The sequence below is a fragment of the Pithys albifrons genome, chromosome 5 (genome assembly GCF_047495875.1).
Source record: "Pithys albifrons albifrons isolate INPA30051 chromosome 5, PitAlb_v1, whole genome shotgun sequence".
In the NCBI taxonomy this organism is placed as follows: Eukaryota; Metazoa; Chordata; class Aves; order Passeriformes; family Thamnophilidae; genus Pithys; species Pithys albifrons.
This window is the reverse complement of record NC_092462.1, coordinates 11639050-11783228: the sequence shown is the minus strand read 5'-3', so window position 1 is coordinate 11783228 and position 144179 is coordinate 11639050. Positions and strand designations below refer to the sequence as shown.

General features: G+C 41.5%; 1 protein-coding gene across 1 annotated transcript; it reads right to left on the bottom strand.

Moving 5' to 3' along the window:
- Window positions 1-23641: 23641 nt before the first annotated feature.
- On the bottom strand, window positions 23642-135823 carry RNF150 (ring finger protein 150). Its single transcript, XM_071555710.1, has 7 exons — window positions 135334-135823; window positions 67233-67483; window positions 60218-60289; window positions 59726-59808; window positions 52777-52873; window positions 46922-47132; window positions 23642-23786 (listed from the first exon to the last, which is right to left on the bottom strand). Exons 1-7 carry the CDS (start codon window positions 135794-135796, stop codon window positions 23668-23670), a joined length of 1296 nt encoding a protein of 431 aa, XP_071411811.1. The 5' UTR covers window positions 135797-135823; the 3' UTR covers window positions 23642-23667.
- Window positions 135824-144179: the final 8356 nt, after the last annotated feature.

Here is a 144179-nt window from a genome sequence, read left to right as displayed (position 1 = left end):
ACAAAGACAAGAGCAAATTAGAGTTGAAAACAATGACAATAAAATAATATACTTTGGGGTTCCCTCCCCTTTTATAGAGGCATGGATGGCTTTCACATAAAGACCAAAGTCTGTGCCATATCAGTTTTGTGGTGTACTCGAGCATTCAATCTCTAAAATTTGACTACAGGTGACATAGGAGAAAAAACTATTTTATATCTCAGAACGCTTTTTTTTTCTGTAAGCTTTTCTATTTCTGCAGTCATGAAAATGAGTTGTGGAAATTCAAGGAAGTTATTCTGACAACTTTAGTTTGAAAAGTATTGAAGGCAACCTAGTACAACAACTTCAGAAAAGATTGGTTCAATTTTACATAAAATAATCATTAAAGAAGTTACAGTCCCAACATATTTCAAAATGCATGTACACACACATATATATATAGAATGAAAAAACCCCTCAGAAATCAATTTGTTGGTATCAGAGAGAAGCAGTCAGGAATACTTTTCATTCTCTGCACAGCTTCCTGACTTCTTTAATTTGTGGTTGGCTCTGAAAAGATGAAGTGTAAATGCTCTCAAGACAAGAACAGGCACAGAGCTTTTCAGAGACTGGAAAGTCATGTGTGTCTGTATCAGACTGCATTTTTTTTTCCTAAAAAAACAAGTGGGGGGAAGGAAGCAAGCTCTTGATCCAGAAGGAAATTGCTATAGAGATGAAGACAGTCTCACACAAACACATACACAGACAGAAATTAGAACTAGATGATCTCTGAGGTCCCTTCCAACAGAAACCATTCTAGGATTCTATGAATTTTGGCTAACAGAAGGCCCTGCTGTTGCATGCATCTTTCAGCAAAGCACAGGCCTTCATGCCTGTCTACATTTTTATAGTGTTTTCTTCTCATTGTGATTGATTTGTGATGCATATAAATACCTCAAAGGCAGGTGCCAAGGGGATGGTGCCAGACTCTTTTCAGTGGTGCCCAGTGACAGGATGAGGAGCGATGGCCATAAACTGAAACATGAGAATTTTCACCTCAACATGAGGAGGAACTTCTTTACACTGAGGGTGGCAGAGCATTGGAACAGCTGTCCAGGGAGGTCGTGGAGTCTCCCTCTCTGCAGACGTTCCAACCCCACTAAGATGCATTCCTGTGCAACCTGCTCCAGGTGACCCTGCCTTGGCAGGGGGGTTGGACTGGCTGATCTCCAGAGGTCCCTTCCAACTCTAACAACTCTGTGATTCTGTGATTGTTTTTGTCAAAATGGATCATGTTGCCGAAAATCCCTTTTGGAGTGAACCCTGCAAGTTTCAACAGTTAGTTGTAACACTAATCTGTTGAAAATTATTTTGCCACTTGCTTTAGATCCCAACCCTCTGACTGTGCCTGGAAAAATATCTAACACCCTTGCTTCAAATCTGTTAGTCTTTACCCTCCCCAAAAATATGAAGGAGACCTCTGCCATCTTCAGACATCAAACACAACCTGGGGTAAGAACAACACTGAAAGGACCCATGAATCACAACCACCTTCACTGGTAATTTTCTGTAATGGATGTCCATCAGTAACATAAATTCTGTTAAACTTAGAGCTGTCTCTCACCTGGGTCAAAAGATGGAGAAAAGTGTGTTCCTAATGCAGAAGGACCTCAAGAGAGCACTTCTGTGCAGACCAGGATATTGAGAGGATGATATAGTCAGGCTATGACATTTAACACATACAAGAAACAGGAGGTCCAATCACAACTGGATAATGTGCAAGAGTTACACAGTACCTTTCACATTTCCTGTTAAAAAATCCACCAATGCACCAAACAAAATACTCCAAACTCAGCTGATTTGTAGAGAGGCATTTACCCTGCTGATAACAAAGTGCCAGTACTAGTTTCAGAAATCAGGAAAAAACAGTGCTAAAGAAACAGTGTTGTGACCTGGTGAAGTTTTCATGGGCTGGCTGCCAGCTCTAGGTCAGTCTCTCAGCATTTTCTGTGTGCTCTTTTGTACTTGAGTATCAAAGTAATTGAAGAAGAAGGAAGAGAAAAAAAATTGGGGGGGAGGGGGTGGAATAAATCAGTGGAATCTGGGTAATCTGTTCAAGGAACAAAACTCCAGTGTAATTAATAACCCGTGTAATCAGTCCAAAATAACTCCACAGATGCATTTAAGAACAAATTTACTTTCATCAAGCTTAAATCTAAAGGTGAATTGTATTGATCTGGATTAAGCAGCCACTGTTTTTTCCTCCCAGAATAAGATTATGCACCAGATACAAATATTACACCTCTCCTAACCTACCTTAATTGTTGTGTGTAGACTTGTGCTTTGCTATTAAAAATTATTGCTATTATAACTATTTTCAAATGATACTTTAGAAGCTGCATCTTCTTTCATGAACATGAGAGCAGGGATAAATTGGAGTTTGGGGGATTTTCCTTCAATTACTAGTCATCACTTGGGTCAGCAGACTCAGATCAGGGTGAAACTGTAGTGACACCACTGGGAAGATAACAGTGGCTTCCACTTGGTGCAAATCCACACATCTACAGATTTATGCTCATCTGTTTCAGAGGTGTCTCTGGACTGTCATGATCTATATTTAACGTGGTATTTTGTGTCCATACATGCCAACATAGTCTGTTTCCCTTTCTGCTGATGGCCTTGGTAGCCAGGGGTGTGTGTGGGAATCTTGTTTCCAGATTCCACATTTTCACCCACATGTCCAGATGGAAGATGGTCTGGTAATGGCCAGAATAGCAAGGCCTATCATGGACAAGTTTTTCATTCAAGCCTCACTCTGCTTTATTATCTGTGCCCCCGAAATATTTATTTAGTAAAGTTTAACCAATTGCATCTTTCAAACTCATTTATGAGGGTTGACAGATGGAGTTATAGTGCAGGGTAACAGTGATGGATGGTGAGAGCATATTATGACACTAGGATGGCATGAAAAATTATTCCTTGATTATTGAGAAGGAAGAGGCCTCTCCTAGCATAGATAAGTAATATCCCATTATCTACTGCACCTCTGTTGTCCTCAGAGCAAGAGGAAGGACTGCCAAACCAGGGAAACATTATTGCTAATTTGCATTTATTCAGCTTATAAAAATGCATCTACTAAAGCTCAAAGATCATAAAAGAATACTTATTTACCAGTCACTTGGCAGAAATATTTTCTTCTTCATGGCATATATTTCAGTGAGAAGCAGCATTGGTGAAAGATTTAAACATTTCATCCCTTTGAATTACTCTTTTTAGTAATTACATTCAACCAACCACCAAATCCCTTTCATGGTCTTTCCTGTGCTTCTCAGTGCAGATCCACAGCCTTGTCCTTGCTCCAGTGGATCTGGATTTTAGAGTGCACCAAGAAATGTACCCACCTTCCCCTGTGCCCCCTCTTTGTGAAGCCCATAGCTGTTCTCTCACCTCTCTTGAATTACTAATAGAAGCTAGGCCAGGGTAGCAGCTGGAAAAGGGGGGGGGCACTCCACTTATCATGAAAATATATATTTTTATGGACTATGAACAAGGGATACAGATTTAAATCCCAAAACAGGGTCAACCAAGCTCTTCCCGTTTCCCTCACTGAAGTACATAAAAGTTTTTGTGGTGCAACATGAGGGAGGTGCTTTTGGAGAGTTTTCCTCTGCAAGAAATGGAAACCTTTACCTGGCAAAGGAGAGATCCAGGAGGACACGTTGCACATCCTGAGTGTTTTGCATGTCCAGCAGCTGAGTAGTAGCCTTGGAGTCCAGTGCTCACTCATCCATGAGGCGCAGCAAGCTGACAAGAAGGGAGCTCCTCCATGGGTCAGTGACCTTAAATTTAAAAGGAGGGAGGCAGTGAGCTCAGAAGGAACCCGAAGGTCCCCTGGTGGGGGCAGAGAATGTTCCTACAGAGATACCAGCCATCAGCTGGGACACTGCTGTCACTCTGGGATGCCAAATGTGACCCCCCCTTTCCTGATGGGTGCACCTCAACTCTCCCACTGACTCATACAGGCAATGCTATGGGTCAATCTTTAAAGGGTGAGCAGAGGAAGTGATGCCAGGGGTGTCAGCAGCTCCCCCACCAGCATCTGCTTGTCTGGATGCAGTGGCACATCCACACTGTGAAGGCACCTGGACCTCACTCCACCACTGTTTCTTTTATGTGATTTCACTCTCATGGGCCCACCAGAGCTGTGATGTGCAGGGAGAATCTGATGACTTCCAGGGTGGAAAAGCTATTTACAGCATGTACCTGCAGAGAGCATCCTGCTGTGCTGCATTAAGCATGATGAGGTCTGGCAGGGGATCACATCTCCTTCCCCTTTTGAAGGAAAGCACCTCTGAAATATCGGGTTAAAAGCTTTTTCTCTCCCTTTCTTACCATTAATGGCCATTTTGTTTAACTACTCACCCTAGAAAGACATCTTTTTATGTAACTTAACATCCTCTGTGACAGAAAAAACTTGGTAGAAAAGCTCATTTACTTGAATGGATGACTTAAGGACCGTGTGCAGGAGCTACCTGTGTGTGCTCATTCATACTTATGTTGTTTTGGTCCTGACTCCCAGTATAACCATCCTGGGCACTGTACTAGTGATGAGCTCACAAGGGGATATGAAGGGACTGCCAAAGCTGCAGCAAAACAACACTCCCTCCCTGGCACACAAAGCAGACCGGATACTGGAGAGGGTGTTTACCATCACCATCCTTGTCCTTGCTCTTTCTGACAGCTGTTTCCAACAGCTGGTCATGTCTGAGCATCCCTTCTGACTCCCTTGCCCATGTGGGCAGCAGCCTTTGGCTGAGTGCAACGTAAGAAATCAGCAATAAGGAGCAAACACTTCTCCAGATTTCGTTAACAGGAACAGGTAACTCAGTCAGCAAGCATTCGCTATCTGGCAGCAGCTGTCAGGCACCAGTATGCAATTTGCTCACTGTCAATTCATTCCCTTGTTTCTCCAGATGAGGTTTTTCAGCTCCTTTTCCCAGAGTCTGCCAGTACCACACTACAAGCCTTTCAGTGTGTCTGGCCCAAGGTGCTGCTGCAGCATTACAACTCCTGCACTTGGCTCCACATCAGCTTTTAGAGAAGTAGTTTCATCTTCTTTATTTTCTGAGGCTCTTGGTGGACTGTTGCCAGGTGCTTTTTCAGGTACACCCTCAGCCCTTGCAGCAGACAGATGTTTCTGGCAGTGGGTTATTCTCTTCTGCCTCCATCAGCATCTCTGGCCAAGCTCCCATGCCTAACCACAGCTCATCCACAAGCACTGGATGGCACTAAACACAGATGCTGGAGGGACATTTAACTGCACCAGCTTTGGTTAAGCAGATCTCCCTCCTTGGCCAAGGATAGCAACCCTAGCAAGGGACTTTCCACCCACCTCTGCCTGGCAAGTTCCCACAGCTGGGGACAGGCACTGTGACTGATCCTCCACTACATCCCAGACCCTGGCTCATGGCTGTCCTCAGGCACTTCCACAGAGACCACAGTCACAGTACCACATTGCCCTCAAGGACCAAAGATTTGCTTCATCTTCATTCCCATCCAGCTTTTAATTCCTTTCTCATTCTTCTTGCTAGAAGGTACATGCTGCATTTCCAGCCAGACAGTCCCTCTAGCCCTTCTCTAATCACACACCATCCTGGGGAGGATAAGGAAAGCTGTTTCTGCATTACCTCTAACAGGGATTTTTTTTCCTTAAAGATCCCTGCTCGTAATTTGTTATATATATATTTATTTTTTAAAAGCTCAGATACATAGTTAAGATCAGGAGTGTACCTGGAGGTAGCTAGAATCATGAAACTTCATTGTTAATCAGCCAGTGACTTTGGCTGGGCTGACATTTTCCTGGCTATTTTTAGAGTATGACTCAGGCACTGCGCTAACAGAGCCTGCAAAATCCCTGTGGGCTGATACCAAAGCCTCATTCAAAGCTGTGCTGAAGCATCACACGAGAGGCAAAGAGAGTCAAAGCGGGCAAAGAATTTTGTTCACCTGCCTTTGGGGGTCTCTTTAGGAAAACAAGTAAACACGGAAAACAAGGTGTTAGGACAACATAGTGGGATTATTAGGAATTGCAAGGGAAATAGTTGTACCTGGCTCTCACAGGAACATTTCCATCACACACTGGGCTGGTGGAAAAAACCCAAGAGCCTTGGGGAGTGCCTGCTACCATACATGCAGCTGAAAACCCAGAAAACAAATTTTGAGGCTTTTTTCCCATAATCAATCTTATGGGTAATTAACTGAAGCCCCTGTGTTCCTGCCTGTATGGAAGTCCATGACACAAGCCTCAGCTCTGACCTCGTCTCCCTACAAGTTGTTAGTGTGAAGAGAAAACACACAGCCCTGATCAGTGATTGTTTGATAGGGTCCAAGGATACAGGAGGATATTGGGGTTGGAAGTGAGGTCAGGGGACAGGAGGAAAGGCATCAGTATTTTGTGGACTGCTTTGTTCTCATGAATAAATGTTATGCATCACTTCACAGAGGGCAGACAAGGGTAACCCTGAGGCTAGTTTTTCCAGGTATTTACATCCCTGTGTAGTCTCCAAAATCTGTCTGTTGAAGCAGCACATCACTGGAGAAGATATTCCTGTGAGCTGGGTTTCTCTTATGAAGGATGATGCAACATGAGTCCCCACTGATCAGCTTTAATGCAAGCCAAAAGTAGCCAAATCTTCCCATGAAAAAAAAAATCCCATGGTTTCTGCAGTCACTGCCTTTTTTTTTTTTTTTTTTGGTAATAGCAGAAAGTACGTTTGACCTGAAGTGTAATGGAAACTCTGCTACCTACTGGAAAGAAATGATCTAAGCAGTTAGTTACTGCTTGGCATGAATGCCTTCAAGTACAGATTTGACTTGAGAGCAAGCAGGCAACAAAGCATCTCTGTACCCAGGCTGGGTGTGGGTTCCCTGGAAGCTCCGTGGAAGTGGTGAGGCCAGGAGCCCACCCCCCACCTCCTGAAGAACTGAACCCTCTTTTCGCTCTGAAAAAGGAAGAAATTAAAGCTATTGTAGCGGCATCCACAACACTAAGCTGTTAAAGTGCACACAGGAATGGTACTTAGGGAAAGGTCAAGTTGTGTCCTTGTTATCATCTGTCCCCCAGCTCTCATGCTTGCTCAGCTTTCTACTACAGCTCTGTGACACACCATAATTAAAATGAATCATTGACTTATTGCCATGGTGCTACTGATTGAATACAACTGTGCCACACCTTCCCTGCTACCTTGTGCCATCCAAGTCTCAGTTGCTCCCTTGCTTGCTTTGGGATACCAGGCTGTTTGTGCCCCTAGCAGAAGCAAGGTTTTCCTTCATTTCTTACCCTGTTGCTTGGGCACATTCTGATTTTATTTCATGTGTGAGCTCCCTACAGCTGCTGGGCTGGGAGGGAGCTGGCTGAGCCCCTGGTAGGAACAGGCTGCCTACAAAATTAGAAGCACCACAATGATTTCTATAAGCTGAGGGCCTGACACTCAGCCTGCCTGGGGAGATGATACCAATGACTCCACAGAAAGACACAAAACATTCATACCATGTGGAACTGGGCACTGCAGTAATATGCAGGGATAGCAGAACCCCCTGGGCCCCACCAGCCAACAAATGAGTAGCAGAAATCTTTAAGCCTTAGGAGTTCATGTTTTGGTTTGTTTCTACCCTACAGTTATTTTAATTCTAGTGAGTACAACTACATATATTACTTGTGGCGCCACCATCTTAAGCAGCAGCAAATCCCACAGATCAATAGGGTATTGCATTATGTTACTTCCTTTCATTGCTTTTAGGTTTCACATGTTCCATGCCTTTATCTCAGACAGAAGTAAATAACTACATGACTGTTTTCTGCAATGGTATTTTACACATCCCTTAAGCTTCCTCTACAAACAAAGTAACACACATTTTCATATCCATCTTTAATGGGGTTAGAAAGTGCTTTGTATCTTACAATATTTATGACTCTCTGGGTACTTCTTATAGCAGATACCACTTTTCTGAGAACTGACTAGAAGTGCCCAAAGCACTGCAGACATAGAAGACCAGCTAACACAAGCCCTGGTGTGATTTCCAGCCCCATCCCAGCAGCCAGCTCTGAAGGCAGCCATGGCTCCTCTGCCCACCTCAGCTCCTCAAGACAGACTGCAAGAGGCACAGCCCTTGATACAGTGAATGATTTCCCTTGCTAACATCCATCACCAGTGTGGGCTTGTATCGCATCCTTGCATGGCAAACTTCACCATCATCATGTTTCCCAGGAACCTGGGTTTGTGGATGCTCTGAACATGCAGACAAGCAGGTGATACACGAAGGTGAATGCTAACAACCACCATGAGAGGTGGGTGGCTGCTGGACTTGAATTTCTGTACACTCAAGCTATAGAGAGATTATAGACTCCCCACAGCCAAAGAGCAAAGCTTTTCTGTAGGGGGGAAAAAGAATCCCAAACCAAGAAAACCTCACCATACTTCAAACTCATTCATATGCACCCCAAAGAGAGAACTACCTTTTTTATTGCCTGCTTTGTGATAAAATAAAACCAGGCCAGAGTTGCCTGGACACAGCCAGCATGGAAAGGTGTTGGTGCAGAAAATAGCTCATCCTGTGTAATCAGAACATGAACAGCTCAGAACTTGCTCTAAATGGAGAGAAGAAAAATGCACTAAGAAGTACAGCAAAGCAGCCAGGCTGCCTTTGACCAGCAAAGTGTTGCCACCTCAAGGCCAGAGTGCCTCAGAGGGACACTGCAGGGAGGACTCCTGCCCTTATCCTTCATGGGTTGCCTAAAATACTTTCAAGGGATTGACCCCTGCAAAAGGAAAAGAGACTGGGAAAGGCACTGGCAGGCCCATACAGTGCCTGACACTCCCTGGTGGATTGGTTTGGATGATGTTCATATTTATCTGGTTTCCCAGACATGTGCATCAGCAGCAGGAGGCCTGACTGGTGGGGGGGCATTTTTTTTTCACTTCATGCTGGGATATTGGGGGAAAGATGAACCCTTCCACATGGCAGTCCCAGGATCTGTGTCGAGGAGTTGGCACTTCCCTTCCAGCTTCAGTGGGTGCACCGGCAGCACCAGCTCTGGGCCCAGAGGCGTCACTCTGCAGGACAAGGAAGAAGCTGGGCAATTTCTTGTGATACATCCCTTGCTAGCACAGGCACCATAGAGCTACAGCCATTCAGGTACACTTTCTAAGCTCCTTTCCTAAGTTTCTTTTCATGACTGCCATGAACACACACACCCAGAATCACTCTGGAGTCTCTGGCATACACAAAGGTGAATGATTGTTGAGATGAGCACATGGTCTCCTACTACTGCAGGCTGACCCACCATTGCCTGGGCTTCATGAACACACTCCTTATCCAAGCCACTGTTCCTGACACAAAACTCAACAGCCTTTTCTCCCTCCCCAGTCAGTTCACGTGCAAAATCATCACCTCTCTGCCATGTGCATGTCCTGTCCCCTTCTTTCCTCACTGCTTCTGCTTTGCAAGTTGAACTACATCATATCAGATATCATACATCTATCAGGTATTTCCAAATATCCAGCTCCCTTGTAGCTGTTTTAAGGGGCATTTCTTTAAGGCATGTCTTGCTTGCAGCTATTTCCATGTTTTCATTTGCTGCCACGTGACAAACTAAAGTCAGGTAAACACAGCAAATTACAGCAGTAATGGAGAAAAGGCAGGGAAAAGGGGAAATGCTTCTGAGTATCATGACTTCTGCAGAAGTCAGTGATAAAGGAAATATAAAGATAACCTGATTGCAACCTCACTGCAAGGGAGTCAGGAATAATGTCTGTGGGGCTGTAACAGCAAACTGGGTCTGCCCAAGAGGCTGAAGGCTGAAAAATCATACAAAGGATTGGAAATTTAGGGGACTTCATCTATTATCATGTCTTACATGTGTAGGAAACAAAAGTACCCAGCAAGTTGCTCACAGGTCTGGCTCCTGCTGCCTGCTCCTCATCCTCCATCAGTCTTGAAATACTCTGCCCTGTGGGTTTCTCCTGCTGAGGTGCTGCTCCATCCTGAGCTAGCGGTCTCCTTTGGCCACCAGCATCCCTCCAGAAAGAAGGTCCCAAACAGCACCTCCCACACAGCTCTGCTCACCTTGTGCTCTTGCAGCTCACAACCATGGTCCAAGGCAATTGATTCCCAGTTCCAGTGGTTTTCATAAAACAGACTCTTCAAACACCTTTTCTGTAACATGCTCACAACACTGGATCCTCCCTCCAGCCAGCTGACCCCCTGAAATCTTCATTATAAAAAAGGAAGTATTTTAACATGTCGCTTTCAAAAGGTTTTTCCCCCTTTCTTTCCTTTTTATGCTTTTATAGAGGTCAGCAGTGTCACCTCCTTCTGAATGGTAAAAATGGAAACATGGATTCTGTTTCAAATTTAAACACTAGTACAAGCTCTCAATCAGATCCTTGCAGTTTCTACATCCTCTGTTCAGTGTCTGAGAACACAGTCCTTTGAAAGGGGGTAACAAAGGTAGTGAGAAAGGAGTAACAAGGGTGACAACATTTATAGTAAAGTACTTAAAGTAAAACAAAAGACAAAAAAAAACCAAACAGGAAAAGCTTTTGACCCCCTGGCTATCTGCAAACATTACAACCCAAAAGGCAGAGCAATCTCTGTGTCCATCCTAATTAGAGAATGAACAAGACAGATAATATTTCTTAAAATCAGTGAGAATAGCAGTATTTAGGAAGGTTTCTGGCATTACAACCAAGGGCAAACCAAAACAAGCTGACATTCTTCCACTAGAAAGTCAGAATCATATTTATGCTCCACATGCAGTTTATATTTAATGTGTCACTTGTGCGGAGTCAGACTTTATATCACTGAGACGGTCAAATGCATTTCTGAATTGCTCTGTTTAATGTCTCCAGTGCCTGAGGAGCGAGACTCAGTACCATGGGTTTGCATTGCTCCTTCACTGGCAAGGGCTTATCCCAAGGGACATGATCTCACCACTGCACAGGAGAGAGAAACTCGTGTGGTCAGAGTGAAGCTGCTGTGCCATTGATGGCATCTGGTGGCCAACAAAACATATGTACAGTAGTGAAGGGTCCCCATGGCAGCAATACAAGAGGTGCATTCAGCACCATTTTAGACCATAAGATGGTACATGGTTTAACCCCAGCTGGCAACTAAGTACCACAGAGCTGCTGGCTCACTGCCCCACACCTGCAGAGGAAGGTGAATCAGAAAAAAAAAAAAGGTAAAACCCCCCCTTGTGGGTTGAGATAAGAACTGAAACAAATTAAAATAGTAATAGTAAAAAAATATTCAAGAAAAACAAGTGATGCATGATATAATTGCTCATCACCCACTGACCAATACCCAGCCCATCCCCAAAGAGTGACTGGCACCTTTCTGGGTAACTCCCCTCAGTTTATACACTGTGCATGATGTTTTCTATGGTATGGAATATCCCTTTGACCAGTTCGGGACAGCTGTTCAGGCCATTGTCCCGCCAAGATTTTTGTGTACTTCCTCACTAGCAGAGCACAGGACACTGAAAAGTCCTTAACTTCGGGTAAGCACTATGGAGCAACAGCCAAAACATCAGTGTGTTATCAACATTATTCTCATACTAAACCAAACCACAGCATCATACCAGCTACTAAGAGGAAAATTGATTCTATCCCAGCTGCAACCAGGACAGCTGGGCAGACCACTCCAGCAAGGGACAACCATCTTCAGGGAAAATATACATTTTCCTACCAGTCAAAGCACAGGCATGCCCTTAACACCCTGAAGAACGGTTTCCCAGTGCCACTCTGTGTACTTTTTTCCCATAAAATGGAAGGCAAAGCAACCTCCCAAGGCACAGCAAGTAAAAGGTAAGCAAGTGGCACTCTCCTTTCACAGGCTGTTGCTCTGACTGTCACACCCAAGCCAGGCTGAAAACCAAAATCTCCTGCCTTCCCAAGCACCCTCCGGAGCTGCCCGCTGTGAACAACCTGTGCTGCTCCCGGACAGCGCTACTGGGAGCAGAGGGCCGGTGCTAAGCACCACTTTGCAGGTGAATGAATGCACACCAGGGCTGGAGGGGATGAAGTAATTCACACCCTCAAGCTGTACCGCCAGCCTATGTTGTACCTGGCGGGCACGAAACAGCCTAGAGAGGTGAGAATGCTGGCTGAGCTGATGAATGGTACTGAAACAGATCTAATTGAATTGTGTCCAGTTAAAGGTGTTTGTGTACATGGTTGGGCTGGAGTAGGACGTGAGGTCCGGCACTCTACAATGGCCATCGTGCTCTAATCTGAGATTTTACCCTCCTCAAAATTCCACTCCCATTTGAGTGCAGTTCCCGATGCAGGACGACTTTGCCTGGGTCTGTTTCTGCACAGACTGATCCGTAGCCAGAGACATGACAAAATAACCTGCTTTTGAATTGTTTAAATGTGTGAACAAACAATAACCAATCTTCTTTAAAAAACAGCGTAGCTAAAATGTGCCATTTCCTTCCCCTAGAGGGTCGGGCTGTGGTTGGGGCTGCAGTGCTGGTCTCCAGCCCTGCTCTTGTCTTTGTCCTGCTGCTCAGGCCACTGCGATCAGGTGTCCTGGATGGATTTTGCTTCGTTTTCCATGGCCATAATCCGGGATACCAGTCCTGCTCCCCTCCACAAAATCTGCTGGCTACTGGGCAAGACGCACACGACAGCAAGCACAGCCCCAGTGGTACTTAAGGGATTTCCCAGGCTTCCTTTAAAATACACTCTGGGTGACCGGCAGGGATCTTTCCAAGTGGCTGACAAGGGCTGATTGCAGCCTTTTAATTTAGCGATCTGCAGCCCTCGGTCCCCATCCCGCAGCGGGTTGTGCTGCTCCAGAATATGTACCGAGTCACGCTCCAGGCCTGGAGGGGCTGGTCTGGGGACACCCGCTGTGCTTCCTCACCCTGCTGAGACGGTCACAGGCGGCTTTTCCCGAGCGATAACGATGCTCACGGAGGGGGTACCTCGGGCTGTGCACAAGGGAGAACACTCCAGGGCGAGCGGATAAAAACTCCCCAGTGGGACCTTTCACTTGTTCAACACTAATTTGACTCAATAAATAAAGCCAGTCCCGGGTGAGTGCCAGAGGCACCGGGGGGCGGGAGAAGCCGCCGCACGCCCACGGGTGCCCGCCCGAGGCTGGCGATGCATTCGCGAGGCCGGGGAGCCTCCTGCTGGAAAGACACGGCGCGGGATGAGGATGCGGGATGAGGGATGCGGGTAGCTGCCTCTGTCTGCCGTTCCCCCGCAGCGATAAATACCCTTTACCGTGCATTTTTTGGAATCACTTTTTCCTCAGCCCCCTGCCTCCCGTTCATCTCCTCCAGCAGTCGCTTCAGGCTTGGCAGAAGGCACGAAACATCACACATCGGAACAGCGCAAAGGTGGGCTGGCACTCCCGGGCACCTCTAGGGGGATGCCCAGCTGGGGTGGGGTCGGCACCTGCAGGTACCATCCAAACCCCACGGGAGTGGGGAGTGTTTCCGTCATAGTGCTGGGCAATGCCTTGCCTGTGTTACTGCCACGGGGCTTGTCTGTATCTTCCCTTCCTGACGCTGTGCTCCGGCTGGGACCCCCATGCCGTGCTGTTAAGGGAAGGGCAATGGCATCTGCAGAAAGGCAGCAAGGACACAGAATCACAGAATTATAGAATTGTCAAGGCTGGAAAAGATCTCTAAGATCATTGAGACCCACCACTAACACAACACTGCCAAGTTCACCCCTAAACCATATCACCATGTGCCACATCTAATTTTTTTATTTTATTTTTAACACATACAGGGATGATAATTCCAGCCTATTCCAGTGTCCGACCACCCTTTCAGCAAAGAAATTTCTCCTAATAATTAACCTAAACGCCCCCTGGTGCAACTTGAGGCCGTTTCCTCTTGTCCTAACACCAGTGCCCTGGGAGAAGACAACCCTACCTGGCTACAATTTCCTTTTAGGCAGTTACAGAGAGCAATAAGGTCCCACCCGAGCTTCCTCTTCTCTGAGCTAAGCAACCCCAGCGCTCTCAGCTGCTCCTCATCTCATTTGTCCTTCAGACTCTTCACCAGCTTCATTGCCTTTCTCGGGCGTGGAAGGAGGCGATTGCCCTGGTACCACTCCTTTGCAGGAGTTTGCTCCCCCTCCTGGCTGAATCAGCCACAGACTAGGTGCGATGCTGGTCAGAACCAGCGCGGCTGCCCTTAGCAGGGACAGAGGGACAATTTATCTGAGCTAAGGGCTCTGACACATGAACTCTGGGACTCTGCCAACACATCTAAGGCGTTATCGCTCCCAGATGGCCACTCTGTCCCTCTGCCAGCAGGGAAATACTTCCTAGCTGGAGCACGAGGAGGAGAGACATCTGTCCAGGTTTCAGCCACCACAAGTTGCTGCCAGCCTGCTTGTGCAAGCTTGCTTTTGCTCTCAGGTGAGAGGATGGACCATAAAGCCAAGCTGTAGAGATGCACATGTCCACAGTAGCAATGTGACAGCCTGCAGCAGAGAGCGGCCTAGGCACTAGGGTGGTGACACTTTGCCCACTCCCACTGCTGCTAGGAGTTGCCAACAGCTTCTTTGCACGGGGATCAAAGATGAGGATTGACTGTTTTGCAAAATTACACCCTCACTTACTGAGCACTGATTTCCTACAGCTGATTCCTGATAAATCACCAGTCCAATAGATTTGTTTTGGGCCATTAAGTCTTTTATTCCTTTACAGATGTCCCCAAAACCTGATCTCACTGTGTGAGAGAACTGAAGTCTCAGAGTGTTTTTTCCAGAGTGGCTTCTCCAGACCCAGCACAGGTGACTGCATCTCCCCTTCAGGCACCCTCAAGGTGCATGTTCTTTCTTAGCACAGTTTGGGTATCCTGGGACAGCAGGGATGCTGTGCAGTGCAAACTTGGATAAATTCCTTTTGAATCCCAAGTCCTCTCCATTGACTGTGATGGGTCTGACTGTTACCTCCTTGAATCAGAGGAGAGAGTAAAATTTGCCTTATTCCTTCTGGAGAAACACCCCCCCACCCCACCCCCCGACCCCCAACAGAACAGAGAGCAGCACAGCTTCATTTCAATATTTTGACCAGAAATGAATTCCATATAGAGCAGAGAGTGATGTAACACAAGCCCCAAGTATGTGCTTGCATCCTGGAATTAATTGTCTTACGCCCCTCGTTATTTATAGCCCCGATGGCGTTCCCAGCGGCTCCGCACGGCGCTCCTTCTGCCGCGCTACCCGAGCGCGCTGCCTTCGCCTCCTGCCAGCTCCGTGGCAGCGGCGCAGCTGTGTTGTGTGTGCAGATCACATAGCAACGGCGCACAGCTGCCTGCCAAGGCAAACCGCCCGCTCGCTCCCCTCGCCACTTAGTACGTGAAGGCAGAGAACAAAGCAGCTGGCAGGCAGGGAGATGCGTGGGGAAAAGCGAGACCGGATTCCTTGGCTAGCAGTACCTAAAACCTCCTTCCAAAGGCAGTCCGGGGCTTGCTTTGGTGTGGAGGGCTCCTGCCGTCGGGGCAGGGCTGCTGGAATGGGAGCTCCAGGCTGTGCTGCTGAGTGGCTGACATGGGTTGGGAGGAGAAAAATAATTCCCAGAGTTGCTGATGAAGCCACATTAAATGCATGCGGTTTTCCTGCTCTGAGCCAGCTGTTGCCCCTCCGTTGGGGACAGCAGCAGCAAAGATGAACAGGAGTGGGGTGGGTGCATAGGAACAAGGAGGCAGCAGCATCTGGGAAGCTGGGTGTGAACTGGCCCATAGCTGCTGCCCGGGTGAAATCCAACTTACGGCCTCAGGTGATTTGGCGTGTTGTCACCACGAATGCACCACTGTGGCTGGAAAAGAGAGGTATCTGCACTGGTGGCACCAGCCAGAAAGCACAAAATGTGGGTCAGGACGGAGGTAAGCTGGGACTCATAGATGGGCTGTAGCCTGAGGCAGGATTTGGCTCCTTCAGAGATTTGTGCACCTTCTTTTGAATCTCCTGGAAAACCTTTCTGTAAGTCTCTTCAATTACTTTTAGGCAGGACTTTTACTGTGCCTCAAAGCTCTTGCAAGCAGCATACCTATGCTGGATGACATGACAGCCCCTGGGGCTCTGGCCCTCGGGATGCGTAGTGACAGCTGACCAAGCAAGAAAAGAGCAGCTGGATGACCCCTCACAACAGTGGTGCAATTCCCACTGAGGTATTGCAGAGCAGTCACCTTTTAAAGCTATTTTAACACATCATGCCCAGTGTCTGGGCTAAGGCTGCAGCTCTCCCTTGGGGTAGCAGAGGCATTTACCTCTCACACAGCCACTGCTTTCTGATTAGAAGAGCTGAAGGACAGACAGGACAAGAGCTGGAGAAGTGGCATGAAGGCCAGGCTGTCACTCAGGTCCCTTCCCACTGTACCTTGTGGCTCCTGTGAATACTACAGTCTGCAATGGGGAAATTCAGGGAGAAGCAATCCACAAGTTTCACACATTGGGAAATCCCAAGCTTACACAGTTTGTTAGAAAATACATACGACACAGTAATCAGAATCATTTTATTAAAAAACTTGCAATAAAATTCCTTGGAATTCACCATCTTAACTTTGAGAGTTGCAATATTTTACTAGTACATAATAACACAGTCTCACATATTTACCTTATAATCCTCTATATAACAAAAATAGCCATGTTGTACTACCGAATAATGTTCCAAGTATTAACCTCAACATTTCGGTACTTCCCCCAGCTGAGTCACTGTCCATGCTCTTTAGCATTTACAGTATCTAACAAAGCAAGAAGGAAACAAAATAATAGTGTGTCTCATGATTTCAGGCAAATCCCTTTAAGATGGTAGTTCTCTGACTCCCACATTTTTCAAGAGAGATAAAGTGCATTGGAGAGGAAGATGCATGTTATGTCAGCAAAGAGTTAAAAGTATATTTGCGAGACTGTACAGAAAGTAGTGCTAGGAAAAAAAGGCAAAAAAATGCTTCACAAACTGCTACTGCACAGTTTTGGCAGCAAGTCACAGGTACCAGGGGGAGAGGGGTGGAAAAAAGAAGCCAACTACAAGAAAAAGAACGGCCCATGTAAATGTCACTGCATGACTTTGCCATGGCCTTTTGGTAAGTGTTTCCCAAACCAAAGTGCAGCTGTCTGGACAAAGGAAGCTTTTTTTTTTTTTTTTTTAACGTGGAGATGAAGGGTCATTTCCACAGTCCAAAGAAACCCAATGGAGTCAGCCCACAGAAAGTGGCTGCCTCACCAGCACAACTCCAGTCACAGGCTCCCCTCCCGAGGGAGCCACAGAGCAGGAGCGTGACAACCCTGTAATGTGACAGCCCTGTATGCCTCTGGCTTGCTGGGGCTGGTGGCCCCACCAGGCAGGGGCAGGGGGTAGAAGCCTCCCAGTAAATCAGCTCCTGCTGTCCAGAGCAGGACTGATTACCTTGGAGAATCTCACTGGAACAGACCACTGCCTCTGAACTGGAAATTATTTTAGTAAGCTGTGCACTGATCCATATGGTGTTTATTTCATTTGGGATTTTTTTTCCCTTTATAACATCAGCGTTTGCTGGTATGGCTCTGCTGCGTGTGAGAAAAGACATTGCTGGAAAAAGCTTTGTAGCCATCACTGAAAACCAGAATATCGCTGCTCTGTTCTTAACTGCATACAAGTGGGATGCCATATTTTTTTGGTTTGCTTATAAACTACTCTAAATAGAAATAATGCTCTTCTGGAAATGGATGGAATGTATATTTTGACAAGTACAAAACCATTTAAATGTTCACTAAATACAAGGAACATCTTGGTATAAAAATAACAGACCCTCCCACCCACTGTCCCCTCTCTACATTTCTAATTATAAAATGGTACAGTCATTTCAGGTTCCTAACATGAAACAAGAATGAGGATGGCATTACGTACACATACAAAACATTTAGGCATTTGACATCTGAAATTACTGTATACATTCAGAGCAAACAAGCATCTTGAACTGGCTACTGTTTTTAATGCTACACAGGACCAAAGAATCAAGAAATAAATAAGAAAAGGAAAATGCTATTTCTCCTTTATTTTTTCCTGTCTTTATTTTTTTTCTGTCCTTATTTTTTCTTCCATTCCTTACAGAAAGAAAGAACTTCCACCAATTCACAATTAAAATACTTGAGGGAAACAAGATTGATTTCAGATGGAAAATTCATCCATTGGCTTTTCATTCAAAATCCACAACATCTTTCATTCATTTTTCTTCTCTATTTCTGCCTTTGAAATACAGCTCCTGCTCAGAAGGCTTTTTCTCTTGAAAAAGAAATGGAAAGATAAAGGGACCAAGAGGGTGTCCAGCCCAGCGGGGGGAGCGGCGCAGCACAGGGGCAGCCTTTGCCTTCACCCTCCCTTGCTGCCCCAGCCTGCAGCTGCCATCTGCTACACAAACAAATCTCCACTAAAAAGTCCATCTGGCATTCCTCTTTCTTTGAAACTATCAATTAGTTCAGGTAACAGCCTGGGAAATTAAAAGAAGTGCTTGTTTTGGATCAATTGTCCCTATTTAAAAACCATGAAAACAACACCTCCAACCTCATTTTCCCTCACCCCTAAAATATTTCCTGACACTGTGTTTCACTGCTTGTGCTAACCAAGCTGATTCATTGCTGTCACGCATATACATTCACACGTTTTGCATCTCTAAAGCTAACGAATCCATATGGGCTCGGTGTTCCTCAAGGAAGTCGTGATCATGGTCAGCACTGGCCATGAAGAAGCTTGGCTGTCTTGAACCTGCCCAAGTCCCATGGCCTGCCTGTCATTAAGCCCTGGAGCTGAAGTTGGGCTAGTTCCTTTCCCTCATCTGAGGTTCTGCAAGAGATATTGGCAGCACAAAACACAACAGAGGAAGCAGCACTGCACTCGTTTGATCCCTCAATCCCTGCAACAAAGGCTCACACTGGGGCAAGTGCTTGTGAGAGAGGCTGGGAAGGAACTGGATGGATTTCTCTGCCATTTCAGTCCCATGAAATGGTTGCACCCCAACAGTAATGCCCTTCTTGCAGTGACTTCCTCGGGATTTGATCCAGGGGTCATTAGTGAGGTCCCGGGGGCCACTAAATCACAATGATTTCAATAATTTATTTTCCCAAATAGCCTCTATAAAGCCTTTTTCTATAGTGCCATAATTTCCCTCAAATAAAAGGTCTGAAAAGGACAGATGCTTCTGTTTTCACTACAATACAGGTTCCATACTTATATCAATGCACTTTTATAAGCATATATTGCAATTTAATTCTATAGAGTGCTTAAAAAATTAACTGCAGTGCTATGATTGTCCTGATCCTGGTTTTGAGGCTCTAAAGCAGTCAGAAAATACAACCCCAAACCCTTATCAAGTGTCAGACCTGGTGTATCCCCACCAGAACTGGTCAGCTGTGGGGAGGGGATGCAGACCTGGTGCCTTGCACATCTACGTGCACACATTGGGTCATTTATGAGTGCAAAATTCTGCCCATATAACTTTTTATGCATCCTATCTATTGAACAGACCTCTGGGAAGGCAGCTTAGCACAACCCAAGAAAATTCAAGGATACTTTATGCCAGTCTCTATCTGCCCAAGTTTTATCCTGCAACCCAGACTGAGTGACAATGAGCCTCACTAAGGCAAATGCTTCTCCCACCCGCCACTTGCTCATGGAAAAGAAGAGAAAAGAGCCTCAGATGACAAGACAGGAATTTCTGGGACACTGGATCAGCTTAATGACAAGAGTGCCTTTCCCTGAGAGCCACATGGTCCCCCTGGCCACTGGCCCTGTGCAGGAGGTGCCCCCCTGCCCAGCCATGGTGCCAGCCCTGCAGAATTATATCCGTGAGCACTTGTTTGTCAGAGGGCACCAGAGGATTTTGTTTTTTCCTGGCTGCAAGCTAAAGGCTGGTTTCCCTTCTGAATAGCCAGTGCTGTGTCCTGGGTATCTGAATTCCACATATTTAATGCCCAAGCTTAGCAGGCAGCAGGACCGAGAACTCACACAACGCTCAGGATGGGATCAATCATGTCCAAAACTGCAAATCTGGAGGTTTAATTTTATCCTGTGAGGAATTTCAGTGGAGACACTCATGTAAGCAAAAATATGCATGGGCATGCAGGTATGCAGAATTAAGGCCTTCATACATGTTACAAATATACATCAGGGGGGACTTAATGTTTATAAAGCACCTCGAACTCCCAAGGCAGTTCACAGTTTATAGATACAAATACTGTCAGCCAGGTCCTGCTTTAGCAGGATGTTTCACTTTACACAGGGGCTTATTTATGCTCACAGATGACCTGTTGAAAATAACATGATTTTGGTACAAGTCCAAAATTAGTCATAAGTGCTTTTTTGAAGAAGGACGGAATAGAACAATTACTTAAGTGCTTTCCTAAGTTCAGGCTTCAACGATGTGTAACCTGGCTTTGCACTCATTATCACTTAACAGTGCTCAGAGCTGCAGAACACCTGAGGACAGGGACGGAGAGACATCTTCCCTGAGTGAAACTTGGAAAATAAAAGCAGAAAGACTCCTGACCCAGATTTTTTAGGAAGCCTCTTCTGAAAGAACACAGTATATGGTGGTCAGTCAAAATTTCTTACCCAGCCTGGCACTCTGCCTCTGCCAGCAGCCACCCGTGGATGCTGAGGGACAAGATCTAGCATGGGATACTTAGGAAAAGAGCATGGACAGCGGGAATCCTCCAGGAAATCCTTCATTAACTCCCACAAATATGGGCAGAGTCTCAGCTACCACCTCTGTTATGCGTCTTTGAGCACAGCTCCCTTTGATGATTTCACTGGACAAGAGACCCAGCTTTATATCAGCTGGAAGTTTCACCTCTTGCCTTGCTTTTCCATAGACCTCTTTTTCCACAGCTTGCTCTGCTGTGCTTTAGGTGGCTCCACTACAGCACCAACTAATTGGTCAGTCTATTCATTGAGATTAATTTCATTCAGTTTATGAAATAAAACGAGGACTTTGTGACAGCTCCTCTGAAAGCCAAACAGTTTGGCCAGGAGTTTTTTGTCTGTGTGCTGAGCTGCAGTGGGTGTATGTGAAAGGATTACTGACAATTTGGACATCGTGTTCGTGTTGTTCCTGTGACGTGTGGCACCCAGGCTCCAGCACCAGAGAAGAAACTGTACCAGTGCGTGTACTTTCTACAGGCAGCCCTGACTGTGTATAACCAGCTTCACTCCCTCCCCTGAAGTCATTTGAGATGAATTTCATTCCTGTGTCAGTATTTGGTGTAAGCACCACTCAAATCCCATTTCAGCATTATTTCCAGAGCTTAAGTGGAGCTGATGCAGTGCCTTGTGCAAACTCGCTTGTGTAGGGGTCAATTTCAGCATTGATGCGTCAGGTCTTTTCCACTACAGCAAGGAACAGAGAAGACATTAAAGAATAAAGAAAATAAGATTACAGAACCGCAAATATTGTCAAGAGTGACTCAGCTGCACCTCCTGGAATGATCTCTAACCTTCTTTTTAAACGAAGATTTCCAGCTGCCTGTATCTCTTTAATTAAAAAGAGATTTTCATTCAAATGATTTCTAAAGATGTAACAGCACATTTCTGGATCATTTTCATAGAATCACAGAATGGTTTGGGTTGAAGGGATCTTAAAGATCATCTTGTTCCAACTTCCCTGCCAGATCAGGTTGCTCAAAGCTCTATCCAACCTGGCCTTGAACACTTCCAAGCATGGAAGTGTTCAAGGCCACTTCTCTCAGCAACCTGTTCCACTGCCTCACCACCCTCACAATAATAATTTAGTCCTAATATCTAAATCTGCCTTCTTTCAGTTTAAAGCCTTTGCCTCAAGATTACCCTGCAAGTTAGGGACTAAGAACATAAAGCAAAATTAAGCTACAAAATGAACCGAGTTCTAAATGGATCAAACCCCACGGAGAATAAGTTTTCCTTCTGCCTATACTAAAGAAGCAAGTCATCCAAAATTTTAGGGAGAGTTCTAAACACATTTGCTCCTCAAAAAGATCTGGCAAGCATGAATTTTGGCTCAAAGTTGCTTTCCACATCTAACAAGTAAATCCACAAGGAGATTACAGGGAGACAGAGCCCCAACAGCTGCATTTTGAGATGCTGCCATGACACCATCAAGTCAAAATGTTTGACCTCTCCATGAAATTTCAATGTAAGATGAATTGTTGATTCTGTGGATTTACTCATGAGGCAGTAATATGATTCAAATCATCTGACTCTCAACAGAAACCATGTATTCTTGTGTAACAGTAAGTCAAAAGTTCTTTTCCACAGTTGAATATTTTGACTGAAAAATGGAATCATGCACTGAACAATTAACAATCATCTTTTATCTGGAAAGCAGAGCTCAGCATGTACTAAATGATTGTGTCAGGTCATTATTATTTAGGTGTTTTGATTTATGTTAGTTCTTCTTATTTTCAAATTCCCTCCCCAATATATTTTGGTGTATTTATCTATATGCTTCTAACAATGTTGTTGGGAACTCTGGAGGGCAACAAACCCCCTGAACTCTTGTGTTAGACAATGACCAGACAAAAAATGCTGTCAAAACATAAGTAAAACATACACATAAGAAGGAAAACACAGTAAGGAAAAAGACCCCAAAACAAACCAGAAATTAAACATTTCAGTCAGCTGCCTCTTGCTTCATTAGCAATCTCTGACACTGATAGCAGCATCTCCAGACCCTTTGTAAGAATACTGTCACCTGCGTAATGCAGAGCTCTTAACAAGCAGCCTCTGGAAACCCCTCAGACACTCCTTCAGCTCAGTGATCTGACTTTGGACTGTAAAATTAAGAAAAGACATTATGTTATACTAGATCTTTTTCCTAGCTATTGAATTGACTTGAAGGAAAGCCATAATGTATTGACAACTGCTAATAGCATACCATATAGCACAGGACTACACAGACGGAGTGACACTTTAAGCTTTCCTTTCTCTCCTTCACACTGTACGATACTTGTCTAGGACAGAGCTCCATGTAAAAGAGAACATAGTGCAGTTTTAACCTGAATCTCAGCAATCTCTGTTAATTCAGAGCTCTCTTACAAAGAAGGACCTTCACAATATACCATTTTCAAGCCTCCCACTTAATGAAAGCAGGCTTCACATTAATGCAGGGGGCTGGTGCACCATCCTTCTGGAGCCATGTGTACTTCGTGCAGAAATAACAAGGCAATGATAAATCCTGGTCAGATTATGAAGTGATCAGCACACGGGAATTCAGATTTCTGGATTGAACTCTTGAAAAAGCTGGGGTCAGTCAACAAAAACAGAGTGTCTATTCATAACAAACTATAAACAAACAAACAAAGAAAACATATATCTTTTCAAAAAACCCAACAAAAACTCAATTGAACAAGTGTAGAAAACACTCAAGCTGTCATTTCAGTTGCGTATTTATGAGCCACTGAAGAGTTTCATGACCACTCTCAAGCACGTGGGTAGACCGGAAGTGTTCATCTCCCAGGTGAACCAAACCAAGGTACGTAGATGATGAAGCCACATCCAGGCAGACACAACTGTTGCTATTGCTTTTCATGACCATCTCAGAATGGAGTGGGCAGGAGTGACAGTGCTCTGGAAGCATGTGCATGACTGGTCCAAATCTGAGCAAGCTGACTCAGTCCCTCCCTGTGACCCTCCCCTGTAGTTTAGTGTTGGATCTCTGCTTGTTTTTCAAGATTTCGCCTCTTCGCAGTCTTGATCAGTGGAAAGCTCCACATCGGACAGTCCAACCTCCATTGCCATAATCAATGAAATATCTGAATCACTGCTGACTGCTGGCTCCTGTTCATCTGTGAGGGTAGAAAAGACAGGAAAAGGTCATGTCTTTCTGTTAATGTATAACTAATTTTTAGTTCTGCAGGCAGAACCCGGAGGCTTCCCCACCACTGAAGTTGTGGCTTATATTTCAAACTTTGCTCTTATTCAACTTTTGTCTAAAACATTTCAAAAATATCACAAAGTTCAAGCCATCATAGTAAGAAACATGATGACAAGCAGCCTGTATGGGTAACACTTTCTTCTTCTCTTAATTGTCCCACAGCTTTTTATCCAGGTCTTTCCTGACCTTCCTCCCACTACCTGAGCATTTCCCTCTACATTCCCTTTCTCTTCCTCAACTTGGCATCATCCTCTCTCCCCACAAAGGTAGTAAGTTAAAGACAAAGTCATAGGCACGTGGTGGAGCAAGTCAGTCATCAGGAAAACATTCCTAACAGGAAAAACATCTGCCCAAACTCTCATCTCAGGTGACAGACTCTCTGCTAGCAAAGACTTTAAGCGGGCACGAGGCAAATGTCTGGAAGGAGCAATACAGGAATCATTAGTTCTGCCCCAGGACTTTGGACCAGGCTACCTGCCTTCTCAAGTGCCTTCTCTCACTCTTTTCCAGTCTCTTTTATATTCACTCTTTCCTGTGATTTGAAGATACCTTGCAGGTTCTTGATCCAGGCTTAAGGGATCTGCCTTAACCCGCCACGATCCCCAAAACACTGAGAGTCATATTATTGACTTCCTCCAAACTGCAAACTGCATCAACACTAAAAGCATAGGAAGAGCGACTTGTTTTTGTTTTGATCCCACAGCACTTATTATGTGGATATTTAGTAGTAGACAAAGCCAACAGATTTTGAAGGACTAAAAGCTAATTTTCTTTCAAGAACAATCAGGAGAAGCAAAGCACACTGGATCTCTAGGGAGATTTTCAAAGACACAAAACACCCACAGGTGACTGAATCCCTGAGAGAGAAACTGATGGTTCCTGTTTTCAAGTGGTTTAATTACAATGATGGTATTTGTACTGTAACAATACAATATATTTAAATCTGGTGCAGTTTTTCCTTTATACATTTTATTTTTCAGAGAATGGAAGCAGAGCTTGATTGATGCTGAAAATTTTAAAAGTTGGATATCTAAGAATTAATAGCTAAAAAATTAAAGTGGCGCTAAGAAAATAATAACTTCTCATAGTTTGTTCACTTGAAGCTAAGTGAACACAATTAGTCACCTCCCAAGAGCTGCATGGTTTCAAAATCTGTTTTAGAGTTAAAAACCCACATATGTTTAGTTGTGCTGGGATTAGACCTCATGTCCTGCAGAGGAACCTTGAATGGGGTTTGGATTATTCGAACTGAAAGAACCACCATTTTCCTTTACAATTCTTCCCAGTTTTCACCCCAAATTATTTTTATGCTTTCTTGATTGCAGGTTAAATAATTAATGCACACATCTTACATCTGTATATTTTTTTCTCCTTTCACTATATCAATAGTAAACATTTCAAGGCATTGCTTCTCACTATGTTTCCACTGAAAGGTGGAGGAAGTATTTATGAACTAAATGATACATCCTGCAGATTTCAGTGGGCTCAATGCACTGAACCTTTAGGTGCACTGCTGGATCCCAGAATATAACAGTGTAACTCATACACCTCCAACACTTAAAGCATCATCTGTAGTGGTAACAGCTCCCTGAGTCAGTACAATGTGGTTCCAGACCACTGGATTAATTATCATTCCTCTATAACTAATAGGATTCTTAAAACCAACGAAAATCATGCTTTAAATGTTGACCTAAGAACAAGTTTATGTTTGCAGGATAGAGTTCAGTAGCTTTGCCATGTTAAACAGCTACTTGGAGGACTCTGGAGGGCCAAGGTGATTTCCATCTGAACTGGCTGGAGAGGAAAAAAGGGCTGGCTGAATGGTGACAGCCAGATGCATGCTGAAGAGGTAGGTGGAGCTGCCAACACCAAATGTCAAAACATCAAATGAGAAGTGTTTAGGGAGCTGGAATGTTATTTCAAGAATTGTTTCTTCTAGGGTTGCATAGCAGAAAAAGATCTCAGCTGAGTTCAAGACAGGTAGACAGAACAGAAGCAGATTTGCAAATGTCTGACCAAGGTACAGGAGCACCTTCTTTCCAAATCAGCATACTTGAGTTTTACATGAAAACCACTAACCATTATTCAAATTCCTGGATCTTAGTCTTTGCAAAGTGTGGGCTTTGTAGTTTGCATTCTCTGGAACTGAAGTGCAGGTCGACAGGAGCAATGAACAAAAAAAAGATCCTAAAAACACCCATGCCTGTGCTCCTGTATTGCTTTTCCAGTGCTGTGAAAGCACCTAGAAACAAGAACGCGCCACCTTCCTTGCTTGCTGACAGTGCAGAGGTTCAAAATCCTACAGCTACAGCTTGCCACTTCAGCAGAGGGGGAAGAACAATGTAGACATCCCCATCCTTACAACTTCCATTTCAGGGAAGGCATCAGCATTGACTTTTTTTTGGAAGACATAGATAACACAAGGAAATTAATGCATCCCTCAGCATTACCTGCTGGCTCCTGTGAACAGGAGTCCTCCTACTGACCGACCCCAACATGCCCAGCATAAAACTGGGAGGCTGCAGAAGTTACACCAGTCCTGGCTGCAAGGTCTGCAAACTGCCTCACCGTGGCTCCCCCACACAGCACAGGCTTGATAGACTGTGCTGGTTTGTTTTTGTTTTTTGTTAGTTTTTTTTGGCTGGCTTCTCAATAATGTGAGCCAGCACAGTTACTGTTATTTGTTAAAGGTAAGCAAACCTCAACTATACTGCAAGTGCCAAGAGCTTAGCCTGCATTTTGCCTGGGTTTTTAGATCCTATTTACAATAATAAAGCTTATACAATCACAGTTTCTACAGAAGATGCCTGACTTACTGTTAACAACTTCTTTGACCTTTTTGCAAGTTTTTCGTAATTTGCTGTTTTTCTTAAAGCACTGGAGTCAGGCGAAGATCTCAACTTTCAGTGAAGATCTCAGCTTTCATTTAAAAATAAATGAAGCTTAGGAAGCAAAAAGGAATCAAAAAGTCTTAAAAAAATAAATCTCCAATTTCTAGACAGCTTTTATGTTGGAATATCTGACTTGTGATTTTAGATGTTTGAGATTTGCAACTCTGCCTAACAACACACACTATCATACTTCCACCATGTTTTACAGCACTTGATGCCACAGGCATAAAGCCTTTTGCTTAATGAAGCAAAAAGCACATCCCAATCTTCTTTTCAACCTGAGTGCTAGTGCCTACAGCAGGGAACTATAGACCTCACTGCCACATTCCTCCCATGTCAGTGAAATGCAATACACCACAGCATGCTGCCTGTCCAGACAGACTTTTTCCACTCACTTATATTTCCTGACACACATTCATCTGAGAGACAAAATAAACCAAACTCCTTCTCTAGCCAATATTACTTTAGATTTTATTATCCTAGTGCAGGAAGAATATCACCACTTAGATATGGAACTGCCCTACATAATAGCGAGACAGCCCTTACTTCTTGAGAAGTTCATCAAGTGAGGTTTATATTTTAATAATATTGCCATCAAACTAGGATGAAAACAGCTCATTACCCTGGTGCTTTAAAAACAGTAAGACTGCACACTTGTAATAGTTATTTACAGCTGCTAGTCCTAACACTTGGAGTAGTGTTAGGAGTAGCTGTTGCACACTAATAAATATTCCAAAAGAAGGAGGTCAGACGATGGGTTTCTAAGAATTTGATACTGTTTGCAAGAGGCTTGTGAAGGAGTTAAGCATTCAACAGCAAGGGAAAAGAAAGTACATCCACAAAAACATTCCTCTGCCATGTATAGGTAAACAAAGTCATGGGCATCAGTTGAGATATACTTGCAATGACCCACTCAAGGGTGAGAAACAAACTGATGGAACTGTGTGGATTCTGCAGTCATGGAGGCCTCACTCCTGCTCACCTCTGTGCTCCTCCTAAAGAGGTCATATCCAGTACTGTCCTCTAAAGTCCCTAGGACATTGCCAGTGCCCCTGGGCTCTCCTGAAATTGCTCCTGCTTGCCCCAGAGGTTGAGATTTCCCCCAGTCTCTCAGAGCTGGAAAAGCTTTACAAGCTCATGATTGGGCTGAAATGTACACAAGTAATTTGCATCCAGGAATTCAGCACAAAAATAAGAATACACTAAAATATTACACAACAAAAGCTTCTCAGCATTGAATATAAGGTTTGTCTAAGATGGCACTTCTTTGTCTCTCTGAACCTTTGGGTAGCTCTCTGCTATTACCCACTTGTGAATAAGAAGAGAAGTATTGATTATTACACATCAAATGACAGCTGCCACCAGGTGTGTAATTCATCTACTGGAAGTGTAACCAAAGCCAGCAAACTCCTGTTCTTGTTGATTAAAAACACAGGTCACAGCAGTAACCTATTCAGCCAGGAGTCAGTCTCCCTTGGCTTATTTGCTATCAGCCCTCCATGAACCAATCCAGCATCCTCAGTCCTGCTCCACACACAACTGTAGCACAGGGCTGTGCAGCTGCTAATGGTTTTCTTAGTCTTATGACAGTGACAGGAATCAGGGGGTAAGAAAAAGCTGCTACCATGCTGCTGACTTAGGTGGGACTTATTTGTGTAGCTAAAGTTGAGCATTTAGCACAAGAAACACGTGCTGTTTTGCACAGGTTTTCTGTTCTTGATGGTAGATGTAAATGTCCATCTTAGAGGAGAAATGAGTAATTACTGATTTTTTTCATATAATTAAATGCTTTGAAAAATTTGTCTGTTGTTTTTTAATAATTTACTGGTAGAAATTTCCCAGCAGACAGCAGGTCGCTGTCTAAAACCTCATTTTGACAATAAATACACAGCAAAACTTGGATTTGATTTCACTACTCATTTCACATCCTCACTACTGTGAAATACACCTTATTTCAGAACTCTTCAGTTTCTGAAGATAGAATTAAACCAAAACATCAAGTCCCTGGTGACAGTTATGCTCTCAGACCTAGACAAACACCTAAAATGCATACCTAAATTCCTAGATGAACCTTATTCCAGTTTGGGGCTCATTTCTACTAAGGAAACCTGCAGATGTGTCTAGAAGAATTTGGCTTCAGAAAAAAACTGAAATGTGACCATCTTCTAGAGCTTTGAGGACCTGATGAAAAATATATCCAGGGTCAGTAGAGGTCTTGGTGTGGGACCTTTATCAAAACACATTCTGCTCAGCTTGAAACCACAGTGGCCTGCCAAGGCAAGCAGTGCTATTGTGATTTTGTTTCCAATATCAGAATAACCAGAACACAATTCATCACATTTGATTTATGAGAGGAAGAGAGACATATCTAGAGCCCTCTATTTTTCTTTGTCTGTGCAAGAATGCACTTTACCATTACAGAGTTTATTGTTCCCTCCTGCTGTAGCCTTGCCTTGGCATCACTTTGCTGTTTATAGTCCAAGAGGAAGAGCATGATCTTATGAAGTTAGTATCTCAAATGGCAACTCCTTCCACAACAGTACCAATTAAATCCCTTTTATCACTAAGACTCTCTCTTTTAAAAACACTACTGATTCTTAAAATTATTCTCAAATTAATCATCCCATACTTCTCATTGGATCATTTTATAAGTAAGTCTCAAACTCCCTCTGTATCATCTTGAGAATTGTAACAATTTAGGACGGGCCATAACTGCACTAACAAAACTTAAAATAAAATACATGGAAAAAAATGCCTATAAAACCTGTAATGCAAAAGAAGCAGTGGAAATATGTTTGAGGAAAAAGGGTTATAAAACCTCCTGTTACTAATGCAGTCCTTTTGTACAGATGCTAATAAAATACATGAAGAAGTTTGGCTGGCTACAATTGAGGAAAAAATACTGGGCAAATACTTTATTGCTGTTCCTTAGTATCAGAGAGAGATTTATCTGAGCAGCAAGGGGAAAAAAGACTTGAGCATGGCAACTGCTTTTGGAAGAAAAGTTTAGAGTCTTTTCCATAAATAACAAGCCAGAGCTCTGTGAATGTACTAATGGCAACAGGACTTCTTCCAGGGGGTGAAGCAGATGATGTCTGAAACACATTGCAAACAATACCCAAACATCAGCACAAAGGGAAGAACCACATGCCATGACCTGGCAAGATTAATTCAAGATGGCACTTCAAAAATGTGTTTACCTGCATCAAACCTGTAAGTGGATGAGAGAGGTGACAGATGGGCCTCAATATGAAATAAAACACCAGAGAGACTCCCCCAAAGCAAGCTTCTTCTTTCTCTTATTACTGAGTAAAAGGGTAACAAACTTTCTTCCCTTAATCTTTCTCTAGGATATATGGTTTGGGAGAACATAGAAATACAGCATCTCTTAATGGAAAACAGCCAAAGACATAGTTCCTTATCTTCAGACGTCCTGCAGTATGAAGGGCTGACATCCCCATCATCATCCTCATCATCACCATTATTCTAGATGTGAGCTACTGACATGGGAGAGCCACAACTCTTCCAAGACATTCACTGATTCTGGTTGCCCAGTTAAGACACTGTAAACCTCATTTTTCAGTTACAGCAATAACCTGTGCATTGTATGTCCCAAGCATATCTTCTAACTTCACCTACAGTTTCAAGTACTCAGCACTTCTGGAAATCACACCCCAGTACCTCAAGTCAAGCATTAAAATGAATAAGTTATTAATTAATAATACAACTAATTTTCTGAAGCCTAAATTTGGAACATGCACTTAAGAAATAAACTTTGACACCAGTTACCTGAGAAGACAACCTGTGTTTTGGCTATACCAAGAAACTCCTTTTCATAAACAGCATAAAAAGTATCAGCACCTAATTCCCCAAAAGAAAGGGAAAAAAATCTTTCCAAGTGAGGACAAATAACACAACACATTTGCAGAAAGCTGAGCAAAAAGGGAAGAACATGTACCAGATGTTATGGCATGGAAGCAGCTGGACCCAGCTGGCTGGAAAAGTAGAGGTTTTTTTTTTTCTTTTCCCATTTAATATATCTTCCACAATGGGGCATCCAGCCTCTTAAACCTTTGCCAAGCTGCTTTTTCTTTCTCTCTCCAAGCCTTCCCACTGTCTAGAAGGAGAGGGGGACAGTGGGATGCTGCTGCACATTCTCCTTTACTGCTCACTGCTGGCCAACTTAAGTACCCAAAGATGCCCCTCTAGCCAGGGTAGCATATTTTTTCTGATTCCACAGAAAGCTTTGGAAATAAATGTGAATGTATTTCATTCAATATACAGACTGTTAGAAATTATAATATATGTGCACAACTATTTATGTGTTTGGTTGGAAATCAGAAAATGACATCTCCCATAAAAAGGGAAAAGATTAAAAAATGCTGAAGCACAGGGCATGAAAGTTTCAATTTTCAAGTACCTTAGCTACCTTTGGTAATTTGTCAAATAGTTCAAGATCTTTAACTCTGAAAAAATCCAGCTATTTTTAGTAACATCCTGCCATTTCACACACCACTAAGAATCCTAAGAAACATTAAATTATGTTTTCCATTTCCTGTTAAACGAAAAGTCTAATTAAACTCTTCACTAAATTCACTCATAAAAAAGTCCCTTGTGCCCAGTCTGAACTAAAATCACAATGATTGTGCAGTCCCAAGCACTGCTATAAACACTTCATGTGCAGGTATTATTTCCTGATCACTTCTATTACTCTTCCATTTAAATTCTCTGCATGCAGACCTGGTTTCCGACTTAGCTGAAGTTCCATGGACCAGTAGCCAAGTAGTAGAAGCCCAACTCCCCTTCCCTAGCTCACCCTCCAGCCACCTATCCTGAGTCAGCTCTGCCAGTCCTTTGGCCACGGAGTTGACTTGATTAACAAAAATGCCTGCAAAGTACCTTGGAATCATTTTTTTTTGCTAGGCATAGCTCAGCCACAAGGCAATTACTTCAGCCAACTCCAGCAAAGAAGCAAACAGAAGAGAGGAAGGAAGGGAAGACATCCCCTCTTGCACTGAACACCTGCGAGCTGTCCCTGCAGTGATCATGATGTTATACATCTAAAACTACAAGTGTGGCATGGGGACTACCTTTACACTTGGTTTTCTTATCAGATGCTAAATGACCAGGGCTCATTGGTGTCACTGCAAAAAAATGAGCATTAAGTGATAAAGTCACACAAAAATCATGCCTTGTCATGTCAATGGTGTGTGAGGGATATGCAAAGATTATCCCAGTAGCCAAGGTGAGACGTGGAGAGACAAATACCCCCTGAGCAGTGAGCAAACACCTTTTGCCAGCTATGTAAATTCTGAAGGGACAGCAGGTGTGAGCCAAAAGCAGAGTTAAAAGCTGTATGTACTCACATGTGTTATACACTACGTGGCTTATTGGCAGGCTGTCACAATAAAGACACTTTTACATCCAAGAAGTATAAACATGCAATTTAATCCTGTGCACCTCAGTTTCCATGGGCTATACTGGTGACTGCTACTGTGACTGAACTTTCTTATCTATATTTTAAAAACCCGTGTCAGCTCTGCTTCCTGCAAGCCTGAAAGAAGGAAATCACAGCCTGACTCATACACGTAACGGACTGAACCAGCAAGAGTGCAATAGCAGGAGAAATTTCAGTTCTTGTTCTGTTTCTAAGGAATATCAGGAAGAAACATCCTTTGATGAGGTGATTTAAACATGAACTGGCCAACACCACACAAATCCTTCAGAGAAGTCATGCTGGAGGGATATCACGATACACCCCAAGTACAATGAAATATTAAACCAGAAGACTCAATGTAAGGTAGTGGTTTCCCAGACCTTCTTCTCTGGTCATGCTGCAGAGCTGTGCCCTCTCCCTGGGGGCCTCCATGGCAGAAGCAGCTGCATAAAGCCATCTGAGATTGCTCCTCCTCAGGACTGCAAGTCCATGCTGACCCCACCTGCTCCTGGCTGGGAGGAACAAGGAAAGGGATGCTCATCCCAGGGGCACCTTCCTTCCTGCTGAGGCAACCCAAGAGCCTGTCCCAGAGCACCTGCTCAGCACCTGACTGAGGTTCAGCAGGGTCTGCTGGCTCACATCATGGCCTGGGGGGAAATGGTAATCCACCCATACAATCTCTAACACCTTCAGCACACCTGGATCCTGCAAAGGCAACCAGGATTACAATCCTCCTGTGAAATGGGAAAGCCAACTCTGGCACACAGGAAAATGCAAGAAGGGGTGACTTGTGCTTGGGAAAGCAACCTACCAAAGGCACAGAATAAGACTAGGACATAGAAGTAGACCTGCAGCTTTTCTTCAAGGATGTTAGAAACTTCTCACTCCTACTTCAGGTCATGCACAAGGTGCAGGCAATCAATTCTGAGTGCCAATCAGAAAAAAAACTTATTTCTGCCTAATCACTATGAACTGCTTCTTCAATTGCAAGTATGCACACAGCTGCAACAGAAAGCAACAGCTTGCTTCAAAGACAACTCCTGTTAATTTTTAAATGAGGGGGTTGGAAACGCTTAGATTAGTCTGAGTTTGTCTGTCATGTCAGTACGTGCATTATTTTCAAATCTGTCTCTTTAAATACCTCTTGCTGCATAAGCTCTCAAAAATCCCAGGTCTCTAGCAAAGCACAGTACTGAGGCATCACACACGGAACTCTCAAGAGGAGTTACAGCAAACATCTTTGAGCAAAGACGTCACAAAAACACCTGTGCATGTATTAGAGGATTTAATGAAAAAACACACAAGGAGGTGGCTCAAAAGCTCAGCAGTGGTGGAATTACTTGAATGAAGTGTGTGTATCTCCTCTCTCTCTCTCTCACACACAGTCTTGTCTTCCTTTCCAATGCTGCTGACACTGGGCTCCACTTGAGATCTCCAGAGCATGGACTAGCACTTTGTGGGTTCTTTAATTTTGTGCATGTTCTTAGGATCTTTCTCACCACACATGTTGAGGACAGTGATCCTTGGCTGAAATTTACTTCCATTAGGAATGTCCATAATAAAAATTTCACCCAGGGACATCTCATTAGATTTGAAAAAAATAAGCGCACACAGTAATGAAGCCAAAAGACAAAAACCCCAGAATGGTGGTGGAGGAACCTGTGTATTGGATAAGTAATTTTTACTTCTAGCGAAACACAACTTCTAACAGTTTAAATTTTACTTTAGGGGAAAATAGTCTTCCTTTTTGTTCAGTATAAGGAAACAACACGCCTGGGAATGGGCTTGACGCTGTTGCAGCAACAGCTCCAGAGCTTGAAGCAGAGCACAGATATGGGACCACTATGCCTGACAAGTCAGGGCAGACTGGAATAGCATTCTGAGGTCATCCATCCCTCCACTCTCAGCACCCTCCATGCTGTCCTAGGGCTGCACAACAAACATGTGAAGAGACCATAACACTGTATGTCACACCTTCTTTTTTTCTTTACCCTCTGGCATGTCACAGGGCAATCAGTGTCCCTCCCACCAGCTGCCACACATGGACTTGCAGAATGTGACCATTTTTAGTCGCCAGTCACATGCTCACAGGACTGACAGGTACATGACCCCAAGAAACTGGGGAGACACTTGATCAAATGCTTAGGCCAAAGATCCGTTCTCACAAGTCCATAAAAACAGAGAATACTTGACAGAAACAGTACAACAACTCAGACAAAATATGTTCTTGAATTTCACAGGACTATCTAACCTGATTTGAATTGGACAGCTTAATTATATTTTCTGTCAAAGAACATGGCTTATCTACTTATTATAGCTCAACAGATAAACACTGAGTTAAGTGCAATTCAGCTGCAGATAAATCTCTTGCAACAACAGAAAAAAAACCCCCAGAATCAGAGACTCAGTGACTCTCTAAAAAAAATCCAGTTTAAAAGCAAAGCACATGCTTTTCAGTGTCACAATCCACCAGGAGGTAGATGTAGTGATTCCTGGTGTGGCATCAGCAAAAGTACATATTGTGCAGACAGGTCTGATGCATATATTGAAACAAGGTGAGAACCTGAACAGATCACTACAGCCACACCCTATAGCTATACTATTTCTTCTCTTCCAAGATGGGCACATACATAAAAAGACATTTTTCTAAATACACAGAGGGGACAGCTCAATTGGTTAGCAAGGCATTTTTTATGTCTATACTTAACATTTCAGAACTAATAGAATGATCAATTAAATAGGAACATCCAGCTTTCCATATAGAAGAAGCAATTTCTGCTGTTTATATGTCCATTATCAATGAAGCAAAATAATGTGACAAGCTGAAGTGTTACCCCTTAATTTCATTAGAATTGCAGTAGTTTTTTAAAATAAATTCTAGTTGTTTTAAAAGTAACACATTCTACTAATTTGAATCTCTTTCCTATGGGCTTCTTGCAGTATCCACGTACTTCCTCTTTTGAAGGCCCTAAATTAAAAATTGTGCAAGGAAAGCTTTCTTTAACATCCAGTTTTGCAGAATCCTTATAGAAGGAAGTTTTAATCCTAACTGAAAACAGTGTACACTTAATTTCTAGTGCCCTGTGTTCAGATACACTCATGGTAGGTACTTGTGTCTGATCCTCCTTCATACAGACACAGAAAGGACAGCCCTGATCTTCACTGAGCACTGACAAACACTTGAGTTATTACCAACTTCCAGAGCTATCAAAAATGTCTCCTTTAAAATAATTAACCTGAAATACTTCACTATTCTCAGAATTTCAACTTCTCTGGAGTCTAAGTGATGATGATGTTTTAAAACAACAGGAAAAAAGGGCAGTGCAGAAACTACACTTCAAAATAGCTTCAGAAGAAAAGCATTTTTAACACATGGACTATTACTCTGTACTTAATGGGGAAGCCGTAGGAGACTTGCACTGGAAGGGATGTCCTGGGTAGTTGAGTCTATTCTGCACTACTTTAGAGGCTGCATGATTTGATCCCTTTCAGACTTGCTAGCAATTAGCATCATTCACTGCACAAGCTCCCCAGCTACTTAGTTTCTCTCTCTGCCAGTGCAGAATCGCAGATGGGTGGCAGTTGAAAGCTGCAATATCTGGTTTTCAAAAGAACCCTTCATGCAACACCAACCCAGAGACACAGATGACAGATGAGTTCGGCTGCTAACACTCCTTTCTCTTAAACCTCACAAGCGTGCAAAACCTTGAAAAACATTTCATATTCCAGTGTAATTATTCAGCTTTTGAACAGCTTTATTCCAGCACTAATCTTCCCTGCAGCCTACTCCATATTTCACTGTCAGTAATGTTCTCTACCTTCAGCTGTGGCCAGTTCTCTGATTGACCATGACCCTCAAGGGCAAAATGGGAATTTCTGTACTGAAGATTTGCTGAAATGAGAAGTTTTCACTGTTTGGATGGTCTGTGCACCAGGAAGATCCTTGTGTGCCACTGGGCAGCTGAATGCTGTGGGTCAGCACTTTACAGAGGGTGCAAAATGACTCAGAGTGCTGCTGGAATTAATGGATTGGCATGTGTAACATGACATTGTCAGTGCTGGTAGGTTTGTAAATCTCATTTAACTGTGACTGAGTACTAGCAGGAAAAGTAAAGCAGATCTGTGCAGGCAGAAGCAGCCCACAGTTTCCAGTAGGAACATCTCTACCCAGACTTCCTGACAACTCATGCAAAAAATACTGATTTAATTGGTCTAAGTGTTTTTATGAGAAACATGGCTCTTTTCATTAGTTTAGAAATAAGAAAAAAATACCAAACCTTTTTTTTTTGGAAAAGTAAACCTGTTTAATATTCTTTGCATCTCCTTTAGGTTGCTTCCACAGTTTGTTTAAAGGATTTTGCAATATTTTTGATCTAAAAGCATTCTACAGGAAAGAAATGTGAGCACATTTAAACTCAGACAATTAAAACATGACTAGAGATGTACAGAACCACTGCTTGTTTGGAGCAGAAATGTCCAAAATGTTACTGGTGTCCTTTAGCAGAGCTAATGCACCAGATAAAATTCTAACAAGCTTTTCTGTGTACACAGAGAACACACGAGCATGGAACAACAATTGAGAAAAGCATTCATAAAGAAAGAGGTCACCTGTTTATCTCTTATGTTCATTTAAGACATTTTAAATGAGTTGATGCCAAACTCCTTTTAATTGGAACGTTTCTTTGACAATCTGCAATAGCTCAACTTTTTTTTTCCCCATTAAAAAATAAATCTTTGATGTGCCAGGCCAGGCCTCCTACATTCAAGTCTTAGCTGAAAAGACATTTATAAAAATGGCTTTATGGAAGAAGAAAACAAAAATCAGCCTTTACAGCTGAAAACAAATTGACAATTTTGATTTAAAGAGTTTAAATGAGTTTAATGTGAGTCTCTCTCTGATCCTGACTCTCCTTCCTGCCTTTCTCCCTTTCTCATTGAGTTCAAAATGAGTCCAAAATGAGCCCTTACGGACAAGAATGTCGCACAGTTTTTCTTGACCCGAGATATGAAACCAATAGTTTTGTCTCTCCAGCCTAAAGCAAGAGTGCAAGCATGCTCCCTCTTCAGTTACCTACCTCCTTTGGCTTCCTTGCTCATGGTTCACACAAGTAATATCACAAAGAACTGAGCTCCTTTTACTGCCCTGCAAAATTCTAGATGTGACAAAACCCAGGGAGAGGCAACCAGGATGACAAACGGCAAAGGAACACCAAAGAGGGAACTCAATCTCACCTAAAGGTCACTAAAGCTGCCTAAAGAGCATCTCAGGATAACTTCCCACTGGCCAAGTGCCCTTGGAGGCCTGGCTCTGGCTGGTGGGAAATCCAGTAGGGACATCAGAAACTGCCTTGAGGCTATATAAATCTAGTGCCATTTAGCATTTCCTTTCAAATATGCCTTCAGTCACAATCTAGTTTCAATTGAACAACTTCTGGCATCAGAAAATCCCCTCCAAGCCACAGCTTTTATCAGGGATTCTTGATGAAATGCTCATGAGAACATGAGAAAGGCCAAAGCCAAGACATTTTCAGAGTTTCTTCTTGGAGCAGTGGATGGGAAAGGTCAACTTTAGTTTCAACAAACTGCTGCTGGAATTTTACTAGAAAATATACTCATTAGGTCTCTTGGCCATCACCACTACCATCAAAACCTCCCTAACATTCTACAAGTGAAACTCAAATTGGAACAGAATAATTTTAAAGCATTGTTTCTCCGCATTAAAACGTTTTGTCTCTGTTTCAATCTTTTTAGTTCATACACACTCCTGTCCCACCTTCTTCTGAGTTCTGAGCATTCACACTCCTTGCAGAGGCAGAAGAAAGAGTTTTTACCCTATATACTGATACCTACCTGGAAATACTGAAAGCAACAAAAGCTCTCTGAAAACCTGCAAATAAACCATGTAACTTTGAAAAATGTAAATGCCTTTGCACTGTTCACTATTATTTTCCTTGAAAACACTACTGTAAAGTTAGAGTCAAACCTCTTGTGACATTGTTTGGTTTTAACTATTTTGCCTTTTCTTTTTTATTCTTCACTTTCAACTCCTCTCATTGAAAAGTGGTAGTTTCCAGAAGGTTGCCAGGCCGTTTCAGAACAAAAGTTATACCTCATGAGCTTTTAGAAAACAAAAAGATTAAATTGTTGTACTATATATCGAGTCTGAAAAGAGGGCTCTTAGAAGCTGTACATAAATTTAATTTTCTGTTTTTACAAAGGAAATGGACTTGCATCTTTCAGTCAAAATCAAGCAAAAACTGAAGGATTAATTAAAAGAAAAAAAAGTGAGACAGAAGGAATTAATTACTGCAAACAAATGTAATTGTTTCTGCCCTGTGGAATATGAAGTCATTTTAGTAGTTTTACAAGGCCCTTTTCAGGGTGAAAACTTAAAACATAATCTTTCCATCACAGCTTTTCCTCCAAACTGTTTCCTTTGAAGTGTACTTTAAGGCTGCAGGTTACCCCACAGCTGGGAGCACGTTACATCTCCCAGAGCAGCTTGGCAGAGGGTCATTTTTCTAAAATTTCCTTCTGAGAGACTATTTTGGTCTTACAGACTGACAGCTATTCATGCACAGAAAGACAATTTACTAGCTATAAAGTTTAGCAACACCTCAGTTAAATTCCATATCTCATGTACATGGGGGCAAAAATCTGAAGTCAGGTTTGTCATGAATACATGACATACCACATTTGGTTGCTGTCTCCCAAAGAAACACTGACAGCTGAAAACATTTTGTTATTTAATTACCTGCATAAGGAACTGGTAGATTTTAAACCCCCTTTATGTGACTTTCCCCACCCTCCACCGAGATGCTACAATTTAATAAAGCTATTTTAGTTAAGATTTTTATTCTGACTTTGCCAGTGGCATCTTTGTTCTGTACATTTTCTATACATTTTTTCCTATAGGAGTATGTTTTTTCATTGTCTTACAGGACCTAGAGAGTGGCAAATAGAGCAGAAATTCACAGAGATCTCCATGTAAGTTGTTTTCCATATTATGTGCATTATTATATGGTTTAATTATTGCATATGTTCTTGCCTACTCTCTGAGTTCCTCATGTTAGCATGAATTACAATGAAAAGAACAGTCAAACATATTGGCCCTTGCAAAATATAGTCACAATAAAAGGCCAATTTGGGTGGATACTCATTAATGCATCTCTGATGTGACTGTGCACTGTGCTGTGTACAGCTTGAGTACATTCCTCAGGATAGCAGCCTTGTCACTGGAGTGGCAAAGATGGCATCTACCTGGGGAAGAATATATCCATGTGGGTCCTATTTTCAGCATCCCTTAAGGTGAGGGCTTACACACTTCTCCTGCCCCCTGGAGAAAATCCTTTAACACTCATGCCAGTAGTTGGATCTTTTCTCTCAGATATTGGGCTTAACATGTTACCTTCTCTTCTGATCCTTCACATTTTCTATAAACACTCATAAGCCACTTTCTCCATCTGGCCTCTCAGTTTCAGCAGTTTCAGGCATTATCTTCCCTTGAAATTGTCCACATCCAGAACAACAAGTCCAGTTATTAAAGGTTTAGCGAGCACTCTCACTTCTGTGTGAAATGACCTGGTTACTGTGGCAACCCTAAAAGATCCCTGAAGTGCCCTGACTCCAGGAATTGAAGATAAGTGATGACAGAAAGAGTAGGACTTGCTCAGTGTTTTATAAGCAAATATCACTTATTTTTTGAGATTGAAATTGTAGAGTATTAGAGATTACATGTGAAACTTTGAGCTGTTGCTTCTGCAAGAGTCTGGAGAAAACTTAGAGTAGAGCAGTTCTGGATGCTTCTTGGAGGCCAAATATCTCCTGCAAGACTGTTTTTCTACCATTCAAGAAACATCACACAACTATGGGTACATCTCCTTCTGCCTCTCCTTCATTTAAACTATTCAAAAGGCAACTCTGTCATGCTTTCTGAGAAATCAGAACTGCTGGTTACAACACAAGAGGTACAGGTGTAAGCAGGCACGTGTCCTTTAAATGCTTGTGAGAAATTAGGCAGCTTCCCTGCGCAAATAATTCTCTTGGACATTCACAACCTCAAAGCCTAGATGAATATGGAGAAAAACATTATATAACCAATGACTGGAAACTGTTATCAGCAGAGCTCTTGGCTGATTTCTTTCACTGGAGTTGCCTTCAAAGTGGTTCAGGACCCCATGGAGCACTAAGGCAAATGCACACTCCATTATGAAGCAATGCACCCAGAACAAAATGCATGCAAGCAGAATCAAGAGTAACTGCTGCAGAAATGACACTACTTTTGAGGTGCCTCCTGTACCTCCCCCTCTTGTTTTTATTCTCCTGTAGGCACGGCTGCCTTTTCCCGGACTTTCTTTTCCCACTAGATTAAAAATATCTGTTTGCTTGCTATAATCTGCTCTTACCTGTGAGGCTTTCGGAAGTAGGTCCGTCTGTTACTATCTCTGTATGTACTGACTGATTCAGCAGAGCCTGACACTGGTAGGGGTCTCTGGGCTCTGTGCAGTACAGGTGACCATCGCCTTTGCCTTGCCTATCTGTCTGAAATACCAGCAGCAACCAGCAGCACTAACCCTTGAATCCTCCCTTTCCTCTGCCTGCCTGATTACAGAACTGCTCCCCGTCTTCCTTCTTAATTCTTATTTTCTTGTGCTGATCCAAGCTGCATCCTTGTGTCTCCCATTTGGTTTTATTCCTGAATTGGTAAGAAAAAGATTCAGAATCACAGCACCACATTGTATTTTAAACAGCACTTCCTGGTGATTTCAATGGAGGCTTTTGTGTAGAAACTGATGAGAATAAAAACTGCACAGACATCAGAGATGTGAGAATGAATCCTAAATAATTAAGCCAATTGTATGCAAGATACTAAACATCTCTTGCAAGGCAATGCTTCCGTTGTCAAGTATAAATCAAAGAGATCAGTTACTATTGTCATCTGGTCTCTCTGCAGTTTGGATTAGTATTTTGCTTTAAAAACTTTTTTATTCAGCTGTTTTATCCAGCTGTCTACCTAAGACAGTGAAATTTAAAAAAAGATACAACCTATGTTATAACTGTTCCCAGTCCTCTTGTGCTCCATGTTTCTTTCCTCCTGTTGTACTGACACAACAACTTCTGGATCAGAGAACCGATCCAAATGAAAAAAAATAGCCAGGAAGAAATTGGTTGGCTTCTGGACTGGGCTCCCAAGGTAGCTGGACAACATAAAAGCAGCATGGAGGCAGGAATTTGCAATCTGGGACAGAGAGAGACAAGGTATGGACGAATTCAGATACAGACTTATAAATTGAGCTTCCACTATAGAAGGCGAACACTTTCTTCTAAATCTCATCCTAGACACAATTATTAAGTAAGTTTCTTGGCATCTGCAGCCTTTTTGGCACCCTAGGATAGGCCAGACTGCAGCAGGTACCTTCCATGCCCTCTGACTGAGACTTATCACAGCTGCTGAACCAATGGTTTCATCCTTGCTCTGCACACACTGTCAATGCATACAGATGTGAAACAGAAAACAAACAAAATTTAAATATAAATTTGCTCCTTGTTTCACAGCACTTTGCACATTCCTTTTTGCAATTTGCTGTACAGAAACACTGTCTGTATTTTGCATCTTGACATATGGATAGGAGGAGCAGTTTTATAACAGGAAAACTCCACTGTCCATTCAGTCTGGCAGGAGTCTCGTAGGTGTGTGTAATAATCCAGAGAACGTTTTTAGTGCCAGTTACGTTTCAATTGGTGACTCTTTCAAACCACCAATGCGATGCTGACACCAGTCTCAAAACAAATCTAGGAGCTCAGCTCGTTACAAGTTTCAGTCCATGACAGCAACATCCTCACAAGCTTTTAATAGAGCCACTAGGACTTAACGTCACATGCCAGGCACATGGGACCCAATCTGCTCAGTCTTTAACTAGGTCCCATTAGTGTTCTCCCTTTGGGACAGTGTAAGAACTTGCTAATGCAAGTGTTAATAACTTGCTGTATTAACTACTGTCTAGGGAGTTTTTCCACCTTTTCTTCCCCCTTTACATTCTGCCTAAGAAGCCCACTATTAATAGCAAGGAGGAACAGTCAAGTGGTTACAACAGTGGATCAGAATCTTATCATGCACTTTCATCCACTTCCAAAGGCTGATTATTCTTCACAAAGACATTTGAGACAAACACAGATCAAAATAATTACTTGAGAAGTTATATTAATAGATTTAAAGAAGAGCTATCAAAGAGATTTGAAAGGGTCCTAACAGTCACAATGAGCTGTACGTTGGCAGGGTTTTATGGAAAGAACAAAATGAGAGGCAGAGAAGGAACTGCTGGCATTCTATAGACTGCCCACACTGCCATACAGTCCACCAAGCTCTGTTGACTTTGCAGGTGATATGACACCTCAGGGAAGAGCTTCTGGTGTTTCACACTCAAAGTCCTGCCCATGTTTGCAGTAGAATTATTTATGGATCTTCCTCCAACTACAGAGATAGCGCTAGTGGGATTTCTGAGGCCTTAAGCAGTGGGATGAGACATCCCACTGGAGGGAATATAAAAGCTTGTCAAAATCGAAAAAACCAGAAGTATTTATGAAGAGAGAGCAAAAACTCAGGCAGTGCACATTACTTTTTTCAGAAATTAGCAAGTGCTTGAGGGACCTAAATAACCATGAATGCTACAAAAGATGAAAAAATTAGTAACTGCTTTTCACCAGATGCTACTTTCCCCAAAAAACTATCTTTTTTAACCATATCATTCAATACCAGCTGGGCCTGACCTAAAGAATATGGCAATGTCCTCAAATCCCAAATCCACCCTCCAAAGCACATGTAGCTCAGAGCTTCTTTAAGTTCAGATTGTAGCCAAGTCCAACTCCATCCACATCATATGTAGAGCAGGAAATTCTACCTGCACTGAAATTTCCAAAGATGTTAGCACATTTTGCATAACTCACTACTAAAAATTAGGCAACACAGATTGCTATAATGCATTATTGTAGAAAAAGATCCTTAGGTTATCTTCTTTCATACTCCCAGAGAGATGAAAAGTAATAGGGTCAAAGCAGTAAACTCAGCTGAGATGAACTTTTATGCATTTCACACCATTTTTCACCCTTCCGCCTTCCTTTCTTGTTCTAAACTCCAGTTTTTCCCTTTTTCCATCAATACATTTTCAACAACTGATTACAGAAACACATTGCAAGATGCCACCCCAGGATCCTACACAAAATCCCACCACAGAGAGCAAACCAAGCAGACTTTGGGTGGTAGACATGCCTGAGGGACTTGATGAAGGCTTGGATGTTGGTAGAAGGCAGCTGAGAGAAACTGCTGGTCCATTTTCAAGTGCTCAGTGCTACTAAACAGGAGATGCTTGGTTCAGCAAGGAACCTCAGGCACTGGCCCCCTAATGAAGTCCCATCCAGATGTTCACAGTACACTACATTTCCCAGGATCCTATAGAAAACATCATCTATTCAGTAGCACAGGGAGCAAAAGGGAGGGAGAGAAGAGGAATTGTGTGCTGAGCATACACACAGAAGTACTGGCTGACTTCCAGAAATTAAAATCTGGCCCCACTGAGGTAGGTAGGAGCTTTGCCACCATGGAGATAGTATTACCCAATGTGAACAGTATTCTGGAAACATCCTCCCTCCAGACACACTGTGGGAGCTCTGAATAATCACTGGAAACACAGAAAGGGAAATTAAACCCAAACCAAGACAACAATACCAGAACGATTAATCAACAGACAAAAAGAATACAACAACAATTAAGTGAAAAGTTATTGCAGAAATGGGTGGAAAGAGGAAGGCAAGTCCTTTACCTCCTGGATCACTGAACTTTGTGAGGAATAAGGAAGGATGCAAGGATTTGTGGTGCCGGGTACAGGATGTCACGTCAAGGCTGCACCGGAGCCTTGGAGTCTGCACAGATTCAATAAAAAGAGGAAGAAAACCTTCTAGTGCAGCCTCAGCCTTGGAGTAGACTCCCTTCACTAATGCTATATAAAGAGGCCAGAGCCTAGCAACTTCAGCACAGATTCCTAGGAGTAACCAGCGTCATCGCTTACAAATTCCCAGGCAGTCTAGTTCACAGAAAGGGCACACTCAGCAAGCTCTGCAGTTGTGTAACTGACGATTCTGGAAATGAGAAATACAATGCCTGAATACAATAAACAGACATAGTGCCTATAAAGTCCCATCTCTTTTGACAGCTACGACCCAGTTATTTAGCCTACATTTGTCCTCTGGATTCATAGCACAGCTATGTATAAGGTCCTGGATGTTACCCTTTCACTGGCTTAATAGTTCAGGCTGCCTAAGATGCCAAGTTCTAACTTTCAGAGTGCCTGAATCCCCCAAATTCACATAAGGCGACAGGAGAGACAAATTCCCATCACTGCTGGAACTCAGCCTCTAACCCCTAACCAAAGGTCCCTTCTTTGCTGCAGTGCTGCTGCAAAAAGGGGCCAAGTGGCTGTTTCTGGGAACTACGGCAAAAGGTACCCCTTTGGATGTGGTGACAGCAGGTAAATCTGCATATCCACCACTGACAAATATTCAAGTATTGTATTGCCCTTCGAGATGAGAAATCCAGATGAAAATTCCTATCTACATATCAATGATAAGTTAGCGACAACAGCTAACCAAGCTTTAAGCCAGAGTTCCCTGAGTGACTATGTGACAATTACAGCAGAGGCAGCCACACACCTGGGTTTGGGAGGTCCCAAGGTGTTTTGACTTTTCCTCAGGACTCCTCTTTCCTTACAAAACAACTGGAAAGGCCTGCTTTTAGCACCCCTGTGACGGCATGAGGCTCACAATGTTCACCAGGCTCAGGCCATCTGCTAGTTTTCCTTTCCTGCTCTCTTCTTCTGCTTTCTCTTAGGGGAAATAACCAGGGAGAAACCCTTTCCACAGTCCTTCCCCAGTTGTGGCCAATCTCTTCAGGTCATGGACACTCCATGGTTTGCTGCCTGTCCCCCTTGACAGACCACTTGGTGCAAGTGCCTTGTCCATGGGCTCTGCTGTCAGCCCTCAGAATTGTCCCATCTTAGGGTCTATTGCCTGATGTTATTAAAGTTAAGGGGAAAAACAGAGGGTAAGGGGGAAAACTGATGGCATCAAGACAAAATAAAACATCTCTGTGGGCCCTGCAGTACTCTGCTGGCTCAGACCAAGTTTTTCACTCAGTTACTTAACTTAGTTGGCAATTTGGAAAAAGAATTAAAAATGTGTTTGTTCCTTCTGCAGACTCTGGAAACAAACCCAGAGGGAAAAGAATGTCTGGAGAGTTACTGAGCTCTTGTGTTCCCTGGCAGCCTCAACACCATTGTTACTCATGGTGAGAAACTAGAAGAGCTGCTTCTCAGTGTTACAAGATTGTGGGATGAAAAGCGTGGCCTGCCCTTTGTATTGGCTTTGGACCAGTCTGCTGGCTTTGCTCAGCATGTGTCATGCAGCTGTGTGTGCAAAGGGCACACCACAGTCCTCCTTCCCAGCCTCAGCAGCAGACCTTGTAAAGAGCAGTAGGGCAAGGATCATTATCTGTGAGAGCAGCTACTTGCTCCAGGAATGCTAAGAGGGCACAGCTGAGACCAGTGTCTAGCCCAGTCTTTAGTACACTGTGGTACCATCTTTCCTTCATTGTTCAAATCAGCCTCAAATGCATTTAAAAACAATTCCTGGAAGGAACAATACCACATCTCATTTGGAAAAGCTCTTGCCAGCACTCAAAGAGACTTGAGAAGGCTGAATGCCACCAGCTGACAGGATGGCCATGGATGATGGCTGGGCTTATTAAGCTTGCTGCTCACCCCTGGCTGGATCCAGAACTTAGACCAAACCTTTAAAAGAAATCAGAATCTAATCCACACAAGCAAACTTAAAAACCTACTTCTGAGTTACTCGTGTCTTATGTCACAAGTCCAGCTTTTCCACAAGTTATTTTCACTGCCGTGACACTGGCTGCAATATCAGGGAAAATGTGATTATCAAGTCTCTCCACAGAGTAAGGAGACTAATGTAAAATCATTTCATCCTAGTTCCATCATCTGTCTCCTACCTTTTACAATCATATTACTGCTTGTCTTCTTTTTTCATGCACAGGCCCATAGCAGTACCTAGAAATGACTGAAAATGTATATATTTTTCCAGAATCTACACTAACTCCATACACAAACCTGTATTTTATTACACTTTTTTAAATCCCTTCAGGTACATCTGATGATTTTTATAATAGTCTTGTCAATACACCAATCGATATCTGATAGGTATTTTCTACCGATCTGCTATTTTAACCAAAGCTGGTAATTTTTAGACTAGTACAATCCTCACTTGAAACAGCTGACAACATTCCTTTTAAACTGTCAGAAGTAGATTTTCACCAGAGAACATAATTTTTAGGAAAAGAGAGACACGCAGACATTTTGTGAACTTCCTGTTCAAATGGTGCCCCTTAGACAAGTGAAAACTAAACACACAGAATTCTCCCTTTTTTTTATACAGTGTTATTTCACTGTGCTCAGGTTTCCAAGTACAGGAACTCCAACCATCAGTCCAGTTACAGCAGAACACATAATATTTAAATTTACTTACCCTTTAGGTTCCTCGGTTGGGCTTAAAGCAAGGCCATGGCTCCAGTGAAATGCCCCCAAGAGATCAGTTTGTTATTTGGGTTTCTAAACATTTATTTCAGTGCAAATTCTGCCAGAGATTGGAACTTACTGCTTGTTGTGAAGTTGCCCTCCCCAGCCTGGGGAAAGGAGTCTACATCTTGGATGACTTGTAGTACTCCCACAGTCCGCGCTGGGGGATCCAGGGCTACGGAACTCTCGTTCACTGTTATATCACTGGCTCCTGTTATCTGGTTGGTGGGTGGTCCTCCTATGGATGCTTCCAAGTCTGGAGGTATGTCATCCATGCAGTCTGCATTTGGCTAACAGGACGAAAAAAAAAGAAAATCGAGCTTCTACCTGATAAAAAGATTGAATTTACTTGTTCCCACTTCTTTTGAGCTTTTGACTTTATTTCAGTATTGAAAATGGCAACATGAAATTAATAAACACACAAAATTGGTCTGTCTTCGTGTACTTAAAACAATCTGTTGGAACAGAGACCCAAAGTATGCCATAGAAATACTGAGTGTTAAACTGTGTCACCTACAATGGCTAAACATTCTTAATTTTGTTTTAAAAGGCTTTGGAAGAGTGCAAATTAAAAAAGTAACTCACTTATTGATATGATCTGCTCAACACAGGCAGATTGCTGAGTCAGATCAGAAATGTAAACAGAGAGCAGCTGAACGGGAATGATTATCTTTTCTGGAGATATACATTTTTTTAGAGCCAATATCAGAGCTTCCAGGAATAAGAATTCAAGGGAACTGCCTGTGGGTGCTACTTTGCGTGGGCTGGAAAAGTAAAAGCTAAAGTTGTTTATAAGACAAGTTTCTAAACGTCAAAAGATCATTTCCTTTGCTACTACTGTATTTCCTAGACAATAAAATTATGAGAAAAGAAACAAACAAGCAATAATGGGAATTTGAAGAGTATTATTCAATTCTCAGTCTTTCCTGCAATGTGATTTAGTGAGACCAAATGGCAGAGGGACACAGCAAGGCTGGGCTGCAACACACAGACACTCGGTTAAGTTAGGAATTGTAACATGAAGTTGTTCCCATTTATCTTTATTTTCCAGGAATCAGACAGCTAATCTGGATCAGTCACTTAGGTTTCCTCTAACTGCAGTGGTTTGAGACAATTTTGCTGTGTGATTCATCCCATACCCCTAGGTATGAATTCCCCCTCTGCCTTCTCTCTATTCAGCACTAAGCAGAGACAGGGCTTAAGCTGCTAGACTGGAAATCCAACATCCAGATGGCTAACGTCACAGGAGATGTACTCTCTTCAGCGGATCTCATTTTTTCTATCCTTAGTTCTCACATGTTAAGGCACTTTTGAAAATTTCACTACCTGCCTATCTCCCCCAGCAGGCACCAAGAAACTAAGCAAAACACGATACAGTAAAGGCTTAAAGAGAGGCTTAACTTTAAGCACAAGAGAAATCCCTTTCAATTAAGGCACAGAAGGTTACATATGCTCACATTTATTTTTTTTCAGAAGGAGGAAATTCGCACATTTTCTCTTTTCACATACATTCCCTGTTGCCACCTCTTAAGTATTTTTTCACAAATATTTTTAATGAAAAGGGTAGGCAATTTAAACAATCCTGTTTCCACAGTTTGGAATAAAAATTAGAATTGTTGTCTGGCTCCAGTCTAATCCACAAGCTGCAAGAATTCCTCAGAATTGGGATAAAGGCACATTCAGCTATACCAGGTTTTAATGAAACTCATCGAACCTGTACTTTTTAAATACCAATCACTTATCTGTAGGACAGAGATCCAAATTATCCCTTAGATGTAGCACTCTTTGACGCACACTTAGCTATTATTAAAAAATTTGCCTTTGGTGGCAGTGTTATCTTAAAAAAAAAGAAAAACAAAAAGGCCTGTTTTTCTATTCTAGTATAGGAAAAACTATTTCAATATTTTTTTCAGGGAATCAGTAGTCTATCCTTTGCTCTGATGCCAGTTATTTCTACAATGGGGTTTTATCACTATTAAACCTTTAAAAAGGGGGGATTAGAATTGAAAACCAACCCAAACATTAAAGATGCAAAAACTGTATTGCTTGTTATAATTAATCCCTTTACTCCTGCATCATTTTAGTTAGAAAAATGCCCCAAACTAAGCAGCATGCTATAAAACTAACAATATGAAATACTGATCGAAGAAAATCCCCCACATTATGGCTACACTGCCAGAGTGACCCAGATACATTTGCTAAGTTTAATTATATTGGTTTCACTCATTCCCTGCATGTAAGTGCTTTGAGAGCACAATTCCACTAAAGTCAAGGGAAGGTTTTGTATTGACTTCTGAGGGCTTGGCTAAGGCTCTTAGTGAATAGCTTGAAGTCACACAATCTGCTGCCAAAAACGCAGCTGCCTGCATATCCAGCAGATATTTGCAGAAAAGGGGGAGAAGCAGAGGGAAACTATTTTATGTGATATGATCATCCCAATAGCACTGTAGCTCTTTTAAAGTGAAAGACACTTTCACTGATAATCCATTTCAAACATTACAGATGGAAGAGGTATAGTCTGAGCTGGATTCAGCAGCAAAGAGACAGTGGAAAAGGTTAGGCCAACTGTTTGCTGATAGAGAGCTAATAATCCTTTGGAGCTGCAGAGCGCCATGGAGAAAAGTGAAGGTGTTTGGGTGCTCAGCTACCGTGAAAATGAATGCAGGCATTTCAGTGTCTCAGGGCTGCTTGGGTAATCTGGGTTTAGGGCAGGTAATACTTGAAGTCTGTGTTACAAAGTAAATGGAGAGTTTAGATGTGAACAGAATTGAAACATTCAGACGTTTGTGTTTTAATCAGTTGTTTCTGGGAAAATCCCACGTCTTCCTGCTAAATGAAACACAATATATCCACAGTCATACAAGCCAGGTCTTTAACAACAACCATAGGACAAAAACATGTAGCTGGCAGGAAAAAAACCTCATAGCCTCGCCTATGGTAAGATTTCCTTATTCCTCCCATAAAAGCCAGCAAAAGCACTACGGCAAATTTGCACTCAAGTCTCTCACCAGAGACTGGTGCCTGCCTAAAGCTGCTCTTCTGTGTGTGGAAATTTAACCTGAGATGGCTCAGCAAGACTCAAGAATGTGGTAAGGCAATGCCATTTTGCTTTATCCACTCTACAGAAATATTTGCCACTTCTCACTGAGGAGCCCTAGAACTTTACAGGTTCTTTGAGGGAATATCTTTTCCCACAGCAGCCTATAGACATCTGGCTAAGCCATGAGCCTCTGAAAACATCTGTTCATGTGTGCTAATAGACTGGTGGCTTGTTCAGTATCAGCAACTGTAACTACACTCACCAAAGAGAAACGGGCTTTGCCCAGTGCCTGCAAACTGTCAGGAATGATGTTCACCCTGGGCTGCCCTCAGCTGGTGCTGGGCAGCGAGAAGGATGAGGACACATGATTTCTGTGCAGATGGAAAACAGGTCCTGCAAGCTGAGCTCAAAAGACAGGAGCTCAAAAGAACAGAGGTTAGGCAGAAGTTATGCGGAGGTGGAGCAGGAGAGGGCATAACGTACAAGAGGGAGAAGCAGGAGTTGAGGTGTATTTTAGGAAGAGAAGGCAGGGAAAAGAGAGGAAGAGGAGCAACTGATAGCAATATAGGAATTTTTAACCCTCAAGCTACTAGATGCTCTCAGACTTCCTTTGCTGTCACCCAAAGGGCAGCTGACATGAAGCCTATTATATGCTCCAAGTTTTCTCATGGAAAACAGCTCCTATTGAAAATCACCTCAAGGAATAAGGCTCTCCCATCATGAACCTAACTAATGATCCATGCAGGTGAGAGCCAGCATGCTTCCTCCAAAAGATGGAGAGGATTGTTTTTCAGAAGGAATTTTTTACAGAAATTCATACAATAAAATCCCCTAAACAAACTTTGTTAGTGGAGTATTAACAACCAAGTGCTTTGCTTTTAGTATTAAGACAGATCAACACTAAGGCTAAAATGAAAATCTTGATTTGAACCAGTTGTTTATGTATGTCACAGCAGTATCTTTAATTACATGCCCTGTACAACTATTTCCACAGAAACTCCATGCAGAAAGGTCTCAGTGAGGGGAGCAGGATGGATCCCCTTCTGCTATGTGGTACAGGGAGAACAGGGAGCTGTGAGAAGAGAAATGATGGCTGAGGAAGCTGAATGGCACTTTAATTATCCCTGGCAATTAGGTTCTATACCTGCCACTACAGAGCTGTTCACATGTAGTAAAAGCCAGTCATGTAAAGCAAAACCTCTACACATGGCTTCTGGGCATGTTTTCCCTTCCCCTTGGTGTGCCCAGCCTCAGACAGCCTCTGGACATGCTTAGCCTTCAGCAGCTGTCAGTGAAGCCATGGAGAGCTGTATTCTGAATGGAAATTCTAATAGCACTAAATCTTTTGGAAGCCTCTAACATCTCACTTCAGGTCTCCAGAATGCGGTGGTCTGATTTGCCTCATACCCAATTATGAAAGTGGATAAAGACCACCTTAATGAAGTGCTTGGGGAAAAATGTGAATGGACCAGTGTGAGAGCAGAAATAGTGTGGTCCTGAGTAGAAAAGGTGCGGAATCCATGGAACAATATACTGGGTATGAAGAAGAGGTGTCAGAATCCTGGGTAACTGCTCACTGGCAGGCCTGTGAACTGAGACATGGAACTTGGGTGACAATTTCTGTATTTAAGCCTGGGTCAGAGATGCTGAGAGGCAGAGCTAGCCTTCATTCTGACCTTTCATCTCAAATACTGATTGAAAAGTTGTATCATCTTTCAATATTCTAAAACCAATTTGCATTTTTAACAGAAAAAGCAGCTGAACTGTAACAACGCATTACCCCAAATACGATGCTCTACTTCTTTATTTTCCCCATTGCATGTTTTTGGTTTGGATTACAGTAGACTGATTAACATACCTGCCCACTTCAGCAAAAACATACTTCATCACTTGCTGCTCTTCTGCAGCAACCTGCTTCCTAGTCTCCATGAAAATGAACTCTGGGGAATTGGCTGTACCAGCTCCCCCAGTATGTTCATGTGAGCTGTTTTATTTTATATAGCCCTTTCATATGTGAACTGGCATGTCACTGTCTCTAACTTGGGAGGGTATTTACAGCACCTGTTAGTTCATCAGCTGGTGGTGTTTCAGTATTGAACTTCACGGTCACGTGGCAAGCCTTGCACAGTGAGAGAGAGTGACTCACTCCTTCCTGGTGAAGCCCCTGAGCTCCGTGATAGCTCCAGCTGGGAAACGGTGTGGCAAACAGGACATGCACTATCTGAATGCAAACATGCAACTTAAAAAGATCAATTGCTTTGGCAGCTTCTAACCACATTTGAAAGTTTCAAATCACAAAAGAGTTTAACAATTTCTTGTAACTCATGTGGGCCTCCATGAGAGAAATGCCTCTTCACTGGAATTAGGAGTACAGATCTTGCTCCAGATAGACTTTAAGAGAAATCTGACAGAAAAAAAAGGGCTGGTTCTGCAGAATGAGTACTTAGTTGTACTTGATCAGCATAGCACAGAAAGTTTTATTTGCTGACTTCTGCTTTGAGATTTGAACAGAGAGCATGATTAAAAAAATAAATTCAGTCCTGAATTAAAACACGAGTGAAAGCTATGTGAAAGAACCTATAAATCCATCAAAACACCAGTAAACAATCTTTTACTCCACAAAGCAGGCAACCACAGACACACAAACCCCAGTACCCAACCAAGAACTGCCCCTCCTCCCCTCCGCTTGCTCGTGGAAGTGCAGGATGCAGGAGAGAGATGGGGTGCAGGAGAGAGGTGGAGCCAGACATTTTGGCTTGTACTTCCCCTAATAAATCAATTAATAAATCAACAACATGACAAAAAGAGTATGATGGGAACAGACAGGCAAAGGGCTAAGGATATACCCCAGCAGGTGGTGTGTCCCTCCTGCCCCGACCGGCGGCTCTGCTTACCGGAATCCCTAGAGCTTTTAGAATATTCATTTTACACATCGGGCAGGTGCGATGGTCTAGCAGCCAGGGGTCTACACAGGACTTGTGGAAAAGGTGCCTGCAAGGAAAACCAGGATATCTTCATTCAAATGCACCACAGCACAATTGACCAGTTTGTCCTAGATCATTCTGAATTCAGTAAAGTGAGAGTATTTCAACAGGTGCACTTTGTGACCTCTGCAAGGACCACAAAACCAGGTCCTTTGCACACAAGACTAAAGTTATTCCTGCAGCATCTCAAGCACATTAAAATGTGTTCAGAATAGATGTACAAAATTAGAGAATTATGGAAAATACAAAAAATGCATCAGCAAACTCCATATTCTTAAAATGTTAAAAGCTATCAGTAAACAAAAGCTGCTTGCTGGTAAAGGTAAAAATCACATTAGTATTTCGGATGTTTCTACAGGCAAACCTAATTACACATAATTGAAATGTGAAGCCATTGAGGGTCTAGTATTTTTCAGGATAGAGGCATAAGGAAATAAATTGGATTAAAAAAAGGATACTTTTAATTTAAACAGAAAACCAGGATGACGCTTTTAAAAACATTCTCCCTGACTTCCTGCTCTTTGGAAGCTGCCCATCAGAGAGAGCTCCTATAAAATTCTAGCCCTGAAGGAGTTGTGGCTAATCCTGTTCTAGGTCTGGAGCGACTGCTAAGCAAATACCTGAGCCCTGTAGCTGCTGGGCACCACTTTTCTTAGATATTATTCAGGTGGAGGAACTGCAACTTTCTTGTCTAGCTTTGCCTGACACAAGCTGATATTGATATTATTAAGTATCAATATTGATATTAAATATTGATTATATTAAATACAGAGATACTTACTGGATGTGCTTGACGGACAGATCATATTCTCTCTTGCAAGCACACTCTGTTACTAGGAATACTGGGAAACATTTCTTCACCAAAAGGGTAGTCGGACATGGGAACAGGTTGCACAGGGGAGTGATGAAATCCCCATCACTGGAGGTATTTAAAAGATGTGTGGACATGACACTTGGTAACAAGGTTAAGTGGTGGCCTTGGCAGTGCTGGTTTAAGGTTGGAATCGACAACCTTACAGGTCTTTTCCAACTTAAACAATTCTGATTCTAAGGGTCTGCCTGGAGTGTGGCACATACCGGCCTCTACAAGGAAATGCAATCTCTGAGAAAGCCAGAATCACCTAATGTACCAAAATAATTTTAAATATTTAAGCTTCTTATTCAGCTGAATGAGTCAGGTGACATATTATCTTGCAGCCTCTCTCAAAGAAGATGCATTTTCAGCTGAGGTGCACTTTCATCAACACTGATTTGTAACCCCAGCTCTTACTAACATTATTGGCCCCACAGAGTAGTTGTTTGGCTTCTGAGTGGACTTCAGTTCTAAGTAACACTAGAAATTCAAAGTCAAAACTGTGTGAAATTGAAGAATCTTAATCTTTTCACTACAATGTTTTTTTCTCATTATTTCTAGAAAAAAACCAGAACCTTTGTTAAACAAAGCTACATTGCAAATTGCTGCATTCCTGTGCTTGGTATTACTTCACACAACCATGGGAAAGGGTAAATCTGTTCTTGAGAGTTCAGTGCAGTCTAATTATATCAGTTGGCTGCAATACCAAACTTTGCCAAACCTCATCTGATCCTGCATGTCAACATGATTAATGCAAATGAAGCATCATGAAGTTTAAACTTGAAGTTTAAACCACTTCTTTACTAAGGCTACTAAAGATCACAGCTGTCCTCCCAAACAAGACCTGACTTAATGGATAACAACACAATGTACCAGCTTTTGATCTCTGTCCTGCATTAACAATTCCTTCCTTTTCTCTTAAGGAAGGACATACTCAGCACATCATTGAACAAGCATTCTGGACAGGGGAAAGCAGAAAGAGACAGTTCTCAGGCATGTGTAGTTTTACATTGAAAAATCTAACCAGCAGAATTTCTTTAGTGTGTTAATTCATAGAGGGTGTTTAAAGTCAATGGTCTGCCTTTCAGCTATTTGAAATAATGATGAAAATCTTGATAGTGATTGGTTTTCTTTAATTATATAATCAAATAGGTTTATTGGCAAACATCTGAAGCATGTTTGTGCCAAAATAATCAGTACATTTCCAAAATCTGAGATACTTATTCTCGTAGAAAAAAAACAGATTTCCAAATTTGTTTTGGATAAAAAGTCCATAATTTCTACCAAGACACTTTACCATCGACTAGAAAGTGCCTTTTTGTTTTCAAGTTCAAGCTTTGAAAACCTCAGTCAAACTGGGGTTAATTTTACAGAATTCTGTGATGTTCATTCATCACCAAAAGCTTTGGAACTTTCATGCCTTAAACATTTTAAGAACTGAAGTTCATTACTCCTGAAGCTGGCTTAAAAGAAACAATTCTAAAATAAATCCTAACAATGCCAAGTAATTAAAATACATGACAGATTGTGTCACTTTGCACTTCTCAATACTAATGTAGCACAGTCTATTATGAATCTAGTAATTTCAGATTTAGTATGCACAACAGAAGGAACTTGATTATTTGACAGAAATCTACAGAAAAATGCAATGTTGTTGAAAATCAGATAAAGATTTGCCCTTTAAAATTTTTGTACTGCATTATACAATTAGAGCTCTCATAATATCTATTTTGAGCATGTAAACATTTGTGCAGAGAAGCACGGGGGCAGGCTTTGCAGATTTGGATTTGAAAGTTTATTTTCTTTGTTCTTAGCTATAGCACTATGTGTATGTTTATGGCTTTTAACAAATTGTCAATTGTTTGATGTCCTGATCAGTTTATTATCCAAATTCAGGCAAAATAAGGGTCAGCACAAGGTAAGATGAGAGAATAATTGCAATATTTCACCATCGCATGGCAAGATAAAGATGTAAAAGGGTAAACTGCAACAAAAGTCCTTCTGCCTTTGCAGTTCTGGCTGATGCAAGTTTTAAATGGAAGGAGAAGACAGAGGGACCACGGATGAGTTGAGAAGTAATGACCCATACAGGGAGACAGTAAGAGAAATGTTTCAAGTACAGGTTCAGGACACGGCTGTGATAATCAAAGTCAAACCTAGAAAAAATACTGGGGTTTCTTCCTGTTGTGTGCAACCACATGCATTGCAAAACTGTGTTGATTTGGATGGGTTGAAAAGTTTCTCAAAAGAACTAATTGATTAGCTGACAGAGAGGAAGGCAAGGAGATGTTGTAACAACCTCATACAAAAAGGTTTTCGTAAGGGGAAAGGAAACAATTACTCTCCACCTCTCCTAGGGATAAGAGGCACAATGATGAGTTTTAAACCACAGCAACTGAGATCCAGGCTACACAATATGAAAGGGTTCACCACAGTCAGGGTAACGAAGCACTGCAATAAATTATCAGGGGAATTTGCAGAGTCTTTATCCCGGGAGACTGCAGAGTGTGTTGGAAAAAGCTCCCAAGACGGACACGTGCACACCAGTGCCCCTGTGCTTTTCCAGAGGTGGTGACCTCCTGGGATTCCTCTGGCGCTCTTCTGTGACTGCACAAGGCTGTGTAAAGCTCATGGAGCACAAAGAAAGAGAACCTCAAAATCCCAGAGCATTCCATTTACTACTATCTAAATAGCACTTCCTAATTTTTAACTGGTGATTACTTTTGTTCGAAATGCATTTACACTTCCTTTAAAGCTGCAATTTTAATCATACAAGAAAAAAATGTCATGTTGAGCTCAGCCCAAAATTATAATAATAATTGTAGTACAACTATTGTACAGCTTTCAGCGTGCCAAAAGTTTTGAGAAGCCATTTTTCCAGGTTAGAGGAAACAGTTCTCCCACATTCCACTCCTAGTTTCACCTATACAGAGAGAGGTACATCTCTAGGGACCCTGAGTAAGAGCATCAGTTGCCTGGATTAGATACAGGGCTGAAGCAGAGGACTGAGAAGGATTTTGGTGAGAGACTGAGCAGCATTGTAGTATCCAACAAGAATGTCTGAGTTTTTGGGGTGCATGTATGATATTATTTGTTTACTTTTGAGGAAAAAGAAAGGATAAAAGAAGACAATGATGAAGATGAGAGGAAGGAATCAAAGGAGACATGTGTGTTATGAAATAATTTTCTCAGGAAGCTAATAAAAAGAGAAGACAGGAGTGCAGCAGTTTCTGAAGGCACAGTTTGTGAAGTGAAGGGTCAGGGGAAGACAACAAGCTGGAATGGGGTCAGAGAGTGCGTGTATTGGTGACAGAAATGAAACACCCAAAAAAAGAGTTTATGAGGAACTCAGCAGAGATAAGGTTGAAAGAAATGTCTTGCCTCTCTGTAGAAGTTTAGTAAAGTTAGTAAGAGGCACACTCTGGGAGCAGCAGCACCAGGAACTTCTCCAAAGATAGAGCAGGAAAGACAACGGCATTTAGAAGCTGGAGATAGAGGACCAGCAGAATGAACTAGGGCTGTGACAAGAGATGTCACTCTGGGAACAATGAACTTGGTTACATTTGATCTTGTGTCAGTGCCCTCAAAGACAACTTCAGTGATGTTTGCTACCATTAAACATAAAACCAGCTGCAAGTCAACACTTTTTTTTTTACCAAGTGTCATTCCTTATTTATTTAATACACTCTGCAGAGTGAAGTTTATTAATACAGTCAGTTGTGGGAGCTGCCTGAAGAGGACAGAGAGGAAGAAGTAAAAGTTCACTGGAATTCTTCCCTGAGCTTTCCGAGTGGGGTACGTAACAAAAGGCCATCCCAGTGCCAGCATAAAAGAGGATGTTTTGGGGGAACAGCCCAAATGCTTGTAAACATGTATCTATTTGACCCCAGAGCTCATCCACTGCAATACTGGCCAGTGGACTTTTGGTACCCATTTCTTATGACACTCAGGCTTCACCTTCTCAAAAGAAATCTCAAGGTTACAGGGCTTTATCCAGAGTGTGCCTGCTAGAGTGGCTTTCCCAGTACTACCTGCAGGACAGGGCAGCACCTTTCATGTGCAACTCTTGGGGCGTATTTGGCTTTGCAGATAAAACATTCTGCACCCCAAGCACCTCCTGGGTAGAAACACTGAGGTGAGGCAGCACTGGTGTCATATGCTGCTGGCTTCTGCAAGGCTTGGTGACATGCCAGCCTCTTATTAAACAGCAGTCTAATGAGGTTCCCATATTAGAAACTGCACATAGTTTAACCAAGGATGCTTGAGGAAGAAAACTACAGTCTCTAGGTCTTTATCAAGATATAGCACACTTCTACTCACTTTGCAGAGATAGAAATTAACTCCTTTTCTTTTTTTTTCTTTTTAATGAGGAGACAAGACTGACAACAGCAGAAAGAATCATGACTACGAATTCATGTTTCAGAAGTTCAAACCCATGTGAATATGTAAAGCCCTGCCCTCACAATTTGTGTAGCCATAAAGCCAGGGTTTATGAAGTAGCTGTTTTGAAGACAAGTTTTTATAATTCCAGACAGCCAAGGCTCCAACTGTGAGTATTTTATAAGACAATTCTGTGGCTTCTACCCTTTTAGCATGAGTCATTTTCTAGGTGACCTTTTAAGTCAGCCAAGAATTGAACACCACCTGTTAACTGTGTGTTTCCTATTCACTCTGCTTGACTCAACACTGAGGATGACAAAGTCTTATTGAATGATGAGGTGACACACCAGTGAAAGCTAAAGCTTAGACATATTTTAAGATGTTGTATAACTACCTCCAAACACTGCCTGTCTCTACCATGCAAAATTTCCAAGCTTTATTCTGCTTCTATGCAAATAGGCTTCATGTCAAACCAAGGTCCATATTTTCTGGTAATTTCTTATTTGTCTGTATTTCTGCTTCATGAGATGATGTGTTTGTGTCTGTTTGTAAAAAAAAAAAAAAGAGTTCACATGCAATTTGTCATTGTGGGGGATTTACAGTAGGTCAAATTTATGATTAATCTGTTGCTCTTTGTTTGCCATTTAGTGATGACAGTAAACAGATTTAATGAGTTGCATGAGCTAACAGAAACGGACAGCTTGTAACATTCAAATACCTACTAGAGCACAACATAAGAAAATAAACAAGTATTTTGGTTTTTCAAGCCAATGAAGAAAGAAGCTCTAGTAAAAGAAATAAAACCCTCTGCTCTGTATGTCTAGCACTTGAGATTCCTAATCAAACACTTGCTGTTGCTCTCCTGGAGGAACCACTGTTCCTAGGAAATTTCCTTAAAAAACTGATTTCCTTAGAGAATCCTTCATTACCAAACACTCCACGGAGGACAATCAAATAGCACAAAGAAGAGTACAGCTGTTAGCAGTGGCAAGAGGCAGTGCTCCTGCGTCACATCACTATGAGTGTATGTTCTGCACAGGGCATGTTCACACGAGGGGAAAAAAGGAGAAAGAATAATCTAAAAAGCTCTCTTCTCACATTGCTTTACTGTTTCTACTCAGCATGTCTCTTTCTATGGCTGGCATTTTTTTGACAAAAGTAATCCCTTTCTTAGTGCCTGGACATGGCCCAGGACAGCAAACTAAGTAGCTCCATGGGGAGCAGGAGCCTGCTCTATCCCTGGTTGCTGTGGCCAGGGCTCACCTTGAAGTCAGAAGCAAATTCTCCTAAGGCATTTATTCTGGACTGATTAAGAAAAACAGTGAGGAAAAGAGAGGTATCAAAACCTTTAGTGCACAAATCCTACCAAGACTTTGTAATAGGTCTAGATCAGACAAAATTTCTGACTATCATACTAAACCCTCAGCGTCTCACCACCATTAATACTACTTTCACTTCACATTGAATAAAGAGGCATTTCAGATGTCTTTACCAACAGATTTGAATAGATGAAAATTCATCCTTCCCTTCCCCAGCTCTCAGGTAATCTCATCACTGTGAAATTGTGAGAACAGAGATAGTCTTGAAGTAGAGAAATTATTAGAGCTAAAAGCACCTTCAACTTACCTGCAAGGCAATATCCTGACAACATCATTGGGCTTGTAGCCTTCAATACAAACAGCACAGTTATCAAAGTCTGGCTCAGTTTCCTGCAGGAAAGAGGACATTCATCAATTTCCTTTTTTTCATTTTGTTAGTTAATCTCTCCACACAAGAGCCTATGTGACAAAGTAAAACAGTTACCAAAACACAAATACACTAATGCATTTTAAGACCAGCCAGTTGGATTTTCCAACATGTTTCCAGTTGGAAACTTGCACTGAGAAGCATGTAGATTTAGTTAGCATGTTTTAATTTTAAGGATTTTTTACATCTTTATTGAATCATCTGCTCTACTCTGTTACATACATAACTTGCTTTACCAGCATTCCTCCCCTGTCTGAAGGACACAGTAGATAAATAAGCAATTGCCATTTCTGTTCTGCCTCATTGTCCCAGAGGTCTGAAGTAATCCTCAGCACTGAGTTTCATTTAGTAATGAGCATTTTGAAAAATTACCTTGTCACCTTTCCTGATGGTTCTGACTTGTAGCTTGCTGATTGCTTTCTTTGCAGCATCCCCAAGCCGGCGCTGTAATAGAAAATTTGATCTTAAGAAAAGAGCAACTCTTCATGCAGAAACCATCAGTTTTTCTCCCTATGCTTCTTAATAATTTGGAATGACTGTACATGGAACAGGAGAGTGTATAAATATAAACATAGTAATTCATAATAAGGCCACAGTAGGTGTTCTAGGCTTGTTGTAACCCAGAGCAGATGAGGCAAAGCTACTCTGATAGAGTTCCAGTGGAGATTGCATGTGAGCTCCTCCTGGCACTACACTGTGATAGTGAGTAGCAACGGATGTACCAAGTCCAGTGTTTGGGTATCCTACTTCTTCCCTCTCTTTTTTTTAATGACGCTTTAAAGAATAAAAACACTGGGCAGTAAGCAGAGTGAACACTGAACTTTATTCTTACATTGTTTCACAACCGGTTCATGATCTTCAGCAAGATTTAAGTCCTGAAAGCAAGCTGTTAATTTGTTAACCACAAAAACTGTGAAAAGTCTCTCCTAGTCTTTTTTTCTGCAATACAGTTGCATACTTTACAAAAGCAATGCAAGGTGTAAAAATGAGGTGAGAGCATCTGTAGTTTCTTGCAGGTAAAGCAATATATAGTCCTGCAGAAACATCCTAACCAGACAAAACCATTTACTCATTCTTCCCCTTTCTATCTTTCCCTCCAGTGGACCATAAATCACTTACCATGTGACATTTCTGACTGTTCTCCCATATTTCCAAAACACTGTTACTGTCCTGGAAGGGTCACAGCCACTCAGGATTAAAGTATCCAACAAGATCCTGACACAGAACACGCTGCTCTCAGACGCTGAAGATGGACATGTGTGCCCCTTGCAAGAGGCTGTGAACATTGTGGGGCAGTCCATACAGTCACTGCCCAGCATCTGCATCCTGTGCTATGGAGCTTGTGCCTGTACCAGTGCTCCAAGGACTTGGCTGCTCACTGGTGCTAACCCAACAACAAGGCCATCTGGAGACAGACTCACAGGCTGGAAAAATCTTTGAGAGGTCATACACTCCCACCCACCTCCTGCTCAAGGCTGGGTCAACTTCAAAGTCAGAGCTGTGTTCAGTCAAGTTCTGACTATCTCCAGGAAGGGAGATTTCACAACCTCTGTGGATAATTTGTTCCAGTGCTTAACCAATCTTTTTTCTTTTTTAAACATACTAATGGAATTTCCTTTGCTCTAACTTGTGACCATCACTGTGCATCTCCAAGAAGAGGCTGATTCTGACTCCTTCCACCCGTTATGCAGCTGAAGGTTGGAAGCAGAGCCCTCCCTTCCTCCTTCTCTGCTTCCCTCCCAGCTTAGCAAGCCAAGCTCCCTTCTCCTCTCCTCAGCTGCCATGTGGTCCTGTCCCCAGACCACACTGGTGACCCTTCTCTGGGCACTTCCCAATTTTTTCATGCCTCTCATACAGTTTCAGGCAGCAACACCTACTCCAAGTCTTCTTGTCACCTTTATAACAGTTCATAGTACAGTGCATCCCAATCTGTCGGCATTTGAACTCTCCCCTTCACCTCCTCTTCCTATCCATGTTTTCAGCCATGTGTTGTTTCATAGGAGAGAGACTTGGGGCCTTTGGTGACTCAGAAGACATTCAACTTTCCAGGCTGGGAACATTGCCTGTGCTGGAGTTGAGGGGCTGGGCAGCAGGAAGGTTTTCCAGCTGGAGGGAGTGAGGGCACGAAGCCAAAAATGGATGGAAGCTGGAGGTAGTTTGCAAGTTTAGACCTAATCATCATACAGATATGACTAATAAATTACCATTTTGTTTTTCAGATTCAATTAAAATCACAGAATTAAATTTAGAGAGTAAGCTTATTGAATTGGAAAGACATGGAAGCTGAAAAAACACATGCAATACTGAAAGGAGAGAGCAATTTCAGATTTGGCTAAAGAGATGAAAACAACCTTGGCTATCTTATGAGATTTACATATGAGGTTGCCAGCACAACTAATTATTGCATGTGAGGGAGCATCTTGTAGTTTTATAACATCTCTTTCTGTGGTCCATTTTTCTCACAGTCTCCTTTAAATAAAAGGATCAGATGGCAATGGGTAACATTCCTTGTCAGCTATTTGGTTCTTTAATGTAAATCAAAGACAGACACCATGACAAGAGTCATTATGTCCTGTTTCAGAAATTGCTTGTGATCCCTTTTTATCACTAGTATTACTTAAATGAATGAAATGTCTCAGTTCTTTTTTGCACGTTCTAGAAGGGGAAAGGACAAGATTAAAAACCATGTACATCTTTGATCTGCTTGTTTTCATGTTTGCTTTCTCTTATCTATCATAAATAGACAAGTTCATGACTTACATGCAAATGAGAGTAATTTAGTTTTTCAAAGAACAGGAGTATCTTGGAGTAAAGTTATACTTTCAAAGGATTTTCCCATTTGAATGCAAGCCATGCTATCAATAACCAATGATTTCTCCTAAAAGATAAGAGGCACTGCTATAGTCTATGGGTTTAAAGTGAGGCTTAGAGATTTACAATCATAAATCTCATAATCTCATTAGCAAGACTGCAACATTCAATACTGGACTGGAAGGAGTCAAGCATATCAGACACAGTGGTCTTGTGGAGATGGTGATGCTGGTTATAAAGGACAGTGGCACGGAAAGCATCACTTACATGCTCCTGAGGAAGTAAATGACCATAAATGTTACAGAAGAAAAATTACAGGAAGTTCTTCTCTCTTAATGGCCTTACTAAACTATCACCTTTGCAGGGAGGAGAGCACTTTATGCCTTGTGCAAAATGAAGTACATCATCAGGACAAGGTATCAGACACATCTCCAATCCACAGATAAAGTTTGCAGACTCCATCATGGGAAGGATCTTTCCAAAACTGCTTCAAAGGCTGATGTTTCTTTTCAGTGGCCCCAAACTCTCAAAGCCACAGCCAGCAGTCTTCCTTCTCAGACAACTGCTCCACATGCTGACAGTCACACACTAAAGATCCTCCCAAACCCCAGTGTAATCACCACCTGCTTTGGCTTTCACTATCCTGCAAAACTCCTGAAGCCCATCTAGTTTTAAAAGGCCTTTGTAGAAAACTTCCTCTTAACAAAAAGTCAATGAAATGACATGGAAGAAATAGGGTAAACAAGTCTGGCAGTGAAACATCATTCTCTTATCATCTTCCCATCTCACAAACAACAAAAAGAGAACTCTACTATAACTGGTGAAATATGAAATCTGACACACTGACAGGGTTGATTTTTTTCTTTTGGTGGTTGTTAAGTCTGTCCTGGCTGTCACAGGGCTGTGACAGCAAGTCACATTTTGCTGAATTATCTCTGGCACTTGAATATTCTGTGATTCTGATCCTGCAATTGTCATGTAATTCCAAATTGCTTCTAATTAGCTCTGCAACGTGATGTTTCTTGATGCAAACAATTCCCACAGTTTTTTACAATCTCTCTTATCTTCAGGAGGGCTCCAGGAATCTGAGGAAACAGATTGTCTACGCATTCCTTACACAAATTTATCCTCTTCATATCAGAAGGATTATTATAAAGGCAACCACCTACTTCCTGGATTTCCTGTTAGGTGAAAAAAAATGTTAATCCATTTAAATATTACTATCCATCTTCTATATGTACAGTTGTCTGTGGTAGAGGTGCTCTTAAAAATTAAATATATTAAAATAAAAATTGATATTTAACCATATTTGTAGCTGACACCCTGGCTGAAGGTGCACAAGCCCATAATGGCAGACAGTTTTGTGCTCCACTGTATTAATTCCCAGACAAGCTGGGATGAATAGGCCAGGGCATTCAGTGAGACTCTTTGAAGCCCTGTTTCTCCACTCATCAAAATCAGGCACCCAGCTGAAGGAAGCTGTGTCTTGCATTTGGCACATGAACCTGGATTTTGCACACATGGTGAGGAAGACTGAGGATGCAGATGGACTATGTCCAGGTTTCATCTCACTGTGGAGTCACAGGAAATGATTACAGGACATTTTTCAGTCTTTCTAGCTGACTCTTTTGCTAACTGGACTCATTCCTTTTGGATTTACTGCTTGCTCAGAAACTTATGCTGTGTGCAAGAAGGGAAGTGGACCTGGAAAGGAGGGTCCCCGCATAAAAGAAGACTAGACAAAGGTAGTTACGAGGCTTGACAAAAGGACACATGATGTTTTTCATGAACAGAAGACACAGTTGTAATGGGCCAGCTTGGAAGAGGAAAAACAGAAGATGGTTTAGGGAGACTTAAGAGTGACCAAAGAAAGATGTTCTGAAATTTTGCTTTCATCTAACAGTGAAACACCCTTCCTGCTTGGACATAACAGCTTTTCCTGCCAGTCATGGTTTGGAGTCAGTCACGTTGTCCCATTCCCTCAGCACAGCACCCAGACTACCAATCCATAGGAGGATGAACTGCCCCTGGTAGCAACTTCAGTATCAGCCAAACCTCTGCAGGGCATGCAAGGCACAGGTTAGCAAGGAGGTAGACACGGATTCTTATTTGACCTGGAAAACACAGGAACTCACAGGCCCTTGTTTTAAAACTGTGTGACTTTAACTAATTTAGATGACAAAATTAACTTAAACACTTCTAAAAAAATATTTTAACTGAAGTCTAATAAATGAATCACAGGTTTTCACACTTTCAGAACAGGGCAGTCAGTCTGCACAGTTAAAATTCATTGCATTGTGGGGTAGGAACTGATAGCACAACTTTCAGTAGACCAGCTGGCTCCTCTTCACCTATTGCTCTGTTTATCCAAACATTTCAGCTCATGGATACCCTTTAGCCTGAACACATCAAATACAAACAGAAGGAAGCATATTTTCTAACACTAGTCAACAAGGAAGGTGCTCACAACCCCTGCTAGGCTCCCCAACACGTAAGCACAACACCTTCATACTAACAGACATCTGCAAGTTAAAATGGTAAAAGCTCTTGAGAGCAATGATGAAAGAACCTTTCTCCAACAAAGCACAATAAACAGGTTCTCTTTGTATATGTCTGACTATCCAAGGTACTAACACAGAAATCTGTGATCCCATCCTTGTTCTACAAGAAAATGTGTCAAAGGGAATAAAAAGCAGAATGTTACGAGGAATGAGAGGAACACTCATGGAAAGGCCAAGAGCAAGATGAGCTCTTCTAAACTACCTACATCATTATATTCCATAGCCAGGACTAAAATAAACAAAACAAAGAAGCCACAGCAGTCCATTAACATGAATCGTTGAGCTTTGCCTGGATACTGCTACCATTTTTCATATGAAAAGAGTTAGCAGAGAGATTAGATGTCAGACAGATCTGTATGATGGAAGTGCATGAAGACATTCTAGTTTGTCTCATATTGGAAAAAATGGAGAAAAGAAAATGCCTCTTAGAAGGCATGCTTTCCTATTCTTCTGAAATAAAAAACTAATAAAATAAAACAGTTATTAAAACCTCTTCACAGGACAACTGCTTGGGCACACATTAGTCTCATTCAAACTTTGGAAAGAAAATATTGAAAAGAAAATTTGCTTGAACATATAAACCTACCAATTCCAAACTACAGTATATTACCTGAATGAGCTCCTTATTTTGCTGAGTTTCATGTTTATGTATGTCTATTTACACTGCTAATCTGCCTGTATAATTACTTGATTGAAAGCACACTTACACACACAAATTAGGCACCCATGTGCTTTTGCAGACAAAGCATCTAAAAATTATCACAGCCGTTAGAGTCACAGAGAATCCACTCCCAATGATGCTCAAATTCCAGCTGGGATAGTCTCATTCTTGCTATCCAAAATTTCAGATCGTATATTTAAGAGGAAAATATATTCTTTCTGTCTGTAAATACAGAGCAGCTGCACTCAATCTCAGAGGATGCCTGAATTTCAATGAAGGAGGGCCAGGGATTCCTATAATCAAGTATATATGTTCCAGTGTATGGCTATACTTTTCTCTACAAGATGATTATTAACACTCTCAGTTTTACCTTTTCTGCAGAATAAGCAAGGAAATTCTCCTGGTCCCGACAGTAATTTATTGAGGGTCCAGAAACCTCTCTGAATTACAGTGCATTTTTACCCTGCATTAAAATGGTTATCTTCTCAGATTTCGTACATTGATAACATTTTCTAGTGTACCATTAGAATGAAATGTAGGAGCCTTGGCTTTCCAGTTCTGCTGATGCTGAGATAGTTGTATCCAGACAAGAACAGATTACATTTATTATTATCACTGCTATTATTATTGCATGCTGAACCACCATAAAGATGGACAGTGCTTTATAAATTCAGAGCTCAGGACTCAGGGCTCATTCCCACTGCTGAGTTCTCTCCAGCCCTATAGGTTTTGTATCTCATTCAAGGGGTTTGGAAAACATGCCAAAATCAAAAGCAGTAATAACATTTAATACCATTGGTGGCTATCACTATGGCACTTATATGTTCAGCGATCCTTGTCAAATGAAGAGGGACATGTTTGCCTTTCTAGCCCAAGGCCCTCCTAAAGAAGTATTAAAATGAAAACACATTCTGCTCTTTCTTATGGTGAACCATTGTTTCACACACAGACATTCACATACCTCACTGTATTTTAGTCATCATTTTGATCTCAAGGGTTGTTACTTATATACTTTGCTATGTCACTTGTCTGTACGTACCAAACCAATCTTTTAATGAATGAACATAATCAACTTTCTATCCATTTCTTGTGTGTTTTGCATAGGAAAAAACCCTCATAATATATACACATTATTAGTTTTTTCCTGACTCTCATCCATATTGACAGAAGTCTTGGCTTTTCCCAGAAACAGGCATTTTTATATTCCTATTCTTTTCACTTTCCCATGTTTTTTTTTGTTTTGGCTTTTTTTCTGTTTTTACCACACATTCCTAAGCTTCCTCAACTTTTACTTCTGAGCTGAACCCCATGGGGGTTTTTCTGAAACACAAACAGTTCCTCTAGCCCTGCTCACCTGATTTCTGTCTCTGGCATTCGCGTAGCGGAATCGCTGGATGTAATAGAAGACCAGCCACGCCAGCGAGATGATCATCAGCACAATGAAAGAGATGGAGACGAACACCACAGAGGTCCGGCTGACGTACTTCTGCAGGTTGCGTGTCCCGATGGTTATGTACATCATCACAGTAATGTTCCTCTCCAGGAGGCTCACTATCTCTTTTCCTTTGGGTTCAGGAATCATTATTGCTACAACATCTTCTAAACCTATCAGACAGAGAGAGAAAAGGAACCTTAAGTAAAACAAATGATCACCAGAAGGCAATCATGGAGTCATAGAATATGCCTGAGTTTGAAGGGACCCACAAGGATCACTGAAGTCCAACTCCTGGCCCTGCATAGGACAAGCCCAGGAATTCCACCACGCACATGAAAGCATTGTCCAAACACTTCTTGACTGCTGCCAGGCTTGGTGCTGTACCACTTCCTTGGGCAGTGTGTTCCAGTGTTCACATACCTCCGGGGTGAAGAACCTTTTCCTCATATCCAACCTAAATCACCCCTGACTCAGCTTCATGCTGTTCCCTCAGGTCCTGTCACTGGTCACCACAGAGAGGAGATCAGTGCCTGCCCTCCTGTTTCACCTTGTGAGGAAGCTGTAACTGCAATGAGGTCTCCCTGCAGTCTCCTCTTCTCCAGGCTGAACAGACCAAGTGCCCTCAGCCGCTCCTCACACGGCTTCCCTCTCAAGGCCCTTCATCATCTTTGTTGCACTCCTTTGGACACTCTCTAATAGCTTAATATCTTCCTTATATTGTGGTACCCAAAGTTGCACACAATATTCAATGTGAGGCTGTCCTCGTGCAGAGCAGAGCAGGACAATCCCCACCTTTGCCCGGCTGGCGATGCTGTGCCTGATGCCACCCAGGACACGGTTGGCCCTCCTGGCTGCCAGGGCACTGCTGCTCATATTCAACTTTCTGTTGACCAGGACCCCCAGGTTCGTTTCCTAGCACTGCTTTCCAGCATCTCATTCCCCAGTCTATACATATAACCAGGTTTGCCCCATGCCAGGTGCAGAATCTGGCCCCTGTCCTTGTTAAACTTCATACAGTCGGTGACTGCCTTGCCCTCTAATTTGTCTAAACTTGTCAAAACAGTAACAAGAAAGCTGTGTTTCCTCCTGCTTTCCCCTCATGCTTACCAAGAGGGAAGTCAGATGGATCTGGTGAAGGCTTCGACCTAAACCACTTACACAGCATGTTTCTATACACTAATCTTAAATATCATAAAATGTGTTCCATAGGGTTGACATAAACACAGATTTCTGGCACTACCGAGGCTTATCTAGATGGTATTGCTGTAAACACTGCAGGAAGGGAGGTGCAACTGCAGCCAGCATTCCATACACATTTATCACAGGCCATTCTGCAGGGTCATGAGACTGTTGGAGAAGCCCCTCCAAACTCTGCATTCACATCAGATATACTTTGAATCACAAGATTCCTACACGGTTTCACAACCCAAACACGCCTAAGCACCACTGCCCTGGCCCCAGGCTGGCAACAGGAGAAAGCTGCCGGGGCAACAGAAAGTCAGCATGTTCCCAGCAGCTCCCCACAGCCTGAGCCCACACAGACAATTGGGAGCCCTTGCCCAGAGCTGGACTCTCCAACTGATACAAGTTTAAAGTGAAGAGCACTGTTTAGTTCCCCAAACAAATGCTACTGCAGTCCAGATCAGCCCCCAGCACAGTTTGCAGCACATCCCCACATGGATGCAAGTCAGCACAGCTGAGGCAGCAGAATCCCACTAATGGGATGAAGCAGGGACTTCCTACAGTCCTACCAAGCCTTCTGTAGCCACAACCCTGTGAACTGGGCCCTCCGCCAATCCGTCCATCCTCAATACAGCACCAGTTTTCCTTTCCATACAGTGCTGTTCGATTTGACTTGCACCACACATTGCTGAAACTATTTTCTTTTTGTACTTTTATGTCTCCTGTGTACGTGAAATATATGGTCTGAAATGATCTGGGAATCAGCAGCTCGTTAAATGCTTTTTCTGGCCTTATAAGCAAACTATGTCTGCTTTATGGTTTGATATTAGGGATATTCTGTTCTCCTGCTTCATGAAACAAGCATGTAGACTATTTTTATACTTAACTATGTTTTGCAACAGTCAAATTCTGAATTGCACTAAGCAGCTAAGGACAAAAAGAATACACTGAAAAATAGAAACGTGCTGTAAACAGTATATTAAATGACCACAAACTGGCATTTAGAAAGCTACAAACTGGGGGTGTCTGAAGTCAGAGAGCAATGCTGGGGTGGGGTTTCAGAATGTCAGCTGAAATCCCAAGAAATCAGCCTGCACATTGTTAATGCCATGCTCTCTGTATTTTGACTGCAACAGGAGGAGAACACGCTGCCTGTGTCAGGACATTTGTGGAGGTGGGAAGGGATCACTGGGCCACAAATGGAGGTGTGAGAGTGCACTGTGCTCGAGTCTTCATGGCCTAGCTCAGACATTTCTTCACTAAAAACCCCGGGAGGTATAAATCAGATTTTTAAATGTATTCAGATGCTAAAGACCATGAGGTCTTCAGCAGGACTTGGGATATACAAAAGCCGACAGGCAGGTGGTGTTCAGTAGAAAACGCTAATTTGGGGGAAACCGTAAAATTCTGCTGGGTGCCTGGATCAATTGGAGGTACTGAAATAGCTGTGACAGACTGCTGCTACTCACACACAAAATCTGCTGCAGAGCTGGGAACTAAACCCTCCTCTCTCAGGTCTTGCAGTAGAAGTGCAAACACCACCACTCTTCCTCTTGTGAGACTTTCCATTGCAACACTTTCCTTATTATTAACAGGTCTGTCAGTGAATAGGGGGAAATCAATACTTTGGCTGAGTCAAGAGTTTTAGATATCCATGATCAGAAACTTAACATTTCTGCTGATGCTCTTCCATAAAGCATTAATAATTTTCAGCTACTTACCTTTATTTTTTTCCTAGCAAGAGTCTACCTTTAGCAGTCAAGATAAATCCAGCTTTGCAACTCTTCTGATCCCTGTTTATTACAAAAGGCAAACATTACCCTAACACCCTAGGAAGAATTTGCCAAGTCTCAAAGTGGCTGAAAAGGGCACTGGTGCCATGCCAGTAATTTTCCTGCAGTCAATAAGACAAATTGTCTAGAGCAGTGCTTAGCTGTTCACATGGGTTCCTTTGTTCTTATACCTTTCTTTAAAAGGAATAAAAATTTAAAATTTATTCTACAAGAAAACCAGAGCAACAACCTCACACACAGACAAAATCAATCCACAGTAAAAAATGCCACAACCCAAAATACTGAAATTAATTTAATCAATTGTTTTCAAAACCCACCATTCAGATCCACTCCCTTGTCCAGTATGGACCTTTAACATCATCTTCAGTACAATCTGAGACACTGTATAAATATTACCTGATAGTCTACAAAACTGGAGATATAGACAAACCCATTTGCAGTAGAAAATATAGGTAGTATCTTAACTCTTTAATTATCTTGAATCTGCATTTCTTTAAAAACTTGAACATGTTTACTGAGGTTTAATCAAATTATGTTGAAATAAATTACAGTTAACATAACTTTAATATATTTCTGGAGATATGACATGTTGCAAGTAAATAATCTCATTAGTTTGTACAATTCTGAAATTAATACTTGCATCAAGCACCCCACAGTAATGTCCTATCTTTCTTTAAGAGCAAAGTAATTAAAAAGAGGGAGAAAAACTCTGTGATCTCCTGCACAGATTTAACCTCATTCCTGTTTTTCATCACCTGCCTTTTCTGATTAAGCAACAGTGCAGCTTTCTGGCTTTAGTTCATGGTGGAAACATAACTAGCTCTGAATAGGAGCACAGCCACATGCCTCCCTTCTCTGCTCTCACCTCCTTACATACCGCTGACAGGGAGAAGGCCTCTCATTTTCTACCACTGTGAAGTTAGGGCTTTTTAAGATGGTTTAGCACACACAGGACAGTAAGTAAATTTTCATGGATATACACTAAATAAAACTGCATTTCAAAATGCAAAGCAGAAGACACAGTCATTGCAAGAGGAAAGCTGTTGGTTTTATTTATTGAAATCCTAAAAAGACTCCAATTTCAGGCTATCTGGTTATTTTCTTGGAAAACCAAGAAAATACCAAATGGGCAACAAATAATAGTCAGGATTTTTTAAAAAAACATTTTGAGTTTATGATCATTTTTCCAAGCCACTATAGAGAATGTTTTTTATTAATCATGTCATTATTCTCAACTATACTCAATATTGGGAAGATAATAAAAAAGAAGGTAATTTACTTCTCTTTTCTCCCTTATATACCAAAATGTTTGTAATATCTCAGTTTCACATGAGAAGCTCCAACATACATTGAAAATAGACAAATTAAAGAAGGGAAGTAACATCATGAGACACCACTGTTGGAGATGCATTTTTATGCCCAAGTACACATTTGTTCAACAGACTCAAAAAAGAGGATGTATCTGGTAACATGTCCTGATGCTTCTCTGGTGAGTTAAATGCTACCGATGCCTTTCATTAGACACATCCACAGTGGGAACTGCATTATGTGCTACTCTGGGTCCCTAACACATTTCTTTTCTTTTTCTGGCCAAGATTAATGCAGAGTTTCACATGAATTTTTAAGTAGCTGTCAAGATGAATCAGAGATTCATAAATCAAAGGTATTCAGGCTGGACTGAATGGATTTTTCTTCTTTTTTTGGCTTAGGAAACATTTAACGTATCAGTGCTCTCTCCTTATGAGCCAATAACCAAACAAGTAAGGTAGAACTTATAGGCATTTGGGATGATTTAAGTCACTTTAACTTGCTGAGGTGTATTTGCCTGATCAAATATTTCTGGGTGGAGAAAATGTGCTGCCAGTCTTTAGGCAGCTATTCCACATCTGGGTTGTGCATCCAATGGCATTATGCAGGAGGGCCATTGGCACAGCTATCAGTGGGTGCTGGACTGGTCCTGGCAATGCTGGATTGCTGTGTCCAGGCTTGGCTCCTTTCCCAGTCACTGGCCCAAACGTGTGGCTCTGTGGCTCATGCCCCCATGGCACAACAGCTGCACCAGCCGTGGTACTTTCCTCACTTACTAAAGAGTTGCTGTGGAATTATAGAGGAGACAGAGAGCAAGACTGTGGCAGGTGCCAGCCACCCTCCAGCACAGCGAGGAAGTCCAAGTGCTTTCAACAGCTACAGATGTGCACTTTGGAAAAAGACCTGGAAGACCCTCTCAAACCTTCCCTCTCCATGCAGTAATTGGCTATGGAAATACGTTTCAGCTGGAATGCTTTCATACGAAAATTGCAAACTTCAAGGGTAACAATCTATTCACTGGTGACAGAGCAAAAGACTTCAGTTCAGTAACAGTGGCTTTTGTAGAAGAAATGAACAGATTTTACATCCAGAAGATGTACATAAATTCTACACCTTGGCCGCAGGCTGTGCTTACAAACCTGTGATATTTTTTGATTCTGCTCTGGGAGTTTCAAGGATGACAATGAACACAGTTCTCTCCTCTTCTGATTACCAGTCAGGCCCAGTGCTGGTGGGCTGCTGCTTTAATCCTTTGTCAGTTTTTGATGGAGGCTCTAAAAACTGGTGTTTCTGACATATCTTAGAACAGTTTAATTCCTTATCCTTGGCAACAGCCAGAAATTGATTGAATTATTTGAACAGAATTCCAACTTGGGAGACATAGTGTCTTCTCTAAGATACCGAATCAAGATATAAATGAAGATTTCTCTTATGTTGTAGATCAAAATCAAGCACTAAAGCTCTTCCTTTTATAGATTTTGTAAGTGATAATTCAAACAATATTCTAGAGTTCAGAAATTGCCCTGAGAGTGTTCAGTCCTGCTCAGAGGCCAGGAATAGAAATCTTGCAGGAAGGTGCAAGAACCGAAGCAACACTTCCTTTACTGCTCCAAGAAACAATTTCATTTTTAAGAATCCATTTCAGTACCCAGCAGCTATTGTAAGAAAGTAAAATGAACACAAATGTGAGCAGTTTGACAGCCCACCCGTGCCCAGCTCAAGTCCCACCTCCAGGCTCAGCCTGTGGTCCGTGGGTGCCGCCAGCCCCTCACAGTGTGAGCGGATTCAGCAGTGCTGGGGATGCTTCCTACGAGCTCAGCAGTGCTTGCTCTGCACAAGGACTCGCTGTGCTGCCAACCATGCCAGTGCTCTCCTGCCACAGCTCCTGCTGCTTCCTGCATTCCTGTGAATGGATTTTATGCTATGATCTGGATGATGGGTAATATTTTAAAGCAAATTTGGAGCAAAGTAGAGATATTTTTAAAATAATACTTCCCCCCCCAGAAAAGCAGCTCAACTGAAAAATTGTTACTGAAGAGAATGAAAAGGACTCCATGGGGATGGTGCTATAGTTGTCATTGTCTAAGCTATAGCCAAGAACGGACTGTTTGGCCATTGAAAGATACTACATTTTGCTATTGACTTTATTATCTTTGAAAACAGTATTGCTTTATAATTGTGCTTGGTTTCTTTAAAGGGAAGTTACAAGGGAATTGGTATATAGGTTAATCAGATGGCATTGCAATTGAATTTTAATGCCATGTAAATTGTTCTACTATCACAGAATCGTGGAATTGTAGAATGGTTTGGGTTGGAAGGGACGTTAAAGATCACACAGTTCCAATCCCCCTGCCATGGGCAGGATGCTGCTCACTAGATCAGGTAGCTCAGAGCCTCATCCGACCTGGCTTTGAACTACTATCTTCATAGTTGCAATAAGTATTCCAAGTCTTTACAACCATTCACTGAGAGTTCAATCTCAGTTGTTCTGTTCTGTATGGTGGAACTATAAATTGATCAGAATATCAGCTGATACCCATTTTTCTCCTTAAAAAAAGCAACATAGGCTTAGATTACACTTTTGTGCACTCAAAAGTTACATTTGAAAATTCAAGCAGTATTTCAGAAAACCTGATTTCTGAGCTTCATCCATTTCAGGGAAGAAGGAGAATAATATTGTTTAAACAACATCCCAGACACTTATGTAGGCAAACTGGGAAGCATTAAAGTACTGGTAAGGAATGAAACTGGGCAAAAGGACTGTTCCCTGCAGGAATTCTTCTCTTTTGGGCATTCACAGAATTGGTCTCAAATTGAAGTATCAATAAATGATATAGAAAAGACTGGCAAGAGAAGAGCAATACACAGTATGTGACAGTAAGACATAGTCAACACATCATGTATTACAGGTGAAGTGACTACAGACTGACTTCTCTAATCTCTTGCATAAACTGCCTTAACGCCAGAGGACTAAAAAGGACATCAGTTTCTAATGGGTTTCAGAACAGATACAGACAGCTACAGATCGGGTTGTACAAATTTATTCAGTGAGGTTTCTCACCTAAGACTCCTAAGACAAAGAGGCAGCTCTGATTAAAACAGGAAGGACATAATCTGAGAAAATCAGTGCTTAAAACACAGGATTCCAGGTGTTCAAAACATCAGAGAGAAACTAAGTACTAAAAACATCCAGGGACCACAAACTGCTGGAGGCTGGGAGACCCATTCTGGGGAGGCAGGATTAAATGTTCAGCCTGTGCTTATTCTCTTCCCCAAAAAACTGCTGTTCACCATTATGAGAAACACCAAGTAGGACAGATGGACTTTTGGTCTCAAGACATAGATTTGTTTTTACACTAACTGGAAGCTGAAAGTTTCAATTCCCCTGGAGAGAATAAAGGTTAAGTCAAGTCACAGCACCAAAACAAAAGGGCTGAAGTCAGAGGGTCTGGTTATGACAAAAAGTCCTTCTCTGAGGCAGAGTGGGGAAACCATACCTGTTCCTGTGACTAGTGATGAATAAGAAAAAGGACTGAGGCTGAGACAGTCGGTGCCTCCTGCTCCTCAAAGCCCCAGTGAGGGTTTGATCCAAGGCAGAAGGGTCATTGCATTTTCAGTGTGGAGGCAGGAGGATGGGATGGTGGCTCAGAGCTCTGCACTACATTTGTGACCATCAAGTGTTCAGGTTCCACCACAGGGGTGTGAACACAGCACCAAGCACAGGAAAGCATCAGCAGACATGAGGTGCACCCACTGACGTGGAGAGACAGACTGCATCAGGCATCACCCCCTGTGCTGAGCATCACACCTGGGCCTGCAGAGGGGCCCAGCCACCTCTTCTCTCAGTGCCTGTCCCAGAAAGGTATTGCAGTCACCAAGGGCAAGGCACTGGAGAGGTTTTGGGCAGGACTTCACCCTTCAGTGTGGGAAGGCAGGATGCAGAAGTCTTTGCCCACCAACTTCTGGGACCCACAGGCACTGCCAGCCCTTGGGTACCCCCACACAGCAGCCCTTCTGCCCCTGCACCCTGTTGGGTAGAGGAGAAGAGCTGTCAGCAGAAAAGGAAAGCAGGAATGTGACTGTTCTCTGTTCCCACCACTAAAACTGAGACACCAGGCAGGGAGAGCTAACCCCCTTCTAGGGTATTCAGCTTCAGAGAAAAAAAAATGCAAGGAAAGGCCAGAAGCAAAGACAGCCCAGCAGCATGTAGCCCTGTGTTTGTGGGTATCAAACTACTGAAGTTATCAGAACACAAGATTTCACTATATCATCTTTTCTCTTTTTTACTCTAAAGCCTCTGCTTTGCAATGACGTAGGTGCTTTCATCTCCTCCCACCCATATTTCCAAATTGTTTTCCTTCTCTGATATAAGGCAGAGAGACACTTCCTTTAACTTACCCCTCTCTCTCATTTCCCGCTTCTCCTTGGCACTGTTAGCACTCATCTTGGTCCTTTGCCCATCTTCCAAAACATTTAACTATAAATCAGGTTTCCTTTAAAAGGCAAATGAAGCAACCATGGAGAGAGAAGCGACACCGTTTCCCTACAGCACTTTTCCCACTTGTAAAAGAAGGAAATTCTTTTATGCAAACTATGTCTTTTTTTTTCTGTACACAATCTTATTGGCATAAAACATTTCTTTGGAAAAGCACAGATATCTACTAGGATAATTAAAAGACATGTAGAGAAAAATGACATACTCAAGTGAATGACTGACTACAGTATTTAAGTAAGGGATATAAAATTTTGCAATTCTACCCTGAAATGGACAACAACAACCTCCAGCAAAGCTGTTCTTGGTTCATTTCTTTTGATGCTAAAACCAGGAGAGGCAAGATGCTTCTGACTGTGATCTTTTCAGTGAAAAGCAGTTTTAGCCACTGTTCATTACTGTTTAGGGACAAAGAAATTTCTGTTCATGTTTTTGTAATCAATGCTGATCTCGCCAAGACTGGAAGACCACAGAATATATTGACTTTCTCTAAATTTTATGCAGCAACTGCAGCAAAGGAAAAAGAAGTAAACAGCTACAAAGCTCACAAAATCAAATTCAGCATGATAGCTGCATTTTTCCTGGCCTTCGTTCCCACAGTGTCAGCTCATCAGTCTGCTGAACTAACCAATGCTAATGAAGCAACATAGTGATACTTATTCACACGTAATTACAGAAAACAGGCAGTTCTCTGAGAGGGTTTCTCAGATCCCAACCCAACCTAAGGTACAAATTGTCAAGACTCCGTTATGTTAACCAAGATAGTACTTCATTAGAACAGCTAATCCTTTGCACTGAAAACCTCTGTAGAAATTTCCCTTGGTTTCTAGATAGATAGATAGATAGATAGATAGATAGATAGACAGACAGACAGACAGACAGACAGACAGATAGATAGATAGATAGATAGATAGATAGATAGATAGATAGATAGATAGATAGATAGATAGTAGCATTTGCCATTTGTGGTTTCTTCTGGACTTTGCACTGAGATGCTTTATGATTTTTTTCATGTACAAGGAGGCCACACAGACTCCTTCATGAAGGCCTTACAGCTCAGATATGCTCTAACTCAGAGCAAAATACGCTACCAGGATAATTTATTAGTAAAATACAACCTTTTCAGAGTTGTGGTAAAACACACCCACTGTCTAAGGCAGAAACTGCTTTGCTATCTTTAGTGGAACTGTGCCAAAAGCAAATATGCCTTAAATAGCATCTTATGTAGTCAGGGTAGGGTACAATGCAAACACACACTAGTGACTGTGCCTGGTGCTCTTAGAACTGGTGTAAATATATACATATTCTTTTAGAAATGAAGAAACTAGAGCAAGTGTGTTGAATGACTCGACAAAGGTTCCTTCAACACAAGAGCAGTAAATCCCAGTCCCATGGCCAAGGAGAAAGCAGTACTGATGCTCCTCCAAAAAGGCAGGATGTGTAAGTAGAATGGCTGGAATTGCCAACTTCTTCCTTGGGAACAGGGGTAGGACTCAGCACAACCCTGACTGTCAGAGGTGCCTTGCCCTCTGCTGGGAGAGGAATTCAGCAAGAGCTGGTAGACACTCATTGTCCCTTCCCTGCACATCAACACATGGTGAGTTTGTCAACCTACCTCTGCTTTAAACCTCCCCCCTTCAAATTATTGATCCCTCCCCTGCTAAGCCTGGATTTGGGGAAACTGAGATGCTTGCACAGAATACAGCCTAAAACCAGACAGCTGGTCATACTCCAATGGTTTAGAACACTGGACCAGCTACCCCCAGCACAGCTCACTGCTGCAAGGAGCTGGAATCCCTCCTTCCACATTATAATTCCATACCTTGACAATATATGAACATATTCAGTAGAAATGCAACCTGCGGGCATGCAAAAATGCATGGAATCTTCAAAGATAAAATGAGGGGAAGCAATAAAATTATACTGTAGGTAACTGAAGCTGTTGTTTGCATAATTAAATAACACACATGGAGTGATGATCTGCTAATAGAGTTATGTGCTGTTTGTGTTTAGCAAACTCCATGAACAAAAGCATATTGGAAACACATAGAAAATTAGGAAGTAAACATGAGACTATACACATAAAAATTGCTGCCATTATTATGCAGATTAATCATTACTATTAAATGTATTATTATGCAGCTTTTAATCTAAACTTAGAGAGAATCAGTGATTTTTTTCATGTACTGACAAATCTTGCCCATTTACTAATAATGTCATAGAAAGTGTTACAAAATATTAATGCCATATGCAAAATAAACAACATTTGACCCTGGAGAGTAAGGAATCATGAGGGACTTTCCAAGCCATTACAAGAGGAAAAAAATAGAGGGAAAGTAAGACATATATGCAAAAATACAATTTCAATGCCTGTGTTCTAAAATGATGTTTCAAATACTTTCAACACAGCTGAAAATACCTTTTAAATCCATGAGGATCAGTCTGCAACTCTGGCTGAAAACTCTTCGCTAAAGGAAATGGATGTGGACCAGATGGGGGTTTCTTAAGCACTAGTTGTCATCACCAGTCCCCAGGAGTGAAACTACATCAGTTCCCAGAGCAAGTCCTACCAGTTTCAAAGGTGCTGCAGCTTCCACGCTGAGCCAGCAAGGGGGTACCACTGGCTGCAGACTGGAAAAAAGGGGATGTGATGATGCTGCCTGCTGCTTGGAGAGCCAGGACTGAACACCTCCTCCTGCACCATCAAACCTGCCAGTCAGAGCAGCCTTACAGGGCACCTGTTTTATTCCAGAGAATATGAATGAAAATTCCCAAACCAAGAGATTTAAGACAACTCTGGCTGAAGCCACATACAACTCCAGAGGCCTTGCGTGGGCCGGAGTGGTTTGTGGTTCAAAAAGCACAGACAACTGAAAGAGGAAAGAGCTAGAAAAGAGCACATCTGGTGTGGTTTTAAGCCACACTGCTGTGCATGTTCCAGTTCAAGTGACCCTGAATTAGCTGGGCAAGAAACAGGTTCAGAGCAGCAGTTCAGAAATGTCCTAAAATTACTTCAGGGAATTTCCTCTTCCCTTACTCGGGTTAAACTTCCCCAGAGGTGCAAATACACTGACTGCTTTTATCACTGGGGAAGGGGAAGGGGATTAAAGATCACTGATAAGAATAATGAATTAAAATGGAACAAAGGAAAGAAAGGAGGAAAAAAAATGGAAAAAAACAAAACAAAACAAAAGGATAAATAAGCTGAATCTCAGACAGAAGGTGAGGAACACACCAGCAAAATGAAATAAGCCACATCTCAGGCAGAGTGTCTGACACAATTCCAAACCCTCCAACACTGGTGAAGTCCCTCAGTGCTTTTTATGAGAGATTTCTAGACCTCTACAATACATGCCATTAGTCATCTCTTTTCCAAGTTGAGTGATCCCTGCTTTACTCAGCCATTCCTCATCTGGAAGCCATTCCACACCTTTGAACTCGATTGTCCCTATAGAGGTTGGATAGGTTTGATTATTAGTGGCACGTTTGCCAACACTTTTTCTAGCTGCTGCCATCTTAAAGACTTTTCCAGCAAGAAAAAAGGCTTCAGTCATTGGTGCTCAGTGTTAAACTGTGCCCACAAGCCTGAGCCACCTTATTTGTCACCTCCTGTTAGTGTCACAGGGATGACTGATGCCACAAGTCTTTGTGCCAACTGCAAAAGCAGCAGTCGAGTTTTCACGTGGCATTAGCCCTCATTTGTTTTTAATCAGTGGCAACAAAATCATTCAGAAAATTACAAAGGAATATTGGCATTACTTCTCAGTTCAAGTAACCCTTTTCTTTATGCCTTCCCAGCTCTTGGAAAAAACACACACCCCTATGGGTCCAGCAACAGCCCCACATCTTGCCTGCAAAGCAAGAAACCAGCATCCCACACACCTCCTTGGTCCTGGGGCCATGAGAGAGAAGCCACACTCTGCATACTGAGGCAAATGGAGTAGGGGAAGGGAAAAAAGGCAATCACGAGGCTCAGTGTTGGCTGCTTTCCCCAAAATGTCACCCAAACTAGCCACACAAGGTTTCTTCTCTGGTCAAGAAGAGCCTGGTCAAGGCCATACCCCAGCTAGGGGAGCATGTCTGGAGTCTCTGTCTATGGCTATTAAAACTCCAAATGCCAGTGACATCCTGAATTAAACAAAGAAACAAAAATCAGCCTAACATCTCAAAATAGAGGGGGCCCTGTTCTAGTTTGTTTTACCTCGTACATAAACAGGAATAATAAAGTCTTTCTTGTTTTTGTTGGAGAAACCTTGTTTGCTCAAGAACCTTGTCGGGGAAACCTTCCATCCTAAGGGTGGGACAGAGCTGCTCAATCTTTGGCCTTCATTTTCACACGCTGTGGTTAAAGGCTGCTTAAAAATGGGGACCTAGTCTATACACTGAAAGAAAAAAGTTAAATTAGCATAAATCAGACACAAATCAGGGCATATATATATTATTTGAGTAATAAAACTCATCTCCTTTCTCAAGAAATCAAGTTTTATTTTATTAGTCTCTTAACACTGTCAGTTTTGCAATTCTCCAGCTGTCCCTATGATGCTCTAGGGTAAACAACACTTAGAATGTCTAATTAAAAAGAAAAAAAAAGAAAATCAAAGAAAAGATAAATGTTAGGTCTTTACTACATGATGAATGCACTGACATAGTTAAATTACCTACACCAATGCAAACAGATCAAAACAATATTTATGAACATAAACTTCAGAGAAATTGAGAGCTTTTAGAGCAAAATACAACACCCAGGGCCTCTCTTTATATCATGAAAAAGGCTTGGGAATCAATAAACTTTCTTTTAACTATGGTGTCAGGGTTATCTACACACAAAATTTAGCAACAGGTTGGTACAGATATTAAAACAAGACAGAATAACAGGAAGAAAGACAAAATTAAGAACAACTGAGACAAAATTGAGAACACGCCACCTAAAAATGATAGTATGGGGTGGCTTAGCTAGATTTTTGTTTTGTTTGGGGTTTGTTTAGCCCAAGTGATTTGCTAATATTCCTCTAACTGGCTGATTCGACTGTCAGCTCCATAGTCTAGTGTAATGATGATTTAACCTTGTCTGCTGCTGGTCAGTCTAAGAAAGTAACCAACCTGAGACCTGACTCACATAGCAAAAGAATGTCTGGAAGCAGCTAAAATTCTCTCTTTAACACCACAGCGACTGAGCTCTCTCTATGCCAGTCTTTAGCAGCACCAGCAAGCTGACCTGAGCTGGCCAGCACCATGGATTGTGGTGAGGTACTGGAAAAGCTGTGGATGCCTCACCCCTGGTGGTGCTCCAGGCCAGGCTGGCTGGGCTCTGAGCAACCTGGTTTAGTATAAGGTGTCCCTGCCTGTGGCAGGAGGGCTGTAATTAGATGACCTTTAAGGTTCCCTCCAACTCAAACCATTCTATGATTCTATGATCTTTCTGGATTTGACCCTTTCTAGAAATTATTGACTCTGATCCCCCCAAAAGGCTGGATGTTATTTTTTGCAGCTGTAACATCATCATCTTCTCTCTCCAGTGGCTGTAATGGTGGGTAAATATGATCAGCTGAGAGTGGGGTGAGGTGTCCAAGTCACAGAGAACAAGCAAGAGCAGAGCTGGGAACACAGCTCTGTTTTCCCCAACTCATCCACACTCTACAAGCCCCACTTTCGGGTTCCACTCACCACAGAATAAGGAATATTTTCTGATACATTAGTTCTTACATTTCCTTTGTGTAACTCCCAACAAATACCTAGTAATGTCCCTGTAAGAAGGCCCACCCAGCCATATACCAAAACCTTCCTACAGGAAACAGTGCAACAAAGCTGAGCAAATGGCAGGGGAGAGTTGCCAGGGATCACCTGCAGCAATACACGTTTCCTAACACAGTCCTACAAGCAAGGTGGTGTTTCTAGGAACAAGGAAGCCAAACCGGGTAAACAAACAAGCAGAGGAAAAAGAAAAGATGAAAAAGAAATAGAAGGAAAAAAGGGAAAAAAAGGGACTAAAAATAGAGACTGAAAACTGGAAAGTCTGACAGAATAGCCAACCAAAATAAAGAGTGCCATGTGAGGGTAGAGCTCAAGGGTAACCTCGTGGTAAAGAAAAGTACAGTCCTGGGATTTATAAACAGGAACCAAAGAGCAGAAGCAAAGAGTGACTGAGGGGAACAGCAGAACAGCCCAAATGCTCGTGGCTGTGGAGAAAGTGTTTTGGGGAGACCTGAAGCATTTCAGCAGCTTTACTGAAAACAGGACCAGGAGGTGACTTAATTATATGTATAAACAAATATATCTACATATGTACATATGCTCTGACTAAGAGGGCCTTTGTCCACATGGGAAAAGGCACAGCTAGAAACAAGAGCCAGAGTCTTAAGGTAGTCTTCTAAAATCAGAAATTAATCACAAATAAATCATGGATTTTTAAACTGAGCGTGATTAGACAGGGAAGAAATATTTTGGGGGAGGAGCATGCTGACTGAAACTTGGATTATCCTTAGTAAACAGATCAGATTAGAAAAGTGCAAAAATCACTCTATGATTTCTCAGAAGCTTTGAAACAGAGATGAGAAACATACCTGGTCTAATTTCAAGCACATTTAGCTACTGTGAGAACAAAATTTTACAAAACATGAGCTTTCTTGGGTTTCTTTACACATGGGCAGAGTCCAAGCAAGGGTTCCCAAGGACACGTGTCTGTGGGTGTTTATTTAGTACAGTCACCAATACCAGCCTTGGCAACTGTTACTCTCATTTGCATTTGGGCTTAAGCAACCTGAATGATGAAATGAGATTATTTGATGGGAAGTTCAAGATCACCAGGCGCTGCTGTTCACACATGACAGTCCCACTAATGAATTCCTTCATGTTTATTATTGAGCCGGTCCCCTTCGGCTCCAGGAGGGAGACCAGAGAGGCACCACAAGCTGCACATTACAGAACACACACGATCTTTCATAGGGTGATGTTCCAACTCCAGATCAGCACAGAAAGCCTAATTCAAAACAAGAAACAGAACAAACAAAAACACACTAAAAATTTTTTTAAAAAGGAAATATTCCACAAATGAAACACAGAAGTGTTTCTTCAGGCTTCGACTAGACACTGAACTGTGTGAACCCAGAAGTAGCTGGCAGTGCTCCCCAAACCTCAAGCTCTGCAAGATACATCCACCCTTAGCTAAAACTACACCTCAAGCCTGAAAATATTTTGAATATGCAAGCTTTCTCACAGCTGAAAAAAAAAAGAAAGAAGGCAATTCTCAACAGCATGTGAAAGTCTAAATGTCTTGGAGAAAAATATTTATACTTCTAGAGAGTCACAGTATTTATCTTTCCTGATTTCACAAGGAGAAAGTCACTGGAATGCTTTTCAGTGCAATACAGAAAAACAATTAATCTCCAGGACCTTATAGTTATAAAATCTATGTGAAGCTTGGATATGCAGCTTCTCTTAAAAATCTCTTTAATGCATATCTTGCCATAACAGTAATATAGAATATCTCAAAAGTGGATTTATATTATATGAAAAGCAAATGCCTTATAAACCTTATTTTCTCACCTTAAAACTAGAGAGGAAAGGTCTGTGCTTCCACTCAGAAGTCACACACCTTTTCTCCTTAAAGTCAGTTCTCCCCACAACGAAATGAAAGTTAAGTCCTCCACTGGCTAAAAACTATTGAACTGGACATTCTGTATGTAAAGCCAGATATGGAAGGGCTACTGAAGAGAAGGAAAAACATCTACCACCACTGTAAGAGCTGGCTATTTTTATTTATACATTGTGCTTTACACAACAGGCTTTAATAGACTGGGTCACAGGCCTCACTTTCCCAGCACAGGATATGAGTAAGTCCTATTGATTATGTCTGCAAGTTACAGACATCCTGGAGAAAGGGAACAGGGCCCCAGATATCCTGGCAGGTGTAAGGGTAAAATGTGTTCTTTAAATCCTGAAGTACGTCCCAGCATTTTACAGGTTGTCATTTTCAGCAAAGTAGAACTTCAGACTCCATGAAACGTCACAACAAACAGCATCTCAATGAATCAATGATAGACATATGCTCTGGTTGAAATATTTCCACAATTTCATCTCAGAGATGCTATTTCCAAATAATTACTTAAAAGGAGTTATAATTATTGAACACTCTCACTGCAGACCAAGAGATCCCTCTTGATCTGCTCAGCGCATCCTTTTCCCACTGTCAAAAGCATGTGAGCATGATGAGAAGAAAAGGGTTACAGCTGTGATGTGCCATTCAGATGTAAGGTCTCTGTATTTCTTTAAAGATGCCATTATTTTTACGTCACTATTATCAAATTCTACAGAGCTGTATGCCTCATAATTGAATGATACAGGGAAATAAAATCTTTATTCTTACATTTAATGCTTCTTAGCCTCTCAAATATTTGCACTTGAAATGCAGACTTAACATACAATTCAAATTAAGGTGAGATATCTGTGGCCACACTGGGATATGCAGGATATAAACACCACTCCATATTTCGACTGATATATGCTACGCTGGGCAAAGAAAATATTGTGTTTCTTAAAACCACTATTTGGTCCACCAGGGCTGCTAAGAGTAACCTCCTTCAGTGGAAATATCAGCTAACATCTTTATTTCAGGTATTTTTCTTTGCAAACACTTCTAGTACATTTCTCCTGGAATTATCTTTACTCAGAGGCTCTTGCGACATTTACTAAGCAAAGGCTGGAAACGAAATCAAGAAATGAAGACAGTATTACCTGCCCCATGGAGAGGTAGTGTGTCATCTTAAAGGAAGACAATTCTGAGAATACAAGGATATGGACTCTTCTTTTTTAATGCAAAGTTACTGTATTATACACACATTTAACTGCTGCTGTTACATGCACATAATGCTGCTGTCTGTGTGCTTGAGTGTTTAAATCTCTGTATCATGAGACAGCAGCACTGGTAACCTTTGGTGTTCCCTGCTAATTTTTCTGATTCTGCTTTTCTGATTCTGACTTTGAAGTGGAATGTCAGTTTTTGATTCTTGTAAATGTTTTGGGGTTCCTATCACTAAGGGCAATGCCTCTAAGTACCACTTGCTCCCATTAATGTCAAGTCTGAATAAACCTCTCACTTCCCTTTTTGTTTCTGTTCACTCAGTCTCCAAGCAATTCACAGGCAGGGAATCAGCAAGGTCAGTGTTATTTATGACATGAAATGAAGGAACTTCAGAAATAAAAGAGGGAAATACCAAAGACATTAAAGGCATTCAGTTAAAAAGCAACACACTTTATGTGACACTTCAATTATGTAACATTTCCCCAGAAGGCAAGCTTGGCAATCTCAAAGCTTAGTACATTAAAAGTCAACACATAGAGGTCTTTCATGGCCAAAAATATACTTCCAGACACTTAAACCTGACCAGCCACTTCTAGAAGTCAAACAAGAAAAAACAAAAAAGACCCAAAATTGAATGAAATTCTCCTCTTATCCAGAGTTTTGGTGATAGTTTTTCAATGTTCTTCCTACACAGCACTGAGATGCAAACACAGTACATCAACAATGATTTCAGGTTTGTTAGTGAATTCTTTTAGACCTTCTTTCCTCCCTGCAGATGAACAACTACTTTACTCTACAAAGCACTATCAGATTACTAACAATGTAAGTTTAAGTCCCATGCAGCCATTTCAGGCAGTATTTATCCCATCTACAAACAAAATGCAGTAAATACATCTAGCTTAATAAAAGATAGGCCTTTTAAAAAATCCTGGAGCATCATGAAAAGTAGTTAAGTCAGTACAGAAAGGGCACAGTGAGTAAGGGCACTCAGGTTAACAAAAATGCAAACAAACCTTTATGCCCCAAACAGTTGCTTCTACCTTGAAGGGGAAAGTGATGGTCTAAATGACTTTTTGAAGTCCCTTCCAATGCTATTTTTACATGATTCTCTCACTTACTAGTTTGTAGCACTTACATGCTACATCATGGTGGTTCCTAAAAATATTTAGTGGAAGTACTTGCTAAAAAAAGGGGGGAAAAAAGGTAAGAATAACCCCACAGAAACAATGCATTCTGCTTGAGACATTGTTGTGGAACAGTTGTTTGTGAGCTTGAATATGGCAATCTAAATCTTAGAGGAAAGATAGGAAAAAAAACACAGAAAAGTTAAGCCTAACACTCTAAACATGGGATGCCTCAGGTTGGATGAGTCAGTGCCAAGAAAAGGAAGTAAAAAGGTGCCCATCCAAATTAATGAGTGGTCTGATTTAAAATCAGAACATGAAATTAATGTCACCTCAACTCAGCCAGGTAGCTACCTTGAGGCTCTTCCTACAGTCAAAAAAGACAAGATGTTCTCATCTTTTTCTCATCATCCTCTGCAGATGCTTTGCTCTTCACAACCATAAACAGGATTCACTTGACCCAGATTACTGGCCTCACTTTCAGATAATTTTGGTTAAAACAAACAAAGAAACAAACAAACAAAAAAGGATGGATGCCCTCCAAAGCAATCCACTCACTGACATTAGACAAAATCTGTGGGAGACCAAGGAACTCTATTCCACACACTGAACGCTGTCCCAAACCACAAAGCTGTTCATCTTAGTTTAGACTTATTTGAAAAGTGGTTACAGAAAGCCCACAGGGAATAATGACCACACTATCAACACCTATCTGTTTTCAAGAAGGGAGAGAAAGGTCAAGAATGGAATGGGTTTTTTACATATCCATAATCAGCAGTTACAGCAGAAGTATATGTTGGTAGAAAAACAGGCTCTGCCAAGGGTGCAAGAGGGAGGTCACTAGGCAATTAGCACAGTGAGCCACTCTGATACAGAGGTTTGAAATCTATGTCACTCCCTTATATTCACATTCCCCATGTGTGGAAGTACACAGGCGTCCAGATATACATAAAAAAAACCCCATGCAAAAATAAAGGTCCTCTTCAGTCTGATTTCTTCAGACTTCATCTTAGTAGGAAGTACTGTGGGCAGCTTTCAAATCAGGCAGGTTAGACAGCACCAAACAGAGCACAGAGACAAACAAAAGCTGACTTCCCTCTAGCCTCAGAGAAACTGCAGTCATTCCAAGGCAGGGAGCCCTGCTGCTGACTGGAAACTGCAGCCCATGCAAGTTGGGGATAGTTTGACCAAGAGTGCTACCCAAAGTGCTTAAGGGCAGTAAGGACCCTTCAAGAACAGGGAGCAGTTCAGCTATCCCACTGCAGATCTACATTGGTGGCTCTTGTTGGGATGGCAAGTCCCATTTCAGATTTAGCTGTGAAAAAAAAAGTAGCATCTGGCCCAAATCATGCAAAGTGAATTCCATGGATCAATGGCAATATGCTTTAACTCTGAGCAAGGTTTTGTTCACCCAAGCATCAGGTTTTTAGAGCTCTCCATAGTGCCAAATCCCAGGAAGAAGTTACCACAGAAAGAACTGGAACTGTTGTATCACTGTTACAAGTATCTACAACACTGGTTGAAAATAAGGCAAGGGCTGTCAGGCTGTATATTGGTAATGGTTCTGTAGTTACCAACACGTAACACTGCTGCAGTGTGGCAAGCTCAGACATTCAGGTTAGACATTCCTGTATCACTGCCCCAACTGAGAAAGTGAATATCCAAAGGTTTCAGAGGTTTGATAAAATTTTCTTGTATTTTAGGAATGAAGGATAGCTATATTGCTCTAATGTGCTTAACCACAGTGGTATTATCAACTCCCTGTCTTGTTTCTCACTCAGAAACACGTCAGTGTTAAATGCCATGTTTTTCCCTTGGCTGCAAATACCTGTATGCATTAACAAGATGTCTGGATTACAGCAAATGCTGCCCTTTTGGTTTCCTTGTTTATTAAACTGCTCAACAGTTCATGTACGTTACGTGAACTCTTCCTGGGGGATTTGGTTTTGAATTATGTATGATGCTTCACATTTCTAGTCAATAAGACAATGCTTTTTATGTTTTTAAATACTGCTTCATTCATTAACTCCCTACAAGCAAGTTGTTGACATTAAAATGTAAAGTATCACTTCTACTCTTGCTGTCCTATATTTTTATACAATCATAGATCTATTAAGTTTGGAAAAAACCTTCAGGATCATCAAGTCCAACTGTTTCTTCATTTTTAGAAAGAAAGTTGGTAAAACTGAACTGTAGCTGTCAAAAGTCACCACGTAAAAGAACTTGTTACAGAAGCAAATAGTGTTTACATACTCATGACAAGCAGATAGGTAATCTTCAAAATGTCTTTGTTTGGCATACAGTATTAGACAAATGTATTGATGGCAAAACCTTACTGGTGTTATTGGAGTTACAGGACCCTAAGTAGAAGAAACTGGAGAAACTGACACAAAAGAGGCAGAAACCCAGAACTGTAAAGAAAGAAGACTTTTGTATCCTGTTCTTGGGACAAAGCAGACTGACCCTGGAATAGAAAACTAAGTAAATTTGGTGCCTGAACCACATAGGACCAAAGAGGTGCTTTATTTTGCTGATGTTTCAGAGCTGCTTGCTGAATCAGAGGGCTGGGACTGAATACCATGTGGCACTGTACAAGGTGTCAAACCCTCCAGAATGGGATGCTGGCTTAGACTGAGTGACTGTGATAATCAAAGAAGAGTAAAAAGGTAAATTTAGAACAGGAATAAGAGGTGGGGCAGGAGTCCAGAGTCATATGCAGGGCAGAACCAAAAAATAACACAGAAAAAGAGCAGACAGAGAGAACAGAGAAATAGATGATTCAAGAACCTGGGCTGTTCCAGATATTGTTGTATTGCCATCCTTTGGAAATGGAATGGAGAGGACATGGCAGACCAACACCTATGGTGACAGACAGAGAAGGTTTATTCCTGATCCTTCTAGCTATTTTTCTAGAAGTTAGAAATCCATCTGTATTGAGCCAGTAGCTCAAGGCACTCTTTTCTGACAACAGTGGCTCCCAGCTTACACACAGCCCTGCCATGCAATTTATAAACTCTCCACAGACAGAACATCCAGGTAGCAAAACTATGGGCATATAATGAGACAGGACACTTCCCTGCATTGGCTGGGACAAGTTTAGCAAGTCCAGCTAACCAAACACAACATTCCCAAATAAAATACACACACTATGACACTGTGACTTCACACTGAAGTTTCCTGTTATCATAGAATCACAGAATCATTTAGGTTGGAAAAGACCTTTAAGATCTTTGAGTCCAACCATTAACCCAGCACTGCCAAGCCCAACACTAAACCATGGCCATAAGTGCCACATCTACACATCTTTTAAATACCTCCAGGGAGAATACACAGACTTTTAAAATCTCTTACTCCTAGCCCTTGTCACCCCACAGCTAGACACACACCAGAGATACTCACATCTGAGTTTATAGAAACAGGTTAAAACCATACATTGCTTTAAGATACAGAATTGAAAACTGATTTCCCTGCATCATCCAACCTGTTTGGAAGTAAGCTGTGGAGAAGGACAGCCTTGAGCAGAAGGCACAGGGTTGTCTAGTTCTTAGCTTGCCCCCTATGCTGTTATTAGCTCAGTCCTGCCTGCACTGGTTGAAATCTCATCTCTATCCTATCAAAGTATGTTCTTAGACCATTTTCTCAGAGAGGCAAAACACAGACCTGGAAAAGGCAAGGTTATCTGTAGTTTTAGTGCCTATTACCAGGCTTTGATTATCCCTCAGCTTTCCCATAGCACTTGCTGCAACCTGCGAGAACTGCACATTTTCCTGATTTCACTGGGCTTTTACCTCCTAGCAATTGCTGTCTCTTAGGGTAACATAATTTGTTTTCCCCTTGTGAGGAGACTTTGTGAAAGCTGAAGCTGCAGAGTGTGGCTTCACCCTGCATGAACACACTGCAGTAATCTATACAGATAAAGCACTCGGGGTCTGCACCAGGGTGCCCTTGGGATGTGCTCTTTGGCTGCCACAGTAATATGGATAAGGGACAGCAAAGCCTCTGAGCAGCACAGATTCACTCTCTCTAATTAGACTTACGTCTTCCCCGCCCCACTTCATGTCAGGAAAAGTGAGAAAGATGAATACAAGAGGCTTCACTATTCAGACACAGATTACCAAGCACTGTGTAAACTGGAACTCAGGAGTCTCAGAGAGATGTACAGGCTAATGGACTTAATCAAAATAAGAAAAAGACAGTGCAATAAATGTTGACAAAACAAGATGTGTATTCCCATCTTTCCTCTAGGTGAGAAGGAAACAGACTTGCTACATATGGATGGTTCTCACACATATGCTGAGAAATAAAATTAATCTGTCTGTAAAGGAAGGAGGTTAACAGTACCATAGATCACTTCTGGCTCATTTCAGAACTATTCTGTATATGCTGAAAAAAATAGAAAGGAGGAGCGGGATGGGACTATGAAAATCACCCAGGTTTTCATCAGTATTAAAAACTGATGAAAAAAAGGTAATAAAACCCCCAGAAGCTGGTCAAGGGAGACTGATGGTAAAACCACATCTCTATTTCTTCCATAAGGGAAGTTGAGGAGAAAAGCTAACATGATGAATGCGTTGGTTGTTAATGTTAAGTTCCATAGGCAACAGCCTGAAATTTAATCCTACAAATCACTAAAAGGAAAATGTTTGGTTCAAACAGCTTGCTTTCAGAAAAGCTCCCCCCTCCAGCTCCGAGTCTGTTCCTGAATGCGCTGCTGTTGCTCAGCACATCAACAAAACAGCTTAACTGTTAGATAATCTGATTTGGGGGTGGGGGGAAGCTACACACTAGCCATGCCACACTGCTGAAAGCACTCAGCATAAAGAGTCACAAATACTAAGCAGCACAGTCGAGTCCCCCTCTTGCCTCTGCACAGAGTTTGGAAGCATTTCTTCTCCAGCCAAAAAAGGCAAAAGGATGCCCACACAGCACATGGATGCTGCTCTCTGGTTTAAGAGATTATTCTAGATCTATAAGCAACACATATTATGAAAAGCTGCCTTTAAAAAGACAAACCTCACCCAACAACTCGTTTCCTTTGCTTTTAAATGCAGAAAACTGCATGTATGTTTTTTATGTTTGTAGGCAGAGAGTTAAACCTCAATACTATGTCTTCTTTTGTTCTGCTTTCACCAGCTTTTTGTTAAGCCTATTCTTCTTTATCCTTGATGAGATTCTTTTCAATTGGTTTTATTTCTTGCTGTCAAGTCAGTGCAAAGGGCTGCTGCTGAATTAGAGAGATCTGCTTTCCCCCACCCAAAGAAGAGATTTAAATCATAAAGCACCTACTAGGAAAGAAGCAGGCGGTGAGGCACAGCAGCTGCTGCTTTTCTGGAGCAGCTGGACAGCAACAAGCTGACAACATCACAGCAATGCTTGGTTTTTCAAAATTAGGACCTGCATATGCTTTTTTCAATTTTCACGTTTACACCGGCTCTAAGAATTGTGACTTATTTTGTCTAGACTTCAAAAACAAATCATTATTCTGTGTGACTAAAGTATTTTGCAAGTTTTATAAGTACAATAAGCTAAGTAAAGCACATTTCTCAGTGCAAAGAGGAAAGGAAATGTGGACAAAGGCACTACCAGGTATCCGGTCCTGAAAGTCACACCCCAGGCTATCCCATATCATATTTCACAACAGAGGAAGTTTTTGTGCATTTAAGCAGTCACTGTAGAATTATCTAAGTGAAAGTTTCACTTTATTGCTTTTTAGTTCAACCACTCATTGTAATCCTAAACTGAGGACTGGATTAGGGCCACTACTTTTAGCTCACCAAATGTCCCATTTATTTGTTTTCTTAAGGGCAAGTGACCAGCCTATAGGCCCTCCTTTCTTGAATTTTTGTTTCACTTTTATCTCTCCAGCATATCAGCATTATAATATTAAAGCCAAACATTCTCACAGTACTGCCTTTCTGCTACTTTGCACCAAAGAAAGCTCTCAGTAAGAGGTCCTGCCCTACTCCATCTCTGTCCTGAGGATTCAAGGAGTGATGTCCTCACAATCCTGTGTGCTGTGGCTCCATCTCTGCGGATCCCCAGAGCCAGATGACCTATGACTAGGCAGGTGTAGGGTGACACTCAGCTTGCTCTGTACAGTGACACTCACTGCCCACATGCACATTCTCCCTGCAACAAATCTGAATGCTTGCTGGAAGTTTCCCAAACACCTAGCAAAGCCTTGGAGTAACCTTGCCCATAGGGACTGTGCAGACAAGGGATTTTCACTCTCTAAGCCTGTTTAGGACCTTGAGGGCAAAGGCACAGCTTAGCCCAGGTACCCCAGCAATCACTGCAGCCCAGCAGATCACAGGAGCAATGACTGGACGGGAAAGGGCTTTCTGAGGCCTAAATTCTACAAATTTCTTTGCCAGACACAGACTGGATTATTTGTAGAGCACCTCCTCCCTGAGCTGGCTGCCCTGCAGTGGATTAAATCTACCAAAAGCTAAAATGTAGCAACCCAAACACTAAATTGACAGTGCAAACTCTTGTGACTTTCAGGCTGTAGGGTATGGAAGGCATATCAGAATCACTGGAATTCTGAAGAACTGACCAACACCTACAAAACAGTTGACCATGTTGTCTAATACAGAGCAGTAAGTACAAGAAAAATTTCAAAGTGCAGCCTAAGGAACTGATTTAGTGCATATGTAGGACCATTGATTACAGCTGAATAACAGCGCTGACATCCTGTTGTGTGTTTGATGTGTCCAGGTGTGTGAAATAAAATGGAATTGCAGGAAAATTATCTTCAAGTTACAGTACAAACAGCCACCCATCAGAACATTGTCCATGCAACGTATTTATGGAGAGAAGTGAATAGGTGCACATTGGACACTCGTTAAGAGTTAGTGTCTGCAATTAGTCAGAATCCTTGACCATTCATCTCAGAAATTTCTGTTCATGAAAGGCTTTCAGTCATTTGGCCAGATGCTTCTTACACAGACTTTAGAAAGAACTGCCCTATGTCTGTATCGTAAATATTTGCCTGTCTTAGTCATTCAACAATGGAAATTTATTTAGCCAACAGCTTGTTAATAAAAAGGCAAACAAACATACAGCTTCCTCCAGGTGTTTTGGTTCGTTGTCATACAAAAATTAACAATTAATAGGCAACATACAATGAGACAATACGGTTTCAAATTTTTTTTTTTGGTAGGGGAGCCATGAACTTTATACTGTCATAAAACCAACTCTGAAATCACAAAAACATTCTCTTGAGTTCAAGATAAAGTTGTGTAAATCATTTTCTGTCCGATCCCTTTAGTGATCTAGAACTGTACACTTGCAATTATGTCTGGCTACTAAATAGCCCTTTAAAAAGGAACCACCACCCTGCTCAGTGTAGCATATTCTTTTTCCTAACCATACCAATAATCATTTTGACCAAACAAACGGAAGGATTCAGAAAGTGGAAGCAGAGATTATACTGAATGGAAAAAATATCTAACAATGCTTCACAGAGTTCAAAAATCTGTGAGTCACTCATTTCCAATGTTGAAAGAAAAACAAACCAGATCCTATTCTTCTTGGAATGAAAATGCCTTGACTTCTAATGGAAACAGAGTCAAGTTCCATGTGTGAATTTTTCTTCCACTGCCATTTAACTAATGGGAGCTTGGCTGAGTTTTTCATAGGCTTATAGTTCAGTTCTTCCTGGCTGCAAAGAACCTGCAAGTGCCTGCACTGCTGCACCACAATGAGTTCTGAGCCAAATCCTAGGGTCTGAACATAATCAGCCTCTGAGGATTAAGTCTTTATCTGAGCAGAAAGCAAATATACCACCTACAGGGACAAATTTCTATCCCCCAAACTGATTTTAAAAACTCATCCAAAACAGTCACTCATATCATCAAATGTCTCCTGTAGTCAAGATATTCTTACATAATTTTAGACATCCCTGTAGACCTCCAAAATTTTAGCTGGGGTTGTAGTCCAACTCCTTCTCAGCCAAGAAAGCTTTTAATTCTAATTTCAGTCTAAGTTAGGAGAAATCCTGGATGAACTCCTGCTACACATCTGCCATGACACGTATCATGCCTCAGGCACAAGGGCTCAGACATTCTGCACTTGAGGATCCATGTATAAGTTGCAACTGCCAAAAAGCACAATTTGTACAAGACTCCCACACTACTGTGTGTGTGTGTGGCCTTCACAGTTTTATAGAGTAGTTTTTATTCAAAACAGCATGCACCTTCTCAGAGACCTCAAATCTGGTTAAGCAATCGTTTGGGTTTTTTTCCTTTTATAATGTGATTAAGCAGCCACTGAAATCAAGACCACCACAGGCAGAAAACTTGCCATCCTTCTCTCTTCTAACCTAAAGAGATTTATGAGAGTGGTGAGGCAATGGCACAGGTTGCCCAGAGAAGTTGTGGATGCCCCATCCTCTGGAAGTGTTCAAGACCAGGTTGGATGGCACTCAGAGAAACCTGGTCTAGTGGAAGGTGTCCCTGCCCATGGTAGGGGAGTTGGAACAAGGTGATCTGTAAGGTCCTTTCCAACCCAAGCCATTCTATCATTCTATGATTCTATATAAAATTACCTTTTGTAAACCTTTTCAGCGCTGAGGATCCTTGTATGTCATAATAGGCAATGTGAGATTCCAAACCTAATCCCAAAGAAGCAGGTCTCAATTAATGAGTTCTCAGGGAAGGTGTTTAAGTTCCTCACTCTCGGGGCACTTGTTCAACTGAACACAAAATTGGGGACAACTCACTCAGCTTCTCAACATAATTCTTGAGTTTGCTTCTCCTGTGTAAACAGTCTAGCAGGACAAAAGAAGTAATTAGACTGGAGGCAGCTGGACTGACAAAGGATTTGGACCACACTTTTATAAAATGCCTTATGTTTTTGTCTTTTGTGCATCCCCTTCATAAGGCCTTTTAAGTAAGTAAAAGCATGCAGAAGGACAAAAAAAGCCCAGAGGTTCTTGCTTCTGTGCCCAGTATTGCCACAGAGAAGCTTGTGTGAAAGTCAATAATTGGACTTTATTGTTAAAGTCAGGAAATGAAAGGCTGATGGACATTCTGAGATAGAAAGGGTATATTTTATGAAATATCCACAAGACATGTATTCAATGTCATTTTTCATCCCATTGTACTCCATTCTGTCACAATACACCCTCTAAAACTATCCACTGCAAAATATGATATGTTCTCAGTGTTTCACTTTCCGAAGGTTCTTGCAGTGCAGTTTAGGAATCCAGTGTTTAGTAGGTGCAGCATTTCCTAGAGTGCAAAACCACAAGGCATTGTGCACAGCAAAGCCTTCCCCAGCTCCTGCTACGTTGCATAGATGACCTTGATGTCATGTCACTTTGGCCACTGCCTGTAGAGCTCCTTTCTGTATCTACATAATTATTTGGTGCAGTTTTCAACTTGAATACCCTGTATTAAACTAGACGGTCTAGTTATTCTTTCTCATAACAAACAGTTTTTGAGAAAGAGCTTTTAATGTAGGATGAAAATACCAGATGGATCATCTTGCATTTAAACCATAGCGTTGCAGCTAAAGAAAGCACAAGGGTGTCATTCAAATGTTGTGCCTAATCCTTCCCCCTCTTCTATGCTCCAGGAGGAACCTGACTGCATGAATAACTACTAAGCATAAAGTAGTAAAATATGATTTTTTTTAATGACTTACAAGAATGAATTTATCCTACCTTTGTATTTCTTTGCTACACTGAGTAATGGAAGATATTTCTGTACACAGTCATTCTCCCAGATTTTACCAAATAACTGAAATCAGCTTTCCAATGTCCAGTAAACAACAATCAAAGAAAACATGTATAATTCTCATTTCCCTGTCTACTTTTGACCCACCAACCTGTTATTAGCAAGATGGACTTAAAAGGCCAGTTTTCTCTGTTGGGACAAAGCACAAAGCAAAGATTTCTGCACTATCCAGGCCTTTTGCTGTAGTCCATTTATAAACCAAGAGAGCCTTGCAGGGTTACAGCTTCCTGCAGCCATAAAGGACCATGGGAGAAAGAAAAGCACAATTCTGCAGGCATTATTACAGCAACAAAATGACAACAAGCAACATCTACTCCAGCTACTGGTACACATGTAGTAAATTACCTTGCATTAGCTTGCATTACATTAGAATCACATTTTATAGTAATGGAATATAGAGGTATATTTTCGTAAAACCAACATTTTTCCTCCTAAGCACATTTCAAGTATTAGTATATTTACTTCTCTTTGATGTCTATTCTCACACTGCATTTAGACATGAGTAACTTTGTTACAGCTCGTCTCATAAAACTGGTCAGAACTTGTATCATCATCATCACCATCATCATTTTAGTGATTTTGCTCAGAACAGTATTCTTCTTTTGTCCCTAATTAAAGAGTGGATAAAATATAGGAGCAGAAACAACCAGTATGAGAATTCATGGATCTGATGACAGATCAGACAACTAAAAGAGTTTTTGCTGTATTAATAAAATATTGGGAGAATGTAAAACTAAACTTTCTGCAAACTGTTTTATGAAATGTTCTGCTATTTCCATACATCTCCCTTTGAGAAGGAAGTACATCAAATCCACATTTGATGTAGATTGCTTTTTTACTTAAAAAAAACCCTGAAACAAAATGTTTTCCATATTCTAGATGAAAGTAATATTAGTCCACCTTTCCTAAATCATTCATCCTTCAGCATAAGATACAGCAGAACTTGGTCTTTCAATACCAACCTAAGTCAGGCTTATCAGAGTGGAGGACAAACAAATAAGGAATGGATCCAAAGAAAAGAAAATCATTATGGGAGCTGTACTATAGTTATTACAAAGATGTTGTCTCACAACACAGATATATTATGAACCACATTAAATACACAAATTAGTATTCTAATGGTTCATCTCATTATGCCATAATGACTGAAGATTTCTCCTGAATCTTGAGTGCAGCAACTGAAGTTGAAAAAACCCATAGCCAACAAAATTTATGAGATGAATGAGAAAAGGCTTTTATAGTAAAATCACAGTAAGAAAGAAATAACTTCCTGCACTGTCTAGAGCCAAGTCCTCTACCAATATTTTCACATCTACCACTGCGCACCTTTTCAGCAAGGAAAAAAAAAAGGGCAGCAAGGCATTGTAGTTTGCAGTGGGGATTCAATAGCAATAGAGCTCCCTCTCAGATACTACCAATTTTCTCCCTGATCACCTTGAATAACAGTGAAGGGACATAAAACTGAAAAGGCCAAATGTATCATTAATGAACTGAAAGGGTTTCATGTTTTTTTTGTATTCGGAGGAATAAACTTCTCCATGACTTCATTTTAATTTCTGAAGGACATTAAAAAAAAAACAAAAAAAGAAAAGAAAGCAGGGTAGTACAAAAGGTGATAATTTTCTAAAGGATTACATTTGAACCTTGCACCAAGACAAAAACGTCACCATTTCTTTTATTTTTATTTAGGACTTTACTTCCACAATAGCTCTGTAGACTAAGAGAAGTCAGATTGGTAGCAGACATATTTTAAATCAAGAGGAGAAAATCTTTAAATTCCTTTAAATTATTTTTTCCCCCAGATTTTCTAATTTCCCTGTTTTATCAAGGTCTTAAAACCACTAGTATCATCTGTGACACAACCAAGCATGAAGTCTCCAAGTAAATCTCTGTCATCAAGCAATCTCTTTTGAAATTAATGCTGTATTAGAAATTCTGGTCCCAGCAGAGCCACAGAGATTTTAAGTATGTATAGTTAATGCCTTTCTCTCTATTACTATCTGTCCATTACATCATTAACTATCATAGGTTTCCACACACAAGCCTCACAAAGCAATAAATGATGAAAAAAAAATAAGAGAAATAAGAGAATAAATCAAGAGAAAAGGAAAAAACTGTAAGTTGGAAGAGGTGAAAAGCTCAGCTTCTTTCCACAGAATTGGCTCTCTTACATTCAACAGATGTGGCTTCAGCCAGAATGCTTATAATCAGTAGCTGTGTTCTTGAAGCCAGTGAGTCCTGCACTCAAACACACCCAGATCTTCCCAGGATCACATATTATATATTCCACATTGAACTTTCACAGACCTGGATATAGGTATTACTACAGCATTTTTAACAAAAATCAGCACAAAATGAAAATCTCAGGGAATTCAGGTACTCTTCCTTTTTATACTTCGTCTGTTGGATGAATAATTCATCAATGGTTCACTGGGGGAGAAAAAAGGGAAGAGGTACAAGAGCTTTCTGCTATCATGTACAAAGTGTAAAAGAGTGACTTTTCAGAGCAAAGCCAGCTCATCTTTCAAAGTACATGCACATCCATAACACAGCACAGAGGGAAAAGACAAGAAACAGTACAGTTGGTGTCTTACATTTCTGTGGGGATTCTGGAACGAGCACAGTTAATCTTCAGACCTGGAATGATATTGTGGAACCTACTGAAAATTTTGAATGTCCTCAGAAATTCCATATACTGGGCTTGATTAACTTCTCATAAACACAACTGGAAAACTTGACTGTGATGTAAGGTGTGATTGGGGCTGGAAAACTCATGGAAGCATTTAGAAAGCCGGTGGGATTGCTTTCTCTCTCTTGACTTCAATACATGCTTCTCCCTCCCAAAGCACTCAACAAGTGTGGGATATTCCCAGTGTGGGATGCTCCAGCAGGCTCCTGAAACAGTGAGGGTGCTGGGCTTGTCCAAAGGTAGTGATGGGGTTGAGGGAATGTCATTCATTTTCTTTGTGGAAACAAGTCCCCAGATAAAAGACAATCTGAATGTCAAGCAGCCTAGGGGATGAGAGAACACTATGGAGGAAGGAAAAAATTAAGTAATTGTACATGAACCTCAGTAGCTTTTTCTGGGAATAAAACCAAAACCAACCAATCAAACAAACAAAACCTCAATAAAAACAAGTGGAAGCTTAAAATGACTACACTTTCAAGTCTCACACAGGAAAGTGACAAAGAAAAAGCAGAGAGCACTTTTTGGTCTAATTTTGAAAAATGGACAGGTTGGAAAAACAGGTTCGAAAGGGGAACTTAACTGATGGAAATTTGAATGCTGAGAGTTGCAGGCCTGAAATGAAATATGTGAGGATGGACTGTACCAGAGTAGGTAAAAAGAGGACTTTGAAATTCAATAAAATTCACAGCAGGGGACTTAAACACTCATGGTGGGTAAGAAAGGGAGAGGAACATCAAAAATACAGTTTTCAACTTCTCTCCATTTACCTTCTGATATACATGCAGTCTCCAGATATAAGCCATGTAATATAAACAGATTCATTAAGAATAAGAATCTTACTTGTATTTAACTAAAATTGCATCTCTTATATTTATTTTCCTTTATTTAAATGAATTTAAGTACACAGGAATCAGTGATCTTAATATATCAAAAGGAGGATTAATCAGCATCACTACTTCTTCCATTTTGGGACATTATTCAACACTGAGAAATTCAAAGGACAACTGCAACAGTTTTGTCCTCTGAAACACTGATCCTAGTCTCTCAAAAAGTCCCATTATAGCAGCTTCCCTTAGCAGTGCTGAGGGTGAAAAAATGCTTCTGTAAAGCACTGAAGTGGAAAGTTCAAAACAATAAGAGAATAGCTTATTAAAAAAATCAAATATTAAGTAGGAAAAAAAAAGGGAAACAAAAATCAGAAGATCCTCAGTGCCTCTGCAAGTATTTATGTTTCTGCCAGTGGAAACTGGAGAGCTCAACATTAGTTAACCCACCTTCATACCTGCCTATCATCTGTATTCATACTTTGCTTTGTTTTTTTCTATCCTATGTGTAACTACAGCATCAACTAGGCATGTCTTTATTCTGGCAGGTGTATCTCTTCCTCCTCCTTCCAGATCAGAATAATGCTGGTAAAGCTTCACATGAAAAAATCCTTAGATGATGAGATAGGAAGATGCATCACAGGTCTTCTCCCCTGACAGCAGTGATCAGTAACGAGCACACAGATACACTGATGTTTCAGCAGGGCTAGACTTCATCTCCAGGCATCTCCTCTTACAGGCTGCAAATGAGTGTTAATAACTTCACCTTGTCAAGGACAGCAGTGGAATTTGTAAGTGAGATTTATCCATGACTGTAATATCGGGGGGTGGAAAAAGGAGAACCTGAAGTTCACAAAGGACATGTCAGAAGCAGCAGCTGCAGCAACAAGCTCTTCTGCAAGAGCTTCTCAAAACAGGGAAGTGACGGTAACCACTAGAAAGAATATGCATATAATATATAATATTTGTCTTCAATGGGGAAAAAAGAGAAAATTGGACAAGAGAAGATAAATCAGTCAAGAACCCATGGCCATTTAAGCATATTAAAGCTTTCTCTCAGTATATACTTTGAACAAACCAAATGCTTAAGACGCAGGCAAAGAGGATAATAAATGGTGCAGGAAAGGTGTAAGTATCAAAATTAAAATGATCATTTAGAAAGGATAAGATAGGGTATGGTCAGCTTCACACTGGTCCTCTGCAAGTTTGATAAAACAGGTAGATGGTAAGTGAAAGAATAACATCATAACAAATTTAAAGAAACTGTTTTCTCTTTCAAAATTTGTTACATTAAGCAGATCTAGTTTTTATATCACTTATGTCACTGACACACAGAAATCAGACATCATTTAATACACCTTTTAGTCAAAAAATAATAGCACTCAACAATACCAAAACCATCCTTGCAAAGATTTAAAACTCAGCTGTAGTGCCTTTATATTTCCCAGCAATATTCCCAACACTATTTTTTTTCCTGACAGTAACTTTTGTGATACACTTATTTATGAATCATGACTGATGCAGATTTAACATGTTATGCAATCAATTTGATTAATTCAAAAGTCTGAATCCACATTTCTTCCTCATGGCAAAGCCTAAGTTGTCCTTCAGTCATGGTACCTGGCTAATACCAGCCTTTGTAAGACCTGTTTCAAGTATACAATTGGGTCCCACCTACTCTGCCATTCAGAGCTAGGAAAAGAAAGGCCATGACCCTGGGGCAAACAGTTGGGCCTCAGTGCAGAATTGGTGACTGAGTATTCCCACTCCCCACCACTCAGCTGCTTCCTCTCCAGCCCTGTGCCAGCTCACCCTGTGGCACAGCAGCTCCCCCCAACACCTGGGAGAGGTTGGACACTTCTCCAGGCATTGAGGTTCATGGGCATCTCCTGCAGCGCCCGAACACCCACAGACACTCACAAACCAAAATGAGCCCATTTTTTTTTTCACTTCAAGATGCTGGAGTAGAAATTGCCAGTTCCCAGTGCAACAGCCACCCTTTGGTGAAAGAAATCACCATCCTATCACTGTGTGAAAAGCCTGAAAAACTTCAAGACATTATTTTCTAGTCAATGCTGTAACTAAAAACTATGAAAGATAAAAAGAAGGATGCTAAGGGACATGGCAGTGCTGAAAAGGACATTCCTTTTCACCACCAAAAGAAACACAACTTACACAAGATATTAAATTATTTTCTTTCTTCACAAAGTTAAAAATAATAATTCAAATGAACTTACCACATGTTGCTGCCTAAGATCTGAGCTAACTTAGCTCTGGACAACTCAGTAAGAGCAATACTGAGTAATAGTCCTAGGATAGTATTTCACCAGGTAACTTGGAGCCAGCTCTAGGTTTAGACAGATCAGGCAGATGCCCAAGATGGCATTAGGTCAGGGAAGGAGAGTCCAGCCAGCTGCTGGTGCCGCAACAGGGCTCGGGCACGTGGCTCTGCAGCCACTGTAGAGGTGCAGCACAGTCCTGCAAACCCTTCTCTGGGGGTGCTGCCTCTTGGCTTTCCCGTTGCCTCCTCGCCTCTTCCTCTGGGGGGCCTGTGCCCAGGCTGGGCTGCCACAGAGCGCAGGTTTGCCCAGCAGTGCTGCCTTGGCTGGGCTCCATGCTGAGCAGCGCTGGCAGCCAGCTCCTGGCCACCAGGCTGACTCACTGCCTGTCTGCAGCCAGAGTTTGAAATGCATGAACTTCGTGTTTAAATTCATAAAACTGGCTCTCACTTCTCAGTGGCTTACCCAGATACTGCTTCCTGCCGCAGCACACATATGCTACATTTCTGCCCATCTGGATTTTAAGTGTGGCCTGGTGAGTGATATCTTTGCTAATGACTCTCCACTCTCGGCTTTGCTGCATATATTCTCTTTACCTCTACTTTTTGCTTTATACGCCCTTGAAAATATCTCCTCATGCCAAGTCTCATCTACGTCAAAACAATTTTGAACCATCGATTTGGTTCATATTAGTTATGTACAGTACTGACAAATAAGTGAGTTTGTAGACTGCAAATCCTTTGGAGAGGAATTTTGTCAACAAACCTAAACCACAGAACAGCAACACATTATATAAATCAAAAGATCTGTGGAAAGACAAATCCAGCCTGAACTACTTTTCTGTTACAGCAGGAGGAAGTTGCTAATGTGATTTTCTGTCAAGAAGCACATGTCAGTGCATAAAACCCAGGCTCCTACATTTTAAGTTTCTTTAATTATCTGCCTGCTCCCAAGCACCTACACTCTTTATTTCCCTCACTCATATCCCCCGTATGTGCTCTGTCTGTTCTTCCCCTGCTGTCCAGCACTCCTGGCATTTTTTTCCAGTAGTCTTCCCAGTCATTCCCTCCCTCCACCAAATCCAGTGGCCTGAAGAGAGGTCCCCTGCACCACTTTATGTTCCTTAGGGATTGTGAGGAACCTGTACTGGGCTGGCTGGTACAAGATAGGAGCTCTGAGAGCCCAGTGGGCAGCAGGGAATGCTACAATGCCTCCAAGGGTACTAGAAAACTTAAAGTGATTGAATCCTGCTCCCAAAGTCAGGTTTTTTTGCTCTCGACAGCAAACATGTAAGTGACCCTGGTGGCACGATTCCCATCTGAGCCTGTGCACATAAACCACATGTTTTGTGGCAATATGATGCCCTTTAAATGGTTTGTCACCTATTTTTTTCAAGATCTATGCCTTTTCAAAACTAAGAAACCATGCCTCCATAAAGGTTTAAATGCCAATTTTGATGCACAAACAGCAAAGCAAGGCTGGGCAGAGCAGAAAAGCAGGTCCTTTTGGTTCAGTGGACAGATGCTGTCCCATCTCATTGGCATCTCTTTTCCAGGTACACATTGCACAATCATGCATGACTCAGATACACACCTGAAACTTCTGGTCTGTGTCTTTAGTCTCCTTCATACTTTGGTCTAAAGCATGTCGATAGCAAAACACTTTTAATTATTTTAAACATACCTATTAAAATGCAGCACTTCCAGATTTGAGGCCTCCTCATTTTCCTTCGAGAACATAAATTAGCACACAAATATAAGGAGATATGTTAGGAAACAGGAGTAGGTTGGAGTCTTACTATTAGTTACTAATTACTATTCTCTTCAGGACTACAGAAAAAACACTCATCAAAGCATTCCTGTCGGTGTTAAGCCCTGGCACATGGTGGGGACACACTGCTCATGGAATGGGGGTCTGAGCCACAGCCCCTCTCCAGCAGGATGCTGCAGCAACAATGGCCATGGCAAAAGCAGTAACTCCCAGCAAAGGAATACTGCTCTGTGAGATTCTTCTCAGGGGACAAGAAATGGAAAGATGGAAATAGAGACAAAGGATGAGAGAGAAATCCTGAGGATCTCTCATCTTCCTGATCTTCTGAAAGAAAAGAGTGGAGCTCTGGAACCTGGAGATTTCTTAACATGTGTGCGCACACATAAGAAGGGAATAAAGTTACGAGGAAAGCTCTAAGACAGGAAGAGAATTCAGACAGCAGAAAACAAAGAGCAAGATAATGCAATATTCAGCTTAGACTCAGCTATTTTTCAAAACACCAGTACTTTCATAGAATCATAGAATCATAGAATTGATTGGGTTGGAAAAGACCTTCGAGATCATCAAGTCCAACCCTCAGTCCAACTCCAGTCCCTTTACCAGATCATGGCACTCAGTGCCACGGCCAATCTCAGTTTAAAAATCTCCAGGGACGGCAAATCCACCACCTCTCTGGGCAGGCCATTCCAATGCCTGATTACTCGCTCTGGAAAGAATTTTTTTCTGATCTCCAACTTAAATTTCCCCTGGCAGAGCTTAAGCCCGTGCCCCCTTGTCCCATTGCTGAGTGTCTGGGAGAAGAGACCAACCCCCACCTTGCTAGAACTTCCCTTCAGGTAGTTCTAGACAGTGATGAGGTCACCTCTAAGCCTCCTCTTTCCCAGGCTAAACAATCCCAGCTCCCTCAGCCTCTCCCCATTGATGTGAAACAACAGCAAGACAACCTGATTCTTCCAGTCACACACCTATCAACCTCATCCTTTTTCTTGACATTACGGACTTCATCAGCACATCAGTCTGTCCATTAGATCAGTTTCTGCTTAATTACGAGAAGAAGGCTATGATTAATTAGCAAAGGAGGCTTGATGAGAACTCAGTCACAAAAGCAATCAGGGAAATACATCTAAATAAATGTGACTGTGTGCTGCTGTGGGAAAGGAGAGGAGAATTGCTGTGTGCATAACATGACTCTAATCTGCTGTTTGTACCAACTCCCTCTACCATCTCCCCCAAAATGGGAAGTGGCAAATAGCCCTGCCCAGAAACCAGCAAGACAAAATGAGTGTTCCCTAGAAGAGTTGTGCTTCATTTCCAAAAAGCTGCAGGCATGTTCCTCATAGAGCTGTCCACCTGAAGACCATCACACATAGAACACGAGACCAAATTCTGGGACTGAGACCCACCTCATTAGTGGAGCTATATATCATACCACAGAAAAAGCAGTTTCACAGACAAGCACATCAATTATATAATTATCCTGCTGGCAGCACTTCTGCTTCCATAGTATTTATACTTAGTTTATTTAAAAACTTCCTGTACACATATGTATATTTCTCTGTGCATTTCTTATGCATAATTGCTGTTTGCTTAATGCTTGTCAGCTTTTGAACTCACTTGCCCATGACCTTTTAGTTATTTAAAAAAAATAACAACAAACCCCACAAAAAAACACTTGCAGAGTGTTTAAAGGAGAAACATCTATTCAAGGAATGGAGGAATCTATCAAGTATGCAAAACAGTGTGATGACAAGCACACAAAGTTATTAGGTATTCATATTCTGGCCTGTAACTCCCTATGTATCTAGCTTTTGAAGAAGGAAAGCAACATAGAAAGGTGATCTAAAGATCACTCCCAATAGGAGTAAAAATGAAACAAATCCAACTTTTGCAGCCAGATTTTTCTTATCAAATCCTTTTCTTCTCCTAGCTTTGACACATCACTACTGAGCACACACATCACCTTCTAAGACTGCAGGCAGAGGACATGAAGCCTCTCCCTGATGTTCAGATGTAGCTGGGAATGGTGACGAACTGGCATCTCTCTTCTCTGCCCCTTCATTCCCACTACACTGCATCTGAGCAGATTATCCCTTCAGTGAATGTTTTTCAGACAGTCTTTCCCCGCAATGCTTTTTTCTGGCAGAGGCAGCGATCGGTTCATCCAAGCGCCAGGAAAACGAACCACCAGTTAGGCAAAAACGTGCCTGTAGCTGGCAGAGAGCAGAAAACAAAGCAGGCTCATGGCATGCTGTTTGAAAGACAGTTCTCACAGCTTATGCTACTGTCATATTTAGATTAATGATGCATTTTATTTTCTAAACAAGCTAAAAACCCTCCCTCCTTCCCCTCTCACTCATACACATAGAGATGATTCCATCACACAACTCTGTCTCATGTACAACTGAGCTCCAGCTCATACGAGCTGATCAAGTTATCTTTGACACTGAATTAGGAATTCGATCTGAAATAACTTTTCAGAGAAAGGAACAGTATTGTGTCTTTATACCTGACTAATCAATCTTTGCCTGTTAAACAGTACTAAATAATCTCTGTTTAATTCCATCAACTCAGATTAAACCCTTACCCAATGCAAATGCCTTTTTAAGAGAAACGCAACATCTTTTTTGACCAAACACACCTTCATCAGAATTGAACAGCCAGACCTGGTTAAAAATGTGACTTGTTTAAAAAAAACAAACCAACAAACAAACAACAAAACTTGATTGTTAATAAATAAAACTATATATCTCTGAGTTTCCACCCTAGTTATTACCACTGGCAACTACACTCACTACAGGCAAACGAGAGTGTGTGGAGTGCAACTCCAAAGGGAGAACTCCCATCTCCCTGATTTTTGCTGCTCTGTGAGCTTCCGTACAGTTGCTGCTGTATTGTCCAAACTTTTAAGAGAAATTATCAAAGTGTAAAATTAATCCACTGAGCATATTGAGGATCCATCACTATCATCAGACAAATTACCTGACAGAATATCTCTGATGATTTCAGAGAAGCAGGCCAGATCCTTTACTTCTATAGCTATATTTCCAGTTTAATCCTGTTTAAAGGGTGTTATAAAAACATATTCTTAATACACTAAAGACATTTTTTTCTGACCATCAACATATTGTACATCTCTTGCTCAAGTTCTCTTCTGCTCTGTGTCTTGTCCTGTTGAGAATCTTTTCCAGAGTCATCCTTAACATTACAAATTATGGGATATTTCACAAGGAAGATCAGTCCTAATTTTATCCCTCTAGGGGCTTGCAATCACTTAGGCACTTTATATTTTACTGAAATCCTCAGTATGCCACAGAAAGTACTCTGAAAATGGGACAAAGTTATTCCACTGGAAACTCTCCAAATTCAGATCAGTAAGTATTGGGAAGCTCTTGGTGTTTGCTCCACTGGGAACGCAGGTCAGTTCATTACAACTGCCCTGATCTTACAAGTGTTCAAACAAGCCTTGCTGCATCTTAAATAGCAGCTCTCACAGAAAGAATAAGCACTGCACATGGACATCCTAAAGGCTATTTGGTCAATGTTAAAGAAAAGGGACAATCCAAAGACACAAAGAATCCGTAACCTGATGATTTATAGACACTTTTCTAATAATGACATGCATCAAGTCAAGTAAATTTTCTAACTTTCCATTCCCATTCTGGTCCACTGTTAACTATACTCCCTTTTCTTTTTATTTTATTTAAGCAAACAAAAATATCTTAGTCTGCTATTTGTATTATTGTTTTTAGATGCCTCTGCAATGACAGAAGAAGAAAGTCAGTTTTGCTTATTTACAGCCATTTGTATTCAGCTCTGAGTAGGTTCAAATGAAAATTACTCCACTGCTGTAATAATCTGCCTGATAGGCCTGAATCAGTGAGCAAATCACTGCAGATAAAACTTCTAAGGAAAACACACTTGGGGATGGGGAAAAGGTGTAAATCAATCCAAATGGTGCCAAAAGAACCTGCTAGAAAAACTTCAAGTTTAAAATGCTTTTGCTGCTCAAGGTTTGATAGGAATAAACTTGAGGTGATGCTTTCCAGGAGAAGGCAGCCTGGGGAGATGCTATAGAATATTTCAGGGTCAAAATTATTCTGATCGTTGAAACCCTCAAAACTATGCCCTAAATTATACACTGGAGCATTTGGCCAGAGATAATCACCTTTACTTTGTTAATAGAGCTGAAATAGACCAAGAAATGGGCTTCTGAGGATCATGGCTATTTTCTCGTGAATAGATTTGTGACATGCATTTCAAAGATCCTGAGTAGCCACTACTCCTGCTAAATGAAGAGTTGCAAGTGCTTAGCATTCCTCAAAAAAAGGCCAAAGTTAAATACCTGAAGGTCACAGCCATTAGCTATTTGCAACTTTTCATATCAAATTAGAGCTTGCATCATAATGTAAATTTTCTCAATAAAACTGGCACAATCTGAAACAGTGATACACAAAAGAACAAACAGTGTGGTTACAGCAAGCAAATGAAGACTCACATCTATGCAAAAAGACATGTGAAGTTTGTTGTGTTCAATTTTTTCTTTTCAGCCAGCATTGAACAAAAACCACCTAGAGAAAACTACCAAACTTTTAACCTGAACTTGGCCACAACAATGCCAAACTAATTCAAATATCTCATTACTAGATTTCTGCTCTATAGGACAGAGCAGTTCAGCAAAAGAAAGTGTTCTTGATGATTCAGTTCAGCACTGAACAAAAATAACAATTATGAGCATAAGCAGGTTCAGCCCCCCAAAAATACCACTTTGACCTCAGTGGTGACAGGATGAGCTGCATGCACAGCTTAGTGCACACTCCCTCCTGAGGGATCCTGAAGAGCTCTGCAGTATCCATGCAGAACAGCTGCCCGATCTGACTAGCCCCCTCCCACTCTCTCCAAGAGATTCACAGTCCTGCTTCCATGGGAGTTGGTGAGGAACAGCATGTACAAAATCCTACTGTATAGCTAAAAACTACACATTTATGTAATAAAGTGTATGATATGGGTTTGGGAGGGCTTTTTTCCCTCCTGAAGCTGTCTCTGCTGACACAACTCACTGTATTTTAGCTGTTCCTAAAAGACATCATCAGTTACTTTCTGTGACACATTCTGCATTTCACTGTGTCTTATTATTTCTTGTTCAAATTCTCCAAGCATATTAATTTCTTTACTTGACAGCCCCAGTTGGGGGTGGAAGAAGGCCACTAAATCTGCAGCAGTTTCTGCCCTCAACTCCACTTGCATTTTTCTCAGTAATTTTAGACTGGATGCCAGTAAGACAACACAGGCAAGCCAGGCATTGATGACTGTGGGATGAGTTAAACATTCCTTTTAGGAAAAACACATCTTGCTCTCAAGCCTATTTCTCTACTAATAAAATATTATTTGTCACTAAGTAAACAAACAAAACCAAAAAGCTATTTCTCTGCCCCAAGTCCCACTTTAAGTGCCTGAAAGGGCAATTTCTCAGAGACAGAAGTCACCATGCACTCCAAATTCTGACTGCACTAATCTGAAGCACTTCATTTTGTATCTTACTCCATCACTGAGCATTTTCCCTACATTCCAGCAATCAGCTAAAGTGAAGAGATAGACAGGATCTTTTTATGGCAAAGAAGCGAGTGCACTGGCATTCAGACAGCAAAGCTTAATCTGGAATTAAAGTCTGCGAGCCTGCCTTAAATGCCACTTCCACTGCTCATTCGCGTTATTTTCTCTAAAGGTTTTTCCTTTGAAGCAAATATAATATGATTTTGAATCATCTACCAGCATGTCAGAGCTAGAGTTAAGTGCTCTTGTTTAGGATCAGGGTTTTTTGCTGCTGTTGAGATGTGTTCCGATCATTCCAGAGCTAACTAGTGAAACCATCCTAAAATAGCACTGTCAAGAGCTTACAAGGGCAGACGGTCAGCTCTGCAATAAAAAGGACTTGTTGAAGAACATTTCTGATTGAAGCAGAATTCTCAATTTATGCTAGACAACACACTTAGTTTGATTTGCAGCCACAGGTGCTTAGCACCTGAAAAAATTGTTCCAGTTAAATAAATGGGGGAGGGAGAGTCTGTGTCTTTCATTACCAGATTAAATGGCATACAGGAAAAGATCAACAGTGCTGACAGACAGCTGAATTTCATTTTAGTTCCTGATCAAAATATATCCCAGTGTTATTTTTATCACAGAGCCCAGATATGGATTATTTTTTCAGGTCTGGATTTGACGAAATGTCTGATAAATAATACTCTTACATACTTTAATCTATTAGAGCTAAGTATTATTTTGTAGGTATTACATCTCATATATTTTTAAAAAGATAGAGATATCTGTAATAAACTGTGTTGATATTAAATATATATTTTTATTTCTTAATAGAAAATGCTCTGCAAACCATCCATCTGCACAAACACAACAAGGCTGCCAGGCTATACCAATGTATATTCCACAGTAGGTAAATGAGATTTCAAAACAAATTGCTTTCTTTTGCTATTATAACAGAAATATATCATAATGCTAATACTAACATTTCCAATGGCAGTAACAGAATTCTTCAGTACTCTCTCACCTTCACATGGGGCTTCAAAGGACAACTGTTTGCTACCACAATAACAGACACAGGTTTAGGCAACAGGCAGCCACAAGTGAAATTTTATTGACACACAACCAATACCTGCAATGTCAGTTTTATCAGACCCTTACAGAAAAATACAGTAATTATGAATTAATTTCACTGTAAGCAGGGAAGATGTCTTTAGCAAAAGATACCACAGCAAACATTTTTTTTTAGAAACTGGATTCTTTAAAATATTTGAACTGTGATTTTTATATCTCCATACCAAAATGGATAAAATAAGTCCTGGCAGATATTTTTTTATTATTTCAATGCATGAACATTCTCTTATGAGGACCTATTTATAAAACAGATTTTTTTCTGGATCACATATACAATGTCAAAAAAATTACTGACTTTGACACCAATTACATCATTTTTTCAGCAAAGTAATTGCCCTCAGAAATAGAAGAGAAATGTCAACTGAAATTTTACTCCTACAATTAGAGCTCCCACAATTCTTTTATGAATACTCTGATCTCATGTATTTTGGAAATGTTAAAACATGGAACAAGACTATTTTTCTTTAGCTGATTATAAACTTCCATTTCTAAACAACCATAGAGCGCTAAATTCACCAGGTGGGACTTTCCTCAATTATCAAGAGAAATTGAGTTCTGGAATAAGAATAACAACTCAAACTTAAAAGACATATTAAAAATGTGACAAAAAACAAATACAGGGGGTTAATGGAAGTGCCTTGTCACCCCTATTATACTGACAACACAGTGTTGTAACTAGCATTGTAATTTCAGCCAACATGCAAAGGGCTTTTGAGCCACATATTGAATTCATGTTAAATACATTCATCCCCAGTACAGTAACTGGAATTGTAAGAGGTTATAATTGGAGTTCTTGTTCACCTAAAATGAAAACCTATTTCACCCTATTAAGTTCTGACAGTATGACATTTACATGTACAGAGAGGCTGACAGCTGTAGTGTTAGAACACATCTCAGAGCCCTCAAACTCTGAAGTGTTGTGTGATTACCTTCTTTTCAAATTTCACCAGAAAATTCAGTCTCATTTTCCTCTCACTAACAAGTGTGCGATGTTGTATTTACAAGCACTGCAGAAAACGAGGAGTTTGTGATTGGCCTTCACTGATCCTTTGCATAGAGGGGATAGAAAATAACCTGAAGAGGGTCCTATTTAGGATTCTGCTTTAGCTTTAACTTGCAGCTTTTTCTTCCTTGCTGAGGACAACACAAACCTTCTGGAGGTTTCTGTGTTGGAGGATCTGTCTGTATCACAGCCCTCAATGAAGGCTTGGTGGTAGCTAGACAGGATTCTCTACCTGGCATGGAAAGAACTGGTAGGGCAGAAGGAAGGATACTATAGACAGGATCAATGATGCAGATTGTTGCATTACTTGTGCTTTGCTTTGCTTTGCTTTGCTCAGTGTTAAATTATGACCCAAAAGACCTTTTCATAGTGTGAAGCAACAGTGTGAAAATGCAGAAAAAGAGCAGGATAGTTAATGCACACCTGTGCTCCCTGGCAATCCATGGATGATGCATTGGCCTCCTCTTGCCACCTCCCAGCTGGGCAAGCCGCAAAAAGTTTGCCTAGAAATATGTGTATATAGCAACATTAGCTGCCTACTTGTCACACTTTACTCCAGCTAGCACAAATAGCAGTGACACTGAAGACACAGGGAGTGGGATTGAGTGCACACTAGTAAACAGAGTAGGAGAGGCCGGGAGCACACAGGCTTGCTGCTGGTGCAGGCACTACTGATGCTCTTGAGCCCTGACTGCTGCTGCCACCAGTCCAGGACAACACTGCTTGGCCTCAGGGGTTATAAATACACTTCTGTTTTCTAGGTGAGCATACCTTAAGCTGGTTTGTGGCATGAAGCTTGGCCCTCATTTGTCACTGCACATTGATCATATTAGTGTCACATCTGCACATGTAGAGCCAAACTTAGTTCCACAGGTCTAGAGAAGAACAGGTACTTCTTTTCAGAACAGTGATAAAAAAATCCACTTAAAATACTTGCAGCAAATTACATTCCAAATACTCTAGACCATTAGCTTTCTTTTTTCTACTGAACATTATCGAACATGACAATGAGATAATCCTATATGAGGCCATAAACCTATGATAGTTTTGCTGGCTCACAAGCATTCAGCTGGGAAAATGAGTATAAACAGAAGTAAAATCACCCTATCAAATATAATCAAATCACCACACTGTTGTGAAACAGAAAAGACCTTAGGAAATACCATAATCCACTCATGGTCTGGTGATGATTCCTATCTTGACAAGCATTTCAAACTTTTTTCCTCATAAAGTTTTCTACTGCATTTCTCACTCCTTTATTTCTCATCCGCTTATTTTTCCTGTTATCTGTTCCTTCTTTGGCAGCTCCTGCGTTAGTCTTCTGGCTCTCCAAACATCTGCAGCTTTCTGCATTTCTGTTTCTACTTCCTCCTTCTCAGCACTCATCCTGTTTGGAGCTCTGAATAGCCCCAGAACACACACGCCTGCCTTTCCAAGAGATTGTTCTCCTGGCACTATCAGATGAAGCACAATGTTGGCAACAAGCCTCTGATGAGTCAATGAAACTGTGTGAATGATGGCACAGCACATGTAATTCCGAGACAATGTGCTACACAATAAGGAAACCTGGAAACTTGTTATTAACCTCCTTCAGAACACTTCTTGTTAAAGGCCCTCATACAACAACGTACTTGACCAGTGACCAACTTGACTTGGCTTATGCCCAACCTTGTAAACAAGTTGTCTTTGACTTTCAGACAGGACCATTTCAGTGCTTTGCCACAGGGAGCCTTCCCAAGCCAGGATATGTGTATTGGACAGTCAACTGTAACTTGTGGTTAAGTTTAAACAAACAAAATAAATGACTGCCTTGAGCCATAAACTGTTCTCTGACAAGTAGCTACCAGTGCTGTTAGCACTGTACACAACACCTTTGGCACATATGCCTCTTAGAAAATTAATACTGAAGAAAGAAGCAGAATAAGATCACAAAATGCAATTTAATTATGCTCTCTTTTTGTATCTTAATGTGGTAACTAATTTTTTTCTTTGAGAGACAAAAATAAAGAGTGCATTCCTCTTGCATTAAAATAAAATAATTGCAGCCTAAGTATCCACTTCTTAACAAGATTTTGTGATAATAAATTTTTTTATGAACACTATTTTCCAGCTGGTGGTGAAGAGCCTTACAATGAGTCTATAGTGATACTGGACTCTAGTACCAGCTAACAGGTAAAATACATCTCTTCTAATCTGATACTACTCTATAACACTTGATGTATTAAAAGCAGTATTTAATTAAGGTAGCTGCTACTCTCTGTTATCCATTACAGTCCTTTTGGTAAATTTTCCTAACACAAAAAGACCCTGTCTCAAATGCAATGTGAGCACATATTTTAAAGTATAGTATATATTGGACTCTGTGGGAGATCAAAACAGCCAAAAAAAATAGTGACCATGTTTATGCAATACTGAGATCAAGTACTCTGATCCTGTGCAGATCTTCTGCTTTGCTTGATGACTATTCAAATGAGATGTGGAAGCACATTAAGTTCCATTTTTAGCATGTTACATCTCTCATCTGCAAAACAGAATAAAAACCTTTTCATTTGCTGGGGAAAATGCTTTTCCATTACCTTCACATTTTATCTCCCCTTTTCAATGGCTACAATTTTCACCTTTGCCACGTCTGCTACAAAATAACAGAGAAAATAATATTAATTAATTAATAGTACATCTATGACAGGGAGACAGCACAGGATAAAAAGATTGTAGTAATCTGAAACGCATTTAAAAATGTCCAGAATCTTAACCAAAGATAGGTTTATTCACTAAATCTTATTCAAAGTAAGTCATATTCAAAGTTGGATAATTACTTTAGAATAGTTTCTATTTGTTTGCAGTGACTGAATATCAGTTCTGTTAACTTAAAAGAAAACTCAAGGAGATGTGAAAAATGATAAGGAGAAGATGCTGTCCACTGTCTAGACAGTGTGACACAGATAGAAACTTAATTAGATAACTCACTGTCATTAGAGACGTGCAGTCGGGGACTCGTGCACTACACTTACCAGATACACCCCCAAAAAATAAGGTCTACCTTGATTTTAAAGACTGAACTATACCTGGTCAGGTCTATGCAGAGGAGAAAACCAACAACTTCATTTCAGGATTAACCTGGACTTTGAGTTTCAGGCGTTTCATAATCTTGACATGATTTGCAATGTTGAGATTCTGCTATTAGGTACAAAAAGCCTCTGATGATCTGAGACTATAGAGTAGAGCAGAAAAGCATAATGGTTCCTTGAAGCTACAAGGAAAGAAGTGGCTATGTACACAAAAGAAATGTTGAAAATATCTACTTCTGACTTTTCACTGAAGTCATAAAGGACAGAAGGAAGATGCATAGAGAGAAAGGTGCAGCTTTTGGCCTTGATGAGGAAAGCTTCCTTGAGAGGAGTTGCACTTACTTCTCACTTCTTCATATCTGACAGGTGATGGACAGCCATGCAGCTGTGACGTGAAGAATGAGCATGAGCACTGCACTGTACACACTACTGGGAATTACTACCATCCTCATCAGAGTTAAGAAGCCACAGATGTACCCAAGATGCATTAACAGATTTTCCAGCATAACTACTCTTCTCTGATTGCAGTCACTTTTCTTTGAGAATCTTCCCCTGCCCCTTAGAAAATTCTGGATAGAAAGATAGACATTCTGCATTTAGTTTCACCACATGTCAGAATATTACAGCTGTTTTAACAAGATGCAGCTTCTGAAACTGTGCAAGAAGACTGGAGACCACCCCTAGGAAAAGCACCACTTAAACATGATCAGGCAAGGACACAGCTAAGAAAGAGCAAATATACTCCCTGTAACAGTGTGACATGATTTGAAATCACAGTCAGAAGGGAGAGGGAAGAGACAAAGTGAGAATGAACTGCTAACAGGACGGGAGGTAGTCAAGGGTATGATAGCTATTCCACAGGAAGAGACGGCTCTGCTGGTACAGGGAATATCATCAAGCCAGCCAGCCCACAGGGCATGCCAAGACCTGGGGAGTGGGAAGCTGCAGCTGGTGTGATAGTCCTGTCAGCAAACATGAACAGACTAAGGATGTACGGCAGGAAAGGACTACATCAGCAGTCTGTGGCTGGAAAGCTGGGGCACACACATTACACTGACAGTCCCACATCCAGATATAAGTTATTTACACTGATTCCAGTCCCTTGGTCCTCTAACAAAGCTGTCAGATGGTTTTCTGTAGCCCAAACCATTTCAAATACCATTTAGGTATACAGGGCCTTCCTCTAAACTGAAAGCGGAATCCAGAATGGGAATCCTTTCTCAACTGACCTCAGATTAGGAAGCTTTGCCTGCACACTACTTACTCTGTTTTGCAGACAGTGTAATAAACACAGCTGCACTTGATGCTCAACATAAGACTTAATCCATATGCAGTTCCACCCTGTGCTTTTTTTGGGAACAAAGCCATTTTACAAAGTTACTGGCCCTCCTCACCAACAGCTGCCTGTTCCTGCTGCAGAACTGCACTCACCTAGCCTTCAGCTGGCCCATCACGGAACTAAGGGACTGCAAGGTGAAGCAGGTCTGATAAGATCTAGAAAACAAACAAGAATATTTTCTTTTTTAATTTTTAATAATCTTTTTAAAACCCAACTCGTTTTGGAAGCTCTAAAAGGGAAGAATACTGCAATATGCGAGCAGGGAAACAAGTAGCCTGGAGAAAGACAAGGAAGAGCACGAGCATGGAAGAATGGGGAGAGACTGCTCAGATGTCCATAATCTTGAAGAAAATACACTGGGGGCATCAAGTTTTTTGTTTCCTTGGGGTTTCTGCAGGCAATCTGAAGAATGTGTCCTACTTGGGGTCTTCATGAATGCGAGAAAGCAGAGACAGAAAGAAAAAGTAGACTAGTACAAAACTTGCAATAGTGTTAAAAAATACAAAGTCTTGAAAAAAAATTAAAAGTTCATTAAAATTATCTTGCACATGTTTTTTTCAAAGAAGTTTTCCATTCAACTCTGACCCCTCAGAACAGTGAAAAAATTGTTTTCTAAAAAAATAAAGGTTTTATGCCAAATGTATACCAATTGCAGTAAAGACAGAGCCCCTGTTGTGTATGCTATGACTAAAGAGACTCTATTCCCACCCTCCCTGCTTCTCTGTAATTTGTAGAGTCTCCTAATTCAGAACCAGTAAATTACCATTCTCTTAAACCAGCAATCAGCACCTCATAGCAGCTGGCTGCTCACAGACAGAAGGCATATGTAGTGTACCAGAGGCTGTATGAGAGCCTGAGATGGTTTCATTCATTTTACAGAAACATATTAACCTCATCACCTTGAACTCAATGTGATGAGTAGTTCTGATCAGGATGCAGATTTGTAATGCTAATAATCCTACAGTTCCTTTGATGTGATCCCAATCTGGTAATTTAACCTGCTAAAAGTCATAGAAAATACTTTGCAACCACTGAGCTCAGTTAAATCACTACATTAGTATTTTCCAATGCTTTTAAAGTAACCATCTCCCCAAGGGAAGCCAGATTCCTGGTGCTGCACAGGAAAACCAAAGCAAACCAAACAAACCCCCATATTTTTAGCCTGGACTCAGAGGGAGTTTTCATTTGTAGCCCTCCCAAAGAGAGCTGCAGGAATCCTTACACTCCACCCCTGCAAGGGTTAAAATTAGCCATCCCAGGTGAGTTCATGTCTACCAGATACATCACACGAGTGTCAGGGTACCAGCAGATAAAAAACCACCATTCGGTGGCTGAGGATGTCCAAAAAAGTATTATTCAAATTTTGCATTTAACACAAAATCTATTATTTCAGTAAGAGGTGAGAGGCACAGGGAAAGGCATTTGGTCCAACTACAGAATAATGTCAGCATGTTTAATGTAATTGCCTGGATTATGTTCACAGATTCATTTTCTTTTATTGAGCTTTACAAAACTTGATACATACAAATTGATAGGTTAAAGTAGAATTTCAGAATATATATTAAAATTATAACATTTAAAAAATGAAATTACAAGGATAATGGAAAAAGTGAATACAAATGGACTTCAGTAGAGGACAGAGAAAAATTTCAGAGTCTTATATTAAAGGAAATGCAAACCCATGTCGGTGGGAGGTCAAACATATGGAAAGAGTAAACATACAGAACCAAAACTGGCAAAAAGCAAGCTTGGAGAAGCAAGGTGCTGTGGGGATGGAATGATCTATTAGTACTGAGAGAAGAGGACCTGGGAAGACTGGAATCCAATCCTGGCACACTGTAAGATCTGGCTACTCCAGATTTGGAATACCACACTTTTTGCTTTTCTCCATTGAATGTTATTTATTTATCCTTGTAAAGAATAATATAAAATAATAACAAAACAGTAATTAAAAGCAATTTTTAAAGTTCTATCAGTTACAGAACCTTCTTGCACAGAGACACCATTAAAAAGGTCCTAAGTATTGTATTAGCTGATTGTGAACATCTACTTAATTAAGTATATTTCTTTGCTACCTGGATTCTTGTCCTGCACTGTGCTGTGTAGTGTGAACTGCTGCTCATACACACAGCCCAGTGAAATTTAAGGAGCACCATCTGGTTAAAAACATACAGAGTAAAGCTATAAATAGAGCAAGCAAGTTCATTACATTCATGGCCCTTGCCCAAATGAGTATTCTCAGCATGAGGGCCTAAAACTGTAGAACTAATCTCTACAGTTTTCCTATGAAGAACCTTGTCTTTTTACCTAAGGAACTAACCACTTTTAATAGATTTTTAAAATTTGTTATCTGAGCTTATCATGGAATTTACATGTCCAGATGGAGAAGAACAGAGACAATTCTCTGACTCATTTCTAATCAAGCATTTGGAACAATATGGCAACAACATTTATTTCATTTTTGTACTCAGCAGCTTAGAAACTTTTCTCCAGATGGAATCTCTTGCTTCTAGTATTCTGAAATACTAATGAACAGAAGACAAATTCCTTTCCCCTTTCTGTTACACCTGTGCATATACAAACTGCAGGATTATGAGTTGACTGTATAACTGTATAATATTTACATTCCAAGACAGCACATTTTATTGACATTCCAAGACCTGAAAGGTTAAGGACTAGAGTTGGCTGAGATATCATGTTTTGAACTTCCTCTCTCCTGAGTCCCCTCCAAATCACTAAAGGGAAATTTTTAAAAGAACACATAGACACACACACACAATTATACCCACAGGAAAAGGATTCATGCTATCTATTCTCAAATAAAGATATTTAGATGCCTAGATGAAGTTATAAGTATAAATGGTCTGATTCTGTTTTAAGCAGGCAGAGTCCTTCCTCTGTACTTTTACAGGAACATGGCAATACAGACTCTGCTTCTGACTGTTCAGTCAGAAATAAATTCCTCTCAGGCAAATTCATGATACTTTACTGAAACCATCTCTTCAGTGTGTGTTGCACGTGCTCATATTTCTACAACAAAGCATTTGTCACAGTTACCTGTCAGTATTTTCAGGCTTCACAGAAAAGTACATTTCTGCCCACACTACATTTTGTACAGCTGTGATTGATTTTATACAGTTCATTACAGGGTTCCCATCATTTGTCTGTGAGATTCAGGCATGCTTTGAGGACGATGAAAACAAAAGCACTTAACACAATGCTGGTATGACAGTACTTTGCTAATTAGATTCTTTCTTTTTAATGATCAAATGAATACCCATGCAAATCTCTTTACAGTACCTGCTGATTAGAAGAGCTTTCCACACTGGATCTGTCTGCAACAGGTAAGGTAAGTGCCATATTTCCATATGAAATCTGATTATCTGAAAATGTACCAGAGCCAGAAATCTCAGAGTTTGAATGTGAATTTCATAACTCTTTAATGACTTGAAAAAAGAATTTTATATGAAACGTTTGAGATCTAAGATGTTCAGAAACTAAATCTTGCACCAAATTTAGCAAATTTTAGGACACAAGACACAGCTACAGATGTGAAGGGGATGTATTTAAGTTATACAGTTGATTCCAAAGCAAGGTTTCTTTCAAACCAACCTTCAGTTTAATGGCAATTTCTAGTTATTCATGTTTTTTGGTTATTTAAGTGCTATTTTATATGCCTGGTTGCCCTTCCCTTAAAAAACCAAACCAAACCACTCAAAAAACCCAAACACCAAAACCAAAACAAACAAAACAAACAAACAGAAAACTGAACCCCACAAAAAACGCAAACCAAACAAAAAACCTCAACAAAACCAACAAAATCAAAAACCCCACAACCAAACAAAAACCCCCAAAAAACCCAACAACAAATAAAAACCATAATGGTTCCCTGAGAGCAATAGTAGTCAAAACTACTGATAATTGTCCTCTGCTGTGAATATTACTGCTGCTCATGTATTTGGATTGCATTAGGGGCAAATTCAGCCCATATGTGAGAGGGCATGAAAGGAGAGTAATTCTCTTTACCTTGGTTCTTGTATGACAGCTTATGTTCTTTCACCTCATTTAGCTTTTCTGCCTTGGATGACTCAGTGCCTAAGTACGAGCAGATAGAACTGTGAGCTGAAATCCTGAACTTCAGATACCTGGTTATTTCCCTGCTGAATCTTACGTACCTGCTTACCCTCTTTGATTTCTGATACTTTTATGTAATTGTAACATTTCTGTTAAGCATTGCTGTGCATTTGATATTTCTGTCTGCCTTTAGCCTCCTACAATTAATTTGGATCAGAGAGATCAAAAGGCAGGATATCTTAAAGATACAGCTGTGCCTAAACTGACTGAGATGCAGATTCTCTCATTAGCAACCATCTCAATTAGCTAAGAAATTCACCATAATAAGGCAGGCTGAAGACTTACAAAGAGGTTAAAGAGCCGCAGATTTCCAAAAGGAAGGTGTAGTGAAAACTGAAAATAACCCATTTGCAGAAGAAAACATCATTCAGTATCTTGTAATCAGACCCTGGAAAAGAGAGTGATCTGAAGCATGTTACAGAACCCAAATGAGATTAACATAGCCGTGGTTTTGAAAATCCCACAAGCTCTCAAAACAGATCAGCATCACTCAAAACACAGTATGCATGCGAGAACGAAGGCACTGAAATCACCATATGGTATTGCCTGCATTGTGGTCTCTTCAGCTGAGTATTTCCAGAAAAAAAAAAAGAAAAAAAAATCACTGACCAACCACATATTTCAGAATCTAATAGGTAATCCTCTGTCTAAAACAAATTCTGCCCATATTAAATGCCATCTTAACTTGGTCAGACAGAAAACCATTTAGGAACAACCTCTGCTAGGCTTAATGAGGACAGACTTGGTATCTATTTCTGTGACAACTGTCCACATTTATTTGATATAAAATGCAGATTCCACTCCACTGAAGGTTGCAAATGCTAATTTTGAGCACCCTCCTAACAACCACCACTGAAACGTTCCCCTCGTGATAAGGCTGTCATCATTGCCATTCCTTCTTAGTACACCAGTTAGTGAAGAAAGGTGTGAAAACCATACTGCTCTTGCTCTCCAAATTTAGAACAGGTATTTTTGCAGTGCATCCAGCCAGTACCTGCTTGAGTTTCAGAGGCTTTTATCTCAACTCTGACTTTTGTCAGGCAGCAACCTCTCTTGCTGCTCTTGGAGATGAGCTAGCAGGGATGTGCATCTTGCACACCAAGCTTCTCAGCCTCTTCCTGCAGCACAGCTCTAGCAGCACCACCCCACCAAAATCCCTTCATTTCAAACAAAAGCCATAAGTCTTGCCAGAACTAAATTTTAGCTGTCAGTAGATTTCAGGAAAAAAATTGTTTTGAAGCCCACTGTCAAAAATACACATAAGACACGACCTGCTATTCTCAAGCACTTCAAAAGGTAAGAGAGTTAACTTATATATATACATATCATGTAACAATGACTACATCATTTATACAATCACTTGAGGCCAGGTGGACTCTTTATTAAATGCACTGGAGAAACCATGTCAGTTAATATTTAGAGGTTCAAGGCACTCACAGGCTGGCCTAGCATTTTACTCAATTACAAAATGATGTTAATGAAACCTTGGTGTTTTCTGCTGTGTTACTTGAATCCAATGGATGTAAGCAATTCATACGAAATGCTGACTGTTAATACTTCACTTTGATTGCTGGTGAAAGACTGGTATTGTATCTTTTGGGTTGTGATGAATGGGGGGGGCTCTTCTGTACTTGAAAATCTGTTAAATACTATGAGGGCAGCAGAAGATACAGTGAGATCAGGTATTTATTTTCTTGGTTTAAGGAATCCATAGGAAGGTTTGGCATTGCCTTCAGCATGGTTAGGATTTCAGAAGTAGAGGTTACAAATTAAAGGCATAGGTAGGTATATTGTTGGCAGTCGGCAAACTTATAATGCTTTTTCTAAAGGAAAGATTTTTTCTAAAGGAAAGATAAGGCTGGAATATACAGGACAGTTCTCGACTTTCTCTTCATAAGATTAAAAAATATAAATAAATAAAATGTGAACTTTGGAGACTCTTAAATGCTGACATATGAAAGTTCAGGAATCAGCCCCTGTGCTGGTCTGAAAGCAGTCTGCATAAGGAAAGTATGGCTTGTGAAAAGTCAGCTTAAAGCCCAGTCTAATCCCAATACTCCATGTCATAACTACTGAGATCTTTACTGGTGCTGGAAACGTTGGGGGTTTTTTCCCCTGTGAATTTCTTGTGACTTTTCCAGCCAAGTCCTTACTTAAAAAGTAGCTAGAAAAGTGGACCTAGAATTCATCTGCCTACTTAAAACTTCATACATTCTTTCAGTCTTTCATGACACCAAGTCTGCACAGTGAGCATCACCTCACACGAAAAAGTACAATCTCTTCACTGCTATAGCCTGGAGGTGCTCACATACTGTGAATATTACCCATTTCAGTGATAGACACATTGCCATTATTAAAGATGGAAACCAAAATGAAATTGGATTTTTTTTGAAGTTGATTTAATATGGAACACTTTAATAAAGACTTAATGCATTCTCAGATCCTGGAAACTCTTGCCAACAAGTGGAAATAACTCTTGGATAACAGCATGAATATCAGGTTTATTTACAAATTAATCAAACCTGCAGCAATTCACTGATGGATGGATTCCAATTCTGTTTTATTAAACGAGCAGACACAGGAGAAGGCAAACTAGGCCTGTGAAAAGCATAGCACTCACAAATGGATAATAATCACCAAGCCACTGCAGGCTATTCCCATTGAGATTATGGAACATCTTTGAGGCTTGTGGTCATAGATACAGATTTGCAGAGGACTCCAGACACTACTGAGTCACCTCAGGTATTCATTAATATTTGTATATCCCACATTAATATTTGTCTAGCAAGTCCTACTATGTGTTTCAACAGTTGTCATGGGGCACCCTACGTATGTAAAGGCTATTAAGTATTGCATTATTTCCAGGCAGATCCCTTTGCCTAAATATGGCAGTTAGCTTGTTAGAATGTCTAAACGAGGAATATCTGTTAATTTTACATCTCCCTCCTCCCTGGTTACAGTTTCCCATCTTCTCAACATAACCCAAACAACTGGCTGAAAGTTTTGTTCTATGTTCCATTAGAGACATTGAGGAAACCTCTCCTGAATTTCTCAAAGCAAAATGAAGCTGACAGAGTGATAAGGCCATAAAGGAGGGTGCAAATTTTATCTACTTGAACCAAATCTGTAAAACATTACAATAATTACTCCCAAACTGGAATGGGTGTGAAGTTTGGAGCTGCTGTGTATCAGATTGGCCTTAGATGTAGATGTATTTCCAAATTAGGCAACTCCCTGATTAGCAAGAAATGCTGTGTGGCTATTCTAAACCACATGAACTCCTCTAGCTCACCTGGCAAGTACAAATGACTGGTTGATACACATCTCTAAGCCATCTGCAAATAACTAACCAGCTGTCCATGCTTCTCACAGTGATGATTGTTCCTTTGCATGCACTGGTAGCAGATATCTAATAAAACACAGTGGAGAACAGACAGCAGCTGGGTTTTACAGGGTCTGGGTGGTCAACTCTTCCTCAGATGGAAGGGGCAGTGTGTTCACTGAAAGTTGAGAGAGGCACCTTTGCTTCTCACTGTGGTGCAGACATGACTGATAACTCAGAAAGCCAAACTACGTAGAGAAACGAAATACAATTAAAGCATCTCTTTTAACAGGTACTTATAAGGCCCTGTTTTATAAAATATACAAAGTATATGGATCTTATCTTTACAATTATAAATAAAAGTATCTTATTGCAAGGATCTTGACTATTCACCCAAGATGACCACTGTAATATTTTCAGTAATAAGCCTTTGGGCTACATCAGACTCTTCTTGTCTTTCATAGGTAACATTTTCTCATAAAACCACTTGCAGTGACATTTAGTCAAGAAGCTCAACCTCTGGCCCATTCTCAGCTAGAACTAATTGTGAGCTTAACTACAACCATTTGTGCAAACATTGTCCTGAACTGGGACATGAACCATTCTCCAAATTATTTAATGTAATGTGGACATTAGAAATAATGTCTAGCCTAAATATGAAAATACCTACTTATTAGTGAGTTTTATGGCAGCAAAATTACTACCTTAGTAAAGTGAGAAGTGGTTTTCAAGTATCAGTCTCATTTGCAAGTAAGAAATTTTAGGAATTGTTTTATTAGTCGAGGTGAAAGACAGTTAGAATTGCCTTCCTGCTATCATTACCACAAATAAAAGAAAAAAATGAATAAAACCCAACAAAACAACAACAACAAAACAACAACAAAAACAAAAACAAAACAAAAAACAAACAAACAAACAAAAAACCCACAAACCAAAATATAGAAAAAAAATTTCCTGTGTAGTTTCTTAAGCAGGGGTTTGTAGGTCAGGAGAGTGAAGATGACAGGTGAGTTCCCTGAAGAATCAAAATGCACTAGAGGATCCTGACTGACTCAGACATAACTCATCACTTTCCCATACAGTTAAGCTATTTGGTAGCTTTCTCTATCTAATTCACCTGTGGATCCAGTTGGACAACCCTCTGCGAGCAATACAATACTCCATTCTCAAACACCAAGTAACATGCAAAACTGCTAAAGCAGCTAGAAAATACACAAGCTCAAACTGGAGCACAAGTTGACCAAGAGCCTCATCATTGCAGGGAACTTTCCCACCACCTGTAAAGGTTCCAAGGAAGGACTGGGACAAACAGTAGTGGAGCAGCAAACAAGAAAATGTCAAAGATCACGACAGTGAGTACCAGTGAGAAATTAAGAGTCGGTGCAGAACTGAAATGAGGATTAAGATATATGGATTAGTCAAAGAAGTTTCAGAGTCTCTGAGAGGAAGAATGTCTTCCCACTGATGATGCCACAGGGGTCACAACCTACTCTTTTTGCATCAACATGAATTCACCTCTCCAGGATTCAGGTTCATTCACGTGACTTTCACCTAATGGCTATTTTAGCTGTTCCTCTGGCAAAGTGAGTGATGGTCCTACTGCCTTTTGAACTGTTTCATCCTCACCTGTGATAACTTTGCTGTGCTGAGTTGCATTCAGTCATGGTATTCCCTTGTGCTGGCATTCAACATTTAAATAAAAATTTGGGAAGAGAAAGGCTTTTAACTTCTCTCACGACGCAAGACAGATGCTCTGGCAAATGCTTGTTTTGTGGAGGCTCACAGGCAGCTCTCTGCATTCGTTAGCTACCTTCAGGCACAAAAAATAGAAGTGGCTCAGACCATGTTTTTCTTGCAAGTGCCTTTTCCTGCAGTTTCCTTTCCTATGAGCAAGTCACAAAAAATATTGAGTTGACCACTGTTACCCAGCTTTGCAGAGATCCTGTCTTGAAAAGCTGATGCTTCAGGCTATGGGGTTTACCCTCGTTCATGGTACAGAGCTTCTGCCACAGCTGTTTTGAGTCTTCGAGTGTGGAAAAGAACTGAGTGGTAGTTTCAGAGCTACCCTAAAACCATAAAGAAGTATCTTAATCACCTTCTCTAACCTTCCTTATACACATACTACCATAAGTACAACCGTTGGACTCGATGATCTCGGAGGTCTTTCCCAACCCAATCGATTCTATGATTCTATGATTCTATAATTTCCCCAGAGAATGGGGTCATTTTTCCAGCATTTGACATTTAGAGAGCTATCCAATCCCATTCAAATAACATTAAGGTATGGACAACCATTTAGGAAATTGCATCTTGCTACAAGCCTGAATTTGTCTCACTTCCATTGACAACTACTGATCCTTGTCATGCCTTTGTCTGGGAGGGCAATTTTTATCTCATACTGAGTGCCATTCCCGTGTGTATCCAGACACAGCACAGAAGTCATGCCAAACCTGCCAGGAAGGACACACAGCAAGGGCCAAAAATCTTCCAGTTTAGGCACTGCCCTTGGGGAAGACAGAAAGCTGCTGTCACACCATCCCAGGGAAAAGATATTCAGCACTGCAAACCTGAGGTCCTATTCTTCATATAATACTTGTGATCAAATCCATGCATTGATTGTTGGAGAAGTGTAATATGAGAGTTGGGAAGAAGTTAGGTCTGTGCTCTGGAGGGCAACTAGTGTCTGAAGCTGGTAGAAGCTAATTAAAATGTAATATGTAATCATAAAAAGGGAAAGGGAAGCCAAACTGTTCTGGAACTGTTCCTGAAATTCTGAGACATTAAATATTTACCAAAATAAAATCTTTATTCAAACTCAGATCTGTAAGATCTCTTCTGGAGAGTAAGAACTTTCCAAAACAGTTTCTTGTTGAAAATCCATTTCATTACCGAAGTAAACAGTTTTGGAAAAATTTCCCATCAGTTTTCCCAGCACTCATTGAGGGGAAACAATCTTCTTCCATAAAGGCATGGAAGAGAAGAATCTGCCCCTTCTCCTGAAGGAGACCATAATTTAGTCTTTTAAGAATTCATGAAAAAGACTTAGGAGTGTTCAGCACAAATCCCCTTCTATGCATAGCAAATGTGCTATGCCCAATTGCTGGTGTCCCACTCCTCCAAGCCCACCCTAAGCAGCAAACAGCAGATGCTCTTTAAATCCAGAGTCAGCTGCAAATGAAAAGCAATCAAAAAACCACAATCCTGCTCTGCTTCCCCTTACAGTTAACTTTGTATGCAAAGCAAATAGCCTTTGCCTGCTTCTGTCAGCCTGGGCAGAAAGGAAAAAAAATTAAAAACCAGAAGAGATAAAAATCAGGTGCAGAGCACAGAAAGGGAGAAGTGAAGAAGACAAGAAAAAAAAAAGGGTGAGAAGTCCAAGAGAAAGATTTATTGGAAGCATGGATAGCAAATGCAAAAAAAAAATAGAGAGAAAAACTAGGAAGAAAATAAAGAGGATAGAAGACTGAAGGAAAAATAAGGCAAGATAAACACATCAAAGGCAGCATTATAACAAGATATAATGTGTTTTAATCAGACAATTCATCGTTTTCTGGCATGAGAATCCTTGATAGAGTATTTAGTAAAGGTATGAATTTGATGGACAACCATATGGTACTTCAAAGACACAGACACACAAAGAGTAATGAGAGACCAGGCACAGAGATTACACAATCTTGCAAAAGTTGCCTCTGTCAAGGAACATGATACTGGCAGGTAAAACTAGGAGACAGTGAGCACAGAATAAAAGCTTAAAAAGGGACAAGAGGGTAAAGCATATTCTGTGCAGGTACAAGAAGCAAGCATGAATATGATTGCAGCATCAGACTGTTCCACTTCAAAGATTTATTTATTTTTTGAGTAAAAACACAGACATATCCTAGAAATATGGCCCAAGGTTTAAGATTCTGTAACACAGAGATTTCTCAAAGGGCAAAGGAAAAGCAGAAACATATTTCTGACTTCTAACAGAAAATACTGAAATAGAAAAGGAAAAAGAATATGAATGTTTTATCTAGCATCATGGGATGTAACATCAGAAAGATCTTTATCAGACACTGATAGAGAACTCTTGTATAATTGGAGAACCAAGAAATCTTTTATTCTGAAACTTGTTAGACACTCAGAGCTTTGATCCTGAGGAACTGGAAATGCTCTGATAGTATGACAGTAACAATCAGGTGCAGAAGCTTCTCAAGTTCTCCACAAATCCATTTAACCAAAACAATAGAACTGTACAGCTTATTGTACCGGGTCTGAATCCACAGCACATATTCAACTAATGCTGACACATTTTACAGCAATTTTAAGATTAGACATACATGTTAACTAAAGATGAAACTACCTTTTAGGCTCTGGAGTTCATTCTTAATGCTGCTATGTAATGGCAAGCACGTTCAATGTAATATAACAGTGACCGTGCTGGAAATTAATTTTTTGACAAGAACTTCAAGATCAAGTAACAAATAGAAGAGCACAGTCTAATGATGTATGATTTATAAAGCTGGAAGCCAGAGATTAATGTGATGTATAATTCCTTTTAAAACACACATATTATATGGTGAGATTACAGTGACTTGCAAAAAAAGAGATGTCTTGTAAGGAGAGCCTTGAACAGTAAGAGGCAAACCAAAGAGCATATTAGGAAGAAGGAAGCCCAAGGTGTGGAACAAATTATGAGGAAGAATAAAACCCTGTATAATTAAGCCACTGTTCATGGCTTTATAGATGATGGTTCATAGACAAATATGTCAGTAGTAGGGGTTTGTCTTGGTAGAAAACCACACAAAGAGAACTGTTTTGTTAGGGAGCACCTCACTACTGGGGTTTCCTCTCATGACAAAGGCTCAAGACATTACAGAATATAAATTAATTTTTAAAAACTATGTTTCATTAAGTGTGTAGCACAAGAGAGCACCTGCCAATCCACCCCAGTCCTTGCATTCCTGGAGGAACTACATTCCTATGCAGATGTAATGCTTCTACCTGTGTTTAAGGATTATACAAGACATACTAAGTCAAGACTCTGTGGAGTTACATGGCTGTAATTTACATTTCTGTGATTTGGGAACTAAAAAGATAAACTTTTTTCCCCTCTAATTTTGTTCCAAAATAAATGGGCTACCTTTCCAATTTACAGCAGGCACTATTGCATACATAAACACAGTCAAACACATCAAATTCCAAATCAAAACTCTAACAGATCCTTGGGTCTAACAGTATAATTGAATGTCACTAGGATTATACTGACAGAAGCAAATGAAGAGGCATTTCACTTTATTAATGTTATTTATAAGTCGCTCTTGAGAGGGAAAAGAAACGAACAATTATTTTCATATTTCAGTATAGAATACTGGTAAAACAAACATTGTCTCCATTTCTCCTCAGTTCAATTTCCTATGGTTTATTTCAAATAATTTATTGAAGAGGAACCAGAAAGTAAAGAATGCCCTTATTAAGCCTCTCTTGCAAAACACAGCTGCAGAGTATTGTTGTTTCATAAACAAACCGATATTTACAACCTTTCTCCATCTACGAGAGCTAGTGAAAGTAGAGGTGTTTCCACCCATCTGTTTTTGAAATAAAAAACATTGTTTATAACAGGATGGTAAGCACCTAAATCAGTAATTTTCAACCTATCCTGGCTGAAGAATTACTTCTAATCACACTAACGTGGCCAGTGCATCAGATAGTAGATATAAAGCTGGTAGATTTAACATGGTAAATTTTAAAAGTTGGTATTTCACCTAAGTGGTTTGGCTTTTCTTCTCCAGGTAACAGAAATTTTAGTTCTTTATAGAATTACATTATTAGATACTATATCTAAATGTTCTTATGAACAAGCAGGATACACTGAGGGGTCCTTGACCCCTGCTCATCCACATTCAGGATCTGGTAAGACTGTGCAGTGCCTGATGTGTGGCCCAACCATTCAGATCTCTTTTCCAGAGAAACTGAAACACTATGCAGTGACATGAGCAGAGCACTGGTCATGAATGAAGTCCTTGGTCACATCCCACTATGGAATCAAGACACAGCTCAGTAAAGCCTGTTTGGACACAACCAGTTACAAAATACTTTGCCACTTCCTTCTTCTTAAAATTGCTGTGTACCTCCCATAACTGTGTGGTACAATTGGATACAGCTGGGTTTAAATCTTATCCTTTAGCAGCTGTGCCTTTGTGGAAGTTATCAGAATTAAATAGTGCTGCAAGATTTAGTATTACTAATTAACATCCTCCTACATTTTATATGTCTTGCCTCAGCATCATTCTCCTTACACAGACTGCATTTGGCTCTAAGCACCCCAAAATTCTTTCCTTTGCAAGATGCTAAGCAGTAGTGGATGGTAACATTGTAAGAAACACTCTTGCATTCCTAAGGTGACAGATTACATGGACTACTCAATATTTTCCATATCTGATTTCTATGACTCAATGATTGCATTGTTCACTCCCTTCTGTACCAAAGGAGTCATTAAGTGACTAGTACTCAAATGCAGCTGAAAGGGCAGAAGTGGGGCTTGTCTTGAAATGAATGCTGTTTCTGTGCAGGTTAGCTATGCAGAAATTACTGGGAAGTGGAGAAGTCACTGGGCTATCCCTTCATAAAGATCTAACTCTTCATCAGCCTGGCTCGTGGTCTCAGCAGACGTCACTTGAAACTCAGTCATCTCACATGACAAGGCACTATGAGCTCCATCAAACAAGTGCAGCAAAATAAGGGGTTCTTTTAGGCCTTTGCTTACATGAGAAAAGTAGAAAGTGCCCTGTTCTCTTACAAGGAAAAGAGAGTCTTAAGAGCGACAACAATGAAGTAACTTTCTCTCCCTTTTATGGCTGAAAATGTTCCTGTGGTCTATGATGTACCACGAAGAGGGGCAGCACAGAAACACATCTGCATCGTTTAGTGAGCTACAACAGTTACCACGCTAGCCACAGACTGCCACAGTATTCTAATGATCATACACCATTTCAAAGACAAAATACCAATGGGACTAGAACAAACCACTGCTTTATCAAAAGCAAGCTATTTTTTAAGGACTGCATACGCAAGGAGGCGCTCCAGATTAACAGGCAGCAGTTTGCATCAATGCAGATACAGCTTTGCTCCTGAGGAAGATTTTCTTCTTGCTGTGTCACTTCCTACTGCAGAGATCTGAAGACACCACATGTATGAATATCACTGTGTACAAATGCTGCAGATAACCAAAGGGTGTGCAGAAATCTAACTGCTTTTGCAGTCAGTAAGTTTGGAGGATCAATGCAATCTCCAATGAATCAATACTTCCCCACTTGGTATGGAAAGCTGTACCTTACCAGGTGATCCAAAGTTCAGTGGACTCACTGTCTTTCCACTGTCTGCAGTGGGCTCCTGCAAGCCAGCTGTGAGGCTGAAAGAAGATGTGAGACTCAACAAGGCAAAAGGCTTCTAATCTATTGACAAAATTCAGTGCCCCAAACCTGAAGTGGCTGACCCAAGTAGTATCAGAGACTAACACTGTTTTGTTGCTCTAGTCCTTGTAGGTCAAATTCATTCCTTTTAATTCAGTTTAAGCTCAACTGTTAGGTGTGTTATCTAACACACCACAAAGTGTCCCCTCCACTCGGTATAGCCAAACACACGAGCAGTAGAGCAGTCTAGCACTGTACCACAGCAGAACCAGCAGGCAGAGGTGTGGCTCACCAGCCAACACAGTGGGACAACTTGTTGGCACTGCTACTGGCTCTGGACAGTGCTATAAATCCTGGGTTTTGATAAGCACACAGAACTAGATTTTCAAAAAGTGCTGAAAACTAGGCCTACATGACGGATCAAGGAGCTCCTCTAATCTCCTAAGGATGACAGCACACCCCAGCCATGCCTCAAGGGTTAAGGCTCAGAGAGATACTAATCTCCGTCTCCTCTCCACACTGAGTTAGGAATCAATCTTGGGCCTGGAACAGAAAATAACTATGGTGGGCCCTGGGAGCCTGAGATCACCAGCCCTCAATTAATTCAAACTTATCCATATGTAAATTCAGTGTGAATGCTGTTACCACATTTTCCTCATTAGAATTCAACAAGAGTTTAGGAAAACAATTGTTTTAGTAAAGAAACAAATGCAGCTACAGTACTAATTAAGTCTGTAAAGACAGAACTCTTCAGTGTTTAATTTCCATATCAGTAGAAATCTACAGGGGAGCCCAAAGCCAAAACTACTACCAACACATCTTAAACTATATAAAAGGCAAGACTAGTCATTGATCATGGAACAAAAATCTAAGTACAAGGGAAGAAACTGTTATTGAACTGAATGTACTTAGATCAAGGCTGGTCATGTTCGCAGTACGTGTGGAGGGACACATCCAATTTTGCAGTGGGATGACCATGCCCGCCTCATGCAATCTGGTGCACATGGACTGCACTTGAGGGCCAGGGAGGGAGGGAAGAAGTCAGAGTCATCTTAGACCACAGATGAGATCCATGACTCAAAGATACAGCTGCTAGTTGCTACCAGCGTGTACAAGCCATTACAAAAAATGAAGCATCTGCCCTTCATTGCAAAAGGGCTGTCACATGTGCAGCACATGACTTCAAATTTGTGATGGGGTGCACTGCAAAAGCAGCAGAATATGGAGAATGCAAACCTGCCTGACTCTCATATACTTCTGGTGCAAATACTTAGCATGAAATTTGCTTCACATAATAAGCATACTCATTTTGTGAGATACTCTGATGCACTTCAAACTGAATGTTACAAACATACAGTACTACAGATATGATTTTTACCCACATATGAATTGTGTACAGTCACAGGTAACATTCCTTCCTGGCCCCAAGCACCTGACAGGTACCCAGGTTAGAAGTGGTCAGAGTAGGTTCCCTCAAATGAGAGCTGAAAAGAAGGAAGTTCTCACCTTGAATCACCTTCTGAAAGGCTCTCTCATTGTATCTATTCAGAGCTCAGAGGAAATGTTAGGACATTGGCTACAACAGGTAGTAAGATTACTTCAAATTAATACTAAGTTATTAAAGTAAACACAGTGGCTAGAGTCTTTTCAAACCTAGATAACAGCTAATTTGTTCTGAATAAGAAAAAAATTCCAATAAGAAACCCTAGCCAACATCATGGAAAAACATCCTCTATATTATTACCTTTCTATCAGAAAAATTGATTTAGGAGAGATGCAAAGCATCTGAAATAGAAATTCTACATGCTTTTGCTCCTTCTCTAGTTAAAACCTACTTAGTCAAAAAGCAAACAGTCATACTCACAGCTCCTAAGCCATCCCTCAAGCCAATAAAAATAAAGCTGCCAGTTTGCAAAGGCTGTAGCAGGTGATGTACAAGTTAAGTGCACCCTCAGAGCTCCGCGTTCCCTGTGAATGCAGATGTCACAATTCCACCTCACCATGCTGGGTGTGCAAGCAGAGACCTCAGTACAAGCTCCCCGAAAGCAAAGGCTTTCCATGCAGTGACTGAACCTGTTCAAATTGCACTTTGTCTGTTCTGGCTGGTACACTATAAATAAATCCCAGAGAGTCATATTTTAAGACTCCTGTAACATGCTTTGATATAACACCATCCCAGTTTTGATTTGAGGGTGGTGGGTCTAGGAACCTCCTTCAACTTGAAGCACATTATCTTGCTACAGTTGCCTACAGTTTTTAAAATCAGGAGGCACCACATGAGCAAAGGGGCACTGGCCTGCACTGTAGCACAAAACAGGACATATAATTAAACGTAGAGCCATGAGGTAATACCTTTGGCAGGGGAAAGAGAGCTTTGGGAAGAAAGTGGCAAGAGCAAAGCACTATGAAGGGGCACAATAATGTGGTCGAGAGGGAGAAAGAGGCACAGGGGTAGAGATGAAGAAGCAAGAGTGAAGGTGAGAGGAGCAGAAAAGGTAGCAAAAAGAGATAAAATGACAGTAGGAGGAAGAAGGCAAAGCATGCACAAGAAAAGAATGTATATAAAACAACTCTGTTAGGAGTAACAGTTCTTTAGTAAGGGCAGACGCCACACTGTTATGCAACAGGATATACTTTTCTGTTTAGGAAGAGTTTAAGCTTCTATGAAAACTCAAAATCTGTGAGGGGGGGAAAAGAAAATGAGTAACATTATATTTCTTTTGACTTTAAAATTGCTTTTTAGGTCATATTTCACCCTCCCCTGTCACCCTCCAAGTATTTTCCAGGATGGAATTTTCTCCTTCCCACTCCAGGATTTGGCGTGGGCAGAGCACTGCAGATGCTGCTGAACTCAGAAACCAAGAACCTGATTCATTCTTCCCTTGAATCTTGTGCTATCATTTAGACTGGGAACAAGCAGACGTCAAAGGCTGTAAGTCAAAAAATCACAGCCAGAATTTTACAGAGCTTGTATGTTCACTTTGTCCCAGCATAACAGTGGTACCAGAGGGAGAGTAAAGATAAATCCAGTTCTGAATCTCTGCTAGTTTGCCAAATATTTAAGAATAATTATTTTTCCTCCTGTTCCAGCAGACTTAGACTCTAAAACACGTCTCAGTTTTGACTGTGCACAGAGAGCAAGTTTTCTCTAAGGTAAACTCAACGATCATTATTCAACTTCACTGAACAAAAATCCTTAAAAAGAAGACAACCTCATCCAATCCATCAGCAAAGCCCTCCAATCTCATTGATTGTGTTCCACAAGCCCAGATTATTTTCTGCAAGTTTCCTTTCATTTCAGCCTCTGGTACTGTACAATCCCATGGCTGGGAATCAATTCAGTACTCAGAAAGGATTCTCAGAACAAACTCTACAGAGTCATATGACATAAAAAAGCTCCCCCAAGATAATTGATATAATGTTCATATTTTTTTAAAATCTGAGGCGACTTTCAGTAAGAAAGTTTCCCTGCTTACTTCATCTCAGACTTTCAAACAAACCAAAGCTCTAACATTTGAAAAGGTTAGACACATTTTTTACTCCCACTGTTTCTTAATAAAACACCATTCGTGTGGGAAAACAGCTTAGTGCATACTTTAAAAACAGGCAAGCCATTAATTGATCCAACATGTTGGCAGTTTTAGAGAAACCCGTTAGAGAAAAAGGAGTGATGCTGCAGCTCAAATTTTAAAACAGCCTGAGCTTTACTTTGAGGGTGCATAAGTATGCCAAGCTCCTACTACTTGATGCTGCTTAGTATATAATCTGTGATACTTAAAGTAGCAAGAAGTATAATCTGAACAGCTACTAAACCATGTGCAGGTTATAAAGCCCAGTTTGAAGAAGCTCAAGAGGTATGAGCTGCTTGTCTCACAAACCCAAAGGAGAACATCAAAAAAACTCCCCGTCTTCCACCAACCCTACTGAAGAAACACAAATTTGTCCAATACAAATGGTTAATCTCTGAAAGAGGCTTCACACAAGAGGTTCCAAAAGCACTACTTTTGCATCAGCAGGATTATAGCACCATAGTTAAGCAACAAATTGCTTCTCAGCACATCCACACTAGCTAGTGTACTGTGGAAATTTAAAATGTCATTAGAATAACATCCTGTTTTGCAGCATTTCTGTGTTTCAATTTACTCCTAACTCTGCCGAGATTCTGCTGGCATGAAACAGCTGGGCATGATTAGTTACTGGATGGAAACCAAACTGAGATTTCACAATAGGTGGCATTTTGTCTCCACGCATAGGCAGCTGCTATAACAGACCAGTGACCCCTGGCAAAAAACACTGTCCCTAAATATAAATCTGGTGAACTGTTTTTAAAACAGCATTATTTCAGATCAAACATTGTTACAAAATCAGGGTTGTTGGGGTTTTCTTTCTGTGGGCATAAACCAAGGTTTAGGTTGTTTCCGACGACTGGATTTTGTCTTGGTTCTGGCTGATGAGCGAGCACATGTTGGGAGCCGAGCACCCATGTGCTGACACTGCAAGCACAAACTCCTTCTGATCATTCACCTGGGAGTGTGAAACACTTCCCCCAACCCAGCCCTGGACAAAATAGAGTGTGTTCTCACCAAATTAGATACTCGACATTCCTACTCGATCTCACAGCTTTTACACTGTTGCAGCCAAGACAGTGGACACCGAGTTCCCTACTTTATTGCCCCTCCTGCTAAGGCTGCACCACAACGCTACGCTTCTCTTCCGAAGGTCTCGATCACACCAGATCCCACACAGCACCTGCCAGAGAACCCTCAGGACACTACAAAACACCGGTGCCCCACAGTGGGCTCAGCGTCCCAACCATTCCTCCGAGTGGACGCAAACTTTACATCTCCCAAACTTTTCACCCCTGGAGCGGCACATCCACGCTTTGCTATGGCAGCATGGAGAGGTGCTCCATGCCCCCACCCGCGATGGGCACCCACCAGCCGGCGAGGCCCACAGCCCACCCAGCTCCCTGGCAGGAGGTGCGAGGACACCTTCCCCCCAGCAGCTCGCACCCAAGGATGCGAGACGTCAAAGCGGGCTGGAAAACGAACTCCATCCATCTGCCCACTCCGCACAGACCTGGGGGCGGCGGGGCTCACCTGCGTGGGGCATGGTGATGGTCTCGTTGGCGTTGCTGGAGCCCCTGTTGTAGATGACGACGGCGGAGGCGTTCTGGGCGGCGGCGTTCTGGATCTTGTCCTTGTAGGTGCAGTTTCCCCGCGGGATCAGGGCCACCCAGCTCTTGCCCGGCTCCGGGGCGTTGAAGCGGGTGTCGGGGTGGCAGGCAAAGACGTCGGGGGGCGAGGCGGAGACCACCTGCCCGCGGGCGTCCTGCTTGGGCGACTGCTCGCCGTACCGCCCGCACTCGCTCTTCTCGCTGCGGAGCTCGGCGCTGCCGCCCTCCGGGTCGGCGTAGGTGATGTTGACGAAGGCCGTGTACCACTCCTCCTTCTCGGCCACGGTGAAGTCCAGGCACAGCAGATGCACGAAACAAAAGGACAGCAGCCATGTTGAGAGCGCCAGGCTGCGGCACGCTTGGATCACAGACATTGCCATCTTCATCTGCCGGCCCCCCCGCCCTCCCGGCCGCCGCCGCCGCCGCCGCCGGTCCGTGTGTGCGTGCGCGCCCCGAGCCGCCGCTCCGAGCGGGGCGGCGCTGCTCCCGCCGGGCGCCGTGCGGGACCGACGGAGGGGGAGGGGGCCCTCCCCGCTGCAGCCGCTGCCTAATTCATGTCGGGGCCGTTTGATTTCCTCGGGCTGGCCCCGTCTCCGCCCTCCACCTCTCCCTCCTCCCCGCCTGCCCCTTCCTCCCCTCCCTCTCCCTGCCCGCACAGCTGCCTCCCCCGCTGCTGGCAAGCCCGGCCGGGGAAGGCGCGGGGGAGGCGGCGCGGGGGGAGTTCCACACGCACGAACCGCTGCGCGGATCCCGCTGCAGGCCCGCCCTGGCCCCGCGGAGGGGCTGCCCGGCGAAGCGGTTGCGTTCCCCACTCCGGAGGAGGGGCTGCCCGGAGGAGGGGCTGTTTCCCGGTGCAGCGGAGGGACTGCCCGGCGGAGGGGCTGCGGGCTGCGTTCCCCGCTGAGGGGCTGCCCGGCGGAGTGCTGTGTTCCCCGCACAAGGGATGCCCGGCGGAGGGCTGCCTTCCCCAGTCCGGAGGAGGGGCTGCCCGGCGAAGGGGCTGTGTTCCCCTCAGAAGGGATGCCCAGCGAAGGGGCTGCGTTCCCCGCGCAGGGGCTACCGGGCGGAGGGGCTGCGTTCCTCTGCCCTGCGGAGGGACTGCCCGGCGGAGGAGGGCTGTGTTCTCCTCCGAGGGACTGCCCGGCGGAGGAGGGCTGTGTTCCCTGGCCCTGCGGAGGGGCTGCCCGGTGGAGGAGGACTGTGTTCCCTGGCCCTGCGGAGGGGCTGCCCGGTGGAGGAGGACTGTGTTCCCTGGCCCTGCGGAGGGACTGCCCGGCGGAGGAGGACTGTGTTCCCCTCCGAGGGGCTGCCCGGCACAGCGGGGCTGTGTTCCCCTCCGGAAAGGCTGTCCGGCAGACGAGGACTGTGTTCCCCGGCCCTGCGGGGGGCTGCCCGGCACAGCGGGGCTGTGTTCCCCTCCGAGGGGCTGCCCGGCACAGCGGGGCTGTGTTCCCCTCCGGAAAGGCTGTCCGGCAGACGAGGACTGTGTTCCCCGGCCCTGCGGGGGGCTGTCCGGCACAGCGGGGTTGTACTCCCCTCCGGGGCCTGCCCGGCACAGCGGGGCTGTGTTCCCCTCCGAGGGGCTGCCCGGCACAGCGGGGTTGTACTCCCCTCCGGGGGCTGCCCGGCACAGCGGGGCTGTGTTCCCCTCCGAGGGGCTGCCCGGCACAGCGAGGCTGTGCTCCTTTGCAGGGGCTGCGTGCCCCGGGAAGGCGGGAGCGGCGCGGCGGCGCCACCTGCCGGCAGTGGGAGCGCCGGGAGCGGGCGCCGGGCGGGCGGTCCATATGTCCCACCACCAAGCCCCGGGTTCAGCTTGGATTTTCTCTGGTTTCCGCTCTTTTCCTCCTCTGCTGCTGGAGATGTTAAATATTTACGCGTGTCAGTGTTACAGTGTAATGATGGCCCCACATCTCTGGGGGGTGGTCGCTTATCTAAAGCTTTTAAAATACACACGGAATACCAACTGTATATTTCAGAATGGTTAGGACAGGCGCATTTATCAAAATCAGATGTAACTTACAGGAATATAGAGAACCTCGAAGGCAAAGCCTCAAGGAACAATGGAGCTGCTCTTTGGAAATACCCAAACTCCACGGGCACGGATGTGTTTAATTTTGGCTAGGAGAAAGCCCAGATCTGGGGATTTTTAGCATATGAAACACCCTAAAAGAATTTTGGCCATGACCCTGATGCCTTTCAAAAGGATCAAAATACAAGTGAGTTTATGTCTGTCTATACTAGTGCATATGAGTGGCAAAAATTCCACTCTTCCATCACTGTGTTCAGTAACAGAAGGATGTCTCACAAGATTAATTAGGTAGTGCCTATTTTAGCCCCTCTTCATTAAAATCTGCTGCTAGAAATACCATACACTTTCAATCAGATGAGTCGCCTGAGTATTTTGCTAGTGTCATATTTGTCATATTTGCCTTTTTCTAGTTTATGTTCATAGCCACCATTGACCCAAGGAAGGAGGTGGCAAACTTAACCATATTTTACACATATTCATGCTGTTTTAAAAAAGTTATCTTCCCCCAAGCCGAAAAAAGTGCATTTGGGAGAAAAATGTACATGTGAATAGGGAAATCAAATAGAGACTTTTATAGGAAAATATGGTGGTTTACAAAAAATTCTACTGTCAAGCAAGAGGAAAACCTTCCTTGAAAGCCCATTCTTGGTAAAGCAAAGTCAGCAAATGAGAAGGAAAAATTACCATGTAGAATTAACATTGAAAGGCAAAAGTAGATGGCCATGAACGTTAATTAGAAAGTGTTGAGATTTCATCAGGGAAGTGAAAGCTTTAAGGAGAAAATACATGCTTGTAAGGGCTATGGGCAATAAAGCATGTGTTTATTTGAAAGCATAAGAAGTATTATTAGAAGATTGAAAAAGCTATAAATTATTAATAAATATTTCAGGATTGTGTTTGGAAAGAAAGGGAGGACATGTTTGCCAGCTTATTGACTCATAAAACAGATAATAAGAAGCATCTCCTATGAACGTATAAAAAACAGCACACCCAGAAAAATTACACACATGAGTCCCAAAAGAATGGGCAAGAGGGCTAAGAGAATAACCATCTCTGGGGCACTATTTCAAGTAAATCTTGGCATAACAGGAAAATCTTGAAAAATTTAGTGTTCCGTTGCCTGATAAGATCCAGAAAAACTAATTATGGTGACCAGGTTGTTATGGGCTGATTAGCCTTACATTAACCAACCTCAAGAAAAACAAGAGGGAAAAAAATGCAATGTATGGATAAAGTTTGTTTTTATGGGAAGTGGCCTGCCAAGCAAACATGATTCATGTCATTCTGAGGAAATCATCAGTGTGGTTAGTAAAGTTACACAACCATATCCTTAACAGGTTTTGGAAAATGATACATGACATTCTCATTACACATGTAACATATTACAGACCAGATAAGATGAACTTACTGAAACAGAACATGCTTTAATAGAACTCAGTGCAAAACCATGGCTCCGGGTGACTGAAAATGCCAGCTGCTCTGGAGCAGTACACACAGGGAAGGGTTTGGGGGTCAGAGTAGGAAGGAGTTGTGCTATGCTCCTATGAAAAAGGGGCCTAAAGAGGTTGCAGCTATCCTTAGACGTTTCAGGGGAGTAACAAGTAGCAATAAGAAAGAGATTTTCTCACTGCATGAAATGTCAGTGAGATACACACTGGAAGCTGCTTACATTAAAAAAAATATATATATATCGAAATTATTAAGAAGGTTAAGATAGGAACCCTAAAAATAATGTGAAGAAATTCCTCTCCAGGGAGAGATTTCAAGTGCCCAATCTATTCAGCTTTTCAAGAAAAGAGGTGATACGATTACATTGTGTAAGTACCAGTACAGGGATACAACAACAGCTATTAATAGGCTCTTTAAGCTTGTGGATAAAGGCATAACAGGAACCAAAGATTAAACTAGACAATGCAACTCAGAGCAAAAGTAGCTTGTCTACTGGAGACAATTCAGAAGAGAGACTGTCCTGGGAAATGAAAGGCAATCTGCTCCTATACTCAAATTAAACAAACACCACTGGAAAGCAAGTTTTAAGCACAAGAAGTGAAATTCTTCACTATTTATAATCTTGTGGTCAATTCTCACCTTGAAATACTCCTGAATAAAACAGAGTACTTCATTACTTTTGTTGCTGAAAGCTGAACTACAATTAATTAGGTAAATGCTTTGACTTAAAAATACCCAGTGTCTCTAACAGTTGATGGTGGTTCTTCCCATGTTACTTGTTTCTGTTCACAGGAATATCTGAGGTTTCCCAGGACTCTGTTCTGGTCCTGGCACAAGAATACCATCCTTTCAGTGAACATCGAAACAGCTGTAAATATGTTTTTTCTCACGCCAGCAAGACATTTGCCTCCACCTGACCCTACACTATGTTCTCTCCTTCAAAAAAACCTGAACCCATAGAAGCAATACAAGGCACTCATGCAGCTTGATCACAAATCTCCTTGCCAGAATTACAGTGAAAAGCACAATCTCTACTTTTATATGCTACTGAAAATAATTTTACAGGGTCTGTAGCATTGAGGTGAGGCATGTATCTCTGAATTTTTAATGTTATATATCACTTCAATAACATATTACAAATTCTTCTCCCTATTTTCTGTTTCTGAAGTGACAGTAATTCCAACTGAACTATACCTTGCAGAAAATTACAAGACAATCAAATTCAAACTTGAGCATGTGAAATAGGGTTAGTAAGTAGAAGAGAAGAGGCATGTGGGGAACTCCAGCTCCAGATTCTTGAACTATATTCAGAAGCTGGATTTAGGCAACAGCTGATAGTAAGCAAATGACATGCTGAAATTCACTACATGACTACCTCTAGTATGTGCTGCAATACTTTGTTAGACTGCCCTTTCACAAGGTAAAATTCATTAGTTTATACCCTTTTCAGTTGAAAAATTAACTTGTTACACTTAGATTGTACTGGATTGTGTGGTTGTACCCAAAATTCCAAATGATCTCAGAGGGAATGGCTAGAAATTGCTTCAGTTAAAGGTGAGGAATCTCTGCCACGTTACCAAGCCCCTCTGTTTTGGAATCCCACAGTGTTTTTCCAACGTCTATCTCAGCTTCTTGGGACAGTCATTGCCAAGAGATGAAGTGGCAAAAGGTTTAATAACTAGGCCTTAAAAGATTAGACTGCTTCAATTCTGATGAAACAGGTATTTACCTGGAAGTTAGAAATCTTAATTCAGAAGAATGTGGAAGATGGCATTGCAGGATATGGAAAAACCCTGAAGTAGGAGCATTGGTTCTCCTTATAACTGATGGAAAGATCATCCAGCAAGCAATTCAGAGCATGTTAACTTGATGCCTTATTCTATATAGGACCTAGATACCCCCAAAGGTCAGTGATTCTCTGTTGAACTGGGCACAGGCAAAAGTGAATCTATGAAAAATATTCCCCACAGGGTGGAAATCCCACCTTTTCTCTGCTCTCAGCAGGTTTCGGTCCCTCTGCTCTGAGTGTGATGAGTCCCCACAGAGGTGGGGCCCAGGCAGGTGTTGGTTGGGACAGACTTGGGGTTAGTGCCAACTTCAGTGCAGCTTGAAGGTTCCTTGAGGCCAGTGGACAGCAGGAAAGTTGACTGAAATGTGACCTCTCTGCAGGTGCCCAGGAAAAGGAATTCTTTTGCCTTCCCTAGCTATGAGACTGAAATCGATTCTTTACAGCTGGAGAAGAACAGATGTTAACACTGGGAGGCCACACAAAGGATAAAGCAATACCATTCCCTTCCCATTGTCTACAAATACTGTGCTTTGAGTTAAAAAACACAATGTGTTTTTCATTTAGAGAGTTAATTGGGCAATACATCATTTCTTGTCTTAACTGACATTGCTAATACTCCATCCATCTTCCTATTCATATGCTAATAGATAAATTACCTGTCACTTTATTCCAGAATCGTACCTTAGATTGCCTATTGCTTCATTCTTCTGTAACATTGTTTGAATTACTACAGTTGCCACTGTGGTTCTGGTTTCATTTACTTATATTCTGAAATATTCTCGCTAATGCCTTGATACTCTAAAGAAAGCTTCAGAGTAAAGTTCCAGAAAAAAATTGCTGTATTGGAGCCAAAATAAACTCCTCACTGGAGCTATAGGAAAAGTTCAATAAAATTTATAGGGAAAGTCATATTTCCGTTTTCAAATTTTGAGAAGAGTTCAAAGAAGCTTTACCTTCTTTGATCTGTATTCAGTTTTCATAGTGAGATGGTGCTCCCTGTGTCCAAGAGGAAAAACTGCCATGTCTGATCATATTTGTTTAGTGCCTGTTTTCATTAGAGACTGATGATTATGAGCACCTTTCTGCCCATTCCTTTTTCTATTATAGCTTCCCAAAAATATGCAGCATTTGAAAGAAACATGTCATCTCTCTGCCATTTCTTTCTCATCTGTAATAGCTCACTCAGTTCCCTTAAACTTTCTACATTTTCCACATTTCTTATTAATCTCATGTAGAGGCTTATTCAACCCTTAGTCAAAATATTGTTTTTTCCTTTGCAATATAAAAATATGAGAAGGTTTCTCCTGTTACTAGGTTATTTTCCTTACTCTCCTATAAAGGGAGGTATTTAAATGTCCTGGAGAAAAAGTGAACAGACAGAACTCAGCCTCAGCTCTGCAGGGTAGCCAAGGTGTCACCATCAGGTCAGTTCTTCCTGCAATCCCAGCCAGGTGGTTTTTCCTGCAGGACACAAATTACTTTATTACAAGTGTTCACTTCACTTACTGCTCCTCTCCTACTTGCCACCTTCCAAGGAAGAGCACGTGTAACCAAAAATATCAAAGGTTGACCAGGGTCTAACAAGTTACAGCTATTAAGCTTAATATCTACAGCATGGGGGGAAAAGAGGGAACTACTGTGATGAGCATCTTCCTTGAACAGTCAGCCTGACCAACAGGAGACAGCATTTAGCTTAAGTGTGGAATAATGCTCAGATCTATATTTTTGCATCTGTGCTGGCTGCTCTGGTGCTGAGAGACACACAGAGTGATGTGCAATCCTGCTGAGCCAGAATATCTTAACATACAAGAATTCCAGCTCCAAAATGCTGTCAGTTTGTATATTTTAATGATCTTCCAGGGGAAATACTGTGAAGAACCTAAAGCAAGCTGTAACCTATAAAAGAGATTCTTTCCAAAAAACCCAGACAAATTGGAAATGTATTAGCCAAGACTGTGTAATGAGTGGAATCTGCTGCAGACGCTGCAGAAAATGTGTGACTAGAGATGATGTGTGCCTTATGCTGGAAGTTCATATGATCTTGAATGAAGAGAGCCATAGTAGTGCAAGTCAGGTGGCTCATCACTTCTATGGAAAAATGATAAATCTATGAAGTAGAGGTTGCCATTCCTTGCCTGAAAGAAATACAGAGATGAGTCTCTGTGCAGATGAGCTGCCTCTTGAGGACAACATATATTAAATATTACTGCCCATTTCAAATTAGTGGCAGAATTCTACTTCACACTATTTTGGCTGAAACAAATCAGTGAATATGCTGCAGAAGAGGTAGCAGTCACACAGACTAAGTTACTTGCTCACCAAACATCCTGCATCTTGCTCCTTGAGCAACCACCAACAAGCCTCTGAGAATACAGTAATGAAAAACAGAAGTCCCCAGGATAATGGTGGGAATGTTTATATGGGGCAATTCAGACATATACAGAGATTCCTGGTCTTGCTTGAGAGATGGGAAGCACATACCTGAATTAACTGGGTGTTTGCCTGCACTGATATACCTTGCGGATGACTTCAGTGGAGGATTTAAACAGTGTCACACAGGCAGCAAACACAGACACTTGGCCAAATGGACGACAGTAATTCTCCCGAAAGCAGATGGGTGAGGTGACTTACAGAGATTTCCCAGGGATAATTCCTGGGATTGATCACATTTAATGTGATCATTAACAACCACAGTACATATAAACAACACGAAAAACTCATCGATGACATAAAATAAGGTGCCACTGGCAACAGAGAAAGGCATGTATAGAATGCAGGAGAAAGTTATTGATCCAGCTGAGAGAGATGTGATGAAATTCAATAGTGCATAATGCCAGGTCATGAAATTAGAGACTGAAAATACGTACTTCTGCTCTTAATTGGAAGGTTATTTTTTGGTATTCTGGTTCATAAGGATGATAATGTCACAAAGATCCCATTAACGCCCTTTGCCCTGTGCAAATGTGGCTTTAAAATGCATTAGCAGACAGGATCAGCAGCAGTGGGGGCCATAGAAACCTTTTCACACAAGACCTCAAGGAAACCCACCGGGAGCTCTGTGTATGAGGCACTGCCCCTGCAGAAGATGCAGAAAAGGGCAGCAAGGAAACTGAGGAAGTAAAGAATTATTCATGAAAAAGTCAAAAGCTGTCAGCAAGGGAACATGATTGGTCTCTTGGTATATGAGGAAGGCTGAATGCAGTGGGAGGAAAATAGTAATTTAGGATTTGGAACTTATGAAAAAGACTGCAAGTTGATCATCTATAAATGAATACACAGAAGAAAACAAATGGAAGAAAGCTTTTAATTAACAGAGCTGTTAAATTTTCTTACTACCTAACTGGAATTAAAGAAGATGTGATAAACTGATGTGAAGGAATTATAAATTATTGCATGCAATAGCAAGATTTGGACCAGATGATCCAGGAAATCCCCTTTGTTTATATCCAAATTTGGCTTTAAAAAGTCTCAGGACATTTATTTCCTTTAATTTCTTTTCCTT

Bases quoted from the DNA above. Each gene is read 5' to 3' on its own strand.
- RNF150 (XM_071555710.1), bottom strand. From the start codon at position 135,796: ATGAAGATGGCAATGTCTGTGATCCAAGCGTGCCGCAGCCTGGCGCTC. The intron at 60,290-67,232 runs GTGAGCAGGGCT...TTTCTATTACAG, and splicing joins ATGCCAGAGACAGAAATCAG to CGCCGGCTTGGGGATGCTGC. The intron at 23,787-46,921 runs GTAAGTTCCAAT...CTACCCTCACAG, and splicing joins GGGCAACTTCACAACAAGCA to ATGAACAGGAGCCAGCAGTC.